Source organism: Vulpes vulpes, chromosome 5 (genome assembly GCF_048418805.1).
Source record: "Vulpes vulpes isolate BD-2025 chromosome 5, VulVul3, whole genome shotgun sequence".
NCBI lineage: Eukaryota > Metazoa > Chordata > Mammalia > Carnivora > Canidae > Vulpes > Vulpes vulpes.
Genome location: NC_132784.1, coordinates 48,651,538 through 48,795,716, shown reverse-complemented (window position 1 = coordinate 48,795,716; position 144,179 = coordinate 48,651,538). Strand labels below are relative to the sequence as shown.

The 144,179-nt window shown below is 34.9% G+C and overlaps 1 pseudogene; it reads right to left on the bottom strand.

The window, feature by feature from the left end:
- Positions 1-52,694: 52,694 nt before the first annotated feature.
- Positions 52,695-106,779, bottom strand: LOC140599124 (importin subunit alpha-1-like; annotated as a pseudogene).
- Positions 106,780-144,179: the final 37,400 nt, after the last annotated feature.

The window sequence follows — 144,179 nt, the reverse complement described above, 5'->3', positions numbered from 1 at the left end:
ATGTCTATCTTAACCTCTGTCTTTTTATTTCATAGCACTCAAAGGAGAAAAGTCAGTTTTAGAAAGGTACCCAGAAAGGACTGAAAAAAAAAAGATTTTAGGTAAATCAATAATCTCACATAATTTGTTTTTATCTAACATAAAGTGATTTTGTATTTTTTTGAAAGAGTGAGAGTGAGAGAGAGTACCCATGGGTATAGGGGGTAAAGGGGAGGGGCAGTGGGGTGGGAGAGAGAGAATCTCTGATGCTCATCGACTGAGCCACTTAGACACCCCAGTGATTTTGTATTGTTAAAATTTATCTTCAATCCTTCAGTAGTGAGTTCCAAATATTAGTCTTGTATATTTTAAATTAGAATTCAATAAAAGAAATGAATTTTATGTTTTTCTAATGTGTGAAAATAACATTCAAAATATTCTATTAAATTTGGGTTTCGTGATCATTTTTCACAAATTTGCAGAATCAATATTTATTGAAGTTAGTGTGTGTGTGTGTGTGTGTGTGTGTGTGTGTGCGTTTCCTTCCAGGCATGGAAATATTAAGGTGATTTTAAAAATTCAAAAATTCTGGTACAGGGCAAAACTGTGTTTGGTGCCCTGATCAGTTGGCGATATTGAACAGGGGATTCAAAAGTAAAATAGCATCCTTATTATATTATCTTAACCAATTGACAATATGACTATCTGCAAGGAAAAATTATTCTTGTATTTCTATGCAGACATTTAGGTTGAATCTCTCACAAACATATCATTAATTTTCTCGGTCTGTTTCTGCACTTAAAAGAGATAATCTCCAGGGTGCTGGCTGTCACAGCGCTGAGTCACTAATGTATTTAGACTTCACACTAGGAGGAACTACTTCACATCTGGTATTAAAAAGTGTTCATGTTTCTTGCTTCTTTTGACAGTGCTTGGTAGAAGTTGTTAAATCATAATGTTTATTTAAACATTTTTTTAAAGATGTGCTCAAATTGCTTTTATTTTCATGTAGTTTATTCATAAAATCATTTCATGCTGAAAACCAGAGGCTACATGAGTTATACAAATTAGCCATGTATAAATTGTTGCCACTTGAATTTAAATCTTTTAATATGTGATAAGATAGGAAGATTATAATTGCATATTCATGCCTTAAATAATAGAAAATGTCTGCTTATGAATGGCTGTTGATTCTGGCCAATATTTATTAAGCATCTAAGCAGAACTAGGTACTTCCTTTTCTGTGCTTTCATAGAATTTTGATCATACATGTATGTAGAAGGTTATTATCGCTCCCGTAACGTGTGACCATAAATCTGGTGTCTTAAAACAATACCGACTTACTGTCTTTTTCAATTATTTAGAAGTATGAAATGAGTCTCACTGGGCTAAAATAAAGGTGGTAGCTCTATGTCATTCTGGAAGGTCTAGGGGAGAATCTGTTTTCTTGTATTTCCAGGCTTCTAGAGGCCTCCCATATTATTCTTTGGCTCATATCCCCACTTCTTCATCTTCAAAGCCATCAACATTGGGTTATGTCTTTTTCTCCCTACCATCTCTCTACTTCTCCGTCTGTCAGCCTTTTCCACTTTTAAGGATCCTTGTGAGGAGGGATCTCACCTCTCCTGCCTTCTCTTGGTAATAGTTACTAATCTTATCTGCACGTCCACAGCTTGACATTTTTTTTTTCTGGTTGATTTGTCCTAAACTTGGACAGAATCTTCCCTCAATATTCTTGTGCACCGTTAATGAAGGATCATAATGTAATGTAATATTTTCTTGACTTTTTGGGTTTACTTCAGGAGAATTTTAGCATGGTACAGAGTACTTAGCAATAGGTTGAAAATGAAAAAGAGATGCTTTTTTGGCCCCCAGCTGTTGTCTCCTGACAGAAAACTTCTTCTATCTTCCTTCTTCCTGGGTGCCAGAGAACTCAAAATTCCAGTCTCTTTTGCATGCCAAACAGAAGGCAACATCAGCTAACTTCAGAACTGACACTTCACATCAGGGTCAGCAGAGAAAATAATTTATAATGTCATTTTATATTAATTAATTCAGATATAGGGGCCATGAAAATAATCATGAAACACACAGTCTCTATCCTCTAAGAAACAAACTTTGAAATTTATATTATATTTACTGTTTATGGATTTTTATAGTTATTGAGCACTCATATACCTAGTTTCTGAATAATATGAGGCAGTCAAATATTCATAGTGTGATAGGACACAGATAAAAAGAAACTAATATATTTATCTAACATTATTTTTTTTAGTAGGGTGGTTTTTCTTCTAAGAGAAAAATTTATGCATGGAAAACTACTAACCTCAATCATTTGAGTTATAGATTACCATTGTTTCATTAGAGTGACACATCATAAAAATGCTTCACTTTAGCTTTAAATTCAACTCAATATCTCATTCTATCCATTACCTTTGTAGTGTAATTATATTCCCTCAGATACTTTAAATTGTATTTTCAGCCGTAATCTATATTATAATCGCATTGAATTGTTTTTGGATATAGTATTACTTAGGTGCAACCAGACAAGAATTCTTTTTTTTTTACTTTTTTTTTTTTTTTTTTTTTTATGACAGTCACACAGAGAGAGAGAGAGAGAGAGAGAGAGGCAGAGAGAGAAGCAGGCTCCATGCACCGGGAGCCCGACGTGGGATTCGATCCTGGGTCTCCAGGATCGTGCCCTGGGCCAAAGGCAGGCGCTAAACCGCTGCGCCACCCAGGGATCCCTCTTTTTTTAAAAAATTATTTACTCAAAAAAATTATTTACTCAACAGAGAGAGCACAAGCAGAGGGAGCAGTAGGCAGAGGGAGATGGAGAAGCAGGCTCTCGGCTGAACAGCGAGCCCGCTGTGGGGCTTGATCCCAGGACCCTGCAGATGCAGGGTCCCAGTAGCTGCTTAACCAACTGAGCCACCCAGACTCCCAAAAATTCTTAGATATTTTCATCTTATCTAAGTAGTTTTGCACACTTGAGGTCTCTTTCTGGCTCTGCGGATCACAGCACTAAAGTTATGCTCATGGTACAATTATGTGCATGATGTTTTGCATACATTAGATGACTTAAGCTCCATATGTTCAGTCAAGTATATATTGTTATTCTGTTTTCAAAAACTAAGAAAGTGTCCCTGAAAATCTAACTAACTTATACCATGTCATAAAGCCAATGGATGCTAGGCAGGGATAGAAGGCCAAGTTGATCTGGTACAAAGATCCTCCCCAGTACAACATGGGGCTTTGTTTTTTTAATACACATCATTGAAATATTGATCGAGATGCTATGGCCTAGACCCATATTTTCAGGAAGACAAAAAATTCATCACCTAGTGGGAAGCTACGTGGATACAGGAGGAGCTATGATAGTGGTTAAGCAGAATGATGCAATTCGTGTCAGTGTAGATAATATTTGAGCCGCACTGTGTAGAGGAAAGATCTGGATCTTAGGATTTAGGCATTCCTAAAATGCAATATTTGGTTTATTTATTTGGAGTGTGACTTGGGGAAGTTACTTAACTACTCTGAGCTATACTTTCCTCATCTATAAAGTGAGAATACTGGGATCTACTACTTAGTTTTATTGTAAGCAAGACTCACACAAAGGACACATTAAATATGTGGGGTGTGAGTTTCCATGTGTTTGAAAATATGTACTTTTACAATTTTAATGAAGTCCACAAATTATCTTTTTCAATATGTACATTTATTTTTTTTTCTGTGCACTTCAATAAAACAATTGCTGTTATACTATTTTTTAAACATAATTTTGCCAGTTCTGGTTCTCTTAGGAAAAAATGGCAGGTTCCGTGTACACATATTTGGGAAAATTATGAAGGAGAGCCAGTCTAAGTCACTTAGAAAGTAAAAACATAAAATGTTAAGTTAAAGCCTAATATTTTTTTAAAAGATTTTATTTATTCATGAGAGACACACAGAAAGAGGCAGAGATATAGAGAGACAAGCAGGGTCCATGCAGGAAGCCCAGTGTGGGACTCGATCCTGGAACTCTGGGATCACACCGTGAGCCAAAAGCAGATGCTCATCCACTGAGCCACCCCAGAGTCACTATTAAAGCTTAATATTATTAATTTTAAGGACAGAATACTTTACATCTTTTCAAGACTTAGTCTTTATTCAAGGACCAAATCACTTTTGGACATCCAACATACCCATTCTCTCTTTCTTTTCCATAAATATATATTTTTTTTCTGATTGGTTCTATTTCTGAATATCTAAAAATTTAGTGTAGGTCGATGCACATTTAGGTAATACAATATATTTGTATTTTATTTTTTAATGTGTGCTTATTTCTTTTTCCCTCTCTTCAAGGCAAGTGCGTAAAAGCATGGCAATTTTCCTCTAGGATAATAATGATCATGGAGCAGGACAGTTTTGATGGACAGAGAAAATAACTTATTTCATGCCAGCTGTATTTATGTAAACATGCAACTTATGGTCCACTTTCCCCACCTAATCCACTCATTGGTTGTGGTTTCTATTGCTCCTCCAAACTTTTTTTCCAGAAAGGAGCACCATCTGGTAGCACCCAACAGTAAAATCAAACTTCGTAGAGCACATGCAGAAAGCATTCCCTTATACTCCCTCCTCCCAGTCAACATCTGCTTTCCTCTGCTCTTTGGGAGTGACATTTTGAAGGGAAAAGTGGAAACCATAGTAGTAATTTGAACTAGGTTAAGCAATTTTGATGCTTGATGAAGGCATCTGTAATGAGGATTTCAAATCACCAGTATAATCAGTGTTTGCTTATGTTAAAATTCTATGTCTTAGGCACTGAATTTATATAGTTCTTGAAGGTTTTTTTTTTGTTGTTGTTGTTTTTTGTTTTGTTTTGTTTTTCATGAGCTCAGTAAGTGCCTCTGGTGTACTGGTAGTAGTGAATTAAATTTTGGCCAAGGTTTGTACTGCATTACATTTCTGAAGAAGTTGAGTCTTCTGAGCTATTGGAATTTGTTTGTTTATAAGTTTTGGAATACTCTTTAGCATGAGTAGTCACATACATCATCAGATATCTAGTATATAACCACAAGTCAAAGTGCTAGCCTTTTTACAATGAAATAAATACATTATAATTCTCTTAACTCATATCTGGTAACTCCTAAAATGATAATTGTATTTCTCTTGAAATCTAACTATTACTTCTCTGGATTGATTCTTAATTTTTCTACATTTGTGGTTGAGCAAATCAAATAAAAATCACATATAGTAATAATTTATTAAGGATTAGACTTTTTTGTAAAGGTATTTTTTTTGAGACTTTAAGACAATTAAATTTCTAGAGTTGAAGAGATGCATATTTGTGCATCTGCCTCTGCTCTAGAGTTGTTTAACTTACTAGTAAGAGTTTGGGGTCAGTTTATATATATATTATATATATATTTAAATGAAATTTATAAATTTATATATAATAATATAAATAATTTATATAATTTATATTTAAATATAAATCATATATATATATATACATATATATATATATGAAATTGGTGGCCAGATGCTCAGCAATTCTATTTCTTTTCTCCAATCAGACCACAGATCCCAGCATCCTCAATTTCCTTTAGAACAAAGTGTGAGCAATGTGACTTGTGACTGGGTGGGTTTTGGACTATTAAGTATAGAGAGAAATAATCACCTGACCCCTAAAATGGCCTGTTTTCTCTTTCTCTTTTCTTATCCTTGTAACTGTAAGTGAAGAACTTCAAAATGGCAGATCCACAAAATGGAAAAAATACCAAATCCCTGTCCCTTGGGGAGAGCTACAGACTTGCACCTGTCTGTGGCACAAGCTAGAAAAACGACTGATCTGGGGGAGTGTTTGTCACAACAGCTGGTGTTACTGACACTGTTTGGTACCACAGACACATTCTTGGGTTTAGTTTCTTCTGAATGTTGAGACCACTGGGTGATTGCTTGTGGTCGAGTGATTATTATCAGCAAAATGACAGAGAAGAAATATCTGCTGATGTGATGAGTGTTGAATCCACCTACTTCTGACATAATTAATGGCTTTCTAAGGACTCCTGAGGAGGTTACAACTCAACAAGTAGGCAGGCAACCTTCTCAAATAATGATGAGAGAGATTATTTTTAAAATTATAGAAAGAAGTAAAAAATCTCTCCTTAGAAATACTAGACACAATATACTGGTGTGTCAGGTAATTGTAGAGAGTTAACAACACTGTCAAAAAGTAAGTATTATTAAAATTCTGTTAGTCAAATGAGAAGTTAGTCTAGCATTGGAGGTAGTCCAAGCTTAAGAGAAGTTGAGCCTCTCCCTGGCAACTAATTCCTTAGGGTAGCTTTATTTATCCTAATCAAAGATGAATTTAAAAAAAAGATGATTTTTTTCCGTGATGCACGTTTTCTACCTTGAATTCATACCTGAGCTTTCCCAGGTGCTTGCTTGTTCATCTTTTCTTCTCGAAATATGTTACATATTTTTATGTCAAAACATGTATAACATAAACATACATTATATTTTTTAAGCCATAAAATAGCAAATATGTGTAGCCACCGCCTAGAATGAAATATAGGAAGCTGCAGTATGTTTGATGCCTCATTACACCACCACTCTAAAACACACACATACTGACCATTAAAGATATAAACATCATCTTGATTTGTGCTAAATTTTTCCTCTTTTTTCTCTAATTATTTTATTTTACTTTATCTTATTTTATTTTCTCCATTTTTCCACATATGCATTCTTATTAATAATGAGGAATATATCACTTCCTATTTCATAAGATTACTTTGAGGACTGTGACTTTTATAATGCCCTTAAAATTAGCTTCTGTAAGCCTTATACAAGAATTACTTGCAATTTTGTCGTTGTTGATCTTATTATTACTATTATTTAACATGTTTCCCTGTGGACTGTATGGAATTTCTCTAGGGCATATATATAAGCATGCAATATCTGGATTGTAGGGCATTAAACATATTCAACTATACCAGAAAATACAAGACTGTTTATCCAAAGTACATGCAGTAATTTGTATTCTCATCAGCAACAAAGTATGTCTTAAAGATCATGTCTTGTTCCATTTCCTCACAATACCTGATATTGCTAGACTTTTTTGTATTTGCCAAACTGAAGAATATTGAATTAATCTCATTATGTGTTTAATTTGGACTTTCCTGATGAGATATTTAACCATCTTTCCTTTCATGTGTTCATGGGTTGTCTGGGTTTAGTCTTTGTGAAAAACCTCTTTAAGACTATGGACAATTTTGTTGTCTTATTCCTATTGAGGTATGAAAGTGCCTTATACATCTTGTATATGAACCTTGTATCAGTTTAAGGATTACAAATAACTTCTCTGAGTTTTTGTCTAGTGTTTGCATACTATTTATGGTGATATTTCATAAACACAAAATTTTGAATTTCAGTACAGTTGACTTTATCATTCCTTTTTATACTTTCCATGTTTTGTATAAAAAAAGTACTTTACTAATCTATTGCATTTTTGATATTTTAGAAATAGATACAAACAGAAGGGGGAATCACATGAGGAAAATTAATTATATGATGTAATAAGTAATATATTTTCAATAGTCATAATAATACATAATTTAACCACATACACTTTTGTATTATTATTATTGGATTTTCTTATAGGAGACTACACTATTCTAATGGCTTACAGTAATTGCCACCCTTAGATACATTGTTCTAGCATATTTTCATCCTAATATTGCAAGCAAAGGTAAGAAATAGGAAATTGTGGTGGGTGGTGAGGGAAGTGTTGCAGATAATAAAAATGCACATTTTTACAAAAGAATTTTTGTTAAGGTTTCAATAGTTTTTCTAATGTATCTTACTTAGCGGACAATTTGGGTCAATAAAAACCTGGTCAGCTAATTAAAAATAAACTCAACTTAATTGACCATGTAAGTGTGGATTTAGTTCTGTGCTCTCTACTCTATTCCATTGATCTGTGTATGACCTGTATATCAAGACATAACTGTTGTGCTTGCTTCTCATGAGAGCTTTGGGAATTAACTTTTACCTCGAGTTTTATAAATTCCTCAATGTTAAGAGTTTTGACCTCTTGGATTTTCAGCCAAGACTAGATACCTAAAATGACAAAACACTACAAGGAAAGAGTCTTGTAATTTGCTGGCAGTTGTTCAGAATATAATACAAGAGATAAGACACAAAAGTACATTCTATGAGGAGCCACTGAAGTGATCACTTTTCAGATGTTGCTAAGTGGCCTGAGAGACATAATGGAGTTTCAAAAGAAAGGGAAAAAAAGAAGAAATATTCACCTGCATCCAGGAAGTAACTTGCCAAGTGATGCATCAATTTGGGAATGCAGCAGAAAAAAAAAAAAATGATTCAATCTTTGGAACTCTAAGAAAAGTACAGATTATTTAGTACAGGCATTTCCTTTCAGCCTCCTGTTATTAAAGCTCAAAAGTATATTTTATTAACACAAATATATTCTTCTATATTACAGACACAATCCATATAGCATAAAATTAGTGTTCAGACTTGTATAGTGCTTTACATGTTAATCTACATGACAGAGTCCATTTATTTCCTACAACTTCTGAATTTATGTCAAGGCTTACTTTACATTTTTGACAGTTTTGAATTCATATATTTCTTTCAGCTTCATTTTTCACAGATTTCCAGTATAGATTTGATTATATTATGAAGTCTACTTATTGGGAATGGCTATTTATTTTTTAACATGTAATGATTTCTTCCTTGAACTTTATTTGCATTTACCTGATATGATTTGCCTATGATGTTCCTTCTGCATCTTAGCGTCACTTGGTTTAAGGAGTCTCATTAATGAGGATTTGGTTTGACCCCATCAGGGTCAGAGTTTCTTGTTTGTCCCTGTTGTTTGATTAGATGGTTTATTTTATTTACAACTATGGTTATAACTGGACTATTTGTCACAGGTTTGTAACCTACAGTTTCTTCTTTATGTTTCCCAGGGTTTTGTCCTTTGATGTAGACACTTTCTTTCCATTATATTTTGTGTCCTCAGTGTTTCAGAGGGTATATATTCTGTTTCAAATTCTACTGTGGTTGTCTTTTACTTTTTCAAAGTGATTCTTTTTTATTATTTATCAATTATCTGCTTCAAAAGTGAGATTATTCCAGCCATCTGTGATAAACAGTGTAGTACTTAACTTCTAAAAAATCCTTCAAAAGCAACATTCCTCTCATTTCTCCATCCTGTCACCATAATTTCAAATATGAAATCTTGATTATTGTTTTTGAATTATTATTTGAACAGTATGTATTTTTACAGAAAAAAAATGACACTTTATGATGTTTAGAAATCCTATTTTCCTGGAGTTGTTTTCAATCACACCTATTTTAATTGATTTCAAAGCCCACCATATGTCCATTAGATAAGAGCATACTTTTAAGTATTTTTTAAAGGATGAAAACATCAATGGTGTGTTTTGTGATCCCTCTTATGTCTAAATCCTTAAAAATCACAAAACCCATCATTCACTTTCACATCAGAATAATCTACTGGTTGCTTAAAATTTTTCTTAGGTCATATTTTTCATGCAATTCAGGAGTTTTCTTAATTTTGTATCAACCAACTGATTTCTTATTTGCTAACTTCCTACTCAACATCCCTTGACTTCTTTTTCCCCAATTTTAGTGAGACAATTTTGTATTCAAAATTATTTCCTTTTTCTATACATTGGTCTGGGTTTCTGCAGGAAAACAAGTATAAGTCACAAAAGGATTAACTAAAGAAATAAAGGAACTACTTGCAAAGAGTTAAGGGAAATTGGTGAGAGAAACGGATGGGACCAGAAGGGGTAGTGATGGCCACAGATCTCAGTGGGAGCTGACACTGCAGGATAGACACTTGACATGAGCGGTGGCCTTGGCAGGAAGGACTCATCACTGCCAGACTGGGGCCCACCCAGGAGAAATGAGTATCCCAGTCTCTCAGTTTCCTGCTGGCACTTGCCACTGACCATCTGACAGGTGCCAAGAGGCCAATACAGTCATTGTGGTCATGTGAGATAGTTCTTATGAATGAAGCAGAAATATCAGGAGAGGGACCCCTGGGTGGTTCAGTGGTTGAGCGTCTGCTTTGGCTCAGGGCGTGATCCCAGGGTCCTGGGATTGAGTCCCACATCGGGCCCCTTGTGGAGAGCCTGCTTCTCCCTCTACCTATGTCTCTGCTCCTCTCTCTGTGTGCCTCTAATTAATAAATAAAATCTTAAAAAAAGAAATATCAAAAGAAAATATTTTCCTCTGTTGTTAGATGGTACCTATGATGCTCCTTGTGAACCAAGGTTCCTGGCGAGAATATTGTGCAACTAATTGTACCAGCCCTGGTGACCATATTTGAATTTTTTTTATCTGAGGAAAAACAAACTGGAACTTTATATTTCATAATGCTTGCTATTCTACATCACTAACATATGATGATTCTCCTAACCCTCTGTTTCTGATCTTTGAAAAAGTTATTAACCAAACTCTTTTTTTATACACTCTTTTAAACTACCCTTTAAACTCTCTCTGATTTTTTAAACTCTCTGTTTTACCATTTAACCGTGGATTAAGTTAATCTTCCCAAAACACCATTTCTACCATAGTATCCCCCTGACAAAAATCTCAGTAATGATTCTTGTCCTATAGAATTAATTACAATGACCTTTAGGGACTTATATTATTTGATTCTGACCTACCTTACCTGTTAGATCTTATCCCTTCACACTTCCTATGGGTATTTGATATTCTAACACAGCCATTTTAATGCCAAGCACATTTTGATATATTATAAGGAAGAGAAAATTTGGTTTTGCCAGGGAATGAATATGTATATTATAAAATATAATTTTATATTTTATAAAATTATAAAGAATTATAAAAATAAAAGAAGTTATAAAGATAAAAATAAATTATTTTAAAAATTAAAACAAAGATTTTATTTATTTATTATTTATTTATTTATTTATTTATTCATGAGAGACACAGAGAGAGAAGCAGAGACACAGGCAGAGGAAGAAGCAGGTTCCCTGCAGGGAGCCCGATGTGAGACTTGATCCCAGGACCCCAGGATCACACCCTGAGCCAAAGGCAGATGCTCAACCGGTGAGCCACTCAGGTGTCCCTAAATAGCTGTATTTATATTCCTTTCTATCCTTTTTGAGTTGCCAGGAGAAAAGACACGTTGTCACTCTACTCAAATACACCCTGAGTATTACACACCAATTTACCTCCTTTCCTTTAGGGACACCACTGATGAACAGAGTGAGTACCCATTGACATGGCTCTTTCAACTGTTAAAATGCTGAAATAATTCCAAGCCTGTGCTTTAAAAGACAATAGCATTAACTTGTAGTAAGCTGGAAAATGAATGAAATAAACTCTTAAATGAACACATATTTTGTGGCAATAGATGTGGGTGTCACAGGGATCCTATAAAGGTCCTCTGTCATATCTGTATCAGGGTGTGTGTTCTGTTCTGCATTACAAGAGTTTGTGGGGTCACTCGATGAGAAGTATTGCTTTGGTGCTCATTTTTAGGGGCATTGCTTCAGGGGAACTGTCAGTGTATTTTCTATTCACAAGGCAGGTCACTGTTCCCACTTCCAAATTGTTGAAATTTAAATGTTTTTCTGATACAATGTGGCAATTCTTGTGTAAATACAATTTATACATTCTTATGAATATATAAATTCAAGATATCCAATAAGATATTAAAAAGTAGAACAAAATAAAGAAACTAAATAAAGTTTGGATAAGATTATGAGCATTTCTTTAAAGTATCATAAAAATAAATTTTTTGATAAATTTTTTGAATCTATGGAAGAACAGAAACTGTGTTTATTTTTATTTAACACCTGTGCTCAAAATAGATAATAACCAAAATAATATATGAAACCGTATTGTTAGTATTGAAGATAAATGTTTCAATATGAAATATTCATATGAAAACCTTATGACATTTTTATAGACCTATTTGACTTACATATTGAATATTACACACTAGGTATGAGCTAGTAGAGGATTACCTATGGGATGCAGATGGTAGGCTGAGAAGTGTTACAGGATTTTGTAAGATCTGTCAGGTAATCAGATGTAATCATGACTTACCTGCTTCTCATTATCTAGAAAAGAAATCCTCATTCTCTGAGCATATGAATGTTTCAAGTAATCCGTATTTTCTGATTTGCTGTTTTGTTGCAATCTTTATGCTAATGCTCTTTTAATTAATAATACATTTGGTGGATTAAGTAATGGAATTTGGGTGAAAGAGGAATGAAAATCTTCATAACTGGGTCTTTTGTAATTATAAAATTAACATCTTCATAAAAGCAACAAGATTAAATGAATTTTGTGGGAAGCAAAAGTCTGCTGTAATGGGAGAAGTTAGTGTGAAATAAGGATCAAAATGTCTTTTTCATACACAATTATGCATTAAATCTCCGAATAATCTCCTTTTGGCAGAGTATTTTTGACCCGACTGTATCAAATAGTAACATAAACATGCCTGGGCACAAGTCTGGGTTCTCCCATATGCAGCATGTGGACCTAGTCTGTCAACAAATGGTCCCTTTGCCCTGGTCTTATCACCTCTCCTTTTGTTGCTCAATATATTCAGTTCATTTTGTACATTTTCCTTATTATCCTACTGTAACCATTTACTACATCAACCTCTAAGAAAATAGTACCATTTATAATCTGTATCATTACTATTTGCATTTAATCCCATAATACATTTTGTTTTTAAACTGATCTTTACATATGTATGTTAGAAGGTAAACTGAGGCATATAAAAATTTTTGAGTAGTTTTTTTAGCAAACTCTGAAATAGGCAGCACCAAATGGAAAATGAAGAGGGGCGCTCTAGGGACCAGAGCCAGAAGGGGAGGTTTTCACAGAAATGAACTGAAGCAAAGTAAGGACACTACCTAACTGGCATATCTTAGACCTTTGCCTTATTTGGGAAAGACTAGCTGGGTGTTTGGGATTGGTTATTCTTAATGTTTATTTTCTTTTCTGGAGAGCTTTGACTCTGGTGGCTTAGGTTTCCGTTTGCTTAGGTGGCCCAATCAGAGCCAGGCCAGTCTCCTGGCCATCTTGTTTAGTTACCTTAAGTTACATATTGTATTTTTCCAAATACATTCTAAAATTTTGAGGGTACAAATAAATAAATAAACAAACAAACAAATCCTTGAGGGTCTTTAACTGATTCGTAGCTCTCAACAATTCTGGTCATTGTAATTTTTAATTTAACATTTTTTTAAAAGATTTTATTTATTTGACAGAGAGAGACAGCACAGGCAGGGCGAGTGAGCAGAGGGAGAAGGCAGCTTTGTTGAGCAGGGAGCCCACTTATGGCCCATGGCCCTGGGTGAGGGTGGGGAGGGGGCTGGATCCCAAAACCCTGGGATGAGGACCTGAGCCCAAGGCAGAGGCTTAACCCACTGAGCCACCCAGGCACTCCTTTAATTTAGTATTCTTGGCCTCACTGAACTGTTTATTCATAGCACATGTTTTGACAAAACAATATGCATCCATAGAGATAATAAGAAATTATTAACAATCATTTATATATATGTGTGGTGTGTTTGTGTGTGTGTGTGTGTATACAAAGTGTAATAGATTATGTACTTGTAAATCATGCATACACGATGTGCTTACATTTGTACTTTTACATATTATAGAATGTTGATCCCACTTAAAATGAGTAATCGTATACTTTGCTGCAGATACATTGATGCACTTGATTGCAGGGAACTACCTTAAACCTTCCTGGGCTTATAACACAGTAAAAATATGTGCTTTGGATTACATTACTAAGGGTGAAACATTTGCACTTCTGAAGTCAATCTGACTGCAAGGTATTTGGATGAGGATTATAAACTTGTATCCGTCATTTACTGCAAGGATACTACTGTTGATCTCATTTATATGGCTTTTTGTGTTGCTTATAAAAGAGGCCTGCTACTCCTCTTTTCTCTTCTTTCTCCCCTCTATGTCTCCATTCCTCCTATCTGTCTCAAAGGATTCTGTTGTGCAGTAGAAAGTAATGCATGATTAGATATTGGATTGCAGAGCAAATTCAGTTATAAAAATGAACATCTATATATAGTTTTAAGATAATAAAAGTAGTACAAGGAATGTAGTGGTCAAAAACACTGGAACTTATGAATAATTAAACAATTACAGGCATCTGTATTTAATCATACAAATTGCTGCCTGATTTTTACTCAAATGGGTGTTAATGAGTAATTGGTTAATGAAATGTTGGAAAACTACTATTTAAAACTTAATTGAGGACATTATTTCTTTTATGGGAAAAGTTCCAAAGAAATTGTGTATTAAAATATTAGATTATATAAAGGGTAAATATACATAGTTTCTATATGGAATTCATTTACTCATTCTACAAATTTGACAGGAACACCTACTACATGTGAGAAGTTGTAAATACCTGGGATATATTAGTAATCAGACAAAATTTCTTCCTTTACTCTAGAAGATTGGGAAATTAGCAATAGACCATGTAAGTAAATTATGTCATGTGTTAATAGATGATGAAAACCAAGGTCAGAGTGTTTACAAGCAAAGGTATGGGATTTGCTTCAAGTTTAAATAAAGAATGCCATACCAATGTCATTCAGAGACAGAGGCCAATGAATTGTTTCCAACATACACCAATAATCATCAATGAGAAATGCAGAAAATGAGGTACACATTTTTTCTCTTGGTTTCATTCAATATTCATGAATAAAGAAAAACATTGTTTTTAAATTTAAATCTCTCTAAACTTGGCTGAGTACTACAGGCCATTACTTTGAGAGTAAATTCCATTCTAAAGAAAATTCAAGTTAGGAAAAGCCTCAAAGACATCATCATCATCATTTCTAGGTGAGCCAAGCAAATGCCAGACTGACTGACATTCGGGGAAGGTTTAACTCCTCTCTTTCACTACTATTTTCATATTAGCTAGTTACATAAGACCAAATAATCCCTCCCACAAGGTGTAGAAATTTAAAAGTAATGAGTAATATTATCTCAGCTGGAAGAGATCTTTAAAAGGAGCCATCCCAGACCAGAAAATTAAATCACTTGTCGGCTCTCACTTCTCAGGCTCACTCTCTGATCAGTACTTGCCCAGAGAGAAATGGATGTGAAGAAAAGAGATGCACTCTTCTCTGCCTTCTCCTGTCTCCTCTGTCCATTCTGTTCTTTGTTTTTACTGGACCTCCTCTTCATTTGTCCAGCTCACCCTCATCTTTTACCCCTTTAATATTCTCTCTTCTGATACTTTTTCAAATTTAGTATTTTATGTTTGCCACCTCTTCTCTTGAGTTAATCCTCAAATAGTAAAGGAGTAAAAGAATGAGAGAGAAGAGGAAACCAGACATAATTTAATGTTAATATTCTAGTACTGGGCAAGGCCATGGGCTTCAGATATTCAACATATTAATTTTAAGAACAAAAAAGAGAAGAAAGGAGTGAGAGGAGGAGGAGAAAGACAGAAAAGGAAAGAAGGAAGGAAGGAAGGAAGGAAGGAAGGAAGGAAGGAAGGAAGGAAGGAAGGGCCATGTGAGGACTAATAATGACAGTTTGTCGTAAAACAAGAATTGTTATCGTCAATAATAATATGTATCCAAGGTAATTTATAAGAAGGAAGGAGAAAAGGATAAAAAAGAGGAAGAAACTAGTCTGCTGAAACACAAGACTATTTTTATCTTAAGAAATAGGCAGCAACAACATGGTTATTGATATTGAGTGATCAATAGCAATGTTGAAGTTCAGTAGGAAATATATCACGGTTAGAACTAAAAATGTTGGGTTGATTTAACTTGAAAGTTTTCACTGTTTTCTCATATTGGTATGCAAATCTAGTGGGCAATTACAGGAAGTAGCTATGGAGTTTTACAAAGCAGTAGAATAAATTTGAAAAGCTTTCAAAATCTCTTTGCCAACTGAATCAAAGAGCTTTAATCATTTTTCTTAACTGCAATACAGAACAAATCATTCTGTCAATTGAAATGACTCTCATACCATTTCTGCTTAATTATGGCATAAGCCCAGTAGACTGGACTTACTAAAGTCTTGCTTTTTCGTGTTTTTCTTAATAAAAAATATTAGTATTTGCATTAACCATCAATGAATTTAATATATTAAATGTATTCCACATTATCCAAATATTTTGTGTCTTGCAATCACTTTCAGAATCTCCATCAAGCAATCATGTTCACCAGAGGATACAAGGTGAAGCAATACCTCTCTGTTTATTTTGCACCATTTATCATCATCAGTTTAATGCAGAACCTTATAAATGATAGATTATGTATCTCGTTTTTAATTGCCTAATTTCACAATACAAAGTTTTAATATCCCTTAGGCTTTGCAGTTTATACTAAGTTTCTTGCATAAAGCTTTTTAATCATCTCTAAATTCTCTCTGATTTTCTTTAATCATGTCGATGAAAGAATGAATACACATTAAATTTATCAGTTACCTATTGACCTCAAGAAAGTTAAAGTGGTTAAACTTAACAGTCTGACTAAAGACAGAATATTTAGAATTTGAAAAACTATTATAGCTTTTTAAATTTATATATTTGGTTTAAATATATTTTTTATTATTTTACTATTTTTAATTTCAGAAAGGAACATGTCAAGAAATCTATAAATGCATTATGTTTCCAAGAGTTCTGTTAATTAAAAAATATATATTGGGCAGCCCCGGTGGCGCAGCGGTTTAGCGCTGCCTGCAGCCCGGGGTGTGGTCCTGGAGACCCCGGGGGGAGTCCCACGTCGGGCTCCCTGCATGGAGCCCGCTTCTCCCTCTGCCTGTGTCTCTGCCTCTCTCTCGCTCTCTCTGAATAAATAAATAAATTTTAAAAAAATAAAAAATAAAAAAATAAAAAATATATATGATGATGAAACTTAGTGACCTGATCATTTGAGCCAAGATGAGTAAAGACAGGACACTGTGTCTTGAACTTTCCACAATAAAAAAAGGGAAGCATACTATATGATAGGCTTCTTTGAGTTCTGGAGACATCATGTTTCACATTTATTTAGATGTGTGCCCGACCTACATGATGGGTGATGTGAAAGGCTGCCGGCTTTCAGTGGAACAAGACCTGGATATACTCCACAGCAGGGCTACACAGTAGCTTGGACCAGATGGTATACCCCATGTTACTGACACTATCAATCATGGGGAAAGATGCCACACATAGTAAGACCCAATGGAATAAATCACAGCATGGATCATGAGAGTTTTGATTTAGAATGTGCCATCCACAGTAGAGTTGAGTAACTTTTGAAAGAAAAAAATAGTTCTTGCCATGTTGCTGGGCCTGGGAAGAATCAAAGATTTTTGGCCATGTGGCATACTTCAAATTTTAAAATATATTACTGAGTTTTATTAGAGGACAAAATAAATTGCAAACCATATCAAAGATATTTAAAGGCATTTTCCATAGAAGAAAAAGAGAAACAATCTCTTTTACATTTCTTTAACCTTTATTTTATAGGTAATCATGATGCAGTCAGTGATTTCTGAGCCTTTATATCTGAGTTGCTCATATTTCCATGAAGCCCTACAGTGAATGTCACAATTCAATTTTTAACATGCATTGATGGTCATGAATGTATAATTGATACCATTGAAATGGTGACCCTTCTGCTCCTTCAAAGCTCTTTCTTGTTATAAAACATGTAGAAGGATATTATAGTTTATTAGCAATCATTTTCTACTTTAAAAATTTAACACTATCTAGAGGAAATTTCATGTGAAACTAGTAGCAGTGAAATCCTTCCACAAGGATAACTAAACTTTCTTTCATTATAATTGCCTTTTATTTCCCACGCTTAAAAATCATTATCAGCAAACTATACCAGGAGAAAACGTTAGCATACATTAAAATAGCATCTGCCATTTAAGTATTTAAACTATCAAATTTGATAGGAAGTAATTAAACAATTTTCTTTTCCCAGTGACATTTTGGTTCTCTGTAAAACTTGTACATTCTTCCTTGTGATGACTTCATTTTGTTCCCACAAAAACAACTTTTAAAAGTCTAACACAAGGCCAGAGGCAAAGTTTTATTTGGTAACTTAGGAGCCCACCTAGATAAGGGTTATATAAAAAGGATAAGAAAAATCCATTTTAGGGCAAATAATGGACTTTAAAGAATCTCACATCGATCCGCAGGCTTCAGGACACAGCCAGGTGCTCTGATGAGTTAAAAGATCTGGTAGGTAATTAGAAGTCAAGGGATTCCCATTTACTAAAAATACAGTCTTTGATATGGATGGAAGATTTCTATATCCTAAGCCCCTAGAATCAGATCTGGTCTATGGAGCACTTGATCTATGAGTGTTAATATATTCTTAAAAATTTAGAAAAACAAGCTCTTGGGCACCTGGGTGGCTCAGTTGGTTAAGCATCTGCCTTCAGCTCAGGTCATGATCCTGGGTTCATGGCATCAAGCATCATGCTCTCTGCTCAGTGGGGAATTTGCTGCTCCCTCTACCTCTGCCTGTCAGTTCCCCTGTTGTGCTCTCTCACTCTGTTAAATAAATAAATAAAATCTTAAAAAAAAAAAAAGAAAAATTCATTCTTCCCATCCTCAGAGATGATTCTAGTAATTTCACTTTCCTGAGCTATTGCTAGGCACCAATATTTAAAAAATAGCATAGTTAAGTTTTATTTTATTTTATTTTATTTTATTTTATTTTTTTTAGTTAAGTTTTATTAACTTCACAAATAATACTTTTAAGTTAAGAAACAAAGAAACAGTTGGTTCTCAGTTTTGTACTCATTCACATATCTCCTTTTCCTTTTAAATTTTTGATATACCATGGTCATTACTATGTATAAAATTGATATTCTTAGAAATCGTTTCTACCAAGTATTGTTTATTTCACTTAAAAAAGTTTTCATCCCTTTGAGTTCCTTGGAGTGCTGGAGGGGTCAAGCTACTAGCTCCACAAAACAACTTTTCTGAATCCTGAGTTGGCATTGAAGAATATAATTGTCCACATAGATAATCCAGAAGCTACAAAAGAGATGCAATTAACTTTAGGAGCTGTAATATATGGTTTCTTGATGTCATCATGACTGTCATTGCTACAGCCCAAGAATCAGTGTATTCCCTTTATGCAGAACAAGAATGGGTGTTAACGCAGAAATATTATTGGCAAAGTTAGTGAAACTTTATATTATTTTTAATACTGGCACTTCAAATAGCTCAGTAAAGTGAAATTACTATAGTGATTTTCTCTAGTAAGGCTTACAGCTAAGGAAGGAATTTTTAGTAATAATGTGAAAAAAAGGCAAAGTCAGAGGTATATAATCTTAAAACACAGTTAAGAGGAAATGTATGACTAAAGGTATATATATATATTTTACTGTACAGCAAACGAGAGTGCAGCATAGAGAATACTTTTCCAGTGGTTTTAGGGGAACCTCTATGTGGTACTCCTATGCATTTTCCAAATATCTTGTGTTAGTAGTTCATTTCTATGCACACCGATTGCTTCTGAAACTTCACCAAACAAGTTTAAGATGTGGAGTAGGTGCAACTTCCAATTCTTGTTGGATGTGTGGTTGAGAAATAGGTATCCAAGGAACAATTTCTCATTCTTTAACTTCTGTATTGGAGACAGGAGTCATTGATAAGGCCTTTTCCAGAAGGTTTGAAGGTAATCTCTCTTTGGTGTTTTCTCCAGGATATTGGTTCATCTGGCCTTAGGTAATGTGAGGGGCTGGTTCGGTGATTTTTGAGGAAAAGCAACCTCTACCTGTTAATACTAGGACCAATTATATTTGATTATCCCTCTACAATGATTAATAAGATCAAAATTTAAGTTATTGGAATCCAATATGACTGGCAATATTTCTATTGCAGGGGCCTGCTTTTGACTGACTTATGAATAGATGATCAATCTATGAACACCCAAAAGGCAAGGCCACAGGGTCACATGAGCTAAGGGTAGCAATTTAGGCCATGAAAATTCAATAGTATCTGATCAGTTAGCTAATTTTAGTTTAAACATTTATTTTTTTTCCACTTTTTGGCAGTATCGGGAGTGATAGGACAATAAAGTTTTTGAGAGAGTGATAAATCTTTTCATAGTTTATAAACAACTGTCACAGTAAACTATGTACCTCTCTCACGGGGTAGATGCATTTGAATGTCCCAGCTAGGAAACATAAAATCTTTTTTTGGGCAGTGGGGTGGGGGTGGGGGTTAGCCTTTGTGAGCATAGTAGTTTTACTTGGCCAGAGTAGCCTATTTAGCATGATAATATGCTCAAAATATTGTGTCTCAACTCCACATTCTCTTTTTTGTTATTGACCTTTACATTACTGACAAAAGACATCATCACATAATTATTACCGCAAATATGTTTACTTTTAGTGTTTATACTTATTCTTTTATTTATAGCCAATTTTCATACTGTAGAAAGGGCCAACTTTTGACCATTCAAACCCATTTTGTTCCCGGTTAGGAATTGAATTCTACAAGAGTCTAACTATGTGTAGCGAGGTTGGTATCAACTCATTTTATTTTTAAGATAATTACTATGAAGAAACACCTACGCTGGCGTGCTGACAAACACATCTTTCTCTACAAAATCACGATCATGATATTTTTCTTTGTATAAGATTTATAGAGTTGCTTGATTAAAAGTATTACATAAGTGAATGGTAATATGAGAAAAAATATAATCATCATTTATAATTAATTAAAAAAAAAGTTGTGCATTTTTCAATAGCCACAAAATTCATTAAATATACAAGATTTGGAATTAAAGATGATCCTAGTAGTAGACATGAAAATGCTTTGACTAATTTAGCGGAGGATTCTAATTGCTCTGAAGCAAGAAGTGGAAATTTTGGCTATTGGATCAAGGATCAGTTTTCATAGACATTGGGTCTTTGATGTGGGCCTTGAGTTAATGCCCTAAGAGAATAATATAAACCTCCTTATATTCATACAAAAATAAAGATTTACATTAATCTAAGAAGAATCAATCTGGATTCATTCTTATGGCGTTCCGTTCCAATTATTCTATCTATGCCCATTAGCTTTTTCCCCCCCGGGATTCTGGGATCCTGGGTAATTTTTTGCTCATTTTTTTGGTCTCATACATAATGTAAGCATTCTAATTCCTAGATCAGCTATAATCTGATTATGTGCAGATAAATTAAAGGAAGTTCTAATATATTTTATCTGGCAGTTCTATTTGCAGAGTAAATCCTGCTTATTAAATTTTTACAGGTTATATCAAAAAGAAGAAAGGAATACTCTTTTGGTAATAGTCCTCAAATTGAAGATCCATGTTAGAAATTGAAAATATTTTGGATTGTTAGGAAATTCTATTACTTGAGTGGCTCTAGTAAACTAGAGAAAATAAAGTTAGTGTCTACAGGTTTATTTCTCCCCACACTTTCTATACACAAAAATTTGTCACTTTCTCCTTTCCTATATTTTCTGGTACAGATAGATATTTAACTTTAAAACAAACTTAACTCTCTTTTCTCCTTTTATACTTATTATAATTTGTCTTCATTCTTAGTTCTTCTAAACAATCTTAACATAGTCTTTAAATAATACACTAATCTATAAAATGCATATTAATTGTGGACAGCATGAACTCTAAACCCATGAATATATTGTCATATGTCTATATTTGTAGACAATGCCATTTGGAAGTTAAGAAAAATGACAAGAAGTTTCGAGTACTAATATTTTCCTCAAAGGGATGTAACTGAATAGTTTTTGATGGTCATCCAAGTGTTTCTTATCAATATCATAAACTGGATCTTCTAATAGCCCTTTTTTTGCAATAAATTCACATATATCTTCATCTCTTGGCTCTTAATGTTTAGAAGAGGAAATTTGGTATTATATTTCATGTATAAGCTGATTGTGTTCTCCAGAGTTAAAAGCTGTTTACTTTTTAATAAGGATCTCTAAAGTTTTGGTTATTTTCCAAATTGTAAATTGCATTTCAATTTATATTTTTCTGACTAAATTTTTTTTTCACACTTGAGTTCATTCGTGAAAAGAGTGCACCTGTTTCCTTTTAATTAAGCTGCTGAATCTACCTGAGCTTTGAGTCTACCCGAAGTCTAGTTTTTAATATTTATTCAGTTTATTTTTGAGTCAATGTTTGGTCTTTGCAAAATGAACAAACAAAAAACGCTTCCTTCTTCTTAATACTACATTATGTAGTGATTTGCTGCCCTTTGTAGGCAACAAATAATTTTATACAATTAGATTATTTAAATCTTACTTCTACCATTCTGCTTTTAACACTCTTTCCTTGAGTCTCACTAACTAGACTAGTTGCTTTATATCTATAATGCAAAATAATACATCTCCAATAGAATCCTGAATTCTGCAGCAAAATTCTGTATTTTTTCTTGTGGCTTAGGAAAATTTGTAATTACAGTCCTTGGTTTGACTTGATGCTGTGAGTTCCAGCAGACATTTTATATCAGAGAATAACCTTTGGCTTATAAGCAAAATACTAATGATATTAGAGGAGAAAAATAGAAAAGTCTTTGGTTAATAACTTCACAGTGTTCCCTATAATACCAGCCTTTGATCAGTTACTTCTGGGCTCCCTTTACATGATAGAATAAACGTGATTTCTGAAGTCACCAAAATTGGGCCAATTCTCTAGCAATTGAATCTGAATTCTAACAATACAAAATTTAAATATAATTATAAGTAAATGTAAAGTGAATATAAGCAAGAATGGCAGGTTAATAGGTTTAAAACACAACAAAACAGCAACAGCAACAAAACAGACATCCTTTGGGCAGCATACATGAAAAAGAACAGAGAAATTGCTCAGGTTACTTCATATCTAGTGGGGGAATTGCATGAAGGAGTGAAGAAAAATCCATCCTAACAAAATACATAGAAAGAGTCTGCAACTGGAAATATTTCAGTGATGCTCATCTTTTCATGGGTGAGAACACTGTTGCAAAGTATGAACAGAAGTGAAGATATGAATCTTTGCTTTCCTTTTTTTTTTTTTTTTGAATCTTTGCTTTCCCTAATGAAATGAGAAGCTCTTTTTTAAAGAAAGTGTCTTTCTTTATCATTTTTTTAAAGATTATGAATGGGATATGTCTGAATATTTTTGAAAATCTTCATTCAGTGTCCTGGAGTAGTTGAAAAATTAGGAGAACTTAACAAACTTCGCTCTGTGATGTACAGTATGCAATGAAATTAAAATAATAATTTCTTTCTTTTTCTTCTTGCTCCTTTTCCCCCATTCTTATTAATAAGATGCTTACCTTAGTTATGTGATTTCCTTTTAGGTTGATAACTGTTTCTTAATTGTAAATTACAGACTTGAACAAATTGATCTTCTTGAACTCTTCTAGTTCTGACATTTTATAATGTTACGCTCCATATCTACAATTGTGATAAAATATGAAAATATTATCGTAAGTAATAATTAGAAAAAAGACTTCTTTAAAATTTATAGGATATAATAGAAACTGTAGCCCCTCCTCTTATGCATTACTAAGTTATAATGAATGGTGATAAGGTACTTTTTTAGATGGGGCACTTTTTTATATGGATTTTGCCATAAATCTAATTTAAATAGATTTGATTTAAATAAAACCACTTGGTATGCTTTTTAAATACTATATATATATATATATATGCTATATATGTGTGTATATATACACATACACACTATTACATAGTTTTTAACCACTGCATGTGTTATATAGTATGTAATATGTTGTATATATGACATATATATGCTATATATTATATATAATTTAGTATATATCTGTATATTTAGTATATATTTAAAATTCATTTATTCATTAATAAATGCAAATTAAACACTTCCTGTGCCCTAGATACTATTCTTTGCATATTAGTCACTTCTGTAGAAAGGAACCCTTTAGGACCTCTAGATAATTTCATAGTAGTTTTTAAAAGCTTTCTGGACTTTTTTCTTATTGGAAAGGCATTGAAAACCTCCAGTACTTGTGTTCATTTCCTTCCACTTTCTGGACAGGTAACTGCCCTTCTCTTTGCCCAGACACATCCATCTCTGTGACCTCTTATACACCTTTTTCGATAATTCTTGCCTTCCTGTTCAAGTGAAGAATTCATCTTCTATTCTATAAACAAAGAATGACAGTCTCTTAAGAATAATCTTAAATAGTCCCACCTACACCTTTTGATTACCTGAGGAGAAGAGTATTAATACAGTTACTTTTATTTTAATCATCACAAGCACATCGTTAGTATACAGCTCTTTATTAAGTCAATCTTACATCACAAAAGAAAAAAAGCAAAGTGTTGATACATTCCTGGTTACATATTTAATATGTTTTAAGGATTTTATTTATTCATGAGAGGCAGAGAGAGAGAGAAGCAGAGAGAGAGAAGCAGGCTCCCTGCAGGGAGCCCTATGTAGAACTTTATCCAGGACCCTAGGATCATGACCTGAGCCAAAGGCAGATGCTCAACCACTGAGCCCCCCAAGCATCCTACATATTTAATATTTTTAAGGAAATTAATTTTATCAAAACTTAAAATCTTTTCCATATTTAAATTTGTTATTCAAAGTGTTCTTTTGTAGTCCTATTTCCTGATCAAAATGCACAGATAAAAAAAGAATGAGTGTCTGGGGTGAGTTGTGTGTATGTGTGTACATTTGTATGAAAGTTGTGCTTTTGTTTTGTTCACATTTTTTTCACACAGACTTTGCCAGTCTCATTAGATATGCACACTTTTTCAGAGAGTTTCTATAATTCTTAAGTTTTGAAGTCTTAGAAAAGAAGGAAAAATAATATACTTTAAAAGTAGCCTATTTCTTAGAGAACTTTTAGATGCCCATCTAAGTCCTATGACCATATTTTTTGCTACATTATAAAGTTCCATAATTTATTCATTTCAAAGTTCTAGGATTTAAGTAGTATTTTTGTCAAAATAAGAAGAATTATTAGATTGCATACCCATTAACAGTGAATCTTCAGTAATGGAACTCTTTGTAGTAGATCCATCTATCATTTGCATAGATTTCTACATAACTTCCTAACTTTGTCTTTGTTGTTTTTTTTGGGGGGGGGTTGTTTTGTTTTGTTGTTTTTTTAAGTAGGCTCCATGCCCGGGGTGGAGCCCAACAATGGGCTTGAACTCACAACTCGGAGATCAAGACCTGAACTAAGTAAGATCAATAGTTGGTTGCTTAACAGATTGAACCACCCAGGCACCCCATAACTTTTTAAAAAATAATAGGCTACAAAACTACTAAAACTTACCAAAGTGACACACATAAAACTTTAATGAATTCTACATTTATGCTGCTATAATGCCTTTTTATTTCACAAAGTCGACTTTAAGATATTAATTTCTAAGGGGAAACCACTAAGCTTTGGACTGAAGTTGTGGTTTTCTACACTATTACAGATAGGTCTTCATAAATACTCAGGCTTTACTAGTCTCTAGGAACTAATGAAGTCCAATTAAAATTAATGAGCAGATTGCATTGGATAACTGCAATTTTCAAACTTCTCCCTACTAGGACTTCCAGGAAACCAGTAGAGCTTTAGCATCAGAGTACATGGTTCCCTTCTGCCACCAGTCTGCCGTTAATTCCCGATCCCAGACTACTTTTTGATTCTGCATTTCTTAGCAAAAATATAGAATACAGGTTCAGATCCTTGGTAGTTATTATGCCTACCAAGACTTTCAATGCTGAGACTGACCAGAGCTATGGCAAATTGAGCAGGAGAATAATTGTCTTTCTTTTTTTAAATAATTGTCTTTCTTTTGTGTCTCCCTATTGAAAGGGTACATGGTGTCACTCAATTTAGGAGACAATTCTTTTAGATTTGCTTTCACTTATTCTTCCCAAGACACATACACACTTCTGAGGTGGCAGCTGGACAGCGTTCAGAGAGCAGTAGCTGGGTTGTCAAAATATCAGCCTGTTCTGTGTTCCATAAATTTTATTGCTGAATCCTATTTAATTTTGGCCAATTTCTTGCCTTGTAGTAAAATCTTTTTTTGAGAGGCACCTGGGTGGCTCAGTTGTTGAGCGTTTGCCTTCAGCTCAGGGTGTGATCCTGGGGTCCTGGGATCAAGTCCCACATCAAGCTCCCTGCAGGGAGCTTGTTTCTCCCTCTGCCTATGTCTCTCCCTCTCTCTGTGCGTCTCTCACAAATAAATAAATTTTAAAAAAAGTCTTATGAAACCGAGTTTCTGTCACTCTGCTCCTCCATTTTCCCAAGTGATTCCCAATTATAGCTCTACCTTTCCATTGCTAATTTTGTTCATACATCTGTTCCTCTGGTGAGTGTGTTTACATATTATATTTTTTGTAGGACCATATGAATTAAAGTCAATTGTTTCATAAATTATCTCTTTTATGTATGCATGTATGTACTCATATACTATTTTAAAAGTGTGCGTGTGAGAGAAAGACAATAAGTTAATTTTAGGTGCCAGTTCACAGACAAGTGTGTGTATGTGCATGTGTATGTATGTCTGTGTATTTTCTATTATTCTATTCTAGGAAAACACAGGTTCTCTAAATGAAATCAACAATAACTAAATATAGTAGTTTCACAAATTAGCTGGCTGTAGTATCTTTTTATTGAAACATCTATTGTCTTTGGTTATTTATGTTTAGATTGCATTTCAAGAGAAATTCAGAGTTCTATGTAACATATAGTATTTGAGGTCCCAGTTTCCAATTAATAACCCCTCAAAATATAAGTATGTTTCTCACTTTGGAAAAACTCATTATTATTCTTGTGAAAATTAGGCACAAATTTTAATGTTTTTAAGTAAACTCTATCCACAACATGGGGCTCAAGCTCACAACTGAGATTAATAGGTGCATGCTCTATCAACTGAGTCAGCCAGGCACCACAAGTTTTTTTTTTAATTTTATTTATTTATTCATGAGAGACACAGAGAGGCAGAGACACAGGCAGAGGGAGAAGCAGGCTCCCTGTGAGGAGCCCCATGTGGGACTCGATCCCCGGACCCTGGGATCACAACCTGAGCCAAAGGCAGATGCTTAACCACTGAGCTACCCAGGCATCCCCAGGCACAATTTTTTTTTTTTTTTTTCTTTTTGAGAGAGAGAGAGAGAGAATGGCTTGAGAGGCACAGAAAAGGAGAGGGAATCTAGCCAGCTCCAAACTCAGCGTGGAGCATGATGCAGAGCTCCATCTAACCACCCTGAGATCATGATCTGAGCCCAAATCAAGAGATGAATGCTTAATCAACTGAGCCCTCCAGGTGCCCCTCACAACTTTTGATTTTTCAAAAATATCTTCCAACAGCTAATTCTCAAAAAAAAATGTTAGGGATATTGTGTGTATTCTAGTTTAAAGCCGCAGGAACCAAGAAAAATGAAACAAAATAAAATATTTTTATTACTTCTTCATTAGAAACAGTATTTCCATTAAAAACATTTATTTCTACCAACAAATCCTTCATTAGATTTTGCGTCTCTGTCTTAATATTAGCCAGTAACCTATTTGAATGCAAAAATAATAAAACTTTTTGGCCAACTTTGATTCCTCAAGGTGAATCACATAGGTAGAGACCCCCAGTTTATACACTAAAATTTTCATTCTGTAACAGCTAAGAATCCTCACACACACACACACACACACACACACACACAAAACCACACCTCCCCATATCAATTTGGAAGATCTGCAATCTGGTAATCAGAAATTATTCACAGCTTTGAGAGTACATCAAGTTTAGCTCCTGACACATATTGATAGTCAGGTAAAGTATCCTTGAATAGAATCCTGCTTCCAGCACAGATTCCAGCACTCTGTAAAAGCAAAAGAAACTTTCCCCGTAGACCTTTTTATTTCAATGTCTTTCAATATTGAAATTTCCCTTCATCCCTGGAAAACACACAAACAATATTTAGATTTAAAAAAATAATATCATATTCCTGAATGATTAAAAAAATGTATGAGGAGTAGGGAAATAACAAAAAATATACAACTTCTTTGCTATCCTGTACTCAAAAAATTCTAATGCCCTGGTATTAATTATTTTTTAGATTATCTAAACTTAGACATTCATGTAAAACAAATGAGATAAAGCATATCATTTTTCCAGCTTCATTGAGATATGACATACAACAAAGTGTCAATTTAATATGTACAACATGTTGATTTGATACACTTACAGGTTACAATATAATTACCATTTTAGAATCAGCTAACATTTTCCTCACCTCACATCACTACCGTTTCTTTCATGTTTAGGATTTTCACTCTTTGAAATCTTCAATCTTTGAAATCTTCAAGTAGGAGCACCTGGGTGGCTCAGTCGATTAAGTGTCTTCCTTTAGCTCAGGTCATGGTCCCAGGGATCAAGGGTCCTGGGATCAAGCCCCACATGAGGCTCCTTGGTTGGTGGGGGGCCTCCTCTTCCCTCCCATTTGTGGTCTCTCTTGCTCTTGCTCTTTCTCTCAAATAAATAAATAAAATCTTTTTTAAAAAGGAACTTCAAGTACTGTTGTTATCTATAATCACAATGTTGCACGTTAGATTACCCCAGAAGTTTTTCATCATCTAACTGGAAGTTTGTACTCATTGAGCAACACCTCCCCATTTCTACCTCCCAGCAGCCCCTGGGAACCACTTTTCCACTCTCTGTTTTAATGAGCTAGAATTTTTTTTCAAGTTTTCATCTGCAAGTGATATTATGCAATATTTGTCTCTCTCTGACTTAATCTGCTTAGCAAAATGCCCTAAGCTCCGTCTATGTTGTTGCAAATGATAGAATTTTGTTCTTTCCCGTGACTTAATGCCATTCCACTGTCTGTGTGTATATGTGTGTGTACTAAAAGAGTACAAGTTCAGTTCTAAGAATTGGAAATAACATTTAATATATTATTGGTTATTGCTGCTTGAAATGATTAAAAGGTACCTTTAGATCTATCACTCTAGAGAGATTTTTCTGTTTAATATATGAGATTTCACTGAAGAGAGCCGGGGTTGAGTAGTATTCTCTGGTTAAAAAATTGTTCCGTTTTGTGATTATATTTTTAATTTAGTAACACATAATCTCAGAAAAAATTAAACAATTCTGACAGAGTAGAAGAAACTTCCAAATTAATGGAAATATTTCAAAATCACTTGAGCTGTAAATTGGAAAGAAGTAGATAGCCATTTGCATAATAAACTTTGGGTATATTTACTTTTTTAAAAAAATCAAAAATATATAAAATAATGTTTGATGCTCAAAAGTAATCAGCCATAAGTTTGGGAAAGATAAAGCCAGTGATAGCTGATTTTATCATCATCTTTTTCTCCACTGGGTTCAATATAGGAATAAGTAAGTCTATGGGGACAGAGGCTTCTCATGCAGTTATATTCTTTTGACTTCTTCGGAAATTTACCACAAATTGACTTCAACTTGGTTAAGAGCTCTTTGGACAATATGATTGTTCCTTTAATGTAGCTCAAATATTATTTCCCTTAGCTCTTCCTAATAGTGATAAAATCAGACCCAGAATACACAAAAGGAACTATATGTCTATACAGATATATACGTAGATTATTAGGTGTGGGGAGTTTTGAATTGTGTTCTTTATCGAAGGACAAATTAAAAGTGAAACCTCTTCCCTAGCTCTCTCCAATCAGAAAGGTACATGTGTCCTCCATGTCTCTGTGCTGATGATGAGCATGTCATGAGCAAGTCAGCTAGGTCTTCTCTAACCACTTTCACACGTTGGCATAGGCATGTTTGGAAATGAGCCTGCCTTCATTTTCTGTACCATATATTAGAGGATGCAGTTTTATGAAGGTCATTGTATGAGTTTTGTGCCAAATTTTTATAGATTCCAGCAGCAATTGACACTTAAAAATAACTCCCCACTAGCCCAAATCCATTGATCTATCTTTGGTCATAAAGAAGGTGGCATTCAGACAAGTGCCTTTGATAAGGAAATGAAGTAATGCAGGGGATGAAAACGTTTAATCGTAGAATAATTAAATGAATCAATATTCAAAATTGGACTAATATGCTAATGGAAATTTTCACTTCTAAACAAGTGGCATAACTTGCTTTTATGCTATAGGGCTTTTGCTGAAAACTCTTGGATTTGGCAGTACCTTGGCTACTACTAACAAGGAAATTGTCTTGGGTTCATTGCCTTGTTATTTCTGCTGAGAAATTTAAAAAATACATAAATAAAGAAAAAATAAGTGATGTTCTTGACCTTCATCAAATCATTCAATGTTTTGCATTTAATGAAAATTTCTGAGAATGTCCTATTTCATACTTTACTAGTTTTGCATTATGGTACCCCTCTGGGGCATTTCAAAGAACATATTCTCTTCTAAGGTTTTGTCCTTTTTATTCACTAACTTTAAAAGACTGATTTCATATAATGAAACTCATCCAAGACTTGAAAACCCTTAAAGAAGACTCTCTATGTATGCATTGTATGCTTCTTTGAAGCTAAATTTTGCCTTTGAAGATGTTTGCATCTTTGAACGTAGACCTTGCTAATATATTTGTAATCAAAAGAGATTCAAAGTGTTGGGTGTCTTTCATCATGGGAGACTTTCCACTAAGAATTACTTTATTGAGACTATATACTAAATTTATGGTTTAAACTTTTCATTAGTCGCCTGGATTCCTTTTTAAAAAAGTATTCCCCCCGACATGCCATGGAGAATGCAAATTTATATATTGCCTTTTTTTCCCTCTGCCAAATATCAATCCATCACTCATTTTTAAATTAACTTGTTAGAAGATATTAACTAGGGGCTCTCAGTGTCAGGGTTTTAGCTGAAAATAAAGAAGACAGGTATAAGGAGTAGTTGCAGATGACAAAGGTGAAGAAACAGAAAATTGCAAAACAGTGCATAAGGTTTACTCCACTCGGGTATGCACAGGATGCTACACAATAGAAAAGAGTTGAACATTCTCTGTGGACCTCTTAAGTTTCTTCACATCTTGCAAAGACTGCCTCTGTTTTCTTCTTCTTTTTTTTTATTTTTTATTTTTATTTATGATAGTCACAGAGAGAGAGAGAGAGAGAGAGAGAGAGAGAGAGAGAGAGAGGCAGAGACATAGGCAGAGGGAGAAGCAGGCTCCATGCACCGGGAGCCCAGCGTGGGATTCGATCCCCGGTCTCCAGGATCGCGCCCTGGGCCAAAGGCAGGCGCCAAACCGCTGCGCCACCCAGGGATCCCTGCCTCTGTTTTCGATCACCTTTTCAAGGCTACTTGCAAAGCAAACATCCTTGTAAATTAGAAACTGTCTCCTTCTGGAGTAAAGGGCAGGCTATTTGATATCTAAATATAAAAATACTAGGTTAAAAGTCAGGCATGCTTACTACTGAGTATGTAAGATCTGGGTTCTCTGAACTCAGGGATCTTGTCCCGTAACCCAGCTCACTGTGTGTCCAGGTGTCTTCCAGGCCTACTTGTTTCATTTTATTAGAAGTGATCTTCTATGGCTGTGGCTATCATATTGCCTTTCATCTCTGACCCTGGGATCTCATGTCTTCTGCCAGCATCAGGGGACCTCAGGCAGACTAACATGTTATCCTGCAAGTAGGGCAACACATATCTGACCCTTCACAGCTTTTGACAACAGAGCATAGATCCTTAAATTCTGCTCTTCTTGAATCTGGAAGTCAATAATGCCTGCTGAATCCCATCTGCTGTTGTTAAATTTGTATTATATACTTTTGATATAGAAATAAATTGAGTATGCACAAATTTCTTTCTTTTTTGTCACCTGAAATTCATAGCTTAAACATTTACAAAGGGAATATGGTTAAACATTGAGTTTTAATCCTTAATTTGTGTTTAAAACACAACTAGTTTAAAATCTTTTTTAAAGCATTTTTTTTTAAATCAAATTAGGATGCATGTAATAAAATGTTAAGGCATTGAAAATGGCAGCAGTTACATTGATATTTCATTCTCATTTTGGCTAATACCTGAGTTATTCTTCAATAATACTTTTTTCACATTGCTTTTAATTTTGGTAGAAATATTAATCAGACTATCTTTCTGGAATTTATAGCATCAGCATAATTATTCAAGACCCTAAGCTAATTCATTTGCATATTGCCATCCTGAAGGAATAAATTACCTATTGTTCCTTAGAAATTGTTTCTTATGCCAAATATAGAATAATTTCTTAATTCCTGGCCTTTCTGTTACTTGCCTGGTCAGCTTTCTCTTTTCAGTAAAGTAAATCTATTATTATTCCAATAAATACCAGCTGTTCCCTTCCCCCTGCTTTTTTTTTTTTTTTTTAAGTTGACCACATTGATTTTAAATGGTTTTTAACCAAAGATTCTTAAGTGACACATTGGGAATTTCTCAAAGTTCTGTTTGTGTTATCTTACTCTGATAAATTATAAAAAGAATAAATTAGAAACTGAACATGAATTTCAATTATGATAGGAAAGATATAGTTAAAGCCCAGGACTAATTATTTAGAAGCTAATAACAAATTGTTTTGCTCTCAGTGTTTTTAAACTTCATCCCCCTAGGGTAGACAACACTTTTGAGCCCAATTAGTGTCATGTTTCTAAAATGAGGAATTTAGGAGTAAATAAGTCAATGAGAATTTACATACCTGTTTCTATTGTAAAACTACTTGGAGACTAACAGCAAGATTCAGCAGGTGCTTCTGAAAATAGAATTGGAGTCGAGGAGGGGGGATGAATGGAACTAAAGTGACAGTCACTGCTATAACACCCTGCTTGTTTGTATGAGACTGATACCCAACTACATTATGTATCTTTTCCACTTTAAATAGTCACCAAAACCTTGATCCTGAAGATGCTGTTAGTATTTTATCAAGTACTTAAAGGATAAGACCTAAAACTAGAATGGAGGGGAAAAAATGTTTGGGCATTTGGTACCACTGTTTTCTTCTTTGTTCTTTTATATATATATATATAATAAGACACTTTTTCTTTATAAAATCTTGGGATTAAAAATGTTCAATTTGGAATGCCTGGGTGGCTTAGCGGTGAGCATTATCCTTTGGCTTGGGGTATGATCCCAGGGTCCTGGGATCAAGTCCCAAATTGGACTCCCTGCAGGGAGCCTGCTTCTCACTCTGCCTGTGTCTCTGCCTCTCTCTCTCTGGGTCTCTCATGAATAAATAAATAAAATCTTAATACAATACAATACAATACAAATGTTTAATTCAAATCAATATATAGATTGGTTTGGAAAAAAATATATACCCACCTGCATATATTTCTCCCCCAATGATAATGTCTTCAGCCAAAGCAGAGATAAATGGCAAACCTAAGACATACACCCTATATCTTCACATGTCCTGTGGGAGAGCTCTTAAACCTAATTTATTATACCTAGAACTCTCCAAAGGCTCTGGGGACTGTGTGGTGGCACGTGGTTGTATTTGTATAGATACATAACTGTTCCAGAAACTGTATGAAATTCCTAAAGTCCAATATATTCTAGTATAATGTTATCATCCTAATTCCAGTTATTTTCTAATGTGAACTGTCACGTAAATAACCAAAGTTCTTCTCAAGTCCATTATAATGAACCCTAATTAAATACTGAATGATAGATTTTTAAAAGAGTCTTTTTGTTATTTACAGGCAGTGATATTTTACTCAGATGTTTTTGCAAAAATACTCCCGCAAAGGTGTTTCTTCAAGGAAATTTATGGAAAGGATACTGGTAAATCCAGAGCCCGTTTAGATCATATAAATAAACTGGATAAGAATCTCTAGAACTAATGGGCAAAACTTGTTTCAAACAGAATGAAAATTAATAATATGGGGCTGAATGAGCTGAAGCGTAGGATAGAATATTTGCAGCTTCTTGTTTGAAATATTGCTGAAGGTGTTGTTTTTCCAAATTTAAGAATTCTTCTCTTAAGCTATGTCTGACTCACAACAATTTAGTAAGTATACCCATGTAAACAAAGAGGAAACATTTACTTTTTCTCCCTACCTGATCTCTCCACAATTCAGCAAATCTTGAGTATTCTTTTTTTTTCCTTTTGAAAAATAGTTATTTACATAGATTCAATGAGAATCTATTCTCCATATAACAGGACACAATTGGAAACTAGTTATACTTCTAAGGCTTTGACTGGAATATTATATTTGAGAGGCATGCCTAAACTCAGATATAACCAGGCAGTTTTAAAGAACTAAGTTTGACTTTATGGAGTCAATAAAGTCTGTTGGAAAAAATAGACCTGGTACATTGCTTACAAAATTCCAGCAAAATAGTCTTTAAAAAAAAAGTTATCTGGTCAATCACTGCTCTTGGGGCACTTGCATAAACAGGCCAAAATTAATGCAAACCAAATTAGTTTTACTGTGATTATCTTTTTTTTAAAGATTTTATTTATTCATGAGAGACACACAGAGAGAGGCAGAGACATAGGCAGAGGGAGAAGCAGGCTCCATGCAGGAAGCCTTATGTAGGACTTTATCCCTGGAGTCCAGGGTCACACCCTGAGCCAAAGGGAGATGCTCAGCCGCTAAGCCACTCAGGCATCCCGACCGTGATTATCTTTGGGAAAAAAATGAGGCTAACCGTAGAAAGAAATACAGAGACTAGATTCAAATCCTGTTAATTGTCTTTGAGGTTTTGTAATATACCTGTATACTGAACTTGATCTTGAATTCTTCCAGTTTCCTCAAGTATTCAGCTCCAATCTCCAAACTGTTTCCAATTTTCTCCCACTCTTCTGATCTGAAATCTAAAAACAAAGACGACCCTTAAACCTTAAAAGGGAGGATACCAGCTTTCCTCTCTACCCACATAGCATCCAAATTTCATGGACTAGAAACTCAGACGTGGAATTTACAGTGAAAGAAGGTTTTGCCTGACGTCTGGTCCCATGCAGACCCAGGAGACCTTCACTTCAAATTGACAAGGAAGAGAAATAGCTGACATCCATGTAGACCACTTCCTCCAAGACATGGAATCAAGACTCCATAATTTAAACCTCAAAACATTTGTTATTTTATGTCTTGTCTTTCTTTACACAGGCATTTCCCTGAAAGATACCACCATCGTCTGTATGTCAAGGCCATTGTTAAGGTGTGGGTGTGGGGTGTGTGTGGGGGGCAAACTTTTATACTGCAGGATTTTTCGTCAAAAATGCTAATCTGTCCATGATGCTAGAGACCCCCTGTTCCATTTCACTGTCTCTGTTAATAACTCCAAACCTGGGGAGATTTGTACCCAGGCTCTGTACAAAGAAAAGAACATAGGCAAGGGTAACTAGAGCAAAGCTAGAGAACCTTGACTTTTACTGACCTCCATGGTTGTCACCTTTTCAGTGCCTAGTCAAAGACTCAAAACAGGAATTACCAGGAGGCATTTATGATTCAAAATTAGTTTCCTTTGGTAGATCACTGCTCCTCTGGCTGGGAATAAATGTGAAGGAGGCTATGATAAGAAACCTCTCCTTAACTTTTGAAAGCATTGTGGAATTTGCTAATAAAACAACAGCTGTTCAACAAAAATCCTTAGGCTCTCTGGCCAAAATTGTTCTTGATAATAAAACAGCTTTTAATTATCTTGTAGCTGAGCAAGAAGCTGTCTGTGGCATAGCCAGCACAACCTGCTGCACCTGGATTAACACTTGTGAGGAAGTTGAAACTCAGTTCCATAAGATCACTGAGCAAGCCATTTGGACGAAAAGGGTGACTCCTTTGATGTTTTTTTTATATTATTATTTATTTATTTTTCCTAAAGTTTTTATTTATTTATTTTTGAGAGATGTGTCTCTCAAAGAGAGGCAGAGACACAGGCAGAAGGAGAACCAGGTTCCCTGCTGGGAGCCTGATGTGGGACCCGATCCCAGGACCCCAGGATCACAACCTGATCCAAAGGCAGATGCTCAATCACTGAGTCACCCAGGTGCCCCTTAACTTATTTAATTTTGACTAGTTTAGGCCTTGGGACCAGGGTTCCAAAGTATACTCCAAACACTAAGAATTATTCTGCTTATAATCATATTAGTCTCTCTGGCATGCCTCATTCTCTTAAAAGCTTTCAATGCACATTTGCAGCCTCTAAATACCAAGCAAATGATCTCCCTAAGATTGAAATGTCATAAAAGGAGGGAAGAGAATGACCAATTTAGAATTGTGAACCTAAAGCTGTGGCCCATGAATATCACAGAGGTTAAGAAAAAATCATTACAACGGTGAATACCATGCAGAGGATCAACAAAAACTGTGAGATCTCCAGAGAGGTAGCTGCTAATGTCTTACATTTGGATCATATCTCTCAGTTAAGCCAAGAGTCTGATCGAAGGGCAGAAACCCTTTAAAAAAAGGAAGAAAAAAAAAAAAAAGAACAGGCCTAAAATGGAGTCAGTTGGGCTAAGCCCCACATCAGCAAACCAAGACTTGCAAACCAAGACCTAACCTAATTGTAGTTTCAACCTCTCCCAGGAATGTAATCTTAAAATATAAATCTGGAAATTCCTGGTCAGCACCAATAAGGTAATCCACCCAACAGACCCCTGCCAAGCCCCAAAGAAAGAGGAGGGAATCTGATCTTTCCTTTCCCTGCCCCATTATGCCTATAAAGCTCTTTCATTTTGTTCAACTCTTCAGAGCTCCTTTCTACTTGCCCATGGGATGCTGCCCAACTCATGAATCATTGAAGAAAGCCAATTTGATCTTTAAATTTACTCAGTTGACTTTTGTTTTAAAGCAATATCCTCTATTATTTATTTTGAAGCTGCTTTTTGTTGCCTTTGTAAAGGAACCGTCTAAAGGCTAAGGTTTGGTAGGGTAGTCTCAAAACAGAAAATGAGATCAGATTCTTTCCAGGCAGGCAGCTCTCTTAATAAATATTAAATTGCTTTTGGGTACAAGCCCTGTTGCTTTTTGTTCATGAAAAAGAGTGTCCTCTGGTGGGATCCCGTTTTTCTGGCTGTGTCTTTCTCTTCTTCTAGGTCTTTGTTTCAATACACCCTGTGAATTAGACCCCCTCACTGTTATGCTCTATCAGAGCATTGTACTTACAATTATTAATTCTTTTAATAATCATAAATTGATGCTCCCACTTCCACACCCCCGCCAACACACACGCTTTGAAATGTAAGCCCTAGGGACACCTGAGTGGCTCAGCGGTTGAGGGTCTGCCTCTGGCTCAGGGCATGATCCTGGAGTCCTGGGATCAAGTCCCACTCCTCCTGCATGGAGCCTGCTTCTCCCTCTGCCTGTGTCTCTGCCTCTTGTGTCTCTCATGAATGAATAAATAAATAATATCTTTAAAAAAAAAGAAATGTAAGCCCTAGGAGAAGAGAAACCACCTCTCTTCTGTCCTTCATTCTCCCTAGGCCTCAGGGAGGTGCCTGGAAACCTGTTAGGTGTTCAATACATATTTACTCAACACTTAAATGAATGAAATACTTTCAGAATATTTTTCTATTTTAACACCAATTACTTTATAAAGCAATTTAGTCATGTGATTCCCACATTTTGTTAATCTGGCTGCTCCTATAATTAACTACTATTTTCAATATGAGAGTTTTCTTTATATAAATGATACTATATTACTTATTTTCTTGGCATTTTTGTTGAGAGCTCTCCTTCAAGAGTCTTCTGTTATCTGGTGGTTGTACAATGAATTATAAGCAAAAGTTGAGGTGGGGGGCTTGGGCCATAATATAATCTCTTTCTAGAGAACTTTCCATCTTTGTTTCAATGAATCAACAAGGCATTACATCATATCCAGATTTAATTATGCATTTTAGTTAATTGGATATAACGTGTGAACATTTATAGAGATTTACTAAATCATTGCTATTGGTATTAGTAAAGATTTAATTGAACATATAATTAAGCTAATGCTTGCAAATTAAATGCATGAAAAAAGACATTCTGTATTTTTTCCTATAGAAATAAGTTTACCATAGTAAAAACATGTTTGGGGAAGGAAATTCTTATTATTTTACCATGAACAATAATATGGCTAATATTTTCCCAAATTTGGGGGTCTGTTGAAACTCTTCAGAACAGACATTTATACCTTCCATTTTTTATAACCAGTTTACAATTCATACAATACATTTTACCTAGTAGGCACCTAAAAAAACCAAAACAAAACAAAACAAAAAACCCAAAGAATCACTGAATAAATGTCAATCAAGAGAGTAGCTTTCCTTCTTAGGTTATACATATTGTATTAGGCAGGCGATTGCTGTATCTGCCTAATTCAATAAGGAATTTAAAATGTTATGTTTAAACAGAGGCAAAATAAAGCCAGCTGTCAAGCAAGTTAAGTTTTTTTTTTTTTTCTTTTTTCTTTTAATCATCAAGTAGGAAAGATTTAGGACAATAAAAGCAGCAGAGGTTGGTGTTTGAATCCACAGCATGGTAATTCAGTAAACAACAAAATTGAAATCTGACATTGTTGACTTAAGATTACTGGTCCTCAGCTAGAGGGGAAAAAACAGTATGTAACATGTTTCCCTACCTGACTTATGGTTCTAGCTCCTGTAAAACGTCAAATTGAAAGTGATGAGGAGCAAGCTTCCTACTCCAAAATGTAACAAGAAAAGGCTCAGCCATGTGGCCTACAAAGATTTGCAGAACATCATTTTTACTGACAGCATAACAGACTTTTGTTTTGTTTTCATAAAGCCAAATCCAAATAAACCTATTGAATTTTTATTACATTTATTTTCAAAAAGTCAAGTTTACTGTTAATATCTTTTTGGGATATAGCTGTTACTCTGTATTAACATATATATGAGATATTTGCCTCAATAGAGGAACCCATCTAATACTGATTTAATAGACTGTAAGGGAGCAATAGTTCAGCTATTTTGACAAATAATTTTTTTCAAGGTGGTTTAGAACACATTCTTCCTAAACATATTTGTTTTGTTTTGTTTTGTTTCACTTATTCCTCCAAAAAAAGAAAAAAAAAAGAGAGAGAGAGAGAGAGAGAGAAGAATCACTTGGTATGTGTTAAGCTTTGCACAGATCTGCAGCAAAAAAATAATGTAGTAAGAAGTCCCTGTCATTAAGACACTGTTTGCTTAAGGAAAAATGTTATCACAAGACAGAGTAATAAATACTTAAACAGGGACATATGCGAGCACTGAGGAAGGACATTAACTTCCATGGTGTGTGAGGGAAAGCTTCCCACAGTAATGCCAGATTTACAGAGTAATCATGAGCTTTGCCAGCAGAGCAGCTACCTAAATAAATTATCCCCTGTAAGCCTAGACCTTTTTTTTTTCATTATTTTATAATTATTGAATGTTTATTGATCAGCTATATTTTGACAATTTAATGGTCTATATTATGAACTAGCATATTAAGAACTTTGTCCTACAATGATCTGAGGGATTGTTGTTGTTGTTGTTGTTGTTTTAATATATTTAGAAAATAAGGTCGGCCATCTAGTTAACAAGACACTTTAAGTTAATCTTTTATTTATTCAATTTCCATATTAAAACAGAAATTTTATTGGGTTGGAGAGCATATATACAATTTTTTTTCCTTTTTCAAATAAACTAGACCTTTTTATTTTAGTTTTATTGGAGAAGATATTGTCTGTGTGTATATATATATGCGCACACACACACATATATATGCATATATATTCCTCTTTCAAATAAACTAAATCACAATACATAGTCTTACATTTAACTTATGGGATGAGAAAGTATAAGCACAGAATGTATCAATTCCTGCTCTACTTTTATACGTAGAAGCAATACTGTCATGTTGGCTTCCCTTCCCCATTGTGCTAACTGCCAAACCCTAGTAAACTAAGTGTGACTCATCTCACTTCAAACAGGATCAGGGAGGATGATGAATCATATACCTGTTTCCAATAAATACACACAAGATTCAGCTCTTCCCCACATCTAATTACCCTAGTTTAGGGGATGGATGTGTATAGCCTTCAATCCCTCATGAACACGGGGGACCTTAGACTCACCTTCAATTATCTTTCCCCCTGAAAGCAGCTGAGGTAGTGCTGAGGGAGGACAGTATACTGGACAGAAGGAGAGAGCAGGTCTGCTCAGTGAGCAGCCCTGACTCACTTCTAATCCTTAGCAGCATGGTAGTTGCTTGCAGTTTAGCCAGTAACTTTCTAATGCTTTTGTTTCTTCCAAAGCCATATATTGAGTAGTTGGTTGGTAACATGGCCATTCCAGACATCCTGTGTTTTTTACCTTTAGGAGCCCCTTGACTCAACAAGACAAAGACACAGCACTTTCCCCTCTAGGACCTTGGAGTTTTTTCCCTCTAGATATTCAGAGTGACTCTCAGCTTGTTCTTTGGAGAGCTCCCATTAGCACACAATCTGAAGCATCTGCTGTCTCATCAGCATGATAACACCTCTTAAATTTATGCCTGGATTCAATTTAAGAGTTGAAGGAATTACCCAGAGGCATCAAATCAACAGCAAGAATTTATCTAGATTTTTGGAATCTAGTTTCTTAATTGCCAGTGGCTCACCTTTGTCAGCCTTGTAAACACAGTCCACAGCATTGAAGCTCAAATGCCAGTCAATGGCTAGTCACAGATGGTTGTACATAGAAATCTGTGTGTTTCTGGGAAATCTTCTGAGAGACTCATTTCAAAAAAAAAAAAAAAAGTCTGACATATTTTACTGTAACTGGCGAGTACATCTAAGGTTGGCATGGTAGGATTGCAGGAGACGCTGAGCTCCAAGATGACATCACTGTTGCCATTCCTACACAGGAAGCATCAATCCCCTGCACTGTCTCATTTCTCTATGGAACCACCCAAAATTCTAATAACAAACCTGGTTACTGCCCAGAGTGGCTATGAGTTTCCCTCCATTCTCAGTGCTCATCTATTTAACATTTCATTTGTTTGTTCCTGAATTGGAAGCTTTCTGTCCCTACCCACTATGATGAATCTTACTACTGTTATTAAAATAGATAGACCCAATGCCTCCAGGAAGTTTGGTGAGGAAGTTTTCATTCACCCGAAAGGGAACCAACAACAAGTAGGACAACTGGCAGGTAACTGTCTCAGAAACTACTTTCTCACAGGTAGGAAGATACCTTATTACCTGATTGACCAGACATTTGGGTTAACATGTTTATTACCAATTCTCTTGGACTTTCCTCACTCCAGGTCAATTAGGCCGTGAACTCCTCATCCTTTCACTTCTAGAAATTTGTGTTTCTTTCCACATTCCATTCTCACCACCAAAATTGCTAAGAACTGTGGAGGACCAGGATTCTGCTTGATTTATAAGCTGACATGTCAGGTTGCTATAGTTTCATGAATGATGGCAGAAAACTGGAGAGTCCTGTCAAAGACCAAGGACTTTATTACTCATACGAACAGCCATATCCAAAGTACTAGCACTTCATTGTGCCAGTTCTTGGTGCGCTCAGTCCCAGAGGGTGTTCTAAAGAAGGCCAGGTGAGCCCTACACACACCGTAGGTGTATTACAGAGAAGAAACCCTGAATCTTTGGTAACAGCCATTCAGCCTGACTGTCTTCTCTTCCAGAAGGAGATGTTATATTTATTACACTGGTCAGTAAGCACGCCTACACTTAGCTTCAGAAGGACACTTTTACTTTTCTTTTTTTTTTTTTTTTAATTTTTTTTTTTAATTTTTTTATTTATTTATGATAGTCACAGAGAGAGAGAGAGGCAGAGACACAGGCGGAGGGAGAAGCAGGCTCCATGCACCGGGAGCCCGATGTGGGATTCGATCCCGGGTCCCCAGGATCGCGCCCTGGGCCAAAGGCAGGCGCCAAACCGCTGCGCCACCCAGGGATCCCCACTTTTACTTTTCAAGATTGACTCCTTCCTATCAGTTCAGCATGGCATTGAGTTTCTCCTCAACAATGGTATCCTGTATCCCTGTTTTCCTCATCTAAGGTAAACTGTCACCCCTTAAACTCTCTTTAGAGGTTAGAGTTTTAGTTGGCCACATTTTTTACCACTGGCCCTCATCTCTTGAGACAACAAATTGTAAGTTGATCTGGTTTCAAAATATCCATCCAATATGATGGTAACTTTTAGCAAATACTATTAGATCTCCATCCTCTAAAGAAAGAAGAAGAAAGAAAGAAAGAAAGAAAAAAGAAAGAAAAAGAAAGAAAGAAAGAAAGAAAGAAAGAAAGAAAGAAAGAAAGAAAGAAAAATGAGGAACGTGGAGTAAGTTTGAATCAATAGTAGAAAAAGAAGGAAGAAAATGCAAAACAATATGCATGTGAAACCATTTAAAAGCATAAAATTGAACAGAAATCAAAATGGCTGCACTAATGCATCATCGAAGCTTGGTTTTAAAGTAACTGTCATCATCTCTTCTGCAAACCCCACCTCTTCTTTTCTTAGCCTTTTTTTTCCAGGAACCCAGTACCACCCTGGAGACCTAATAAATGAGTCTGGTGGCACAGGCTCAATTACTGTCAAAACCAGTTAGATCCTGTATTTTCTGTGAGAGCCGCCCCCCCCTGCCCCCCACTCCCATCCCCCTGAGGGTTTGCAGTTTTTGGAGGCCTTAGCCTGCTGCAGCTTTGTATGCCTGACAAAGCAATAAAGTCATTGTTCCTCTTTTTCCCAAACTCTGTCTTAGTGTTACATGATTAATTCTGGATCCAGAAGCACTGGAGGTGGGTTTTTGACAACACATACAATAAAATTTGTGTGTGTTGTGTGTGTGTAAAAGGAGTAAACTAGGGATCCCTGGGTGGCGCAGCGGTTTGGCGCCTGCCTTTGGCCCAGGGCGCGATCCTGGAGACCCGGGATCGAATCCCACGTCAGGCTCCCGGTGCATGGAGCCTGCTTCTCCCTCTGCCTGTATCTCTGCCTCTCTCTCTCTCTCTCTCTCTGTGACTATCATAAATAAATAAAAATTTAAAAAAAAAATAAATAAAAGGAGTAAACTCTATGTACTGAGTAGAATAAAAAAAAAATCCCCTCATCGGTTCTATACCTTTATAACAAGATAAAAATGAATAAAACTGAATAGAGGAACTTGGGAAATACATTGATGTTGAGACTATTTGACAAAGATGTATTTGAACTGTAAGAGGAAACTAGAATCTGGTGGGATTTCTCCTCTGAGGGAAATGTGTGTTACCATGTTACAGAATACTTTGTAGGAAAAAATGATTACAAAAGAAAATTATTTATTTAAATATTATCTAAGCTAGTTATGTATTTCAATGGACTTAAGAAATGAATACCGGACATGAAAAAGATAGGAAAAAAGTCCCTTTGATTTGGGTGAATGGATGGAAAGGAAGAGAAAGGAACATTACTCTTTAACCCTAATCTCCTTCCTTACAATCTACTATAGAAAAATCTTAACCATCCATGCAGGCATATTCTCTTGGACAGAGACTAGTATCTGGGGTAATTTTTTATTACTTGCCTAGTTCTAGTGAGGAATACAGTTTGTTAAAAAACAAATAAACAAAACCAAAACACTGCAATTTACTTAAAATAGCCGCCAACTTTTGGGGCTCCTGGATGGCTCAGTCAATTAAGTGTCTGCCTTCAGCTCAGGTCATGATTTCTATGTCCTGAGATCCAGCCCACACTGGGCTCTCTGCTCAGTGGGGAGCCTGCTTTTCCCTCTGCCCCTCCACTTGGTCCTGTGCTCGCTCTCTCTCCCTCTTAAATAAATAAAACCTTAAAAAAATCGCTGCCAACTTTTTGATTCAAGGGTAACCTCTATTACTGTTGGTCCTCTGAGAAGTAGACCTTAAGGTAGGAATAAATATATAAGAGATTTATTAGAGAAACTCCCATGAAAGGTAAAGTGTGGGGGCCAGAAAGTCAAGGGAAGCCTTTAACCACATGTTCTTGGATAGAGAGAAAGAAGGAAGAATTGGTTAGAAAGCTTCAGACCACAGCACATTTCCTAGAAAGTTTTTGGCAGGTGTCTGGGGAGTATCAGAGTGAAGGCTGCCTGTTGGAAGAGTCTCCTGTTGGGATGGGGTGGCCAGTAATAACACTCTTGCTGTGATCCATCAATGGCTAAAAAGTCCCAGGCTTAGCTGGAGGCCATCAGTCAGTTTACTCTCAGAAGTAGGTTCCCTTGAAAGAGATCAGAGTGAAGCATTTCCATAGCTCTCACAACCCACATCAAGAGCTTTCCCTACCATGTCCTGTTTATTCTATTAGAACTAAGTCTCTCTTATGTGATGTTCTGGCTTCCTTTGCTTCTCGATTTCTAAGATGTTCTGTTTTTTTTGGTCAATATCTACAGCGATACAACATAAATCTTAGTCCTTAATCAACTTTAGTATGAACTACAAATGTCATTCACACCAAGCATTTTGGGATTTTTGTAGACTTTACAAAAAGTACTTTTTAATGGTCTTGAAGAAGATTCACTTTTCATGACAATGTCCCTGGGACCATCCCCCTGCCCGCCATATCTATTCCCTACCTCCCCACTTTTAATGGCTTCCCTCCAGGTTGGTGTCCTACATTCTCCTACTTCAATTATCTAGAAAACTGTCTCCTCTCATTGGCACAAACCACAAAAGACTGAGTGATGTTGAAATTCAACCCAAAGCCATTATTAATTTGTGCATCCCAGCAAACTTTTTTTTTTTTCCTGAGAGGACCTCTGTCACAATTGCTAATACTATCATGCTCAACCAGAGACTTGTAACTTTAGAATTCTAATCATACTCATAATTTTCACCTCTGTAAGTTTTGTTCCATTTCATGGCTAATTTAAATTCTTATTCAGAGTTTAGACAGTTTTGGGTCCTAGATGCACAGGAAAGCAGAGATAAGCGCACTTTTTGTTGCTCATTTCAGCCTTGAAATAATTATTTTACTAATTAAATTTTTATTTCCAACTGTAAGACCTGTTATCCCATTCCAAATAGCATACATTCTACTCCCTGATGTGGAATATCTGCTGCTCCTGTTGCTTCCTAAAACATATAATCCACAAGAAATAATAAAAATGAAATTAAACATTCCTGTAGGTTCATCATAGAGGAAAGCAGAGGTTCACTTCAGTCATTGGAGATTTTTAAAAACGAAGTATCATCGTTAGTTGCTTGGCAACCCATCTTGATATTGAAGTACTGCATGTGTAGCATATTCACGTTTCAGCTCTTGTTTGCTACAGAAAAATCTCTCCTATGGATGGAGGTTTAAAATCCATACTTTTTAATATAAGTAGATTATGAAAGTCATGGAGAAAAATAAGCTTCTCACCATTTCCTGTTCTTCAGAGACTGAGGACAGTAAGTTCCTTTACCCTGAGGAGTCAAAACAAGCAGAGTTATGGTGACATTGGGAAATCATCGACATGGCACCACTGACTCCTCATTCTGGCGTACTTTGGTGATTGTTAGGGTGGGACTACCAGACAGAGAAAGAGACAGTCCCATGTTCCTTAGTTGCTCACTGTTTCCTAGAACCAAAGGTTCTTTTTTTTTTTGAAGATGGAAAAGGGAGAGAAACATTTGATGAGGGGAGAGAAACATTTGATGAGGGAAGAGACTTTTTCAGTACAAAAAGAAACAAAATCCCTCTACACTGTCCTCTTACTCTCTCAAAGTTAATAAAATCAAGAAAAGAAAATATTTTTGGATGTTTTATTTAATTAAAGTTAACCAGCTAAAGGTCAGAGTTAGAAAAATTTTTAAAATATGATGTATTCTAAAATAGTACTACACAACTGTCAATTTCTATATTAATGTTGATAACTTAGAATTCTCTGTTATTGTAACAACAACTTTTCCTCCTTTGGTGTCATTATTCATTTCTCGTGGGAGCAAAATTACCACTTACCTAAAAGAAAATTCAAACAATGAATAATTCCCTCAAAATTGAAGCCTACGTCAGAAACACAGTCTTGCTCATACAGTTAATATACATCGATGCCATCATTATTTACTATAGATTCATGGTTTTAATATGGAAAATTATTTTTAAAAACTTACTAAAATAATTGTTACAAGTAAACTTCAGATATCATATTATTTTCTACTTATGATAATAAAAGATCTGTTGCATCCATGGTTGAACAATATTTGGACATGTGACAGATATTTGAATGCCTCCATGATGCTCAGAGGATATACTTCCTCACTGGTCATGGGGCAAGTGCCAGAAAAATCATAGCCTGAATATTACTTATCTCCTGGAGATGTGGTCTTATTATCATGCATGTTACTTGAGAATGGAATTGATAAATGTCTCCTTCACAGACTATTCTTTAATTTAGAAAATAAAACAGAAAATCTTAATAAATTCTCCACTTTAAGAAAATTACATAATTCTAAAATCTGAACTCACATCTACCAAATACATTTTAAGCACCATAAGTCAGAGTGGAAATATCCATTTTGGGCACTGGAGTAGTAGGTCTGAGTGAGAATGTATTTCAGGCAGCAATGGAAGTGTGAACTGGAGTGGAAAAGGTGATGTTCAGGACCCAATGTTTGGGTGAAAATAAGTGTGTCTTGACCATAATTTCAGACAAGAAATAGCCTTATAACTGTCATGTCATTCAATCACCCAATTTAGAGGTGAAGAAATTGAAAGAGTCTAGAATTAAGGTATGAGCCCAAGATCATTATAATTAGTTATTGCCAGAAAGGAATCCAATCAGACTCCTTGACTCCCACTGTAGGGCACAATTCTGAAAACTAATGTCTTTGTGCATGTGGAAAAATCATCTCCAACCTATCTCTCAGTATAGTTATATTAAAAAATGGTTTCTTATCAAGACTACAGTACTTATTGAATGATAAAATGTATTATTTAGATTTCAAGAAGGGTGTACATTCTCAGCATTTAGGAACTTGAAACTGGTTTTAGAGTCACCAGGCTAGAAATTACGTGGCAGATTAGGGGCAGAGGAGAAGGTGGAGTTCGCTATAAAGGAAATAAATGAGACAGTAGGAGAGGGAACAACACATATTCCCGAAATACTGGAATAGCTATACCATTGCACTTATGATAGAGACCAAGAGAGGGAAGGCATCCACAGGGAGTGGAGTTGATGGGATAAATAGGGAAAGACATAAACTGAGTTCTTTTGCTAGACTATGTTACAGAATATTTTATAAAAATAATGGAGCAATTATATACTGCTTTCAGGAAAACTACTTTATAATACTTAACAGAAATATGATAGTAGCATTATTTCCACCATGAGTCAATATCATTCTGTAAATGTAGACAGTGCAATAAACCAGAATAATGTTGAAATATAGAAGATACAGCATTATTTTTATCAGATGATAAAACTGTTTACCAGACGATAATGAAAGTGATGTAAAACTGTTAGAACTAGAGAGGGTTTAGTAGTCAGTTAATAAATAAATCAATAAATAACCAAAAATGTCCTCCAAGTTCTTTAAAGCTCAATAGGAAAATAATTAAAACAAAAATTTTATTCATACTAGAAAGAGATATAGAAATCCCTAAAATAAACCTAACATGAGGCTTTAGTAAATTGAGAAAATATTTTATTGGTTAATAAAATTTAATATAATAGTATATAGGTTAATCTCAAAGTGGTAAGTAAAAGAAGAGCAAAATATAAGAAAATTTCAAAAAATGTTAAATAAAAATGATACCACTATACACCTATTAGAATGGCCAAAAACCAACGTCAAATGCATGTGGAAATAGAGTAATAGGAATTCTCATTTATTGCTAATATGAATGCAAGATGGTACAGCCACTTTGAAAGAGAGTTTGGTGGTTTCTTACAAAACTAAATATACTCATCATACAATCTGACAGTCACTCCTTGGTATTTATCCAAAGGAGTTGAAAACTTATTTCCACACAAAAACCTGTACACAGATGTTTATAGCAGCTTTATTTATAGTTGCTCAAACTTGGAAGCAACCAAAGTGTCCTACAGTCAGTGAATGAATAGTGTTATGTCCAGACAATGAAATAGCATTCAGTTCTAAAAAGAAGGAGCTATCAAGCCATGAAAAGATGTAGAGGAAACTTTAATACTTATTAATAGGTGGAAGATGCCAAAAATTACAATACAATGTTAAGGGAAGCATTATTAATTGTGATTTTTATTATAACATAACTTTATGAGATGTGAGCAAAAGAATCAGTTTGCCAGCATTATGTAAATTACTATATATTTTTTTTGTAAAGTGAGATATACTAAAATAATAAACATTGTTATCTTTGGGTAGAAATTATAAGTGTGGAGTTTTCTATCATTCTGTTTCTTGATCTGCAATTCTTTCCCCTTAAATCAAACACGTACTGCTTTTATATCAGAATTATGCATTTTTAATTAAAAGTAGTTTTATTTGACTTATCTATTGAGAAACTAAGTGAGGTCACTTGAAGAAAAGCTTTAGGTATTCATAAGGGATCTAATATTAACTAAAGAGAAATATTCATGATACAGAGATGCTGGTGGGTGTTCTAGGTGAGAAAACTTTTAAAAAAAGTTGAATTATGGAAGCTTGGCAGAAGCAATAATATCAACAGGAAAAAATCCTCCATTACACTCAATCTTAATGAGCATATATCACCCATAACATCTGAGGTGTAGTAGTTAGAATTATAAGTAATATAATATGCAAGATGAAAATTATTTTTTTAAGATTTTATTTATTTATTCATGAGAGACACACAGAGAGAGAGAGAGAGAGAGAGAGAGAGAGGCAGAGACAAAGGCAGAGGGAGAAGCAGGCTCCTTGCAGGGAGCCTGACATGGGACTGGATCCTGGGTCTCCAGCACCAGGCCCTGGGCTGAAGGTGGCGGTAAACCCCTGAGCCACCTGGGCTGCCCCTGAAAATCATTTTAGATAAATAAGATAATAGTTGAAGATAGCTAGTAATTTGTATCCAAGCAATATCACAGATTTAGACAAATACCATACTAGAGTCTGACCAACAAACCAATACAATATGTCAGCGGAAATTGAATATATTATAAAGCATTATTCAAGGGTGTTTGGATTAGAAACAAACAAACAAACAGCAGTGGAGTTCATAAATATCCAGTTCTACACACTCAAAGATAGACTTGATACCTCATTTTATCACTGATGTTAATTAAGTGCCAATTACTCTGCTCATTCCCATTTAAACATAGGTTTCTTCAAATACTGATTTCCACCACCTGCAGCCTAAATCAAGCACTCTTCTGGCAGTTTGTTTTCTCTTTTAAATGGGAATAAATCGTTTCTGTACTGGAAATGGTTATTTACTACAGGGCTGGGAATAGGGTGAGACAAGTAAGGCAGTCACGTTGGGAACAAAATTTTAAGGGCTACCAAAAAACTCAGTAATCAAGGGAGCTGATTTTTTTTTTTTTTTAGGGGGTGAGGACCAGAAGAAGGAGAGAGAGAATCTGTTTTAACTTTCATGTATTTATTTGAGAAAAAGAGAGAGAGCACAAGAGCTGAGGGTCAGACAGAGAGAGGGGGAGAAGCAGGCTCTCCACAGGGAGACCTACCTATGTGGGACTCGATCCCAGGACCCAGGGACCATGGCCTGAGCCAAAGGCAGACCCCAATCATTTGACCCACCCAGACACCCAGAAAGAATCTTAAAGCAGTTTCCACACTGAGTCCCGTGGGCTCAATCTCACAACTCTGAGATCAAGACCTGAGCTGAATTCAAGAGTCCGATGCTTAACAGATTGAGCCATCCAAGCGCTCCCAAGTAAATGATATTTTAATTTATTTTTTAAAAATCTAAATTGAGGTAAATCTCTATAATGAACAAAATATCAACATTTCAAATAAACTATTAGCGAGTGCAGATAGTTCTGATGCCTTTCCAGTTTTCTTAACGGAAACTGCTTTCATTTCAGTGGCTAAAGAAACACTGCAAAGAGAGGCTCCCACTTATTTAGATGAGTCTGTAGCCGAGCATGTGCTGGAACTTTAAAGTACCAGGGGAGAGAGCAAGCGCATCTCCCCTAATACGCTTACAGTTGCACATATCTGTGTTCTGTTATTTACCACATGATCAGGCCTAGGGCAGGCTGTGCTCTGTCCCCACCTACATGTTCTCTAGCAAATTGATAAGTATATCAAGAAAGAGAGATCTGTGAACAAATTTTGCATATATACATACTCATGGATTAAAATTACATCTAAGTTACAAGAGCTTAGAAAAAATTAGCAACCATCTCACCAAAACTTCAAATCCATCACTGGAAATAACAGTATTCACAAGAAGCAAATTAGCATAACAAAGGTTGAACATAACCAACCTCTGTAGTAACTCACTGAGAAAGTAACCTTAGCTTTATTATTAAAATTGACATTAATTTTCAATCTAATTTTTACCTCATATGTAATTAATTGAAAATAGTCTAGTATGTAGACATGGATACATTTTTTTTTTAAAGATTTCATTTATTTATTCATGAGAGACACTCAGAGAGAGAGAGAGAGAGAGAGAAAGAGGCAGAGACACAGGCAGAGGGAGAAGCAGGCTCCATGCAGGGAGCCTGATGTGGGACTCGATCCTGGGTCTCCAAGATCAGGTCCTGGACCTAAGGCGGTGCTAAACCATTGAGCCACCCGGGCTGCCCAACATGGATACATTTTTAATAGATGCATCAAAATGATGCAATTAAAGGTCATTCTTAAATTACTCTGATGCTCTTTTGTTTGAAATTAGCAATAATTCACTTTTTATCTTCTCTTTACACACAACTTATCTAGGATAAAGTTAAAATATTTAGCATAACACATTCCAATTATTGAGTTATTAAAGTATCAGAAGCTTATTCTGAAGAATAAATTAGTTGTCTTTACGATATTTATATTTTAATATATTTTATTTATTATTTTTTAACAATTTTATTCCTTTATTTGCCAGAAAGAGGGAGAGCACAAGTAGGCAGAGCCACAAGCAGAGGAAGAGGGAGAAGCAGGTTCTCCACTGAGCAGAGAGCCCAATGAAGGGCTTGAGTCCAGGACCCTGGGATCATGACCTGAGCCCAAGGCAGATGCTTAAACGACTGAGCCACCAAGCACCCCTCATCTGTATTTTTAAAAATTCTCAGTTTCATTGATGCTTCCACCATTTTGAGAAATATTTACATATTTTAAAAAGCATTTGTTTAATAAAACAGATTTCCTTTTTGTCTCAATGTTTTCAGTAGTCTCCAGAATCTCACTTTAAGTTTTCTTTCACTAATTAGATATAAAATAACACTTAATTCCTCCAAAAATTACACAAGGAGTATCTGTAGATGAGTTAAATGACCTAATGGACACGGAAGAATGATATGTCGTTAAATTATTATATGATATTCAGTGGCTTTTTGGCAGAACCTCAAAGGCATTCTAAGACTTTTGAGAGTAAAACCTGTCATGAATGAAACAGGATGGTAACTTCTATAACTTCATAATTCATTTGAAAACTTGATTTTGTTAAACAAGTGTTATGACAAATGGTTCAGTTCACCCTGTGAGGAAATGCCAGGGACCGCCTGTCTTGATCTATATCTCTGAATCGGGTTTTTATCTTACAAAGGTAATAGAACTGGACTTTGATTATTTATATCTCCTACTTGTTCCTGCTTTTAAATAAATCTCTATCTTGGTTCTGTCTCTTGTTTGTGATTCTTCCCATAAACTAAAGGTAATGCATTTGAAATGTTTCTTTCATGTCCTGGGAACTCCAGTGTGGGCTTTCCCTTCCAGGATTCCCCAGATTGGACACTTTCCAGTGTGTGTGAAAACCTCAGTTCGCACTTTGGCACAACAGAACGAAGTCATGGAAATAGTTATATTTGAAACTATCTCACTCACTTTGAGGTAGAGATTTTTGGGTTTGGGGGCCATCTTTGGCTGTACCTATGGAACTGTGTGGTTAGATGATATATATGTGTGTTGTAGTGGCAGTGAAAGTGTTGAAAATATTAATATTCATTTTTAAAAGCTTTACCCTTTGAATCTAGGAGGGCTGCTCCTCAAGAAATGACCCTTTATCGTTTCCTCATTGGTTTAGAAGCTGTGGAACTTTGGTTATTTTGTTATTGTTAAGAGCTTCAAAAACTCATGACCCTGGTCTAGGACCAGAAGTGGTTCTCCACAGGGTTCAAAGCAGTCTGGCCAAAATGATGATCTTCATGAAGTTGTAAACATCAAGTCTATCCATCCTGCTGAATTCTATCAGAAGACAAGTCTTCCTTCTCAGAAAGCTTCTCTGCCACAAGATATTCAGGATGATAACAATTTTGGTGTCTTGGAAGGTGAGAAGATTGTCTAGTGGTTCCAGTATGCCAGAGTAGACCAGTTGGATCAACTGAGCCACAAGCCAGGGCCCCACAGCTGCATAGCTTAGGACTCAGACTTGTCTGCTCTGGATGGATGACTTGGGGCACAAGCCAGAGTGGAGCAGCACTCTCAGCATGCCTGCACCGATGGCCACCTGCGTCTGGTGATCCATCCCAGTGACTATGTTTCCTGTAGTGTGGACAAAGGGGGTCAAGATATCAAGTTCTAAGAGCTGTTTATTAGTTGGCCAGCCCAGGCAGGACCCTGTGCCAAATACTTGACCAAGCACTCATTGAAGCCATTGGTGAAGTGGCACAGGGGCCAGCAGGTGTCCAAGAGAATGTTGCTGTTGTGGTTGTGCAGATGATGGAAGAGGATTGGAAAAATTTGCTTCAGTGCTTTTTTGAAAGAGTTTGTGTTCTTACTGCTACACAGGACTGATATAGAGTCTATGAAATTTTCCACAGAAACATGATTGGTGTGGTTGCTGACCACAGGGTCAGCAAATGAAGGACAGGATTGCTTGAAACCACATTTCTGTACTCTGAGCTATCTCCTGCCATGTTACCAACAACCCATGTTGCCTGTGAATATACAGAGTCCCCTGGAGGGAAGACAGCAGCTCCATGAAGGACCAGACAGCCCTCTTCCACAACGGCTAACTTCTGCTATGAAGTCCCTGAAGCAATGCTGGTCAGAGTTCAAAATATAAGTGAGGGTGAAGTGATGACTTCAGGAACTTCACCAGGCCTAGGAATGAGTCCTCCTTCAACAGTCCATTTTAGAAGAGGGTTCCTTTCCCAGGACAGAATTTTACTAGCTGCCTGGGTGGCCTAGAAACGTAATTCTAGATGTGAGGCATTCACACTGTTGATTACTTCACGCATGATAAGGCTGACTGGTTTGGCTGGCTCTTCAGAAGCTGCCTCAGGGGAGAGATTGCTAATTCTCCTTCTCTTTAAAAACTCTTCACCCTTCTTGGCCTTCTACAGCTTCAGGCTGACAGCTGTCTGCTGTTGCCACCTCACTCATGTATCTCTGCCTTTGTACTTCTGTTTTCTTAGCCTCTCTTCTGGAGCTTCTGAAGTCAGCAATACTGAGAGGACAAAGTAAACCACCTGTCAGGAGGCTGCTGAGATTTATTATATAAAAAGAAAGCAAAATATTCAAAGCCCAAAATCCAAGTTCCAATTTATAACTGAAAATCTAAATCTAGATTATAGATTTTAATATCATCTACAATGTTATTTAACTTTCTTAGGTGTCAGTTCTTTTGTCTGTGGATTAGTGGTCATACTTGATTCTTCTTAAGCTCAAGGCTACTTTGAAAGAAGAAAATTATTAATGCATTAAAAAACCTTAAAATGTATAATTCCTATTAATAGTCCTTAATTCCTTTTAATTCCTATTTTTTGTTTTTTTAAAAATTGTCCTTACTTTTATTATTTATAAAGTAATAAAACCCATGAAACTATAAAGTAAAATTATAGAGTAAAAAGTTATTGTCCTCTTACTGTAGTCCTCATCATACACAAACATCCAAATTTAAACAAAAAATACACACACACACAGACACACACACACAGGATTCATATTCATAATGCTTGTCACATGCATTTTTCTCATCTATCATAAACATCTTTTCATTATAAAATGCCTTTTAGTAGCATCATACTTTTCATTAGTATTTATTTTGTATATTTTTTATTGGAGTTCGATTTGCCAGCGTATAGTATAATACCCAGTGCTCATCTCATCAAGTGCCCCGCTCAGTGCCCATCATCCATTAATAGTCCATTAGTAGGCAGGGCAATGCATTTTTATGATTATGTCAGCAAAAATTCTTTGAACTAGATATCCTAAGAGTGAATGACCCCAGAAAAGAAAGGTATCCTCTTACAGTGATATTTTTGAGTTTTTCAGAAGTCTGTCAGGGGCAGTACTTGGGGACTTAGTATTTACACTTGCACTTATGTATACATACTCTCTCATGTCCCATCAAACATTGATTAAGCATTTATATTTATTGAGTAAAGTAATACATAATTCTAACAGTAGTATAGATTTTTCAAAAAGATCATAATTTACATGCGAGATTGTACTGCCAGTCATTATACAGCCAATGACATTTTTCTAAATTTAGTGCAGCAAATATATTAATGATTGCTCAGCTATGCCAGTTAGCAATCTCTCTTCTGTTTTCTCTGAGACCATCCATGCCTCATAATTCTAGAATAGCTATGATTTTATGCTCTACTTGTTATTTGGACATGTGATCAATACTCAGGATATTTCAGAGCACATGGGAGGAGAAAAATGGTAAAAGCATATATGGAAAAGTCTGTCCAGCAGAAAATTGAACATTGAAGATAAATAAAGAGCCAGAAGAATATAGATAATGGAAGAGAGTTTTCATTCAGTTAGTTTGTTTGTTTATTTTGTTTTATTTGAATTCAATTAGCCAACATATCATTAGTTTCAGATGTAGTTGTAAATAATTCATCAGTTGCATATAACACCTGGACTCCTTAGTGTCCATCACCCAGTTACCCCATCCCCCCACTCTCCTCCCCTTCAACAACCCAGAGTTAAAAGCCTCTCATAGTTTGTCTTCCTTTCTGTTTTTTCCCATTCTGGTTTCCCCTCCCTCCTTTGCTTGCAATTTAATTTTATATTGGGTTTAAGTATGTTTAAAAGTGAATGGACTATAAGTAGATGATCAACTAAGATGAATCATCATAAACATGAAAAAGAGAAGGATGGATTCCTTTGTGTCAGGAAGGGAAAGGAAATAAGTAGGGAAAAATGATTCTCCATTTAGAAAATTGTTGACAGGAAAGAGAGGTCACAGTTGATGTGCCCTGCAGAGAGGTGGAGAAGATCTGAAAAGAACACACAGGTTTTACATCTACCCAAATGGAGAATGGAAGATAGGTTGGCTGGAAAACATGGTGGGCCTGGCCAAGCACAAAAGGCTAAACTGAAATTGCCACCTCTCCATGTATAGAGGAACTGAGCTGTCTGGTTTGTTGTTTTTCTTCAATAAAACTCAATACATATGGAAATATTGAATAGTGGTATTTATTCAAGGGTGATACATGTGGACATTAGGTCAGGAGATGTGAAGTAGGCCATTAATTTGACCTTGGACAGAAAGAACGTGAAGATCTGAAGGCTCCTACTAGAAGTGTTGAAGGCAGCTGTGGGAGCTCTCCACCAGGACCACCCTTTATGGAAGAGGAGTCGGACAAGTCCTTGCAGACAGCAGTACCAGAGGCAGAGGAACCTGAAGAGCATAGAAGGAAAGCTGCTAAGCATTGCAGAGTTCAGTAATGTGCTCTCATGGGAATGAACCATTTTTTCTATTGTGTGTTGGGGACCTTTTTAATTCTGTTTATATGTTCAAAGAATAAATAATTATATTGAAAAAAAAACATATGACACAAGCCCTAATCCTGCTATTTAACTTCTTTGCAAACACTGCTATGAAAGAGTTAATTAAAAAAAAAAAAAAAAACCTCTCCAAGTTTAAAAAGCAAGCAGTCAATATATTAAGCTAGAAATTCACCTATTATCATTCTTTGTAAACTATAGGCTTTTTCACTGAAAATAATTTAAAGCAGTTTTAAAAATTATTTTTAAAGCGATCTGATCACTTAAAGTCTTTTGTTTTACTGACATTTAATTTATCCTCTTAAACTGTAGAAATATTTACAAACCCAAAGTTAAAGGCATATTATTACTCAGTCAGATTGTCCTTTTCCAATATCACTCAGTTTTTACAATGAGCTATGGAAGAACAGATCTTGCTTTGTCTCAAAGGGATTTTTCTGACATTAAAAAAAAGCTGGCATATTTTATCAGTTTCAGTGTCATTTTTCCATAACAGCTGTTTCAAGAAATATCAACTGAGTTCACTTGAAATATTTTGCCTTCCAGGTTCAGAAAGCACCAGGAGGATCTTTCTCTGTCAGGGTGCTTGACTGAAAATATGAACTGGTGCCAATACTCCAAGGAAAAGAATGGTGTCCTAAGAATCGGAGCCAATATTCTCATCCTGGCTCCACTATTGAGAGAAAAGACTACATTCAAGCCAAATAATAGCATGACATTCCATAGGCTAATGATATTTTACCATACACCTGTAGCTCATATGGCAGGAGAGACAACTATGGCTAGGTTCTTGGATTCTGACGGGGTCTGCCTTTGGGCATATGTTACTCCCTCCACCGGTCTTGAATCCCAATCCTTGATAGTGTTCTATTGCCAAGAAGTCTGCTTTTGAATTCCCAAGCCAACTCAATGAACAGGTTTCCAAAGCCCATAAAGGACAAAGGAAGCATGTATTTACACGAGGAATGAGATCAAAAGTTCTAGTACAAAAATTAGAGAAAATTGCCCATTTCACTGAAGCACCCTCTGAATCATCAGCACAGTACAACATACCCAATTATAATTAGATTCATATAATCTGAGCCAGGCCTTCACACATACAAAATATTTTATCTGGTCAGAAATCAAAGTGCAAAACAAGTTAAGAAGCTTGGTTCCAAGAATTCCAGAGAAAACATGTTTTCCAATTACAGAAAGGTGTTTATTTTTTCCTTTTTGTTTACAAATATGGTCAATGTATTATATTAGCTTCAGGTGTACAACATAGTGATTTGACAATTATATATATTACAAAATGTTCACCACAGTTAAGTGTAGTGACCATCTGTTGCCAGGTGAGGCTATTGCAATATTATTGACTATATTCCCTATGCTGTACTTTTCATCTCTATGACTAATTTATTCTATGGAAAAATAACTTCTTAAGCTCTCTTGTTTCTTCTTTACATATGCAATAAACCTAACAAATGTTTAAACCAACTCAGAGGGCAGCCCAGTGGCTCAGTGGTTTAGCGCCGCCTTCAGCCCAGGGCCTGATCCTGGAGACCTGGGATAGAGTCCCAAAGTCGGGCTCCCTGCATAGAGCCTGCTTCTCCCTCCGTCTGTGTCTCTGCCTCTCTCTCTCTCTCTCTCTGTGTCTCTCATGAAAAAATAAATAAAATCTTTTAAAAAATTAAAAAATAAACCAACTCAGAAAATACAGTCACTCTTTTGATATCAGCAAAAATGCAAAAAAAATGTATATTTTTATACAAAGGAGATAGTGATCCCAAGGTTCTCATATTTGTTGGATTTTTGTGATGCAGTTAGTTAAATGTATTAAGATGTCAGAGGTAATTACAGGCAGCCCTGGGTGAGTCAATTCATTGCAATTTTATTTAGCCTTTATATTTTAAAATCCTTGAATTAGAATGCAAAATATGTATTTTATATATGTCACCTTACCACAGAAATAAACATGTAATGGACTAATCGACCGCTAATAATTTGCCTTTTTTGATTGCCTGATGCTCAAGATTCTGAATGTTTGTTCTTTCAGAACTCTATCTCCTGCTGGGACAGTAATTTAACACATTATACCCTAATTTATATAATGTCAAAAAGATTAACTGTTACCAAGTCTGTAATGATAACCACAGCACTGTTTTTTTTTATTTTAAGTTTTTTTTTTATTTATTCATGAGAGACACAGAGACAGAGAGAGAGAGGCAGAGACACAGGCAGAGGGAGAAGCAGGCTCCATGCAGGGAGCCTGACGTGGGACTCCATCCCGGGTCTCCAGGATCACACCCAGGGCTGAAGGTGGCGCTAAACTGCTGAGCCACCCGGGCTGCCCGACAACCTGTTTTTGAAGCATCTTGTGGCAATTACCATTTTGTCAGAAATTTCCTATCAATTTTGAAAAGAGAAGGCATTTGACTTTCATCATGTTATTCCTGGTTTTAAGAGGAATATTTGCATTATTGATAAGGACACACAGAAACACATGCACACATTAAGTAAAACCAGATGTTGGAGCATCATTGCTTCATTAAAAAAGATGAAGCCATTTATTTTGGTCACACTGTTATTACCATTAATATGTGAGGCAATCTGAGTAAAGCAAAACTTGAGACAGTATGAAGAGCCCACTTTACAGATATTAGTGACATTCACTTAAAAATGGAATAGGCACCTTAAACCGAGGGCTTATTTGATATTATTTGCAGAGGTGGGAAGTGGTATGTTTAAAGAGTTTAATTCCCTCAAAGTGACCTTTATGGAACTATCCTCTAGAGAAGTGGGCAACGGGTTGCCTTTTATGTCTAAGTAGTGTAAATTGCACCAACGTTGACTCCATCTGCCTCACAAGAATTGCCGAAATCTATTCCTCTTGGGTGGCCCTTCTCATTTAATCCCTGCTTAAAACAGGGTGCTGCTGGCCAGTCTGATAGGAAGTGGTAGTTTCTTCAGGTTTTGACATAAATATTGTACATTCTCATATGTAGGTTTGTATGTATATAAATACACATAAAAATCTGTACTATATTTTAATGAAGATTTTGACTACCATTCTGCCATATAGAAACCATAGACTGACATATTCTCCAGTTTTCATGCCCTGAGAGAGTCTGAGGTCTAAGCACTTCAGAGTCCAAAGGCACTGCACTAAGTGCATTCAGTTCTAATGATTAAGATCTTTCTACACACGAAGAGATGAGGGTTCGTTTGCTACTATATTTATGGCACTAACTATTATAAAACCACTGAGATCTATGTAACATTGCAAAATGAAAGTGATAGTGGCATACAAATTATTTTGGTTTAATCTCTTGTATTTGCGGTCCCAAATCTCTAAATAACTACTCATTCTCTGCCAGTTTTCTTGCTAATACTGTTTGCCTCTGGATCGCTCCACAAAGTTCTACTCATATTATCGATGTGCATTTATTGCACATGTATGCAGGATTTCCAAAGTGTCAAAAGCTGGGCAAGGAAATGTGAAATAAAGTGTTGAGCAAAATAGTCACAGTCTTTTGAAGAAAGACTCATAGAATGGACATCTTCCATCCAGTGTCCCAATTGCTTATCCCTTCTTTGACCATGTAGGTAAGCAAATTACTTTCTTCTTCCCTGATTCTCCCAGAAGGATTCTTGGGAATAGAAATATTAGAGAGATACTAACCTTATGAGATATACGATTTGCAAAGATTTTTTTTTCCCCATTCTGTGAATTACCTTTCATTCTGGGGCTCATTTTCTTTGCTTGCAGAAGCCTTTTAGCTGGATGCCATCCCATTGACCTATTTTTGTTTTGTTGCCTGTGCTTTTCAGTTACCCCTTGCCAGTCCAATGTCAATAAGCTTTTTCCTTGTTTTCTTCTAGTAGATCTATGATTTCAGCCTTACATTTAAATCTTTAATTCATTTCAAGCTACATTTTGTGTTTGGTGTAAGATTAAATTCATAAGTGTTTCTCCCATGGTGATAAACTCATCTTTTTTTTTTTCTACTTTCTTCTTTCCCCTTGCTAGAAGTCATCCATATGAGAATAAGTAACTTACTCTTTTGCTCAAGTTTTCAGAAAAATCTTAATTATCAGAGTTATGATCATTTGGATACTTTATCACTCATATCCAGGGCTATCCAAGACCTTTATATCTTAGGGACTACAGTAAAGCTCTGGTCAAACTTGGAAATGACCTCAGGTTGTGACTTCTTTTTTTTCTTTTTAGTTAAGAATTGTTTTCTCGGCAACCACGTGCAATGGCAGGGTTTCCTTCACTGTCTAGGATAATTGGTATAACAATCTAGATTATAATTATGACAAATTGCTATTTCCGTAGCTTTTAAAAGCTATATATCTTTTCTTCAAAAGGCTCTAAGACAGTTTTACCATAACGACCACACCATAAGTGGCATGAGATATGTACACATTTATTGGAAATATTTGAGTCATTCAATAAGATGAATATAGCCTATAATATATCATAAATATTCTTGTATCTTTCATATTTTCCAATAGTAGAAATGCAAGGTTTCCTGCTCTGAATGAGATGATGAGAATTAAGATGAGAACTTCAGTAAAATAATAAGGTTTGGAATAATGTTAATAATAATAATGTTTCTAGCACAAAATAAAAATACCTGTCCAATGTCAAAATTCAGGATCCATGAGGTATTGTACAATTGTAAAATCTTCAAAATCTTCAAAATGAGCTGCACATTACTCATAAATGGTATTTTCGAGATGATTCAAACATAAAAGAGAGCCTGACCTCATAAACTTCCTAGTGTCTTGGAACACTTTGATTCTTTAATTATCAGAATAAAACACTCTCTCTTCATGGCCCCTTGGCTTTGCATCAATGTGTAAGTGTTAAAATCACTAATTCCAATATATGCCAGATGGTACTCATGGGATCATTTCCTAATTAACCTGGTTCTTACATAGCGTTCATTCATTTTTGGTTTTACTGACATTTTATCAGCTAAAACACATTTTATATTTAAATAGCTTATGAGCTGCATTTTAGGTAAACCAGTACAACAAAGATCATATTTCTAACTCATAATGAAGGTCTAATACATTTTTGTACTTCCATTTCAACCTACATAATTGCTGCAATGGTAAAGATGAACAGTCTATATGTTCAAAGGTTTTATCGTTGCCAATCTAGATGGCTTAGTTCACAAGTTCTGAACATTTTATATATAAAACAAATTAAAATCACTGAGTGTTGAAATTACAACTTTTATAATCACATGTATAATTTAATTCAGGAGAAATAGAACAGGGAATAAGGAATCTAAATCAGTCAAGAAGAAATCAGCTCTCTTCTAGCCAGGCAGTATGGTGTAGTGATCACAGCCTCCACATAGTGTATGTTAGAGTCTCCTTCAGTCTTAGGATTTTTTTCTTTCTACTAATGAGAAGAATGATAGAGCTTTCCTCATTCAACTCTTGAGGGTATTATTTGAATGATGCAGTTCAAATACTTAGAATCGTGTCAGATACAACAGCAATCACTCAATAAACATTATCTGGGAAATGTCCTAGAAAAGCAATATGAAATCTTGCCTTTCTTTGATTTAGTTCTAAAGTGAGCACTGTCCTCAGGGAGTAGTACAAAGCTAGATCAGCCCTAAGCTGGGTTACTTGGAAGTAGAAGCCAGGGAATCTGTACTTCAGCAATACTCTGTGCCATCCTCTGTCAGAGATAACCTTGAAAGATTGTGTGAAGGCAGAAGTTAGTGTTTCTCCATCACTAGGACAAAGATTTGTCACCAGGCACCTACCAAGTTTGATGCTAGCTCCCACCTCCCCAGACGTTCTCGTAGGACTACACAAGGCTTCTCTGACTATTCAAAGGAATTTTTAGTGTGCTCTGTAATACCTTATGTCTGGAAGTATCACTCTCCTTAAGGAACTTTATGAATAATTATGTGCAGAAATTGCTACAGGTGTTTACTAAGTGGGAATATAAAGGATTTTGAAGTCAACATCACTGAAGTTCCCATTAATGACTTAGATGCCTATACAGGGATTGCGGACTCTATGGGACTACTGACAGAATTTCAGAAAAAAAAATTAATTATAAATTTAAATCCATGTAGAATGTCTTTTACAAACAAATCTTACACTGTATTTTCTTAAAATGTCATGTTTCCAGAGTGTAATTTATAATGAAGAAATGTATACTCTACTGTGAGTTTGAAATCAGTTATTAAGGGTTATAATTAACAATCCACAAAGAACTAACTCTCCTTTCTGCATTGTTAGAACAGACAGATGATATATTAGAAATTCCCAGGCTTATAGATAGAAAGTAATTATTCACCTGAATTCATTTATTTCAGAGTAGTGCCATTTCTCTAAATATAGTTCACTTTCACATCTGTATGCCGACATTGTAATTTAGCAGCCATCAAAGTATTATAAATGCAAGGGTTTTTAATTTGATTTAAAAATGATTTTGGATTATTTTTGTGGAAAGCAGACTAAGTAAAAGTGAATCATGTATGAACTGTGGAGCATTTGTGAGGGTGTTATAGATGCCCTGCTGAGCTTTGGCTGAAACGTTAGCTCAGTCATTCGCTGCCAAATGTTGATCAATCAATTAAATTAGTCATTTTTCAATGAGAAATAAGAAAATAGGTATTTTTGTAAAAAGAAATCTTCACATTCAAGTGGTATACAAGTTTATAAATTAAATTCAACATGTTCATATAAGCATTAGATATTATGCTAGCACTGTCAATATGAATATGAATAAGACATGGGACAATCTCTGGTACAGTATAGAGGGAAGAGACTTCAAAGTCAGAAAAAAATTGATTTGGGGTTGATTACTTTATTCTGTGGTCTATATGTTTAATCTATCTATGTTGAATGCCTTAGTCTAGAAAACACAGAAAATTATTATAATACCACTGTGATAATGGTATAGATGCCCAAGAAATTATGAGCCTGCTTAGTATTATGAGAGAGAGAAGAATCTGAGCCTGAGGCATAGGCCCTGACATATTGAGAATCCAGTTGGCACAATACATATGATCCTAGAAGACAATGTATCTGCAAATCTGATACCTTTCATTTACATGACGCCCTTCATCCATAAACCTCCCATCGCCCTCCTACCTGTTTTGTGCTCCTTGGGTACACATATGTTTCCATCGCTGCACCATTCCTTCTGATGTTTCAGAACAGAGTACCCTCAAACATCACTCATGTCTGCATGAATGTCTGCATATACATCTCTTCTAAGTCTTGTCACCATGATTCTGTCTCCTTTTGCATTAAGCTTTCCCATGCCAGCAGACTATAAAGACATAAATTCTGGCTAAAGCCTTGACACTTGCTAGTCTCTTGATCTCAGGTGGAAAGTGTGTAGTTGAAAAGCAGCAGACTGAATCCCGATATGTTTGAGAGTTCAGATTTCAGGACTTGCTGACAGATTGGCTTTAAGAGGTAAAGGAAAGAGAAAGATAGGAAGACTCTGTGGATGGTGGAGCCATTTACTGAACAGAGAAGAGTAGAAGATCACAAGACTGTATGCCGGGGAGATTTATGAATGGCAGTTTATACAGACGATGTTTGACATGGCTCATATATGCTGAGCTGAGAGAAGGTGTGTGGCAACACAATTTACAGAATAAGCAAACATTCTTTAGGAGTTAGCCTGAAGAAAATTAATTCCTAATGCAATATTAGTCTTAGAACAGAAAGATATCCTGCCATTTGCAGGTGGATGAACCTGGACGGTATTATGCGAAGTGAAATAACCCAGAGGAAGACAGATACTGCATGCTATCACTTATATGTGAAATGTAAGGGAAAAAAAAGTCAGACTTACAGAAACAGAGAGTAAACGGAGGCTGCCAAGGGCTGGCAAGGGGAGGAAATGGGGAGAAGTTGGTAAACTTTCAGCTATAAGATGAATAAAATCTGAGGATGTATGGTGTGGTGACTGACTACAGTTAATACTGTATAATCACTATAGTTAATACTATATTCCATAATTGAAATTTTCTAAAACAATAGATTGTAAACCTTCTTACCCCCTCCAAACGGTAAATGTGTGAGGTGATGGATGTGTTAATTAGCTTGACTGTGGATCACCGTGTATACTTTAAACATATTACAATTTCGCTTGTCACTTATACCTCAAAAAAGCTGAAAACAATTTTAATGCAAGTAATAGGTGCGCCTCACATATTTATTTTATTTAGGTTTGCACCTCTATAAAACATTCTTAACCTCAGTTATTATGAAAGTAATACTTGTGATCTTAGACAAATTTTTCCTTTTTTCACTATTTTCTTGGAAATATCTTCTGCTCAGCAAAGTCGATAGCTGTTGTTTATTCAAAAACAAGCTAATTGAGAAATTCATTAACAGTTTGTACTAAAGGTATCATGGTTTTTAAACTATGATAAATACCAGAAAAATACCATTATTAGAAACTCAGTCCTAAAACTTAATGCAATTGAACTTAACTATCGAGTTCATTGTGAACAATCTTGTTTGGGACATGAACATTCCATTCAGATTTAACAAGGACCATTTTTCTAGTTTGTACGCACTGATGAAGGTCATTGTTTCTTTCATTATAAATGGTGTGATCGTTGTTCTTAAGTACCATTCTTCCTGATGCTAGTTCTAATTTAATAATATATAACTTATTAATTTAAATAAATTATCATGTAAAGGATATACAGATTTCCTTCAGTAGGATCACTTGCCTTAGTTAGTGATGATAAGAAGTACTGTAGGGGCTCCTGGGTGGCTCAGTGGTTGAGCATCTGCCTTTGGCTCAGGTCATGAGATCAAGTCCCACATCAGGCTTCCCACAGGGAGCGTGCTTCTCCTCTGCCTGTGTCTCTGCCTCTATCTCTGTGTCTCTCACGAATAAATAAATATAATCCTAAAAAAATAAGAAGTATTGTTAAGTAATAGGGTGGGATAATTAGGAGACATTATGTGATAAAGGGTGCAAGGACAAGAGTCCTAAAATCTGTGCCTACAGGAGATCGTTTTCCAACATTTTCTTAATTGGTTGAGCATTAGACCAACACACTTTTAAGTATATACACTAGTACACAAGCGATACTTTGGGGGAATTTTTCATGTGGCATTATGATAAATCATAAAACTTAATGTCGTCAGGAAAATCATAAGTGTGGAATGATTAAGTACTAGACCCAAGAGCTGCTACTGATGGGAATGTGTTAAAACAAATGCATCAAGGCCAAGAGGAAGCTTAGTGGTTAAATCTTCAGGTTTTAAAGTCAGACTGCCTGGTTTTGGATCTTTGTTAGTTAGCTGATCTTGGACAATTTAATTAATAGCTCCATGTCTCAGTTTACTAATCTCTAAAACAGGGATAATAATTGGACCAATTTTGTAAAGTTGTGGAGAGGGTTAAAATATGTTAATATACATTTGAAAAAATAAGAACTATGTCTAGTAAGTGCTTTACATGTTTCACGCAGTCCTATTATTAACCAGAAAGCCCTTTCATTCCATCCACTTAAAAAGCTTTCTGTATTTCTTTAATCTGAATATTCTCAGACAGTGTCTGTGTGATGAATTCTACTTATTTTGTTGCCTGGATGGGTTTTGTTAATGAGAAGGATGATTTATTCCGGTATACTACTACTGTGTTGAGTAATTATAGTGATGGTGGGTATCATAATTATTCTTGATTTTAATGGAATTTCTTCCAACCTTTCATCATTAAGTATTTTGTTTACAGCAATTTCTGGTAGATAATTTTCAGCAAGTCAAGAAAATATCTTTCCATTTATAGAAAATTAAGAGTTCTTTCCGTGTTTAATCAGAAATGAATACTCAATTTTAACAATATCCTATTCATTGGTCCATCTTTGAGTTTCTTAAATGAGGGTGGCATTCTATTTTTAGATGGTTGTTTTACATATTCCAGACACAGTTTTTTCTCTAACATAGATACACTTAATAATTTTCACCCCTTCTACAACGTAAATTCGGACCTATTAAACCACACTCCTCTGAATTGCAGCCCCAATTTCCCACCTTGGCAGAATGGTTCTGACATTTTTTGTTTGCTTGTGTGGCAGGACCAACAACAGCCAGGGAGATTAAAGGCAATCTCTCTGTAAACACAGTGATATAATACCATGTATAAATATGCATTCATAGTTTTTATCTAATTTAAGCTTTTGAAATTATGAATTGTATAATATATCTCCCGTCCCACTTTGTCTTCTCCACTCTTCACATCAAGGCTTAACCTCCTTCTTGCCCTATCTCCTCTGACAACACCTCTTGAGGGGTTGCATAACTTTTTAAGAAAGCACAGAGAAATAACAAACAAATAATTTGGAATTTTGCTTTGTCCATCATCTTATCTTTATCACACTGTGATTCTTTTAGCACCACTACCCAAACTACTTATTAAGTCAAGCCTTGAAAGTCAAAACTAAATCCCTTAATTTTCCTAAGATCCTCACACATCTCCATCTCCACGGCAGCACATCAAGAAGCTTGGTGATTTAATCCAAAATTTATTCTGAACCTAATCACATATTTCTCCCTACACTACCCCAGTACACTCTAATACTTCATCCCCCAATGCCTCCCTACTCCCACACCTCCATCTGGACTCCTGCAAGCGACCTACACTGCCCTCTTTGGTTCCTCTCCATCCAGTCTATAGAGCAACAAAGCCATCAACTTGGATGAATCAGTTGATGTCTCTAGTCTGCTTAAAACTTTTCTTACAGCTTATCCAGGCCAGCCAAACCTGGTCTCTACATAAACATTTAACTTCATCTCTGCCTTTTTTATTCATTTGGATCATAATTCTCATTTATAACAAACCATAGACTTTGGTGTATGCTTCCTACCACTTTAAAATGTATTATATTTTATTTTTCGTTCCGGGCTGCCGTTATCCTGTACTTACTCTTTTTGGCACTCTCCCACACACATCCCCCTTATATATTACACTTCCCACTGGTATTACATTTTATACTTGACATTGTATTTTTGAAATCTGCTCATATTTATATTGGAATGTTGAATTTGTTACTTTTTAAACTGCATCATATTTTATCATTTGTATATGGCAAATTTTCTACGAAATATTCTTCTTGATCAGATCATATTCTTTCCTGAGTCAGGTCCTCTATGTTTACCTTTATGTCTTCCTGGAATCTAGTCTGTTCAGAGAGACTGTTCTGGTTAAGAGAAATTATGGTCAAGGCACTAATCTCTACCATTAATTACAATTAGATACATTGTCGGAAAGTCATTCTTATAATGTTAAAAATGCAGTCCTATCCTAGTGCAAGGATCGTGCCAAAATTTCACCTTAGATATTACATTAGATATTGTACTTTTAGTAGTTTCTATTATGCACATGTATTTGTATATTTCAAAGCTAGGAAATCAAAACCAAGAAATTTATCTTCACCAGGTTTTGCTTACAGAAATTTTAATGTGGGTGAATTTTTCACTTTGCATATACCCAAAGCTGCTGTTTCTGTTGTGCCAGAAAGTGACTTTCCTTTGAATGCTTCAAGACACAAAAGATATGCTATACCAGTTTCCTCAAAGGACCTCATAGACACTGGTCCCACTAAGGATTTACAATAATATGCATAATCATTAGTTTTTCAAAACAAACTTATTTTCAAATAGAATCCTCATGATACACCCTTGGTTGTACAATTGATGTGTCTAGTCATAACCTGGCCTAAAATGAGGTATATTCTTATTGAATGCATGCAAATTACTACCTTACTGTGAAAAATGAAGTAACTTGGAAGTATCTTGTGAAATCAGTGAGAACAAAGTATGAATCACGTGGTGTTTCATGTCCGTTTATACAAGCAGAGTCTACTAAAGTTAGAAACAGATCAGGTAAATGATGTCCTCAGATGCTTCTGAGAGAATGGACAGTAGCACAATAACAATAATATTCCAAAAACAGATAATCAAAATTGTATTCTCCCATTATTACAATTAGTATTAGTTCATGTAGTTATCTATTTTTCAGGAAGATGTTGGATTCACAATCAGCCTTCATTATGTCTTCTACTTTAAAGTTGTAAAAGATTTCCATGGAAATCCTCACTCAGGCCCTTGAATAATTCTGGACCATCTACTGAAAAGCTGTTGCCATTCACACAGAGGAGTCTTTATCAGTGAGCTTACTCCTGGGATGCCTGGGTGGCTCAGAAGTTGAGCATCTGCCTTTGACTCAGGTCATGATCCTGTGGTCCTGGGATTGAGTCCCACATCAGGCTCCCTGTGCCTGTGTTCTCCCTCTGCCTGTGTCTCTGCCTCTCTCTCTGTGTCTCTCATGAATAAATAAGTAAAATATTTTTTTAAAAATGAGCCCATTCCTTGTGGTTTGATAATGACAAGTACTTTGTTATGGGCCTTTAGGTCTCTGAGATTACCCCTTCTCATTTGGAAGAAACAGATGCCACATGTTGATAAAAAAAATAGATGGCTCTGGTTAACCTATTAGAGTAACTAGTAATATCTGAATGGAAATTAGTACAATTTCTATATGGAGAAGAGAGAACAGGAGATGAAATTAAATACTCAAAGCCTGTTTGAAAAATTTTGCTGTGAGGGAGAATAAAAAGATCTGAAGGTAACAACAGGAAGGGAAGGGTTAAAAAAACGGTTTAGATGCTCTGCTGCTTTTCTCCTTGGTTGCAGCAAGTTTAATAACAGGTGGGAAAGAACTACTTGAAAGGCTTAAACTGTATAACAGATAAGGGATACACTTTGGGTAAGGTCTATGAAAGAGAGAAAGATACAAGTTCCTGAGCAAAGGGATTAGTCTTTGATAGGAAGAAAAACTCCATTACTTTATCAAGTGAAAAGGAAAATAGGTTTCTATATTTGGTATCATAAAGTGAGAGCACTCCTGTCTGGGCCATCCATTTTTCTCTATGCAGTGAGAAATGAGGTCATTTTCTGTGAAAAATAGATGAGAAGGTTTAGAACTTTAAGGAGAGTAGGGAAGGCTTGAAATGGTCTGTGTAGATGTTTGGTGAGTGAACTAAAAGGCAGAGATTAGAGAGTCAGTCAGAGGGGAGTGTGGGAACTCAAGTGAGTTTTATAATTATAAAATTTCAAATACAGAGAGAATATTCATATAAGTCTTTCATAAATAAAATGTAAGTGATGAAAACAAGTTTCAATATATTTAAATACATTAATATCATCTAGAGTAAGGTCTTTGACCAAATGAAATACAATTAGAAATAAATAAAATGATACGCAAAAGGTAATTGAATACTTAGAAATTAAACAATATGACTCTCTATAACATGTGACTAAAAGGGGGACTCACTCAGTAAATTAGCAATATTTTAGTCAAATGAGAATAAAAACACAATACATCAAAATTCATATAATGCAGATAAGGTAATGGTTAGAGGGAAATTGTTCCATCTGATACTTATATTAGAAAGCAAGAAATCTAAAATATTTTTATCTAAATTTTGACCTTAAGATGCAAGACAAATAAGAGAAAATTAAACCTAAAGTATAATGTAGAAAATAGTAAATCAAAGAGTAAAAATCAATAAAACAGAAAAGAGAAAAATAGAATTAATAAACTCAAAAAAAAAGTAAAAAAAAAAAAAAAGAATTAATAAACTCAAAAGATGTTTCTATTGAAAGATCAATAAATATGATAAAGAACTTGATGCAGGATTTTTTTTTAGTAGGATAATGTCAATATCAGAAAAGAAAATATCCCTAAACATTTTATAACTATTAGAGTTATAATAAAAAATTATAAAAAGCTTTATGGCAATAAATTCAACAACTCAGAAGACAGAAAATTACTTTAAAAGTAGAAATTTTTAAACTGACACAAGAAGAAATAGAAACTCTGTATATCTTTATATTTTAAAGAAATTGAATTTCTAATGAAACCTTTTCACTGAGAAACTTGGCACAATGACTTCACTGCTGAATTATATAAAATATTTTTAAAAGGTATAATATGAGGCTTACACAAATGCATTAAAAATAAGTAATTGCATCTTTAAGAAATTTATTTACAGGGATGTCTGGGTGGCTTAGTGGTTAAGCTTGTGCCTTTAGCTCAGGGTGTTATCCTGGAGTCTAGGGATCGAGTCCCACATCAAGCTCCCTGTATGGAGCCTGCTTCTACCTCTGCTTATGTCTCTGCCTCTCTCTCTGTGTGTGTCTCTCATGAATAAATAAATAAAATATTTTTTTTTTTTAGAAGAAATTTATTTCCAATGAAGCTCCCATTATGAGGTACTGTGGGTTAGGACTTCAGCATATCTTTTAGGAGGGCACAATTCAACCATGACTGGTAGCTACACTGTTACCATTTTATAGAAAACAAAATATAAAATGTGAAAGATAAAATATAAAGTTCAATCTCTTTAAAAGAATGCAGAGGGAACTCTGGGTGGCGCAGTGGTTTGGCGCCTGCCTTTGGCCCAGGGCGCGATCCTGGAGACCCGGGATCGAATCCCACGTCGGGCTCCCGGTGCATGGAGCCTGCTTCTCCCTCTGCCTGTGTCTCTGCCTCTCTCTCTCTCTCTGTGTGACTATCATAAATAAATAAAAATTAAAAAAAAAAAAAAAAGAATGCAGAGTAGTCAGACAAAATCTCTAGGGAGATGTAAAATGAGATGTAAGCCAGCTGCCCTGGGCAGGTTCAGTTGAAATCTACTGGGCATTCTCATGTACTTTTGGTCAGTTGACAGACTGAGATGCATAATCTAAGATTGCCTACTCTCTGGTATGGCACTTGGTCACTATCCAGCATGCCAGCCAGCCTGGCTTCTTCTGACAGCAGTAGGCTCCCAAGAGAAGGTGAGTCCAGCAGTGCATTTTTCAAGCTTCTGCTTGCATTACATTTGCTGTTATTTCATTGGCCAAAGCAAGCAAATAGAATAGAGCCCAGAACTGACCCAAAGGACTACATGAAGAGGTGAAAACAAATCAGTGGCCTGAGGTAGACTCACTCTGAGGTGAAATCCAATGAATCCCACCCTGGACAATCCACCACTTGAAGATATGTGACTACATTCCAACCAAAAGAACCTGGAAAGGATGATAAAATGACACCTCCTTGATAGTTTATCTTATATGACAAGTTTGATCACTGCCATGATTACTTGTCTTATCTGATGAGACAGGAACATTTTCCTGTTCTGGAAGAATCAAATGGCCATTTTATGAACTATGAAGAGGGTCCCTTAGCAAGGGACAGTAGATGACCTCAGAACTTGAGGCTGGCATCCAGTAAGAAGGCAGGACTCCCAGATATAGAATTGCAAGACAAGAGATTTTCCCAGCAACTTGAATGAGGTTGGAAGTCAATGCCTCCCTATGTGGAGACTCCAGATAGGCCCACAGCCTTGCTAATATCTTGACTACAGCCCTGTGAGATGGGAATTGGATGGCCTTCATGAACTACACCCAGACTCCTGCATAACAGAAACTTTGAGCTAATAAACTGTGTTGCTTTATGTCACTAAATGTATAGTGAATTGCTACAGAACAGTACGAAACTAATACAAGAATATTAATAAAAAATATCCATGATATTTATCAATGCAATCCTCTATCATTATCTGTATCTGTACCTTTGATCTTCTGTAAGTCTTGCCCTGTCGTTTTCACCTGGCTCTTCACAAAAACTGCAGCTTACTGAGCAGCCTTAGTCTAGTGAGGGCTGTTTTCCCTCCCTCATACTCATTAGGTTCCATGTACATAAGCCTGGGTAAATCTAAAATTTATTATTCTTCTTCCACACATGCAACTGGAAAGAAAAAAAAAATCTTGCTAATTGTGATTATAATTAATTCATGAATATCAACAGCAAGAGAGCTCTTAAAGAAGCCCAGTGATACTACATTTCTACCATCTACTCATGCTTCTGCATTCCCAGGTCTACTATTTCATAGTGGCTCTTGTTTTTAAACACCCAACACCCTCTCCTCCATCTCCCCTCTCTGCTGGTGACTTGTACCCTGCTTCATTGAGAAAACAAAGCAATTAAAAGTTCTTTTATAAGTTCCCACTTCCAGAATCTGTGCATATATACTCTACTCCTGAGAAAAATTAACCCCACACAGTGCCTCTATGTAATTCAGAATCTCCTTCTAGCAAAGTTGGTTTTTGTTTTGTTTTTAATTAGGAATATTGTTCATTTTTAATGATACCAATTATGGTAAACATAGAACACTTAAATTTTTTGGATTAAATCAGTAAGTAAAAATAACAAATCTAAAATTTGAATCAGCATTTTAATCTTCCTAGTTGATTTGGAAATTCAACTCATTGGGGTATATTATTTTTTTTACAAAATACATTTATGGATGTTAAATTGTCTGTTTGTTCTTAGAAACAAGTAATAAAAGAGGCCATGACTCAGGAACAGCAAACTACAATGAGTTTTTATTTGCTTTTTTTCCAGCCTTATGCTATACTCAGTAGTTACTTTTTATTATTTGCAGTAACTTTTTCATGCTACAGTAGAGGGACATTTGCAAAGGTATCAAGGGCTGTGTGAGTATTTGATATCTCAGAGGTCTGGTCTGAAACCTTTTTGGTGGAAAATTCATTAGCAGTTGCTTAGCAACCAAGGTATTTGGATGTACTAAGAATCACTTGACATGTTTTCAGTGAAAAATATTGCCACAGGGAGTAAAAATTTGAGATTTGGGATTTATCTTTGAAATTTGAAAAAAAAAAAAACATTAATTGTTCCCTGCTAGTAAAATATTATACTTGAAAGACATTTTGAAAAGAAGATATCTAAAACTGAGCATATTGGATACATATGCACACACACACACACACACACACACACAACCAAACCAAAAAAGTTAATTGTCAAATAAAAAAGAAAAACACATATTTGCTTATGAACCTCTTGAATCTATATATAATATCAAGTTATTTTTGTAGAAAATAATATCTTAAAACTCAAAATAGGGAAGAGTTACTGATTTAGATAGATGATGGCTGTTATTTCACATAAAACCAATGGCTACCAAAAGGGTGGAATCTCTCTGTAAATAAATTACAAAGAAATAAACCTCATTGTCAGGAAATACCAGATCTTGATATATATAAACACACAACACATATATGTATCTCACTTAGAATTTGTTTCTTAGAATAGATAAATATATCTATCACACTTAGAAACAAATTAATCACCTTGGAAAATTAGTTTGAGGAGAATAGGAATACAGAATTAAGGTCCTCAACTTGGAAAGAAAGTTTGAAAAAAATGCAGAATCTCTTAAAAATTCATGATTTGAGTCCTTTACATGGATGTGTTAATGAAAAATAGATACTATTCTAAAGTATGCTTTGTCCTTAACTTCTAACCTGTCACAGTACTTGCAGAGTCAGAAGAGAGAGAAAACAAGCAAGTTCAGATTACCCATTAGGATAAAAAATAAGCACTGTTTCCAGCAGGACTATCATTTGATCTCGTACTGTAGGCTTGTACAAAGTGTGAGGTGAAGTCCAGATAACCTGAACAAAAGAAGAAAAGAAGAGAGGTGCTGTGATTTAACAAAAATCGTTTCCAGAAAGAGAAAGTAATCTAAGTATGAAAATGCCAGAAATAGTTGTGGTAGATTGGATCACTAACTACAGGAAAACACCTAACAGTACAGGGAATCAAAGAGGCAGTCATGCAAAGGCATCAATTCTCAGACTTAAGCTAAATAGTAATATGAAAGGGAGAAAAACAATAAAGAAGGCACAACATCCCTCCTCATTGTCCATGAAATGTGTTGAATTCAGAAAACTGAATCTTCTACACCAATAGGAATGAAATATTCTTTTTTTTTTTAATATTCTTGAGTAAGAATCTTGTACTACCAATTCTTGTCCATAGCATGCAAATACAAAAATACAGACACATGAACAGTCTTCACCTATACAAAGCTAGTATGAGAAGAAATTAGAAAATAAGAATTAAAGCACTTGAGACAGTAAAAGTACCTTTTACCTCCTACCAAAAAAAAAAAAAAATATGGAGAAGAAAGCTGTGACATAACAAGAAAACTTTAAATATTATTTTAAAATGTTGGAGATATGAAAGAAACCTTGAGCCAGAATTTCCGAATTAAAAACAGAAATGTAAAATAAAAGAAAAATGAAATGAGATTGAGTGAATTTAGGAACTATGAAGAAAGGACCAACATAATTTAAAAAATGAAGATAATGTCCAGGGTGCCCAAGGGAGAATAGAATTAGCTGCATATTTAATAAGGGAAAATGAAGAAAGCCAGGGAGGGAAAAACAGAAAGCAAGGAAGTAAAAATGAAGAAAATAAAGAAATAAAATATTTGAGAAGAAAATGGTTAAAATGAAGATAAATAAAAGGATACTCTAAATGGAGTATTCATAGGAATTGAAATAATTAAATTCTATTAATATTTACAATCAATTAACTTTTTAAAGATAAAGGACTCCAAATCCACATTTTGAGAAAAAGACTGGAAACAATTTTCCAGACTATCCCATTTCTTTCAAGGATATCTATATAGCATACAATTTGGAAGTTAAGTATGATGTCTCTTCACAGAGCAGGTCAGATATGCTTACTGCCCATTATACAATATTTTCTAAAGTTTCTCTCCTGTAATAGAACCCACTGGAACATGTTAGGTGCCATGGGGCCTCTTTGTGTCACTCCACAGGCACAGTGGCTGTGGGAAACAGTATAAAAATATTGATACTCTGCCTACTGCTATTCCTGTGAGTAATGAATTGCCCTTCATATCTGACCCAATAATCTTGTCTTCTGCTAGCATCCAAGAAACTGTAGCAATCTAATTCATTAGCAAGCATGCAAATAGGGTAATATCTTAGAACATTTAGAGTTCTTGGTATAATATTTGTAAAACTATAAATATGAGGGGGATAATTTCAATGCCTTAAAAGATGAAATGAATCCCAGATATGCAAAGTCGATTTAATATAAATTACCATATTAAGAAACCTAAGAAAATATATATGATTTTCCACAGATACTGAAGAATGTCCTAACACCAGCATTTTTTCTTAATGGAAATACAGTAGATGAATGTCCACCTTCTATGCTACAATTGAACATTTCAAGGGGAAGGGTTATTAAGTGATGGAATTAGGCAAGATAAATCAAATAGTAACAGTATTTTGAAGAGGAAAAAAAATCATCACCTTTTGCGGATATATTTACTTCAAAAATATTGAGCTGGCAGGATATAAATTAATTATACATTAATTTATAAATTATAGTCTTCATATGCATAAGCAATAACCAATTAGAGAAGATAATGGTAGAAAAACCCCATTTCCAAAGGCAACAAAGCATGTTAATACTTAGTAATAAGTTTAAGGAGAATGTTCAAAATCCACAGGAAGAAAATATCAAAAACTACTGATAGACAAAAAGTAGTGATGAACAATTAGAAAGACATAACTGGTTCTTCAATAGGATGGCTCAACATCATAAATGAGTTTATATCTCCCAAGTTTACTTATAAATTTAATATAATCTCAATAATTTCTACCAGATTTACTAGGTAGCAGGAAGTGGTGAAAAGAATGTGGATCCCAGTCTGCTCTTATGAGTCTGAACTCATTGTTACAGGTCCTGGTTTCTCTTTTTCCCACTTCAGAACCTTCTCGTTTTTGATGGCCTGCTCAGCTAACTTCAGTCCCTATCACCCAATGCAGAAGCAAGGTTAAACACAAGACTGTTTAACCAGTTCTCACAATTGCATAAGTTCTAATCATATCGTAAAATCTTCTTGTATATCACATTTCATGATTCTGCTTCTCTGATCACACCCTGACTGATACAGCCATAATTGTACAACAGTGAAAAGTTTTGTATTCATTAAATGACCAAATCAAAATTGCTCTCAATATTTATAATATTGATCATATAATATTCATATGCTAATTGTACAATATTATTATAGGAAGTGTTTGAGAAATCCACAATAGCCATCTTCTCCTTGTGAATTTATAATCCGTAAGCATATTCATTTTACAGTGCAGGTGGTGATGATATTTTTCTATATGACTTAATTCGTATCAAATTAATTATTTTTTTCTAAATTTCATGTGTTTATACTTTAATTGCACCTGATATTTTCCAGTCTTTCTCAAGTAACAATTTCTGAAACAATAAAAGATTACTCATTTCATCATTACTTAACAATCAAGATTCTAGGGAAGGTCTTAGAAATAAAGCTGAGCAGGAAGATGGAGTCTAGGAGGATCCTAGGCTTATCCTGTCCCACGAACATAAGCAGGTAACTATCATATCATTCTAAAGACCCTGGAAATCAACCTGAAAACTGTCAGAACAAATTGCCCAACTAAAGGAAGAGAAGAGGTCACATTCCCAAAAAGGTAGGAAGTGCAAAGACATGGTTTAGGGAAGGAACAGATCATGGCTACTGCAGGGTCATGGAAAAGAGAGAGAGAGAGAGAGAGAGAGAGAGAGAGAGAATGAGGAGCACACAGAGGAACACACAAGAAGAATATTTCCCCAAAGCCATTGGCTTGGGAAACTAGAAGGACTGAATTTTGTGAGTTCTTACAACCAGTGAGGTTTAAAACCTGGAGTTTTAAAGGCCAGCAGGCTTGGCTGGGATAAAGCCCAGAGATCACAGTGCTACTCCTGAAAAGAAGGCAGACCAATAACCCAGAGGCAGACAGCCTGTAAACAGCAATCTGAAGAGCACCTGGGGCACACAGTGGGAAGATTATTTGCTCTTCTGGGAGCATATCCTGAGAGATACTTCTCTAGGAACAAAATTGCTGGCCATACCATTTCCCTCTTCTACCCCTCAGTATAAACACAGAACCACCTCTGGGAAGCAACACAGTGTGGACTACCTAACTTAGGTAGTGGCTACCTAACTTCCTTAAACTAAGACCCCCCTCCCCCCCACCCCCGCACTCTGGTGGAATTGCCCTTTTCAGTCATGATTGCCTCAGTCCTGGTGAAGCAAGATGCTTCCCTAGAAGACCAGCACAAATCCTAGCCTACACCTTGTCTCCTCACCAGAGAGTTTTGCATGTCTTCAGTTTCCAGTGGAGGTGGTTATATGTCTCATTTCATAAGCAGACTAGAGCACACCTTGTTAAAATTCACCACATTCAGGCCAGGGACCAAACACTGCCCACAAAAGGCCAGGAGAGCTTCTGCAGGTAACTGGCCTGTAGGATAAAGCAGCCAGAACACAACAGCAGGGCACATTTAGCACATACCAGAAACACTCCCTGAAGCACCAGGCCTTGGGCACTACATGGTCTCTTCTTCATAAGGCCACTACTGATTTCCAAATTGTATGCTATATAGATATCCCAGATGAAAGAACAAGATAAGGGGCACCTGGGTGACTCAGTGGTTGAGCATCTGCCTTTGGTTCAGGTTGTGATCCTGGGGTTCTGGGATTGAGTCCTGCATCAGGCTTTTCTGCAGGGAGCCTTCTCCCTCTGCATATGTCTCTGCGTCTCTCATGAATAAATAAAATAATTAAAAAAGAAAGAAAGAAAGAAAGAAAGAAAGAAAGAAAGAAAGAAAGAGAAAGAAAGAAAGAAAGAAAGAAAGAAAGAAAGAAAGAAGAAAGAAAGAAAGAAAGAAAGAAAGAAAGAAAGAGAAAGAAAGAAAAGAAAAGAAAGCACAAGATAAGGCCAGTGAACCAGATATAAATAAGTATCATGTCTGATGGAAAATCAATGATAAAATCATTGGTAAAGCAATGACCATAATGATACTCACTGGCCTTGAGAAAAAAGTTGAAGACATCAGTGAGATCCTTACCACAGAGATAAAACAGTTAAAAAAATAATAATCAGAGATGAAGAGTGTGACGTATGATTTTGGAAACATGCTTAAAGCAATGAACAGTAGGCTGGAAGAAGTAGAGGAACAAATTAATGACCTAGAACACAAAATAATGGGAAACAATGAAGCTAAACAAAAAAAGGGAAAGAATAATTATTGAAAATGAGAAAAGACTTGGTGATTCCATCAAACATAAAAACATCTGTATTATAGGAGTCCCAGAAGAAGAAGAAGAGAGAAAAGGGGACAGAAAATTTATTTGAGGAAATAAAAGCTGAAAATTTTTTTGATCTGAGGAAGGAAACAGACATCCATATCCAAGAGGTACAGAGAATTCCTATCAAAATAAACAAAAGCAGCCAACACCAAGATATATTGTAATTAAATCTGCAAAATATAGTGATAAAGAAAAATATTAAAACCTGCAAGGCAAAAAAAAATCCTTAACTTACAAGGAAAAACCCATAAAGCTAGCTGGAGATTTTTCAATAGAAACTTGGCCAATCCGAAAGGAGTGGCATGATATATCCAAAGTGTTGAATTAGAAAAATCTGCAACCAAGAATATTCTAACCAGCAAGGCTATTATTCAGAATAGATGGAGAGGTAAAGAGTTTCCCAGACAAAAAGTAAAGGAGTTTGTGACCACAAATCAGCTCTGCAAGAAATATTAAAGGGGACTCTGGGTGGAAAGGAGAGAGACCAAAAGTGACAGTATAAAGACAAGAAACACAAAAGCAGCAAAAATGAAAATTTCTGTGACAATCATCCAAGGAACTAATTTTCAAAAAAAGATTCCAAATATAATAATATATATCAAAAATGTAGGAGAGGAGAAAAAAAACGGGTTCAAACTTGAACAAACATCAACTTAATATAGATTGCTATTTGTAGAAGTTATATACAAACCTAATAATAACCATATATCAAAAACCACTAGTAAACATGCAAAGAATAAAGAGAATGGAGCCAAATATAACACAAAAGAAAATGAGCTGAGCAAATAATGAGAGAGAAAAGAGAGGATCAGAGAAAATCTCCAGAAACCACTACAAAACAAGGAATAAAATGTCACAAAATGATTATCTAGCAATCATCATTTGAATGTAAATGGACTAAATGCTCCAATGAAACGACATAGGGTGTCAAATGGATTTAAAAAATCTATATTCTGCTTACAAGGGACACATTTTAAACCTAAAGACAACTGAAGATTAAAAGTAAGGAGATAGAGAAGCATTTATCAAGCAATTAGATGTCAAAAGAAAGCTGGAGTAGCTATATTTGTTTAGACAAAATAGACTTCAAAACAAAGATTATAACAAGAGACAAAGAAGAGTGCCATATTAATCCAACAAGAAGATATAACAATTGTAAATATTTATGCACCCAACATTGGAGCACCAAAATATATAAAACAATTAATAATAAACATAAAGGAACTAGACAATAATAATATGATAATAGTAGGGGACTTTAACACCTCACTTACATTAATGGACATATTATCTAAAAAGAATATAAGCAAGGGAACAATGACTTTGAATGACACACTGGACCAGATAGATTTAACAGATATATTCAGAACATTCCATTCTAAAACAGCAGAATACATATTCTTTTTGAGTACACATGGGACATTTTCCAGAATAGATCACATATGAAGTCACAAATCAGGCTTTACCAAATACAAAATGATTGAAGTTATACCATGCTCCTTTTCTGACTGCAACACTAGAAGTTAACTAGAAGTTAACTACAAGAAAGAAAAAAAATTTTTAAATGGAAACAGATGAAAATGAAAACACAATGGTCCAAAACTTTCAGGATGCAGCAAAGGAGTCCTAAGAGGCCCACTGTTTATAGCAATACAGGTCTACCTCAAGAAACAAGAAAAATCTGAAATATACAACCTAATCATACACCTAAAGGAGCTAGCAAAAGAACAGCAAATGAGGCCTAAAACGAATAGAAGGAAGAAAATAATGTAGATCAGAGTAGAAATGAATGATTAGAAACCAAAAGAAATAAAACAATAGAACAGATGAATGAAACCAGAGTTGGTTCTTTGAAAAAAAAATAAAATTGACAAATAAATAAGTAAATAATACATAATTTTAAATAAATAAAAATGATTCATGATTAAAACCCACAGCTAATATCATCCTACATAGGGAGAAATTGAGAACTTTACTGTCATGAACTAGACAGGGATCTCTACTCTCGCCACGTTGTTCAACATAGTACTGGAAGTCCTAATCACGGCAATCAGATAACAAAAAGAAATAAAAGGCATTCTAATTGGCAAGAAAGAAGTAAAACTTTCACTATTTGTATATGATATGATACTATAAATTAAGAGTCTCCACCAAAACCTGCTAGAATTGATAAATGAATTAATTAGAGTTGCAGTATACTAAATCAACATGCAGAAATCTGTTGCATTTCTATACACCAATAATGAAACAGCAGAAGGAGAAATTAAGGAATGAATCACATTTATAATTGTACCAAAACAATAAGACATCTAGTAATAAAGCCAACCACAGAGGTGAAAGATTCATACTCTAAAAGCTGTGAAACGTTGATGAAAGAAATCGAAGATGATACAAAGAAATGGAAAGACATTCCATGCTCATGGATTAGAAGACCACATATTGTTAAAGTGTCTATACTACACAAAGAAACCTACACATTTAATATAATCTCTATCAAAATGCCAACAGCATTTTTCACAGCACTAGGACAAAAAATCCTGAAATGTGTATGGAACCACAAAAGACACCAAGTAGCCAAAGCAACCTTGAATAACAAACGCAAACCTGGAGGCTTCACAATTCTGCACCTCAAGTTACATTACAAAGCTATAGTGATTCACACAGTATGGCACTGGCTCCAAAATAGGCACATAGATCAATAGGATACAGTAGAAAACCCAGAAATAAACCCACAGTTATATGGTCAACTAATCTCCAGTAAAAGAGAAAAGAATATCCAATAGGAAAAAGAATGTCTCTTCAACAAATAGTATTGAGAAAACTGGACAGCATCATGCAAAATAATGAAACTGGACCACTTTCTTACACCATACACAAAATTTAAAATGGATTAAATACCTAAATGTGAGACCTGAACCCATAAAAATCCTAGAAGAGAACATAGGCAGTAACTTCTTTGACATCAGCCATAGCAACTTCTTCCTAGATACGTTTCCTAAGGTAAGGGACATAAAATAAAAAATAAACTACAATGACCAAAATGAAAAGCTTTTGCACAGCAAAGGAAATAATCAACAAAACTAAGAGGCAACCTACATAATGGGAGAAGATACTTGCAGACGACACATCTGATAAAGGGTTAGTATCCTGGGTGGCTCAGTGGTTGAGCCTCTGCCTTTGGCTCAAGTCATGGTCCTGGAGTTCCTGGATCGAGTCCCACATCAGGCTCACATGGGGAGCCTGCTTCTCTCTCTGCCTATGTCCCTGCCTTTCTCTGTGTCTCTCATGAATAAACAAACAAAATCTTTTTTAAAAAGGGTTAGTATCCAAAATCTATAAAGAATTCATAAAACTCAACACCCAGAAGACGGGAATAGACATTTATCTAAAGAAGACATACAGGTGGCCAACAGACACATAAAAAGATAATCAACATCAGTCATCACTGGGGACATGTAAATCAAAACTACAATGAGATATCACTTCACACCTGTCAGAATGGCTGAAATCAATGACATAAGAAACAAGAGGTGTTGGTGAGAATGTGGAGAAAGGGGAACCCTTTGCACTGTTGATGGGAATGCAAACTGGTGCAGCCACTCTGGACAACAGTAGAGGTTCTTGAAAAAGTTAAACATAGAACTACCCTATGACTCAGCAATCACACTACTGGGTACCCAAAGAAAACAAAAATACTAAATTAAAGGGGCAAAATCACCCTGATATTTATAGCAGCATTATCTACAATAGCCAAATTATGGAAATAGCCCAAGTGTCCGAGTGATGAATGGAAAAAGTAGATGTGATATATATATATATATATATATATATATATATATATATATATACACACTGTGTAATATTACTCAGCCATAAAAAGAATGAAATCTTGCTTGCAAACAACATGGATGGAGCTAGAGTATTATGCTAAGTGAAATAAGTCAGAGAAAGAAACATATAATTTCACTCATATGTGGAATTTAAGAAACAAAACAAATGGACAAAGGGGGATAAAAAGAAAAAAGAGAGAAAGGCAAACCAGGAAACAGACTCCTAACTATAGAGAACAAACTGATGGTTACCAGAGGGGAGGTCGGTGGGGGGAAGGGTTAAATAGGTGATGGGGATCAAGGGCTGCACTTGTAATGTTGCATGAAAGTGTTGAATCATTATATTGTACGCCTGAAACTAATATTACATTGTATGTTAAGTAATGGGTATTTAAATAAATTTTTTTAAAATGAAAAAATAATTCTTAGAAATAAATAACTGTTATTTTACTATTTACAGTTTTTCTTTTTGAGGACTAATCTTTCCCCAATATTTTATATGTAAAGTTTTATACTTTAATATTATCCATAACTAATCATAACTATGTAGCTATAAATTATAAATAATAATGTGGTTTATAGTTACTGAAATTCAAATAATCCCCCAATTTATGTATAGTTACTACCGTACAATCTTACTACTGTTCAAGGAGAATAACAAAATGTCTTACACTCCAAACAGTGCTCTAAATTACCTGGTTATCTTACTTTATTTAGCCACCCCCATGTCTCCTCAAGTGGACATTGTCATTGGTGCTATGCTGATTGAACTGAGTTTAGAGAAATTAGTAAATTGCCCAAGATGAGACAGCTAATATGTTGTAAGTTTGGCATTTGGGACAAGGTCCATGGCTTTAAAAGCTCCGCTCTTAACCTCTTCAGTATAAAGCATTCTTAAAAATAGACTCCGATCCTAACACCTGTAAACAATTCCTTTGACTCTCCTTAGATACTTTCAGTAATGTCTCTCTCCTGGTCAATACCAAATATTAAAAAATACTTTTGCTAAAGTATGTTTGCTGTAACTTCTTCCCGAATTTCTTCTCACTGCCCTCTGAAGCATCACAGAACATCCATCTACCTACGTACCTGTGAGCGTTCCAAAGGCTATGGGCGTGCTCCGTTTCCCTTTCTCTTCTGTAAGTAATTATCATCACTTCTTCGGATGCTTATTTCCACCTTTAATGTCTAAAATCCTCACTATCAAAATTGTAGCCTGCGCTTCGATTCTCAAAGTCAGTTGAACACCTCTTCTAACAAACTGGTAATAAAAGTAGAAATAAAGAAATGCAACAATAATTTAATGGTCGCTGATTATTCTTTAGGACAGCAATTGCCACTGTTTAAAGCAGAATCAGCCTGCTTATGGATGCTATTGTCATTACTCTGTGTGACTACCCATGAGGCATGGTGTCCCCAGGGCCCAGCTGAGACCATGAATCATAGTAAATATGTATTAATTGACATTAGAAACAAGACTACACATTCAGTGAAAATAATTTTTAGAGAAACTTTTTACGAAGAGCTGCATCCGATAGAGTTTATTTCCTATAGTTTGGAAATCTCTCCCATCTGTCTGGTCAGCGCCTGGCCTGGAGCTTTTATTTAGCATTCAAGTAGAACTGTCTTCATGAAAGTATGATATCGTCTTTCACTACCTTGGGCACCATCACCCTCCATTTCAACCACTTTATCTCTACTATGTTACATGGGGTTTCTGTGCAACTGTTTCACAATGGATTTTCATTGTTCTCTTAATTTTTTTCTCTTCATAGCTCTGGAAAACTATCTTTCAAATCACACCTGATAAATGCAGCAAAGCTTATGAGTTATAATTACCCAACATCTGCATTTACTCTGGGCATCTGGCCAGTTGAGCCCTGTGTGCATGTGTGACTCCTGTCGCCTGTGAGTCTGACATATTACAGTGCCATACTTCAGTGGCGTGCATGCCTCTTTCCATGCTTCCCATGCTTCTTCAAAATTCACAACATTCTAGGCACTAGTGGCAGCCGTATTTTCCAATCTATTCAACACACATTTTTCTTATCAACTTATTCTTGAAATCGTACGGATCAGGGGAAAGAGAGTCACTCTTACAGAGGTATTATAGCTCTTCTTTGTGAAAACCTCAGAACTTTATAAGTTTAGAAATTTCCTTTCAGAGACAATCTCAGGAGGAATCATGTAACAGCTGTCATCAGAAATCCTGTATGCCTCTCAATCATGTTTAACATACTCACTGTACTACTCTCCGTGGCCGCGCAAGAACCCCTACAGAAGGCTTACACCTGACACATAGTTAATGCTTTAAATTCCAAATGCCCTCTTTAAAATTTGTTTCTCTCATATTTGGTTTTCTCATGATTCTCTGTTCTTTCCTGAAAATTTTAGTTTTGTTCAAAGTTAATATATTGCTTGAAAATAATGTTTGAAATAATTATTTCACTAAGGTCAAATCATATGACTTTAAATGACTGAAAATTAATGTTGAAAGTGTAGGTCTCATGGGGAAATAACAAGGTTGTCCTGGATGCCAGAGACTTGCAACATTCCTCCTGAAATTCTCTATGGCTGTTCAGCATCTACTTTAGACATACATGGTCTGCATTAGTGCTGTTATGCCAAATGATTATTGATTATGATAGTTTAATATTCCATAATTACTCCTCCCTACATATAGAACCATACACTCACATGTCCTTTTATTTTAAGATGAACTCAGTCACTTACTGGAAGAGTATATTATATATGTGTGTGTATGTGTGTCTATATTAATTTAGATATCTCTTCTTCATGCCTTTCTGCTTGCACAGGAGAATTTGAGGATTAAAGACTCTGCTGCCAAATTATATTCATCCATGTGAGGAGCAGTGGTCAGATTTTATAATGATGTTCTTTGCCTCTAATTGCTTGTTGTTCCATACACTAATCACCCTTTGCCTGAGGACATTTTTCATGAACTCCCTTGGTGTACTCTCTTTTCTTAGCTTTAGCTCCAGTTCATGGCCTCTTATTTTTCAGTCCATTACCTCTTCAAATAATTTGTGGCTACCACTTTATATGTCCTTCAAAATTTTATACAACTCAAATAACATTTTCCTTATTTTATATAGGTTTGTTTCAAGGTTCTCTTATTTTCCTTGGGTAATTCTTACCCATAGATAAGGAATTAACTTTCATATTTTATTCACTTTCATGACATATATATATATATATATATATATATAATGATTTGGTACTGGTTCAATGTCTGTGAAGAAGTCAGTAGGGATGTGAACAAGACTTAAATACTGCCAATGAAATAAGTTAAGGGATCCTAGAGTAAAAAGCTATGTACTTTCTATTATATTTTTATTTTGTTTTGTTTTAGGAGGTTGGAAACTAGAATTACAGAAAAAGCATACAACCCTATGAACATACTAAGGTGGGGAAAAAGTCTGACTAGAATATTTTGTAGTGGTAAGAGATTTTGTTTTGTTTTATTGATGATGTAGTTTAGTATCTACTTTGCTCATATAATCATAGCAGAATATAAGTCTTAGAACTTTTTTTCCTATTAGATCTTGGGAAAACATATGAAAAGTCAAAATTAGACAAGTTCAGGAAGTCATATGATAAAATTCCTTCAATTAATTAATCATCAAATGATCCAAATTTCGTCTGGAGGTTAAAACAAGAAACCGAGTGTTGACCTGTAGGTAATACATACACAAGAGAAGCTGCACGCATTCACCACTCAGCTAAAATAATTTTTACTTATTTTCTTCAACAGACAAAATAGCAACTGAGAGCAAACAAGCTAGTAAGGAAGTTCTGGGCTAACAAGGGATCAACTAGGAATCAGCCAATTGCTCAAACTCCCTCAACCACCATTCATTCTTGGCTGCTTTGGTCACTGGTCTGCACTTACAGGTATCTTCATTCTAATATGAAGAAGGGACTGGAATCCAGAGGATCACCCTGTAGTGGTCTGGAAAAAGCTCAACACAGTCCAACAAGATGCAGAGTCAGTACTTGATGTTTTCTGGCAGGTCAGACCTTTCTACTACTAATCAGAGAAACTGAATAGTCTTGATGTGCTTCCATGTTTATTGGCTCATGGTTGCATCAAACATATTCTGATGATACACATACGTACATATATATATATATATATATATATACATATATATGCACATGTGTACGCATGTATGTATGGTTTTCAGTTCACACCATTCCTTATCAATACATTTTCAGGACTGTCCAAGCATATTAACAACTAATTTATAGTGATATTTAACTCTACTAGGCAGTGTGGTCATACACCTGAGCGAAAAATAAAGGTTTATAGCTATACTCTAAGAAAACATGTTTATAAGCAAAGGAACACTTTGTAGTGGGAAAACTTTTTGTTGCTTTCAAGTTTCAAGAAAACATGTTAAAATTCACCCTTATTCAAATGTAGGAAGAGACATCCTTCACAAATTTCACTGCACGATCATAATATATATTACTTGTTGGATATTTGTAATAATTTTTTAAAGGGTCAGTTATAAAAAGATAAATTAACCAAGCATTTTAGAATTGCCATTTGAAAACATGTTTCTGCTGTTTTCTGGTGAATTAAAATGTCTTCATAAAAATGTTTTGATAACCTAGGATCTCTAACTACAAACAAATGTCTAAATAGAACACTTCGGAATTTTTTTTTACTTGGAATAGACAAATTTTTAGATCAAGAAATATTTCCTTAAATAACTAACATTCAAATGATTTGCATTTGAGGATATTGAGCTACTTGTACCTACCGTGGAGGAAGGTAGGGAAAAGAAAAATGCTGCAACGCATTATAAAAGGGCTTTCAGTAAAACTGAAAGGAAGGCATATCAAATTTCATAGAAAGCCTTTAAAATTAGGAAACTTCTCATTTGAATTCCAACAGTCTTCTCAGTAAAATACTGTAAATACAATCTGTTTTCCCCTCCCCCATTTTATAATTATCCTCACATAGTTTAAAATTATTTTTAATGGCAAGTAGGTATCTCAGTTTTACATTTATGGAAATTTTTAAAAATTGCAACTGTCCCACATCTAAAAATAGAATATAATTTTTTAAAAAAACTTTTTTGAGGTGCAATAAAATGTTATTAGTAAGGATCACAAATAAAGTTTAATTTTCAGCTACCTAAAACCAGTATCAAAGGTTGGCTCATTAATAAAAGAACTATTCCCTAAGTCAGAAAATAATTAGGTACAGAATTAAAAAAAAATGAGAAGGTACATATTTCTGGAGGTCATGTTATACCTAAAATAACCAGAAATAAAATTGGTCTTTATGTGAATCAATAATTGTATTTCAAAAGGACCTCTACTTTATAAAAGAAACTATGAATTTTATTTGTAAGGTGAAGTAAAATAGAAATGTCTCTTTGTTAACCTATAGTTTTAAGGAGGACTAAATGGGTGAGAACAAAGGCTGAGCCAAAATTATATGAAAGTCTTTTAGTTAGGCTAATTACCTATCATATCTTCCAACATCTTCTAGACAATTTGGCTATAGAATTATAAAGTTTAGAAAATGTTTTGATGCAGTCATTTTTGTAATGGTGAAAACTGCCTGAGAGCAGAAGTTGCCTTTTTTATTTCAGACAAACTTTAGCACTAATAAACTGCATTAGAAGTGGCTTTGAAAAGCTTCCTGTAGACATGACACACTTCATTTCTGCTCACGTGTCATTAACTTGAGCAGGTCAAAGCAGAAAGCCCTTCCTGGGATGAAAGGAGCATCATCTTCCTGAGGGCAAGGCAGTCCACCATGTTACATCTTATTCCTTCTTGAACTCATTCAATTTGCCAAACCTAACTCCCATTGCCTACTGGTGATGCCAGAAACGGTAATTTTTTGAGAATTTCGGAACTTAAAAATATCTTTAACCTTTCTGATATATCAATAGTAATTTGGGTATGTGATGTGAAAGTGAAATAATTTTCATCAGAATATGAATGAATTGTTCCAATGGCCTCACACTTCCACTGGTATTACTGATTAGTACCAAATGATCTGTTCAACAATTACTTTTGAATGGCCTGTAATTTTAATTTAAGAGCTTTTAAGCTTTATTTTTCATCTCAGATCTACTGAAATTTAAAAATAATGTGCTTTTTTATGGGTTTTTCTTCAATTCTTTTTTTTTCTTTTTTTTCTTTTTTTTCTTCAATTCTTGTTTAGGGGATGGGCTTCACCAGTCCATTGGAGGATCCCAAATGTCAATCACTGGTAGTTCTTTTCTCTAAGGTTGGTGATTTTCCATAGAGAGAATACTCCAATCTTCCGCCAGGGTTATTGGAGCTAAAGGAGGCTTTCAGAATGGAGACGCTTATCATTCAGCGTGTTGTCTTTCACTTTCACTTTATCTATTTTTAGTATTTCATCTCTACCTGATCCTTTGCTGTGAGTTTTGAGTTTCATGGCTTTCATCTTTCAACAAAATAACCCTGCAATATTTTAGCAGGTTTAATTAAAATACCTGTGGTTGCATGACTTCATGTTTACTGTGTGTGTACGTGGAGGAGGGGGTTCTAGTGATTTTATATATATTTTTGTTTGTTTCTTATAAAGACTTTCAACCAATCCTTTGGTTTCAGCCCCATTATATCATTATATTCCACCAGGTCAAAACTTCTGATTGTCTTGCTTCTAAATATGTGACCAGTTCCAAGTAAAATCCGTATTATACATTATAATCAGTATTAGAGTTTTAAAATATTGGGAGTAAATAATTTAAACATGAGAATTTTGATAAATTTAAAAGCTATCATTTTTCTTTAGTAGATGGTAGTAAGATATATTCTAGTGGAAGAGATAATATCTAGGCTACCAATAAATAAAAATAGGATAATCGCTGAGGGAAAAAAAGTATTGACAATAGGAAATTTAGAAGATAATCACAAGGAATAATCTTCAGGTGACTGAGAAAAGTTGTATCAGTATTAGGAAGAAAAGTGTGCTATAAACTTACCATCTTGGCCTACACAAAGAATCCTACTCATAATTGAAAATCACTCTTTATTGTCAAGAATTGAGTTTCCTTTTCTCATTTCTTTGTGCCATCTTCAACTTCTTTCATCAGTGTTTTGCAGATTTCAGAGTACAGGTCTTTCACCTTTTCAGGTAGGATGATTTCATTCACATATGGAATTTAAGAAACAAAATAAATGAGCAAAGAAAAGAAAAAAAGAGAGGGAGAAGTAGATCAAGAAACAGGATCTTCACTATAGAGAATAAACTGATGGTTACCAGAGGAGAGGTGAGTGGGGTGAGGGATGGGTTAAATAGGTGATGGGGATTAAGAAGGGCACTTGTTGTGATGATGTCAGGAAGTACTGAATCACTGTATTGTACACCCGAAACTTTAAAACTTAAAAAAAGAAAAGAAAAAAGAATTGTTTTCTCACTGTAAATAGCAGTTGCAGGAAAGGGTATGTAACACAAAACAAAACAAAACACAAATAATGTCTTGAACTGAATACCTAACGAACACTGAACACTGAAGTAAAATTTCCAAAACTTGTGAAAAAGTTTTACTGAAGATCTGTCCTTCAAATCTCTTTTCAGATATTTCGGCTCTCAGGTCACCCTCATGTTAACCACAATTTAAACCGATCTGGTCAAGCCATACACATTATTCACTTTGAACATTAATATATGATGTTCTATTTTTCAATTAGAATGAATGTTTGTTACATTGTATATAGATCTGATTCACATGTGGGAAATACATTAGATAGCAAATCGAATTTAGAAATAGAATTCCTAACAGTTTGTGTCAGTTATGTTGAATGTGATGACCAGGAATCCTCTATCCTTCTTTTCTCATCTGATGATTACTTTTTGTTCTGTGGTTTATTTCACATTCAACAGTCTATTTCACTGTCAGCTCTTCCTAAAACCAAGCTGTGTAAGTTTTCAGAAGCATGCTTTCTTCAGTTTCACATAGCTATTAGTAAGCTTTCAGTAACAAATTCTTATTCATAAGAATGAAAGGAAAATAAAAATACATTGGAAATCATCTTCAGAAGACTCATCATCCCTTTTCCAATTTTCATTTTCTGCTCCAAGTACTTCCAAATATCCCCATCTCATGAATTCTTAGTCTCAAAATTTATTGTCTGCTTCTGCTAAGTGGTGTCATATAAATTATATGAAATTGCTGGTACTGCAAGATGGAGGAAACATTTCATCCCCCAGGAGAATAAAACCCTGACCACACTTTCATAAACACAGTGAAAGGTTTACTCTTGGAACAACTTGTTTCTAGTGATTTCTGGGTCATGGGAATCCCAAATACCACTCCAATTTTCAGGTATAAAATATTTTTGCACTCTGTAGATGCTATGTACTACTTGGGTCATTGGCTGTGTATTCTTCTATATCAGTTCTGAAGCTCTCCAATTACATGGTAAATGAGAACCATATTATGACCTAAATGAGTCAGGGTGGAATATTTCATCATTTTCCAGACCAAGTGATCTCGCCAGCTTCAGACTGCTTCTATGAGTCATTCTTTGAATAGACACACAGAAGTGTGGCTCTGCATCAGATAGTAACCCTAAGAGCCCAGTCAGATCTCAATATCCAGAACTGGTTACAGGCTTTCTGTTCTGAGATACAGTTTGTAAAGTTAATAATGAAAAAAAATTATCCTAAGCAAACTGATGAACAATAAGAGCTGAGTAGGCAAGTGCTTGTGTGTAATCCAAGGGTAGCAATAAATAAGGACAGTCACAGCAGAATAATAAGCTATTAGGAAATCTATAAAAAGTCCTCTTCATATTTTAACATAACAACGTAAGTCAAATATTTATAAAGCATCATTCTAAATGCATCTAAAGCATGCATTTATTACAGCAAAACCAAACTCTAGATATGTAAGAAAAGGCAATACTCATACTAAATACTAGTTGATATTGGGCATGAAGAAGAAGTCTTAGCGGAAAAAAAGTACATTCAGAGAAAAAAAATGTGTTAACAACGCTAGACTCTTTAGATTGTCTTTTACCACAATCTCACTACAGGAGGGAAAAAAATCATACAGATTTTTTATTTACGTCCAGAGTGGATTACTTTGTATTGACTAGAGTCTGGCAGATGTTTGAGGAACAAAAATTCCTGATTAGATCCAATTGGTGTAAAGAAATGAAAATATAGTTGGATCAAATTGATTTTCCCCTGTAACATATCACACAGACTTTATTTCACTTAAAAAATACACACATTACAATACCTCACAGAATGTTTGAGCTCTATCTTTACTAATTTAGGAACACTATTCAGTAAATAGGAGGACCATCTGGAAGATCAGGCTAAATCAATAAAGATCGACCTTCCTGCATAAACTCTACTTGAAGTTTAAAGATCATTTGCAGCCTTGGAAGGATAGTACACTATTCAGAAGGAAAAATGCAGTCTGGTCTAAGTGGTTTGTTTAGTTAACAGAAAGGCTTGATTAGGTTCCTCTAAAATATAATTAAAATAGATAGCAGTAAATGAGACGTAGTGAATAATAACTTACAGGCAGTGGGATTTTCTAATAGACATTATTAAGTAGAATCTCCATAACAAAATAGCCCTCCAGAAACTCATCTCATTTTTAAGTATTATTAAAAGTATATCCAGACAGATACTAAATACCTATTACAAGGTATAAATACTGATTTTTAAAAATTCTAATTTATCTTAGCATTTTCAATGATTTAATGAGGTAGCATCCATTAAAGCACGCGTGATTCAACAATTAAAATAATTGTAACTTTTCTTACTTTGGGTTAAACTAAGCCCATTAGAAGAGAATATGTTATACTACCTCCTACATAGGTCTTAGAAGAATCAATACAAGGTATAAAAAACATCATCCAAAAAGATTTCATCAGTGTAATTACCTAGAGTTTAGAATCCCTCTTAACCAAAATAAATATTGTATCTATATAAAATCTATACTGTATCATATATTTCTAAGACTTTTGATTAGTAAGAGTATATAAAAGAGTTAATTCTTTGTTGTGTTACTTAGTAAAATACTAAGTCTAACTCAAAACTGTAATGTCTAAACTTCACTATCTAAAGGAAAAAAATCAGTTTTTAATTAACTGATTTCTTGAGTCTTCTCCTATACTTTCTCTCCCTAAATTAACTCTGACCTGAAATTCAAAATGTAGTTAATTCAATGTCATATGTATTTAAAATTTAGCATGGTATCTTATATCAAAAACTTTCAAACATTGAAATTTCTTTTCAAAATATTGTAAAGATTCCCCAAATGTAATGAATTTGATATTTCCTATATTTACCTTAGAAAAAATTCTGAGTGTATGTTCACATGTAATATGTGTATGGATAGATAAATAGATAGATGTCTTTTTTAAGATCTTATTTATTTATTCATGAGAGACAGGGACGCAGAGAGAGAGAGGCAGAGACACAGGCAGAGGGAGAAGCAGGCTCCATGCAGGGAGCCCGACGTGGGACCCGATCCCGGGACTCCAGGATCATGCCCTGGGCCGCAGGCAGGCGCTAAACCGCTGAGCTGCCCAGGGATCCCCAATAGATGTATTTCTAATAGAGTGGTAAATAGTAAATAATTTGAAATCAAAGACTTGCTCGTATTTTGAAAATTAGAATTGGAAAAAAAACAATAATTGTGGAAATAATAACCTTTGATTTCTAAGTTAAGTGAGCAGCAGTTCTCTGTTACTCAATAAAGTAATATAGGGGGGTTCTTTCAACAGAATATAGAAGGATACATAAAATATCCACCAGAAGATTAACACTAAAACACTGAATGATAAAAAGTCTGATGTATTTCAGCTTCACTGACAAAAAATAATTTCCTTCTGATCTTTAACACTGAAATCAATTTGTAATTTTTTGATGAATCTTATTTAAACATTAGTTATTCTTTAAAAAGATTATTTTTATAAAATCCTTCTTTTTTAAGTTATAACATTACATATATTCCTTAGCTTATTAGTATATGTGGCCTTTTTATTCCTTATTTTAGTTTTAGGCTTTCATAGGATTTTATTTATTTATTAAAAATATTTTATTTATTTATTTGACAGACAGAGAGAGAACAAGCAGAGGGAGCTACAGGCTGAAGGAGAGGGAGAAGCAGACACCCCACTGAGCAGGGAGCCCAACATGGGCTCGATCTCAGGACCCCAGGATCATGACCTGAGTCAAAGGCAGATTCTTAAGTGACTGAATCGCCAGGCACCCCAGGATTTTAAAAAGTTAAGTAAAAGCTAAGCAAATATCTATAAAACGTTTGTTTTTTTATATAACTGCACTCAGAAAATCAAATTACTTATGTTGGAAAATACAGGCTGAGCAAGCTTCTACCTAATATGAAAGAATATTGTATCACTGGATTTAAATAATTTACATTAAACAGGAATTATAATAACTTCTGCCTTTAGTCATGACATATGAGAATAATTATATAAGGTGATCTCATGCTCCACTTCTCTTTTATATCTATTTGAAATAGTACCTATGCATGTGGCTAAAAGAAAAATAGCATGTAATGAAATTATATGTAATAGATGTAGAATTTTGAGAAATACTTGACAAGAGTACAGTCCAGAATATTTTTGTCTGTATTTGTCTATGTACCTATTTGCCTATCTTCCTTCTCCTCATCTATCATTCCAGCCAGGTAGTTGTTTATGTGTGTGCTTTAAGATTTTATTTATTTATTTTAGAGAGAAGGAGAAAGAGAGAAAACAGGGGGAGGAGCAGAAGGAGGGGGAGAAACAGATTCCTCACGGAGCAGGGAGCCCGATGCAGGGCTTGATCCCAGGACTCTGAGATCATGACCTGAGTAGAAACAGACAATTAACTAAATCCCCCAGGCGCACCAAGACCTTTTACTTTTATAGTTACATTGTGCTCTGGGGTACAGTTCTGAAACTGCTGCAAGAAAATAAATTAAAATAATGTAACTATATTAAAAAATTAATGAGTACTTCTAGATCACATTAATTAAATCTAAGTTTTATAGAATATTGATTTATCATTATAATATCTTAGAATAATCATTTTAGTATCATCAAGTAAATGACCACTGAATAGTTCTATAATTGGTTAATTTGATACTAATTTTTTTAAGATCTCTAAAAAGTCATCTAAGTCCCAGGGTACAAGAATTATGCAACTGCTGTTCATCTACACAGAGTGGGAAAATACTGGTCCACACTAAGTCTTTATTGCATTTGATTTTCTTAATTCCAGTAACTGAACTTCAACACATTTTTTTTTTACATAGGTTTTAGTTGATTTAGTTAAAATGCAGAAATTTTTAGTACAGGAAACATTTTTGATGTATGGAATACTCAATTTTGCTCACTATATAGGTTGTTGAAAAAGATAGGCATTATAATTTTGAATTATTATTTCCTCATATTGGTTCCTGGGGACAAAACTTACTATTTTAATGATTGTTCCAATAACCCAATCTGTTGTCGAATGATATTTTGGAACACCGGCATACAAACATTATAAAACTCCAAAAATATTTCCATAAAAATTGTGTTTTAATGGTCACTTCCTTGGTAATCATGCAATCTCTGAAAGAATGTCGGCTTTTAACCACACAAAAAAATTGACCTAACTTTACTCAAAGGAGAATGTAGTCATTTTGCCAGTTGTAGTCTCCTCAGAGTGAGGTTAAAGCAATGACCTTCAAACTTTGGTATCCTTTGGAGTTCATCAGGAGACATCTAAGCATCTGCATTTTTCTAACAACAAAAATAAAAGAGAACCCAAAGGAGGTGTAGTTATCACAACTTCTGGGGAAAGTGGAGAAATGATAGGCCCATGGGGACCAGCTAGAAAAGCCAGTTAGAACAAACAGGGCACGCAGCTTGTGGGGAGGCAGGCAGGCGGGGAGTTGGGGGTGGGTGTAGGGGTGGGAGGGTGGGGGGAAACACAGCCTGACTCACTGGATACAAAGCTGCAGAATTGTATTGGAGAGGCTCTAGCCAGAGCCCACCCTACGGGTGCTGGGCTGAGTCTTTACGGGTAACTTCATACTTAAGACTGTGGAAATCTAGAAGTTACAGGGGCCAGCCTGCATTTGGGTTCTTTCAGTCTAGAAATTTTTATTAACAGGAAAGTAAACTATTATTTAACCAAGTTTTAGGGTGCATTGTGAGGAGAATATATTAAAATGATGCCTTCTACAATTTTGATAACTATTTGTAAAAGGAGAGTGGAGCTTTTGGTAAAATACAAAAGTGTAAACACAAAATGGGTAGAAAATTCTAACACACTTCCAATGGTTTTGTGTTTAAAGATGAAAACATGTTCTTTCAGTATTTTAGAATCAATTGTTATGACTAATAATAAATAAATGGATGAAAATTTCAAGAAATATGAAATTACTGTGATAGACATGAAAATTATAGTAATCAGCATACCAGTCTTTTATATTTACCATAAAAGAAGAGGTTATTCAAGAAAAATCACATTTCATGCTGTCCTTGTAAAAATTCTTCAATATTCCTTGAAACTAACTTCAGGCACACAAAGAGCAAATGTATTTACAGCAAAAGCCCATTTTGAAGTACCTTACTAAACCATTGCTTTGAAGAGAGGGGGGGTTTTGTTTCTAAAATCGTTCATAAAAATGAAAGCCATCTCAAACTATCCTCATTTTTAAGTTCTACACTGTACATTATATAGAGTAGACAATCAATAGTTGTCACTTACTAATTCATTTTTTTTATCTTGGCCTTCTTACTCTTTTATTATCCAAATGTGATTTTAGTAAATGAAAAAAAGAAAATTAAGGATTTAAAACAGAGAAAATGTCACATATTCTCATAATAGAAAATAAATGCAAAGTATATTATTTTTAGGGGTAAGGAATTTTAGAAATATTATCTGTGTTATTTTAATAGGAAAATATTATAAATAAATCACCCACTTCTATGCATCAGAATCCATCTTGCTGTGTTTCCTTCCAGTATTTTTCTCAAGTTTTAATTTTTTGTGTTAATTCTACATCTCATACATATTTATTTCATAAGCATTCTCCTACACTAACATTGTCCACAAACATCAAAATGCCCACATAATAATTCTCATGGTGCATATGATCTGGTCTAAAGCCCCATCAATTGCTGTGGTTGTTTTGCCAGAGTATTTGATCAAATGTCTTTAATCCATTCTCTTATAGAGAATTTAATTCATTTTCTTTACCAAGTTCCTGTCATATATAAAGGTATAATCAACATATTTAGATCATTTGTCACATCCTTTCATAGGTGTAGTGCAAATGGAATTCCTGGTGACCACTTTTAAAGTTCATGGTATATACTATCAAGTTTCTTCCTACAAGGTAGCTATATGTATATTCTTTTTAGAATATAAATACCTAAGGGCAGGAATTTGTCTTAGGGTGTTGTTGCCCAGATCTACTATATAGAAGGAACTCAATAAATATATATGAAATTTATAAAAGAAGGAATTGAGTAATGCAATTTGTAATGCCAGTATTATAGCATCCTTGACATTACCAAATATCAAACACATATCCTCTGCTATTGTAGATGAAAACATGCTATGTCTTTTAATTTTATTTCATATATATATATTTCTGGGCATTGAGGTTTGTTTGATGAGTGGCGTAAACCTGATTCCTTACAGACAGTGTAGATTGAGGGGCCTCTAGCACCTGGGGTACCCAGGGATTTTTCATCCCAGGACTACTCTGTATCCCAGTGGAACTCCTGAGACCTCTTGAGATAAAGCTTCCTCTGGGAAAAGTGGTACCTAAAGCCTGATTCAGCCATTCATGGAGCTGCCCCCGGATACTTAGAGTATCCCAGCTCATCCTCTCCTTCCCTCCAGCATCAAGATCTGCACTCACTCCCCACATACCTCAAGCCACTGGTAGGACCTCATGTACCCTACTTAGCTTCCTGGGAAACCCCATTCAACATCCCCCCAGACCCGGCTCTGGCCCACACGCATCTCCCAGGGTGTTCAAAAGAACATTTTCTTAAGACGGGGCTTAGGTGGAGGGGCCAGCTCCCTCAGCTCAGAGTGCTGGCAGTTGAGCTGAAAAGGGAAAACAGTGCCCTCGGGCTGCTCTATAGGGAAAAGCTTCAGAACCAGGGAACATGATCTCTCAGGGAAAGTTCTAGATACCTCACAGCTGCTGGAAGGGAAACTGGTCCCTAAAGATGTGCAATGGAATATAGCAGTCAAATTACTGCAGGCTTGGGCTTTGGCAGATGTCGGATTGGGGCCCCAAGGCTGTGTGCCAAAAGCCCATGTCGGCTGCCTAGGGGTCCTGGAAGGCTATAGATGTGCAGCTGATGTGTGTGCAGTTCATTCCATTCTGGCTGCAGTCGGTCCCACTCGTGCACAGCCTGTGAGCCAGACTTCCTTCCCTGGCACCTGGCTAAGCCCCTGGGAAGAGGTGCCAACATACTATGACTCTGAGTGTGGGTTCAGGGGCCTCCAGTGCATAATCATAAATTATAATCTTTCACACTGTAAATTTTGATATATAAATTAGAAAGCACAGCCTTCAAATGCATCAAAGGGCAAATATTGAATACAGAACATAAAAATCTGAAAGTAAAAATTCTAGTAGGAAAAAAAAGCAGTTTTGTATGACACCTTCAAGTTTTATGGACTTTCTGTGTACACTATGTTCTAACAATAGATCACAACAATGATTAAGATTTTGATGAATATTGAAGAAACACCTCACTAATGAAAGTATAATTGATTGTAGAAGGGGAAAATAATTAATGTTGAGCATAGGCTAATATATTCTAATATTTTATTTTATTTTTTGCTGCTTATATTTTATAAAGATACACTTAGAAATATTTAGGGGGGAAAAGTACTGCTGACATTCATATAAAAAATGTCCTGTGATATTGCATGTCTAATGTGTGCTAGTTTCATTTTTTCCATGGCCATCCATCCTATGTAACAATTTAAAAATAATAATAATAGTGTTAAAATAACTATGGAGTTATATATGTAAGAATAGACACCATAAACAAGCGTTCATTTATTTATTCAGGAATGCAATTTTTTGGTCGCTAAGCTCTGTCCATAAATCAAGGTTCTGCATCACTTGCTGAGATTACACCATAATGAACAATAAACTAGGAGACAGTATAGATTTTTTAAAGATACCCACAAATTTAGGTAATTAGGAAAAGAAGAAAAAAGTGTTAATGAATGTTGCAAAGGGAAATTTCAGAAGGCAACAGACACTCTTACCAGAAGGACCTAAAGTAGATGAAAACGAGGGCAGCTCCCATTGAGGGAAATTTAGGATGAGACATGGAACTGAGTAGAACTGAGACAAAGAATGTGAAACAAGATGATTCTCAAGGTAAGGAAACAGCATGTTTAAAAATGTGGATGAAGGTGAGCAAGTTTGGTTTATTTAAAAAACAAAAGAGAAGTCAAGGTAGCTGATAAAACATTGGTAAGATAAGGTCACTTTCTATACTACAAATGAAGGTAGAGAATAAAAATTCTGTAGATTTATGGTGAAATAGAGTATTTTTGCTGTCTGAAATTATATGTAAAAATATACAATATATATATAATACAAATGTGCATAGTATAGAAATATGTAGAAATAATACCCACACATATAATTAAAATACATAATATAAATTTCTTTCAAAGTTGGAGCTTTCCCTCCATATTAATTTAAATTACTCAATGTATTTGAAGAATACTGAGAGTTCATTTAATCTGTATGTATCAGCCAAAAATACTACTTTTTCAGATATTTCAAGAGAATCTGTTGTAAATATCAGGGAAGACTCAGGTTCTCTTCAATAATCCCAAATTAATTATTAATTTTTAATTATATATATATATTTTTATTTTTTAAATTTTATTTATTTATTCATGATAGTTACAGAGAGAGAGACAGAGAGGCAGAGACACAGACAGAGGGAGAAGCAGGCTCCATGCACCGGGAGCCCTTTTAAAGCTAAATATTATTCCACTGTCTGGATGGACCCCATTTTGCGTACCCATTCATCCGCTGATGGCCCCTTGGGTCATTTCTACCTGTTGGCAACAGTTTGGTTTCAGAAACATTTCCTGCACACCTACGGTGACCTGCATACCTGTGCTGGGCACTTGCCCGTGATCTCTTATTGAACCCTCAGAACTGCTCTCAGCTGGGTGGAAATTATGTCCCCGTTTCACAGATAAAGGAACTGAAGCCCAGAAAGTAACAAACAGTTGAGCCCAGCCAACCCTGGCTGTGCGCCCACCGTGTGCCAGGCCCCACGCAGAGCTGCAAGATAGAGAATCGAAAGCACAGTCCCTATCTGCACAAGAACAGACATTCTGTGTTAGACTTTTCAGGGCGGACTCAGTATTACATATTTTTATAAAAAAAAAAAAAAAATCGATCCTGGGTCTGCAGGATCACGCCCCAGGCCAAAGGCAGGCGCCAAACCGCTGCGCCACCCAGGGATCCCTTTAATTATATATATATATTTTTTAATTTTTTTTTAAATTTTATTTATTTATGATAGGCACACAGTGAGAGAGAGAGAGAAGCAGAGACATAGGCAGAGGGAGAAGCAGGCTCCATGCACCGGGAGCCCGACGTGGGATTCGATCCCGGGTCTGCAGGATCGCGCCCCGGGCCAAAGGCAGGCGCCAAACCGCTGCGCCACCCAGGGATCCCTAATTATATTTTTAAGGGAATAAAAGAAAGGTTCAGAATTTCAAATTGCACATTTCAGCCTGAAGGAATTTTCAATAGAGTTCATGTTTTTCGAACCTTGTAAATAATGATTAGATAATATTAGGTGCAAAAATAAATAATCAAGTAAAATGACCATCCTGTACTGATTAGACATCTTTTGGAACTGTTTAAAAGATCTAAGACACTCCCTCTCTTCCCTCAGCTACCTCCTCCCAACTGTTGAACAGTACACAAAAATGGTTTGCCGATTTCCAGCCTTTGGAGCAAAAGTTAGTCACCACTTCCTTTCCTCTCACAGATCAACCTTTATTATTTTTAAGAAGATTAATATTTTCCAACCTTTCCTTTCTTGTTTGGGGCACTGAGATGATGCCTGTTTGGGGCACTGAGATGATGCCTTTATTATTTTTCCCGTAAGTATTTCAAAACAGGAACCATACAAAAATTCTCAGGAAAGAGCATTTCAGGTCTTCCTTTTTTTCTTTTTCTTCACTATGATGGAAAATTTCTCAAGAAATTAGGTCTTGATGCACCGTGTTTTTCTTGTGGCAGTGTACCCATTCCATATGTTCACGGATGATGAAATTATTGGCATGTGGAAATGGCCAAAGGTGAACATGACATTTAACATAGTTTTCTATTTTTGTTCACAGACCCTGAGGCCCTGCTCTGATAATATATCAACTTAACTTTGCCTTGGTCTTCTTAGCTATGTGGCACTTCACCAATATTTTTAAAGAATCAGTAGAATAAAAAAATGAATTGAAGTTTCTGCATTCAAGCTAAAGATGATGATGACGTGGCCTCTGTCGCTCTCATGTGTGAACAAAAACACAGAGAATATTTAAATTATTTAAAATGTTGATGACATTTTCACTAGGCAACTTGCCTTCTGTCTTTTTTTCCACCAGATGAGACTACATTTATGTGCAGGAAAAAAAAAAAAGTGTTATAGTAAAGCAAAGAAATATTTGACTTGAAGTGAATCCATTTCATTATTAAGTTTGCAGAAATAACATTAAAAAGTACAGTAGTATAGTATAAAGCAGATATCCAGAAACCTAAAAGAAAGAATATGTACCAATACTGTTAAGAAAGAAAGAAGAAAAAGAAAGAAAGAAAGAAAGAAAGAAAGAAAGAAAGAAAGAAAGAAAAGATAGAAAGAAAAAAGAAAGAAAGAAAGAAGAAGAAAAAGAAAGAAAGAAAAAGAAAGAGAAAGAAAGAAAGAAAGAAAGAAAGAAAGAAAGAAAGAAAGAAAGAAAGAAAGAAAAAATCCATTGAGGCAAGCTGTTGATTAAATTTCTCTCTATATATGCAGTTTTCCTTATACAAGAATGAAAAACAAAGACTTGAAACACCGGTGCAATGATGAGCTATAATCAGCACTCAAAGATAGTCAGGACTTAAAAGGAGATAAGTCTTCTGGAGAAGCTGCAAGAAGGTAATCAGCCCGGAATCTGAGAAAGCAAACAAGAACTTTATGAGCAGAGTGAAAGAAACTCTTTAGTAGCAAATCTTTGACAAAAAATCATAATGAATACTTAAATAAATAGTGTCAGCATAAGGTAAAGGATAAAAGTCTTAACATCTCATCTGTTTGATAGTCAAAATTTGGTAAAAGGTTAAATGTTCTTCCTCATATAACTTACATATCACTCAGAGGCTTCTGAGTTCCTGGAATTGCTATCAAGATGATAATCTTTTTCTGGAAAGTGACAAACCATCATTTCTTATTAAGATCACTGATACAATCTAGGTGTCTAGGTTATATACAGATATTTTTAAAAGAGTAATATAATTATATATATATTATATATAATTGATGTAAATTAATATATGCTTAATTAATGTGAAGAAATTTGTCTTTGGACAGAATACCAATTCATAAAAAAGTACATCTTAAAACTGTCTTTGAGGTAGAGTTTTGTAAGTAGTCTTACATGGACCTCTCTATTTGGAATTTACGCCTCTTGTAATTTGGCAGATGATATGTTTGAATATACTTCTTACCCTGAATAATCTTAATGTTTTTACTATAAAAATGGTTCTCTGAAGAGAGATGTCAACACTGCTAAATTGAAAGCCATTTCATTTGTTTTAATTTATATGAAACTGAATTATATTTTTGGCTCCCACTTAGTGGAAGGTCATTAGAGTGTAATTGTCCCATTAGCGACAGTCTGAAAATGTAGGCTTGAAGCCATAACCTATAAATTCATTTCACTGATCCTTTGGGGTTTGTTTTAATGCCTTCTTGTCTGTTAGCTTTCCAACAATATTGGATATCGTAGACAAGATGAATCTGTCTGTATTGTATGAAAAGCAGCAATGACTGGCCATATTCAGAGTGAATTGTGAATTAGTTTTTTTCAGGTGGTTCCCAAGTGAATAATTAATATTAACATGGCTAACAGAGTTTCATGCCTACTAATATGAAGGTGACATTCTTGTTTTTGTTTTTATTTTTCTCTCTCTCTAAAGTCATTTCTGCCTAGAGATGGTTGTGGTAAGAACTGAGGAAATGGAATTGGAGGATATTTAATTAAATGCTTTTTTGCTGAAATCCTGAATATTGTTTTTTTTTTCTGATTTCTCACAATGAAAATAATAAATACTATCATAAGAGGATGAGGTTTTTAGGGATGTGAGGGGCTCTGTGCAGCATTGGACCAAGTTTGATCTGGAGACAAAAACCTGACTCTTGACATGCCTAATGTGTTCAGAATCCCCACTGAAAAGAGTGGCTACCAGGGATTATTTACACTTAAGATGCTTTCCTCTGAATCATGTGACCTGGATGGCTTGGGTCCAGGTGGACTGGGACTGGTCCTTAAAATAAAGGGCAGTCATCATAACCTATGTAGGTAGCATGGAAGTCTTGCCAAAGGACATGCTTTATTTTGATTGTGACTAATTAGACCAATCTGGTCCTTGGGGAGTTTGGATAAAAAAACACACAGAGATACATATGAAGGACATAAAGGAAAACCATAGGAGCCATGAGGTTGTAGAAGCCACGCCGTGAGCACAAAATGTCTTAAGGTTGGGAAAGTGAAGTAAAGGGTCATGGAAGTGTTCTCAGAAGGAACCAGAGAAGAAAAACAGAAAAGCCACATTGCAAAGGTAGTTAAATGAGTAATGGAGGGCTGCTATTCAGCTGGCACACACTGGTATGACAATCCTGTCATTTAAATATTGAAATAAGTTCAAAACAGTTGGTAAATAGCTGCTTCTCAGAGGCACCAATGCATCTAGTCCTTGCTACCAGATGTTCTGGTTTCTCTTCTATACCCAGAAACTAAAGTGTTAAAGTCAGGAGCCTTTAATCTGATGGATTGAGGATTGTGCCTTACTGATGTTTAATTATTTCAATTTCTATCCCTGTAGAATAAAGTGCTCGGAAGGCCTGCCCCTGAGGAAATAATAGGATCCTGTTCCATAATCTATAAGACCTTGTGGGTCTATATGAGGCTGATTACAAGGCTGTGTCAAGTGGTTGTTCATTTCTCTGATGCATTATCACAATAAATTTATATTTTCTTTAAAGATTTTATTTATTTGTTCGTGAGAGACACAGAGAAAGAGAGGGGTAGAGACATAGGCAGAGAGAGAAGCAGGCTCCATGCAGGGATCCCAATGTGGGACTCGATTCTGGGACTCCAGGATCATGCCCTGGACCAAAGGCAGAGGCTCAACCACTGAGCCATCTGGGTGTCCCATAAATTTCTATATTTGAAGAAATTTCTGTTCTTTTCAATCAGGTCATGTGAGCCTGACCATAACAGAGGTCACTCAAAATATAAAGTTGACATCAAACAAACAAAAGAACAACAAAAACCCCCAAAAATCTGATTAAGGAGACTCAAGGTGTATGGCATTATTGTTCTTATGGTGTAAAACCTTTCCCTGCCTTCCATTCTATCCTCACCACATAGCATTTTTCCCATAACTCCTGCACCTTCAACTACACCTTACATATGCCCATTCCTTGTTCTCTAGATTCTTTGTGTCCCCTGATTTCTCTTCTTCAGCACAATTTAGATACCATCTCATCTTTCTTTTTAGTTTTTAAGGATTTATTTGTTTATTTGAGAGAGAGAGAGTGAGAATGGAGTTGGGGAGAGGGACAGAGGGAGAAATCTAGAAGTTACAGGGGTCAGGATACATTTGGGTTCTTTCAGTCTAGGAATTTTTATTAACAGGAAAGTAAACTATTATTTAACCAAGTTAAAGGTTAAGGACAGTAAACCTTCCCAAACTTCCAAAATCTATCATCTATCTATCTAGATATAAGTATATTACTGATAACTTCATAAATAGGATTTAAAAAAGATTTTATGTATTTATTTGAGGGGGGGAGAGGGCATGCAAGTGGGGAAGGGGGCAGATGGAGAGGGAGAGAGAGAATCTCAAGTGGACATGATGCTGAGCAGGGAGCCTGAAGAGGGGCTTGATCTCAGGACCCTGAGATCACGACCTAAACCTAAACCACAAGTCAGACACTCAACTGATTGAGCCACCCAGGTGCTCCTAGTAGTTGGATTCATTACATTCTAGAGCACAGTTTTCTTAAACAGTTAAATCATAACAGAAATTGAAATACTTCCTCCTTTTTCACATTACTTCTATCAATCATATCACATATAATGAGGATTACTCCATATAAATATAAACATAAATATTGTATACCCATATCTTTTCACATGCATATATAAAATATAATGTGTGTGTGTTTATGCAGTATAGAACACAATAGAGACTGCTAGATCACAGGAATCCAAAGTCTCTTTTTTGATTGTACAGTTAGACTTCATTTTCTAGTTTCCCCTGTTGTTAGCAGTGACCATGTGACTAAAATATAAGCAGAAGTGTTAAATGCCACTTCCCTGAATGGCCCACAGAAACTCCCTCTGGGCTCCTTTGCATTTCTGGCTGGCTGGGCTGAAGACAACTTCCAAAGTAAATGGAAGCCCGGATGAAAATGGAGTACTCGGCACCAAGACACCTCATTGCCTTGTTTACTTCATAGCACTGCTGTCTGAGAAAACAAACAAAAATGCATTTTATTATATTTTAGATATTATGCAGTTTTGAGTCCCCTTGCTATAACAGCATGTCCTACTTGTTCATGGCATTAAATTGTATACCTTAGAAGAGAAGTTTAGATATAGCTAGTAAGAGATTTAGAACTTATTATCCATAAAATAAAAAATAAATAAATTCAATATTTTACTGATTTTACATATAAAGAAAATAACATTTAAATCTTGATGATATTACTAGGTTTCTGGTTAAATATTAGTAAGAGCTATAACAGAAGTTCAATGAAGGTAGATATTCCATTTACTTTTTGTTCCGTGATGTACACCTAGCATCCAGAATAGTTCCTGACATATGATAGTTTATCCGTAATTATTTATTAAATAAACAAACAAGAATCACAGTTTACTAAGATGATCTGTTAACTTTCCAAAATTGTCTTCTTAAAGTTGAGCTCTTAACTATATCTTATGATTTCCCAATATGGGAAAACTTAAATTGGGTCATTTGAGGACAGTGCTTAAAAATTAGGGTGTGCAAGATGACCGAAGTGCAAGAAATTCACAATGAATAGCACAGTAGCCTGTGACTAGTAAGAGCAACAAGCTAGGAAACAGGTGTGAAGGGGTGAGGGAAGGAAGTAGCTGCTTGAATCAGAAAGGAGACATAAAACCATCCGACAGAAACTGTGATTTTCAGTCTAGAGATTTAGCCATCCCTCAATAACCCTATAGAAATGAACCAAAGAAATAAGTATCCCAACTATACTCCCTACCATTCCTCTAATTCCTCCTTGTACTGACCATTGGCTGAACCCAAACAGAAGGCAGAGGGCAAAAGAGCCCATCAATGCAGTGTATATCCAATAAGCTCTTGCACAAATATCACCATACAGAAGGTTGGAGAATGAAGACAGGGGGGCAAACAGGTTGCCCAGCCATTTCTCATTAATAAATGGCTTCACCTACATTTGTGGTCTCTACATTAAAAAAAAAAAAAAAAAAAAAAAAACATAAAAAAGTCAATATTAGGCGATTAAGGTTTAATCTGAACATAAAATCACTTTGTTAGTTTTATTTATAGATACGACTGTGCCAAGGTATTTTTATACATAGAATAGAGATGAAATTCATAAACATGATATGGATAAATTAATCAAATAAAGTTATGTTATAACTAAAAGTATTGCTGAGACCATTTTATTCATTATTTTTCAGACTAGTATTCATACATTTGGTAGATGATAAATAGATAATAGATATACAGAAGGTGCAACATGATGTGTGGTTTTAAGTTTTAATCACTCCTGCCTGGAAGTGTAGTTCAAATTCTAAAACATTTGAGATGTGAGATGCTGGAATTAAAATGATAGGATACAAAGTAGCTTCCATTGATAAAGTCATACAAAAACAGAAATTTGAAGTGGCCACAATTTGCTTTCCTAGTTCTGCTTCTGGGATTAGCATGTATGAAAATGAGGCTTGGGAGAAACTGGATCTGAAAAATAGACTACCTACCCAGAAAGTCTCCTTTAAATATCCCAAGCCCCCAAAATGAGGGGAGAGTAAAACAGCCTCTTCAACCTTTCTCAAGAAGTGAGGACTGAGGGGTGCCTGGGTGGCTCAGTCAGTGAAGCGTCTGCCTTCAGCTCCGGTCATGATCTCAGGGTCCTGGGATCAAGCCCTGTGTGGGGCTCCTTGCTCAGTGGGGAGCCTGCTTCTCCCACTCTTGTTCCCTTTTCCCCTGCTTGTGCTCTCTCTCTCTCTATCAAATAAATGAAGAAAAAAATCTTAAAAAAAAAAAAAGGAAGGATTGATTCTGAACACTAGAATAGAGAAAGTGTAGGAAAATACAGCCTGCTTGGGAATACAGATTGGAAACTGTGACTAGGAGAGTTTCAGGCCACTCATGCTCATGCCCAGCATTTCTCCAACAATTCCTCCCTGTTTCTAGATCTCTTCATATTTATTACATCTTCTCCATCAGCATGGAGAACACACTCTTGTTTCTTTCATACCAAAGATAAATGTCTTTTCTCTGGATCTCATTCTTCTCAGCTACAGCTTTTATACTGGCCAAATTTTACAAAGTAATTTTCTTTACACACTGGCTCAATTTTCCAAGCACCTAGAACTTTGCAATTTGTGGGAGTTTAGCCTTCACTATTCTATTCATCAATCTATGCTTATTAATGTCAAAAAAGCCATAACAGGTCCAAAGTGGAGTCACTGGTGCCAAGCACCACATCAACAAACCAAGACTTAGTAGTAACCTAACTGGACTTTCAGCCTCTTCCAGGAATGTAACCTTTAACTGTCACTCTGGAATTACCTGGTCAGCACTAATGAGGTACTCTACTGGGTAGACTTCATCTGTCCCCCATTCGATGGTGACTTTGCTAACAATCCACTCTTCCCTTGTCCCTTTCAACTTTCTGCCTACAAAACCTTCCATTTTGTACAGTTCCTTAGAGTTTCTTTTTATTTGCTAGATGGTACACTGCCTTATTCATGAATTGTTGAATAAAGCCTATCTGATACTTAAATTTACTCAGTTGAATTTTTTTTAACACAAATTGCATGAAAGTTCCTATTTCCAATGACATTTTTCAGATCTCTGTTTCTTTCTCTCTTATATAAATTTAAACTCTCTGATGTATCAACAGAGTCAACCACATCCTCTTGAAAAAATTCCTTTTCTGGGACACTGGACCCTTTTCTTTTCCCTTCTGACTTTCTAGCTTCTGTATCTCAGTACTTTTGGTGTCTCCTCCTTTATTGGTCTGTTAATCATTTGTGTTATTAAAGTTTGATTCTGAGTCTTTCATTTCTTAAATCTTAAACTACTCCAGCCACAGACCATTTTATTCTCACTATCACTTCAAATATCATATTTTTATCCTTAGATCTGTATGCTCAAATATTTAGATCTGTATACTCAAATATTTATTTGACATTTCCACTTTTAATATCTAAGGGAATATATTAAAGCCATATTCATAATTTCTTCATCACCTAAACTATTAGTTTCCAGACTTCCATCTCAATATTGCATGACTTACTTTTTCAGTTAGTTACTTGTGCCAGTAATCTGGGGTAAGAATGGACATCTCATTCCTTCCAACTTCCATAACTGATGAGTCATAATATTTTACTGGAAATAACTAAAAATAGATATGTTTTACTAAACTTTTAATGTCTTGCTCAATTTATTCAAGGAAAAGGGCAAATAAAGTGATACATAAAATTTAATACATTTCACAGAGGGCTTTAAGAGAAGGTAGCACTGAGTCAGGTTCCCAGTAGAGAGAAATTCATGAAATTAGATGTGGACAGTGTTTTTGCTTTTTTGCTTGTTTGTTTTTTCCAGGCAGAGAGAGGAGAAAGAGGCAATAATCCTATGAAGTTTTGAATCTGAGATACAATGGAAGACAGAAGATTGGAACAAAATAAGGGAGGGCAAAAATCGTAATTGTGGAATGGGGAAATATATAGGACACAACACGTGGAAGCTTTCTTATGGGAGATTTGTGTGTTTAGATGAGTATTGTTTCCTTTTAAAATATTTTAAAAGTTTCAGATCAATTTTAGATTTGCAGAAAAATTGTGAAGGTAATACAGAGAGTTCCTGTATATCCCATCTCCAATGTCTCCTAATATCAGCATCTTATATTAGTATGGAACCTTTGTAACAGTTAATAAACCAACAAATACATTATTATTAACTGAAGTCCAGACTTCATTCAGATTTGCTTAATTTATACTTATTGCCCTTTTTCTGTTTCAGGATCCCACCTAGGACACCACATTGCATTTAGTAAGCATGTCTTCTTAGCTTCCTTTTGACTCTAACAGGTTTTTTGTTTGTTTGGGGGGGGGGGGTTGATACTTCTTATTTTTCACCACTTTGAAAAAAATTTTTGATTCTGTTTTGTTTGGTTTGGTTTGGTTTTTTGGGTTTTTTAGTAAAACTTGTTCTCATAATCTGAGCTCAAGACCTGAGCTGAGATTGAGTTACCAGGCTTAACTGACTGAGCCACCCAGGAGCTCTGACTTTGATCTGAGTCCTGCTCAGATATGTTGTACCATGCATCTTGGATAGGATTTTCCTGGTGTTTTTCCCATGGTTATATGGGTTTATGGGCTTTTTTTTTTTTTTCTTTAAAAGATTTATTTATGTATTCATGAGAGACACACAGAGACAGAGAAAGAGAGAGGGAGGTAGAGATATAGGCAGAGGGAGAAGCAGGCTCCATGCAAGGAGCCCGACATGAGACTGGATCCCAGGTAGGGAAATTCTCTTCTCTCCCTAGTTTGTTGAGTATCCTAGTACGTTTTTTTTGTTTTGTTTTGTTTTGTTTTGTTTTCTAATTGTGAACAGACACTATTTTTTTTTCAAATATTCTTCCGAATTGATTGACTTTTAGTTTAGTCTGTTCATGTATTGCAATACATTGATTGGTTTACTAATGTGGAATCTGCCCCCGAATCCCTGGAAGAGACTCCTACTCTCCCACGGAAACTGGAGAGAGAGATGCTATCCCCTTTCATGTTCACATTTCAACTCCAGTCTCCTGAGAGAGTCCTGGGTTGTAAACCTGACAAGAGGCTGTTTTAAAAAAGATTTACATACATCTCAGAGGAGTAGAAAAAGAATTTGTAATTACAAGCTTACAAAACAAATGCTCTAACGAAAGGGAGGTGGCTGTCTCTTTTAACAGGGAAAATCAATTTTCTTATTTTTAATTATTATGTGACCTTAAACAGTTAGTGGTGGTGGAGAATAAACTATTGAGTTTGGGATGCATTTTACTTTTATTTGCTTAAAAAAATATTATTTATTTATTTATTTATCTATCTATCTATTTATTTATTTATTTATTTATTTATTTATTTATGTGGTCTTTACACCTAAAAAAGATTCTTACCCTCCACTGACTGAGCCAACCGGGTGCTCCTCTTTTTTTTCTTTTTAAGATTTTATTGGATTTGGTATGTATTTTAGAGGTCAAAATAACTGAATTTGTTGATGGATTTTGATGTTAACATTACGATTAAGGAATAATGCCTGACTGACTGAACTAAGCACTTGGTGAATTACAGTGCTATTCACTACAATATGAACACAGGGAAGGGCGAACCTGGATTACTCCTTTTAACATGTTAGGTTTCAATTTGAAATTACATGTTTGATGAAATGTAGGTGAGTTGAAGGCACTCTGGGATTCAGGGCAGAGATGATGGCCCCAGGCCTGCCATTTAGAGTCATTGTAATGTAGATGATTTTTAAAGACAGAGCACTGAAGATCACCCAGAGAATAGAAGTATTTATAGGAGGAATCTAATGGAGGGTTAGGTCTCATGGAACTCAAACATGTAGAAGGTTAAGCATAGAGAATGAGAAGAGGGAAATGTGTAGTCTTTGGAGGCAATTAAAGAAATTCAGGAAGATAACAACCCATAAGGTGTAAAACCTTTCCCTGCCTTCCATTCTATCCTTGCCACATAGCATTTTTCCTACAACCCACACCTTCAACTGCACCTCACATATGCCCTTTCCTTGTTCTCTAGATTCTCTGCGTCCCCTGATTTTGCTTCTTCAGCACAATTCAGATACCATCTCCTCTTTCTTTTTATTTTTTTAAGGATTTATTTATTTATTTGAGAGAGATAAAAAGAGAGAGAGTGAGAGTGGGGTGGGGGAGAGGGACAGAAGGAGAGGGAGAAAGAAAGTCTCAAGCAGGCTCCCTCCTGAGCTTGGAGCCTGATACAGAGCTCCATCACGTGATCTTGGGCTCATGGCTTCAGCCAAAATCAGGAGTTGGGCTCATAACCCACTGAGCCACTCAGGCGCACCCCCCCCCCCCCAATCTCCTCTTTCTTTACCTCATCTTTCAGGACTCATTTTAAACATCTTTCTTCCTCAGAAAGACTTCCTTAACTCCTCCTAAAGATTTAGATCTCCCTGCTATGTAGGTTCATTGTACTTAGTAGCTCTCTGTTATAGCACTTAACCCCATTTTATTAGAAAATTTGCATAAATTTTTTATAACTCTTTCCTCCAATAGATTATAAGTTTTAAAAATTCAGCAACCAGATGGTCTTGCTCACTTCTATTTTCCCACCACTTGGCACAATGAAGCATACTTGTTGTATAAATGAGAAAATAAATGAAAGGAATAGTAAACGATTTTGGCTCTTCCTGGACTGTTCAATGCAACAACAGGAAATAATCTTTCCAACTTGTTCCCATGCAAACTAAATGTACATTTATTTAGCCGGTACTTTAAAAGTCAGCAGAGGTTGTGAAAATAAATAAAGGAAACTTCATTTAAAATGGAGTCAAGAAGCCCTGAAGGGGGAGCTCTCCCATGTATCATTCACTGCAGCCTGCTTCACCGGCAGAAAGGAAGAAGAATTATCTTGACAAGGGAGGACATTTTTCACATAGGAATTTTATCTCCTGCTTTTAAGAAAAAAAAGATCCCTCCCTGCCCCAGCAAAGCACTAAGGACAGCTTGCAGCCAGTGAGAAACCACCACAATCTTGAATTCTTGTTCCTCTCCAATGAACTTTTGTTTAAAACTACCCTCCTGTATTTCTTCCTAAAACCTAATAAAAGCTGACCTTCCCTTTGTCTCTTTAGATTTGCCTGTGATTCATATAGCTTACACATCCCGAATAGCAATTCCTCTGCTATTCCCTAAAGTAAACTCATTTTGCTGCTAAAGTAACTGACTATTTTATTTTTAAGGTTGACAATGGTAAGAAAATAAAAAAAAAAAAAACACTTTCTTTTCAATTAAAAAAGAAAGGTGTTTTTATCTAAAAGAGTCATTCTGCAAATGTGTCACATCGATATGCTAGTATAGTAAGAGCAAATACCATGTGACAATTAAATTGACTTCTGCATCTCATCGATTAAAGTTAGCATTGCCTTCACACACCAGTGAGTTCTCATATCATAAATAGTAATTAAGATATTAATCACAGAGATTCTCAGATGGTATAAGTTGTTTCTGTGAAGTGGTTTCCTTCCTTCCTTCCTTTCTTCCTTTCTTCTTTCCTTCCTTCCTTCCTTCCTTCCTTCCTTCCTTCCTTCCTTCCTTCCTTCCTTTTTCTTTCTTTTTATTAATCTCATCTTATTACATCCCTAGTGAGAATTATACCCAATATGATCTGGAGATTAAACATACCATATAATCATTTTCATAAAGCCTGTTAACGAGGAAGCTTCCCTGTTTTTATTTAGGTAATTGACTTGCATAGCACTGACTTGCAGTGTAAGCTATAATAGTTCTAAAACGAAATGATTTTTTTATAAGATATTCTCATTGCACATAGTAATGTGATTGCTTCTTTAATTAAAATGATTTCTTATTTGCCGAGGAAAGACAAACAACAGTAAGAAAAAAAAAGAAAAGAAAAGAAAACCAAAGCAAATCTAGACCTTGATAGCTTTACTTCAGATTGTATTGCATTCAGATGCAAGATGCTTATGGATATTATCCCATTACCGATTCTTAGAGCAGTGGCTAATTCCATTAAACAATGTGTTGGCAGCACCACTATGTGTAACATACAAAAACACATGTTATTATTGCAAGGCAAATTGGGCAACAGTGCATATGAATATGAATTTTAGCTGGTAAAATGAAAATGTTCCAGCTGCCATGGCTAGCTAATAAGTTCTATAGTTTAAATATAAAGAACATATATTGTGAAAAAAACTATTTTTACAAAATTATTTTATTCAGTGAATAATGAAAGAAGCACTTCGGCAAGAACATGCTGTTAAGAAGGCAAAGCACTTTTGTTGATTGTTATCGTTCATTTCTTTAGTTTCATTTGCATCTGGATAAAGTAATCTCTAACTCTATTAATTTATTATTAAATTTGAAAAAAATTGCTTTTGTCTAGATCATTTAAAAATTTAATATAAAATTGTCTGATCGATCACCATTGACCAATAATGTGCATATTGAATTAAATGGTCCCCAGAAGTCTCTAGAAACATATACTTTTCACATCCCAAGACTTGCAAAACTGTGGCTCTGTGTGCAGGATGAAAGAGAGCCAATAATAATCTCAAACTGATTGTGGACTCAACAACACATGTTTGGTGGGCATATCTTGTTGTCCTCACAGCTAACTCCAACCTGCAACAGTGTCTCCACTAGAGAAGTCCTGTAGTAATGAATTAAAAGTTAGAAGAAAATAGACACAAAATTAAAGTAATTTTCTAAATCCATAGACATAAAGGTACATTTTCCCAATGACTATAATGTGAACAGTCCTGTAATTATAATTTAGATTAAAAATTAAAAATTGATAAACACTCCAGAATTCCTCCTCCAATATGTAACTCTTGCAATACAAATCTCTGTGCACAATGGAGCTAGCTGTTATATTCTATAAGTGTCCTGTGCAATAGACTCCCTTAGCCACAGTGTATGTGTTTAAACTTAAATTAATATGAAGTAAAATAAATTAAAAAGTTATTTTTTTCAGTCATACCAGCCACATTCCAAGTGATCACATGTGCCCTGTGGCTTTTGTATTGGACGAGAAAGAGAATATTTCCATCATTGAAGTGAGTTCTGTTGGACATTGCTGCTCTAGAAACGAAATACTTCTAAGACACAGAAAACCTAAAAGAAAGTTGAATTTTATTACTTGATCTCATGAAAGAGTACAAGTGACCAGATGTTATTAAAATTAGAAAAGAGAGACTTGATTTTACATTAAAAAAATATTTGCCATATTTGAAGTTCACTTCAATTGCCATTATGGCAGTTTCCAAGAAGCCTCTGTAATGACATTGGGGTCTATCTATCATCTATCAATCATCATTTCTTTCTTATATTATTACAATATTTCCTAGCTGGTTGTTTTGGTTGCCCATGTATCCTGATACAATATCTACTACAAGGCAGAAGAGTGACATTTCTAAGGTAGATCACACCTCATCTCCATGATCTCCAACAGCATCCTTTTTCATTCTGGGTAAGAATGAAAGAACCTGCAGTGGCTTATATGTCTCACTTCTCTCCCCATTCATTCTGTGTATCTACCCTAGCCTCTTCAACACATGTAGCCTATTTCCACCTCAGCGCAGTGGCAGAGGCCATTCTTTCTCTCTGCAGTATCTATCCTGGGTAATGGTGTATCTCAGTCCCTTCTCTCTTGAAAACATTGTCTCAGATGTCTCATAAGTGGGACTTAGAAATGAAAGTACCTTACATATTTCCTGAAATTTGTGTCTTTGCACCTAAATATGTAATTTTTATCATGGCAGGAATTGTGTGTTTTCTTGAATGCTGTCTCACTTTGTCTCTTGTATATTTGGCACATAGACGGTATTCAGTAAGTATTTATTGGATGATTTTGTAAAGATAAAAATCACCACAATCCTGAATGTGTTGCTGAATTGTACACTATAAGAAAAATATATTTTTGCACTAAGAAGAGAAGATTCTTGTGGATAAACTCAAAGAATAAAACCTGTCAGGAGAACGTTACATAAAGTACAATAACAAAATAGGAATTGATAATGACACATCACATACAATGTGCTTACTGGTTATATGAACCAAATGCTTATTTTGGTGTACCCAGCATGATCTTTCCCATTAGTGTGACCATGAAAATCAGGCACATATCAGACAAATAATTTCTGAGAATGACATTAGAACAAGTATGCTGCATACACATTAGCAAATGCTTTCTTTCTAACTCCTTCTCAGCTTTAGATTGCCATCATTCATAAAATAAATGGTTATTTTCCCACTCTGAATTCTGTGTTTGAAATTTACATAAGCTATTTTCAGGTAGGACCATTTAGCTAGGTTTTCTGAAATTTAGTAGAGACAGTTGTTTACCTTTACTCAATTATAATTGTGAAAATAAATATTCCTATGAAAGGGACATTTCAGAAATGCTGAAAAGCATTCCATCTGATACAACATACAATTGGAAGTCAAAATCAAAGAAAAAAAGAACAATGACTATTTCCTTTATACAGCTTTAATGATTTTATATTGTTGTTTCATACACACTTCCTCTTACCCAGAATTCTGTATGAGAGACCACAAGATTTGGAGATATGCTCAAAGAAAAGCAAAGAGCTACTCAGAGCCTCCCGTGAGGACCCCTAACAGCATAACTTTCCGTCTATTTTGGGCTATTGGTCTATTTTAATACAATGATATGAGAGGGAAATGCTCTACTTTGTGTATCTCCAGTTTTGGATCTATTTGTTAAAGCTCATGAAATACTCAATCCTGAACAACCACACACATATTTCTAGACTGAGAAATACGACATGTGCCATTTACAATATATCCCATTTGAGAATATATACATATATATCCTTTCAGAGCAGTAAATATAGTTTTTCCCTCTAGCAACCAGAGATGTTTTATCACAGTTTACCCCTCTCTTAACTACCTAGAAGAGTCTATATTTGAGGTCTTCCCCAGAGTGAGAGTTATCACCAGAGATAAATCTTATTAGAATGACCCATTTGTATGGCAAGACAGACTTCTAATTAACAGAACTCATTTCTTCTTATTGACCTTTGAACTGCCCTCCTCCCCTTTGAAGCCCCAGGGCCCTATCTCATTAATTAGCTCAAGATGGCATATATACCTCATTTTACCTTTCTGTCTTTGAACCTCTCATGTATATGGGATTCCTATACGTATAAAATTAAATTTGTTTTTATCCTGTTAATCTGTTTCATGTCAATTTAATTACAAGCCAGAAGAATCTCTGAAGGATAGAGGAAAAAGTTTCCTCCTCCAACAATCCCCATATTTTAATGGAATTTTTAGGATTTTAAAGGCATTTGAACTTAATTCTCTAAGTCTGATTCTAGTAACTTGTACTGTAGTCACATCATTTTTGTAAATTCTAATTTAATACAAACTCAATAACCATCTGAAATATTCCAGCTTACTATTAATAGCCTGCTGGACATATTTATATATCAAGGACTCATATTAATTTATAGTGGGTAATATGAGATCAATGTTAATGTACCTTGTGGTGACTATTAATCTTTAAGGAGTAAATAAAGTGAACACAGTTAAATATGAATTGATATATGTTCTATAGTCCTAATTAAATTTACTAAAATCATTAAGAGAGAAGTTAAAAGTAGACTTATCTCAGGGTAAGCTCAAATAACTATTCAAAGATATTGTTAGCCTGATTTTCATTTCCAAACATGTTGCTGCTGCCATAGCAACTGGCATTTGGGGATGGGGTTAGTAGAATTAGTTAAGCCCATAGAATACACTATGCATAACTAATAGACATACCATTTCTGTTTAAAGTTTAATTGGATTTGTCAATGCTTTCCACTCAAAGACTGCCAGGCACACATCTGTAGTTGAAGAAGCTGGGTGTATAACTCATTGCAGTGAAGGAGATCACAGTATGGGGAACTGCAAATATCACAATAAGAGCATGTTAGAAAGCACTAATTATATGATTTGGTCTTGTGCTAGGTAATTTTGGAAATGAATCAAGAAACTAGGGTTTTTTTGGCATATTGGATGCTGTCAGGAAATGGGGGCAAATCTATGTTTATAATGAAAAAATACTAAGCATATACATTTATAATATTTCTTATAAATCTTATCTGTATATTGGAAAAGATGAAGAAAGGCTAAAGATGTAATTGATTAAGAAATAGAAGTCATTTTGTTAACCAGAGTAAGGAGATATTTAATCATGTTGTGGTTTGTACAATATTCATTTTTGTGTCTTTATTGAAACATGATTATGGAATGAAACTGTTTTGTCTGGATCCATTGAGGCCACAGACAGAGCGTCTGATGTTAGATTGTGTTCAACTGAAGAATACCAAGACCTAGCTGTGAGGGTCAGAATAGTTCACAGATGCCAATGGCTGCTGAAGGGGAGCAGATATTGTTATCCTAAAGTGTATCTCTTTACCATAAGGATTACCTTTAGCTAAAGGCAATCAAAACCCTGCAGATTCAGGAAAATCTCTTTACCTCCCCTTTGAATGCTTAAATTTACATTGGAAAGAGGGCCTGTACCAGAAAGAGAGCTATTACCAGAGGTTCCTTTTAACCTAAGAAACTTATCTAACAGAGCAATCTTTGTTTTCCAAATATCTCCTTGCCCTTCTCCTGAATGGCATTCTCTTTGTATCCCCAGATCCCTACTCCTTTCTGAAGGTCAGGGTGGCATATGTTTCGATTATCTGACTGCTCCTTGGGCCTTATATTTTTATGGGTTTACCATACATATGAAACTTGGATTTTCTAGGTGATCAATAATACTCAATTTTTAAAGTTAAGAAAAAAAAAATCCACTAATGAGTTCCATGACATATATTTTATACAGTGGTGGAAACTATTATTTTATGTATAATATAGTAATCTACCTTAATAAATCACCTCTCAAAGAAAAAACAAACTTTTTTCAATCTTAGAAATACCTACTGTCTCATGATGACAGTCATAACTTAGTAATAGTATTTATATACTATACATATAGTACAGTATACATATATACATTTATACATATTTGTACATATACACTATATATATAGTGTATATATAGTGTATATTTTATCTTATTGGCTTGTAATCCATTTCTCTCCCCTTAGGATATGAGTAGGGTTAAGAGAAACCTGCTACGGATCCCTGGGTGGCGCAGAGGTTTAGCGCCTGCCTTTGGCCCGAGGCACGATCCTGGAGACCCGGAATCAAGTCCCATGTCAGACTCCCTGCATGGAGCCTGTTTCTCCCTCTGCCTGTGTCTCTGCCTCTCTCTCTATCTCTGTGTGTGAATATCACAAATAAGTAAAAATTAAAAAAAATTTAAAAAAAAGCCTGCTAAAATTAACTTCTTAGCAAGGAAACTCATGATTATAGCAAAGGTAGTTTTTATGTATGGAATTATTTTAGCTTGATAGTTCCTTTATTAGATTGCTTATGCTAAACAAACCTAGAGTCTATGAACTGTTTATCCTTCACACTAATTCTTTTCTAGTTATCATAATAAAATATTGCCTTACTGTGGATTTTTCTTTTAAACTTTTTACATTATCTTTTACAGGGTGGGTGGTTTTATTAATTTAGTAGTTATCTTTATAAATCATTTCATCATAATTTATGATATTTACATATTTTTCTACAAAGTCTTTCCTACCATGTTTTCCTACAAATATTCCATTAAACAATCTTCCAATTTATTTATTTGTTTTTTTTGTTTGTTTGTTTTGTTTTGTTTTTAATATAGGTTCTTTTAGCAGCTGGAATTGATTTTTGGTGTTTTAACTTTAAATACTAATTAAGCCACTTCTAATATATTGTGATACTTATATAATAAACATAATTATGCAATAATAGAAGCAGTTAAATTTTCTTAAGCATGTGGTAAGGACTAAGCATTTGGAATTTATTGTAAATATCTTATTTTTCTGTTAATTCATATTGAGTACATCCCAATGACCCTTTACTAATATTGGTTTTTTTTTGTTGGTTTTTTATGTCCATCACATACACCTGGTCATTTAAATAAGCTTGTGATACATTTCAATTAATTAGAAAAACATTTCAACTTTACAATATTTAGCTTTTCTATCTCAAATTTTAAGCAGGTTTCTCCATTTAATATTTGTCTGTGTTTAGAAAACTTAGTGAACTTTACGTTCTAAGAATTGCTCAATTATGTCCCTTCAGTTTTTTGAGTAGGTAATTGAAATACTTCCAAATAACAAGATACTTTTTTCCCCAAATTGCATCTCTTATTTGATTATACATATGGTATTGGTCAGAATTATAATGGCTTTTATGAATATGATGTAATCTAATATCTTTCTGTCAGGATCCTCATTAGAATACTTTTAGTATGTTTTTTGTATTGTTTTGTTTTGTTTTTTAAAATTTATTTATTAATTTATTTGCAAGAGAGAAAGAGAACGAGCATGAGTGGAAGGAAGAATGGAGGAACAAGCAGACTCCCACTGAGTGGGGAGCCCGACATGGGGCTTGATACAAAGACCCTGAGATCATTACCTGAACTGAAGTCAGACACTTACCTGACTGAGCCACCTAGGCACTCGTATTTCTCTGTTTTTGACTATATGTTTAACATTTAAAAATAGAATATCACTATTGATGGGTGCACAAACAAACCTATATTAAACATTCTCTTCACTACTCAAGACAAACTCAATCTCTTCCTTGAATTTATCTTTATTTCTAAAATTATATCAAATACGTTTTGCAAAAAGTGTGGCATAGTAGAAACAAGACAGAATTTCACATCAAATATGGGTATTATAGTAATACGTTTCAATCTCAAAACTTCTATTTATTTAATACTAAAGATGTGGCTTTATAGTAAACTAAATGTTTTACTTGTATTTTTTTTTAAGATTTATTTATTTATTTATTTATTTATTTATTTATTTATTTATTCATGAGAGACACACACACAGAGAGGCAGAGACATAGGCAGGGGGAGAATCAGGCTCCAAGCAGGAAGCTGGATATGGGACTCAATCCTAGGACCCTGAGATCAATTCTTGAGCCAAAGGCAGATGCTTACCCACTGAGCCACCCCGGCCTCCCTTACCTATATTTTTCTTAAATAGAAGTTAATAATCTTTATTTATGTGCATAGAGCATACCATCATTTCAGAATTACCATTCTGTGGTTAGTATGTAAATAGCTTCAAATGAACAAAAATAGAAACATTTAATATATAATAGCAGTCATTGGGGTGTTAAACATTTGTTTTGGAATGAGTTGGCCCAACATATTGCTATTATTAGTTATTGAAAAACCAAAGCAAATACTAATACCACTTCTTTCCCTCAGTAAATGTAACTCCCTGGTTAACTTTATTTCAGGTTGAGAATATAAACCATAGAAACATACATTTTATTCTCAATCATCATTGTTTAACATGATTATGAAGAGCAGCCTGAATTTTAAATTAACTAGGGGGCTTTATTTAAATGAACATAAGTCTATTGAGCAAACTATCAGTCTAATACTAAATATGATTTTTACCTATCAGTCTCTTTTTTAAAAAATATTATGAACTTTTTTATGAATGACAGTTTATTTAGTGTTGTTTACATGCTAATATATTTCAGAGATCATTTCAGTGGCAAAATAGAAATGGATTAATTAGATTTGGTCTCAGGCATAGACAGAACGAAAACATCAAAATCTAAACTTTCAATATAGATGTTGAATCACTACATTGTACACCTGAAACTAATGTAGTGTATGTAATTTTACTTCAATTTAAAAAAACAAAACAGAACAAAAACCAGTCAAGAAATCAGTCAAGAATCAATATCTAGTTTCCAAAATGGAGTAAAAAGACTAAAAATAAATAAAAATAAATTAGAATGTGACCTGAAACAGATTAAGTGCATGAAAAATTTAGCCCTACCAGTGCAAAAGAACAAAATTATTATTTTTGTCTACTAACCTCTGGAATAGTCAGTAAGTTGCCTTTTTAAAACTACCAAGGAAGTTTATTTTTAGTCATGCATAAGTTTCTTAAACCCATGATACAGAAGAGAATTTTCAAAGTTTCCATAATTAATGTTATCATATGAAGACTATTTCAACAAATTTGAATGAATAAACCATAACATTAGGACGAATATTAATATGAAAACATGCTCTCAATGTCTTTGTACAGTAGTTATAGAATTGAGGAAATTATTTCCTTTACCATTCACATAAACGAAAACAGCTTCGACATTTTGAATACATATTTATAAGTTTTCTTGATAATCAGAATATTTCCTTCAACAATTCTGTTGATTATTTAATAGAAATGATTCCAAATGTATTTACTTTGATAATTAACATTAGGGAGCAGAGGGAATTATTTTTTGCACTAATTTGCATGACAAATAACATTTTATGAATGCTAACTTTGTTTTATAAATTATGGCATAAACTAAAAAATCTGGTGAAAATTGCCAAATTGGCTTTGTTTATAGCTCTTAAATAAAACATCAATTTTCAATTATATCATTTTAATTGTCAAAATAATATTAAAGAGGAAGAATTATCTTGCCAAGTTAAATTAACTCATCATCATTGAATAGCAAATAGACAAATATTTCTTAAAATACTGAATTATTATTTATGCTGAAAAGCATTTTCTCAGGTTAGCTAACTTATTTTGCACATGAAAGAACATAAGCAATTCATCAATAATTCTTCCATTATTGAGAAGGAAATATTTTATAGAAATGGATCTTGACCAAAATTTTAAAAATTCTATTCTTTGTGAAGCTGTATATCAGTTCTCATGTGACACTTGCTTTTCTCATATCTCTAGTACTTAATGATCTGTACTTGCATAAGCTATATTTATTAGTTTAATAGTTTGAATAGGTTTTTACTGAATATATGTGAGACCAAAAATATATTTGGATAAGTGCCTTTTTGTGGCTAATAGTATAAAAATTAATTTAAAAACAATATTGAGCACAATATGTTAAAATAAATTTCAAAACTCCAATCTTAATACTTTTATCTCAGCTTTTGAAACCATTAAAACATCATTAAGAAGAATAAGGCTGGAGGTATAACAATACAGATTTCAAGATATACTACAAAGCTGTAGTAATCAAAACAGTACGGTACTAGCACAAAAAATAGACACAGATCAATGCAACAGAATAGAGGTCCCAGAAATAAATGTACAATTATATGGCCAATTAATCTCTGACAAAGGAGACAAGACTATGAAATGGGGAAAAAAACTACCTCTTCAACAAATTGCATTTGGAAAACTGGACAGTTAAGTGCAAAAGAATGAAACCATTTTCTTATACCATATACAAAAATAAACTCAAAATAGATTAAAGACCTAAACGTAAGACCTAAAGCCATAAAATTCCTAGAAGAAAACATAGGCAGTGATCTCTTTGACATCAGTTGTAGAATATTTTTCTAGATATGTCTCCTTTGGCAAGGAGCACAAAAGCAAATTTAAATTATTAGGACTATTCCAAATAAAAAGGTTTTACATAGTGAAGGAAACCACTAATAAAACAAAAAGGCAATGCACCAAGTGAGAGAGGATATTTGCAAATGATATATCTGATAATGGGTTAATATCCAAAATAATGTTGGTGAGGATGTGGAGATAAAGGAAACCTTGTGTACTGTTGGGAAAGCAAACTGGTGCAGCCACTGTGGAAAACAGTATGGAAGTTTCTCAAAAAATTAATAGAATTATTTTCACTACTGGAAAATTACTCAAATGAAACAAAAACACTAGTTTGAAAAGATATATACACCTTCTTTTTATTGCAGGATTATTTACAGTATCCATGATATGGAAGTAATCTGAGTGTCTGTGGATAGATGAATGGCTATAGAAGAGGTACTATGGAGTCCTACTCATCCATTAAAAAAATTGATATCCTGCCATTAGCAATAACATGGAGGACTCTAAGGGGTATAATGCTAAGTGAAATAAGTCAATCAGAGAAAGGCAAATACTGTATTATTTCACTCATATGTGGAATTTAAGAAACAAAACAAACAGAAAAAAGAGACAAAAACAAACAGGCTCTAAATATAGAGAACAAGTTGGTGGTTGCCAGAGGGGAGATGGATGAGGGGGCATGAGTGAAATAGGTAAAGGGGATTGAGTACACTCAATGAACACTGAGTTATGTGTAGAATTGTTGAATAACCATATTGTACACATGAAACGACTGTAACACTATTTAACTATAGCAGAGTTTTAAAAATTAAAAAAATGTAAAAAGATGTTTAAAGTTGTAACTTTAAAACTTATTGTCACATAAATATTCTCATGAATCATAACATAATAAATCTCTTTCCATGACATCTCAAAGTAGTTTGAAATGTGAATTTGGTGAAGGATCAGCACTCTTTTGTATTTTAATATGAACAAGACTGAACTCTCTTTATATGTGTGTTCCTACATGCATGTTACTCAACTTTATTTTTCCTTTATGGTATAAATCTTATAAATCCTTTGTCAATTAAGCCATGTACATTTGCCTTTTAAAAGTCAGTGATATTATTGGGATATTTAGAATAAATGATATCATTAGTTATATAATTCACTTGGGATTGACATTTTAAGTTTTATTTAAAATTAAAAAAATCAAATTTAAAATCAAAAACATACCTTGCATAATTATTTTTCTTTTTAACTCAGGTGTTAAAAGTGGACCAGGAAAATTCTATGAAAGAAAAGGAAAATTCACTTTTGTGTGATATCAATGAAAGATTATTCATTATAATGTAATGTTACAGATATATTGTTTGTTTTCTGTCTGATCTGTTTTAAATAATGACATTTTTACCATTGGTTTAGCTGATTTTAATTCCTTGTTTTATCAATTTAGTTATAGGCACTATACTCAGTAATCACTAGGTTAATTATACTTAGAAGTATATGTGCTATAATGCTATCTTAGTCATTTTGGGGTGCTAAGGCAAAATATCTTCGATTGGATCACTTAAAGAAGACATTTGTTTCTCACAGTTTTGGAGGATGAGAAGTCCAAAAGTGAAATTTCAGATAATAATAAGTGAGGGTAAATAATCAAGAAGATCTCAGAATTTGATTTACTACAAAAGCGAGATTAAGAACAAGTCTGGGGACTAGAGTCAGATGTTGTTCTAAAAGTTCAGACAAATAATTTCACATAAAAACAGCAACAGAACGGGATAAAGGCACGATTACATTCTCAAGTATATCAACAATAAAATAATAAGTAGAAAAGCACACAAACAGAAAGACATGTTCCCAAAGTAATTCAAAACTATAGCTTACTATTTCAGAGCTAGATACTAAATATTAAGAAGCTGATATGTGATATGTGAAATAGCAACATATAAAAATTAGTGACATTCAAAAATGAGATAGAACTCAGGAAAAAAAAAAACAAAACATTGAAATGAAAGAAATAAACTTTGCCTGAAATGAGGCCTACACCAGAAAGGAAATAGGAATTGAAACATAACAGATCCTGTTTTTAGAGAAACAGACAGTGAAACATATTGAGAAGAAAAATTCTAAAAATAAAAAGAAATGAAGATACCTGCTTTGGCCAAGATGGAGTAAATAAGACCAGATACTCTCCCACTTAGAACAATTTAAATATGAACAAAATACATTTTAACCTAGTTTTCAAGACTTTAGGCAAGGGAAAACGAAGGGCAGTGATACCTGAGCAAGAAGCAAAAATGAGGCGAGCCTTCAAATTAGTTACCTGATAACTGGGGGTTTCTAGAGTTGGGGACAGGAAATAATGGAGAGATAATATATGAATTGAATTTAAAATGTGTTGTTCATGTTTTTCCCATTAGGAAAACTCTTTTCTAAAATCTTGCCAGCTCCAGAATAACCAACAGGGGAAGACAATAATTGATTATTCCATGTGAAATAAAGGAATGTGTTTATTATACCTTAAGACAGAAATTAAGAGTCACAAAAACTGTACTAAGAAAAACTACCAAGATATTTTATTCCATACTTGGCAAATAAACACAGAAAAATTATACGAGGATCAAGTTGTAGAATTTAATGAAAAAATCATTTGAATATTTATGTGTTGAATAATTAGGTTAAAAATTTTTAAGTGTCCTTTTTTTAATTTTAAGTGTTTAATTGTCTCCTCTTTGGTCACATCTAGTTCAGAATAATATAAGAATATAATATTTAATTTTTGAAGGTCTTGAGTTTTTGTTTTTAAATATTTCATGAAATGCATGATTATTTTGAAGTTTCTTTTTTTCTATATTAATTTCACGGGTCAGAGTATTGTCAGTGTTTTTGTGAATAATTTAACATCATGAAAATGTTCCAGTAAGTTGAATTTTAATAACTGACATTTTTTAAAAACAAATGACTTTTTGCAAACCTCAGGAAAGTCTCCACTGCATATCATTTGAACTTAAAGACTCCACCTATGTTTTATGGATGTCAGTTTTAAATACCATCTTTTTGACTATAAAGATAATGCTGCTCTGTAACATATACTAAATCTGGTTTCCAAGGTCCTTAATTGACTTATTAAATAAATACAAAGTAATTTGAAAATGTTTTTAACAAGTTGAGAATTGCAGCAACAATAAAACCAACAAATCAGTAAGAAATTTATCTCTAAGGTAGAATAAGTAACTAGAAGCAACAGTCCCTTCCATCTGCAAAATCTTCACTCCTGAATCTTTCACCTTTTTAAGCTTCCATGCTGATTTTTGGCATTCTATTCATATGTCTAAAAATTATCTTTTCTGGGCTGCACAGGTGGCTCAGCAGTTTAGTGCCACCTTTGACCCAGGGCCTGATCCTGGAGACCTGGGATTGAGTCCCACGCCGGGCTCCCTGCATGGAGCCTGCTTCTCCCTCTGCCTGTGTCTCTGCCTCTCTCTCTGCCTCTCTCATGAATAAATAAATAAAATCTTTAAAAAAATATCTTTTCTGAAAAAGTCCTAATAATTATTGCTATTTGATTCTGTTTAAGTATTCCAACTCTGACAAATTAAAGCTAAAACTTAAATGATTTGTTTTTGTTTATAGTTACATATGACTTCATAGCCATCTATTTGCTTAATAAAAAAAAAACTTCTTTGGAAGCATACTTTTGACATTGACTCTTCGAAATTTGAGGGTGATGGACTTATTTACTATTTTGACTGGTTTCAGGGGTATATACACATGTCAAAGTTCTTCAAATAGTATATTTTAAATATTTACAGTTTATTATATGCCAATTATAACTTAGTTAAAATTTTCAAAAGTGCCATATGTTTACATATGTTTACAATAACAGTCAGCAGATATAATTCTTCTGAAGTCTGTATATATCATACTCCTTTGGGATATCTCTGTAGAATTTGATTCAAAATTATTAGTTTAAATATCTAGCAATTTCAGACAGTAATGTTTTCTGTGTATTCTCCTGTCTCTCATATTCTTAGTACAATATACATTTAGGTATTTGGTTCATTTTTACTAATGGAAAGGTCAGATAAATAAAAACATTTCTGTTCTTGGAAATGTTATTCAGAATAATTTGCTATGTTGATGTCTTGGGTTTCACTAAAAACTGTCCTAATGAAGCAGTTTCTAATGTAGGGGAAAGAAAAAGAAGATGTTATTTTATATCTTAAGAGATACATGGTCTTTCATGAATGTGAGTTATAATGACAGGTCAGTTCAATAAATCCTCCTAGAAAAACATTTTTAGGATTATTCTTCAGGTTATAATGTCATTAGAGAGTGAGACTTTTAATATTTTATTAAGATAGGTATTTCTTCAGTCATTATCAGTTTTTTTTTCATAAAAAGATATTAAAATAGTTTGTTTTTACTTTCTTATATAAAGAAATCCTGGGTAACACAGAAATAGCAATTATTTTCCCCTTTTATTTATTTTCTATTGAGATATAAATGCATACACTAAACTGCAGTAATGTTAAATAGTTCAATGAATTTTTTTTCAGATGTCTGTATTCCACTTTGTCAAGATATAGAAGGTTTTCCTTCCTACAGAAATTTTCCCAACCCTTTGTAGTCATTCTCCTCTGGGCCCCGGAGGCAATCATTTTCCTGATTCCTTTCATCAGACATTAATTTATCTTGAAAACCTTAATTTTTAATAACACCCTCAGTTATTTAATGCTGTGAAAATTCAATTTCTCTCAGTAAATCTGAGCTGCTTTCTTCCTTGATGAGGTCTATCTGTTCTAATAGTTTTTCATCACAGATGAGTCAGGAAATGACAGAACCAATGGATAAAATACACACACACACACACACAAATAAACAGTTTATACATATTATACACTTAACTTTATACAGATCTATAATGTTTTATTCATAGTCTCACCCTCTGAGTTTAAGGATAAGTAGAAAAAATCATTGGGGATAGATAAGGTTTTTTTGCTAAGAATTAGCTAATGTTCATCTTAAACATGCAAATATGTTTCTATCTAAAAGACTAATCCTTCATGTCTTAGGAACTGTGTTGTAATTCTGGAATCTGATGATATATAAAATTGGAATTTTTATAGAAGTGTAAGGAAAAAGAATAGTAAAGGAAAACAGCAACTTTGTTTTTAAGTAATATAAGAGATTATATATATAATTATATAAATTATAAATTTAACAATAAATTTATATAATTTAATATTTATATAAATAATATTTATATGAATTTAATGAATTATATAAATTATAAATTTATATATAAATATACATTATAAATTTAAATTATATATATATACATAAATTATATATATATATATATATATATATATACACACACACACACACAAAAGGAAATTTACAACATGAACAAATTAATTTGCTCCCACCCCTGGGTGTGGAGCCTGCTTAAGATTCTCTCTCACCCTCTCCTTCTGCCCCTCCCATGCCCACCCCCACTCCTCCTTCTCTTGCAAGGGTGCTCTCTCTCTCTTTCTAAAAAAAAAAGAAGAAGCCAGATACTCAAATTTGAGGTCCCTATTAAACACTTGGAAATATGGTAGGGAAATTTCTATACACCGGAAAATATCTAAAATTAAAATCTACCTGTACTTGTGATTTTCTTTATACTTTTAAGTACAATAGAGGATGCTATATTACTGAATACCAACATATTATATATCCTTGTTCTTACTCTTCTATAAAGAGATGAGGAATGAAAGCTCAGAAAGAAAGTTTGCACACCACTCTATAGAAAATTATTTTGGCCTAGAGTATACTCTATATTCAATTTAGACATTAAAAAAAACCGCACATAATGAAAATACATTTATTCATACATGTGTAAAGAAATTTTAACAGAGATAGTTTGTCTGTTTTGGATGGGGTTCCAAAGGCTGGAAACAATGTAACCAATGACAATATCTGTATATCCTAAAGCAAGGAGCTGGAGGTTAGAAATCTGAAATGTAATTTCATCCTGTTAATGATCACTGAGTGAAATAAGTACATACTGAAGTGCGGAATTCTTTGGAAAAAGTTTACCATGTGTTCTATGTCCCCAGCGCACTGCTGTCCTGAAAGGTGGGGGAGCACCTTTGCCTTAGGCTAAGTGCATGGATCTTCAAGGTAAATACTAATAGTGTCTGACAGGTATTTCCTGGAGTTTTGGCCTGAGTTGACAAAGACAAAAATCGTGTGAACCAGCTGTGGTACCAGATGTGTGAGATCGCTTTGGGCAAAGTGCACCTGTGAGAGGAAGCATAATTGGCTTAGTCTTGAATCCTAACTAGAAAATTACCTAAAGCAGTGATTTTCCTGGCATGGTCCTTTGACCAACAGCATCAGCATCACCAGGAATCTTCTTACAAGTCCAAATTTTGAGAGCCCCACCTCAGTTTTGTTTTTGTTTTTGTTTTGTTTTATTTTGTCTTTTTTAATCTGAAGCCTGTGATTAACAGACTTGCCAAGTGATTCTGAGTCTTATTAACATCTGAGGACCACTAGCCTACAGAGATGTGCTGGCCTGGAGCAGGTCTGGATAGGGAGGCCAACCTATGGCCCGAGGCTGAGACAAGAGACAGTAGGTAGCATAAAGAACAGATGTCAGAAATCCAGCAGCAAATTCCTCCTGGGGAAAGAGACCCAGGACAGGAAGACCCAGCAGTGCTGCCTCCACAAACTCCTGAGGGATCACCTCGAGATTCCAGCTGCATTTGACTTTCCCCTAATCTTCTCACCTTGGAGTCCAAGTCAGAACCTTGGTAATGGAGGTGCTTCTCTCTCCTAGGTACACATTACAGCCAAGGTCCTGAGCAGCCTGAAGCACTCCCTGGCAGAGGATGGAGTTGGGCTGGGCTGGGGTGGGGGGAGTTTTATTACTTAGCAGGGCTTTTATATTATCAACTTCATTACTATTTTCATTTACTCAACAAACATTTGTGGAGTACCTCTGATGTCATATGCACTCTTGTAAGGTGTTGGGGATATAGGAGTGATTAAAAAGCCAATATCCCTGTTCTCCTAGAGCTGGCATTCTGGTTGAATAAGGGAGATAATAAACTGAGAAAAAATATAAAGCAGAGCCAGGGAATAAAGATGACATGATCTTGCTATTACTCAGATGGGTCAGGAAATACCTCTGTGACCAAAAAGGTAGATATTGGAGAAGTCAGGCCTAAATAAATCAGAATGTTATGGTGACTATAAGAGTCTGACTTTTATCATCTTCGAACACCTGGAAAATCGATGGGATTTATCCTGTGATTTCTTTCAAGGGCAGGAAGAAACTGACAAAATGATTTTAACCGGGTGTATTGGGCAATAGTAAAGTTATTTTCTACTTATGATTTATAGGATATGGCTCATTCAATAAAACTACTACATATATTCAATGCAAATGCATCATTATAAAAGAAATCATTCTCTTTTTAAACAGAAACAGTAAAAATATTCTGCTGAGGCTTTTTAAATATCTTTTTGATGACATATATGAAATAAGGAGAAGACTACTTAACTCTGTAGCTCCAATCAAGTTCATATTCATTTTTATTATAAATAAATACTATGTGCTTACAGTGTGCTCAGTACTATGGTAGCCACTATGGGGAAAAACAATACACGTTCTGGTCCGTGCCTTCAGAAAACTCATTTACAGTGAGGGGGTACATTTAATGGAACAAACTAGATCCTTTCATTCATTCCACACTTATTATATGTCAAAGGTCCTAGAGTAAGATGACAAAAAGAATCAGGTAAGAAAGGAGAAGCTTTATATCTGAGTGGCATTTTCTCCACCTTCCAGCACTTTGGTACTTAATCAGAAAAAGGAGACCGAGAAATAGTAATAGGAGGTGAGGTCAGAGATTTACTAGGAGTTCTGATATTTTTAAATATTTTTAATTTATTCATTTGAGAGAGAGAGAGACAGAGACAGAGCACAAGCAAGGAGAGAGACAGAGGCAGAGGGAAAGCAGACTCCCAACTGAGCTGGGAGCCCAACATGGGGCTCCATCCCAGGACCTGGAGATCATGACCTGAGCCGAAGGCAGGTGCCAGTAGTTCTAAGTTTTTGAACTTCCAGGGGCACCCACATGCCCCAGTCGTTCTGGGTTTTTGAAAAGGGGATGGTCTAAGGACTCATCGAGAAAACAGGAAAGTAAAGTCCAAGGTTAGCAATTTTTGTTATGTAAGAATTGTGGTCTCAACCCTTTCTGTGATGACTGCATAAAGATCAAGGTATATGCACAGAGTCTGCCCTCATGAATCTTACTATATTACAGTTAAAGAAGAAACTATGTCCTGTGTAGTTCAGATATGATCTTGAGCTCTAGGACCAGACTCCTTTTTTTTTTTTTTTAAGATTTTATTTATTTATTCATGAGAGACAGAGAGAGAGAGAGGCAGAGACACAGGCAGAGGGAGAAGCAGGCTCCATGCAGGGAGCCCGACATGAGACTCGATCCCGGGTCTCCAGGATTACACCCCCGGCTGTAGGCGGCGCTAAACCGCTGCACCACCAGGGCTGCCCTAGGACCAGACTCCTTGTAATTAAATCTCAGCTGCTTCATCTGTTGGTTTTGTGACTCAATTTCCTCATCTGTAAAGTGGACATTAACGTGGTTCTCACCTCTTAGTATTATTATGAAGATTAACTGTATTAATACTTGGAAAAGACTCAAGAATATGTATGAAATACTGGCAATGTTCACCAAACATTAGCTAGGATGACATAATTAAGAGGATAATTTAATTAGGATGAGATGATAAGTTTTAATTTTAAAAGAATAAATCACTTTTAATTCTGACAAGTCCTAGAGGTGACATAGTTTATGGTGAATAGTTCGGAAAAGAGATTTTGTCTTCATAAACCTGCAGGAAGAAAACATGGTAACTAATCTACCTTGTTAGGAGGAAATGGAGAATAAATAACGGCAATCATTGTTGTGGAGTGAGTTGTGTTCCCCTGAAATTCATATGTCGTAGCCTTAACCTACTATCTCAAAATGTGATTGTATTCAGAAGTACCTTTATTTTTAAAATTATTTATTTTTAAATTTATTTATTTATTTATTTATTTATTTATTTATTTATTTATAGAGCACAAACAGAAGGAGGGGCAGAGGGGAGGCAGAGAATCTCAAGCAGACTCCATGCTGAGTGCAGAGTCCCACATGGGGCTTGATCTCACGACCCTGAGATCATGACCTGAGCTAAAATCAAGAGTCAGATACCTAACTGACTGATCCACTCACACACCCCTAGAAATATAATACTTTATAAAAGTTATTAAAATGAGGCCCCAGGGATGGGCCCTAATCCAGTCTGTCTGCTGTTGCGATAAGAAGCAAACATTAAAATGCACAGAGAGACACCAAGGATGTACATGCACAGAGGAAAGGCCATAATGAGGATACAGGTGGAAGGCAGCTGTCTGAATACCAAGAAGAGAGACGTCAGTAAAAACCAAACCTACCGATACCTTAATCTCGAACCCTACAGAACTGTGAGCAAGTAAATTCCTTTTGTTTAAACCACCCAGTCTTGTGGTATTTTATTATGGCAGCTCAAGCAGGCTAAGATGTCTCTTCTGTGAACCTCTTTCTTTCTTACTCTTCTATATCAGCAAAAACAAAACCAAAGTGAATGAATACCTTGATTCTCCTGCCACAGTTTTGATGAGGATGTGATCTATAGGTCACAGTGGGAGAATCTGCACAGATCCTGGGCTCCAGTGAGGTCTCATTTACGCTGAAGCCAGACAGGTAAGGAGGATGCAGTCAGGTAAGGCGGCAGACGCAGGCTCCAGGGATAAAACTGTGGACTTGATGGATTGAGGCATGAATTCAGTTTGCCTAACAATGGAAGGAAACAGGGGTTTTATTTTTTTTCTAAAATTCAATGATACACTGAGAGTAGAATGAACCCCATGAAGTTAAAACTCAGAGGAGACCATGGAAAAGTTTGAAGCCTGTGATCCATCCAGTAAGATGACACCTTTAAAAGATTAATTTGGCATCTGTGTGGATAAAGGTTAGAATTGGACAACGTTAGAAGTGAAGAAAACAGTGAGGAAGCCTTGAGATGGTTATGACAAGATCACATGATGAAGTACAGAACAAACATTCTGGAAGGAGAGGATTTGCCAGTGATTCACATGCAGCAGTTTATGGGGAAACTGGTCATGACCAGATTTCTCAACAAAACCTCCACATGGTTGCTGCTATCTCAGGGGGTCTGGGAGTAACTCTGATGGGTATCAAGAGTCGATTTGGAAGTGCTAGTTAGAATCCTGTGCTTACAGTTATTTCAGTAAGCCTCTGAAACTTCCTGTTGTCTGTATTGTATATCCCATATCCCCTACTCCTTGGCACTATCTATAGATACCATCGATTATTTTATGTTGAATCCATGACAATACTGCTTTTTGGCCTCTGTTTTTTATATGAAATTTCTCATGCATTTCTAATTTTTATCTCATTTTAGGGTAGAGAAATTTAGAGAATACTACAAATAAACAAGGGGATCTTTTTCCCATCTGTGTCTTTGAGTATATTACTAACATAGCTATGTTTTAGTTTCCCTTTTTTTTTTTCAAAATGAAGAAAATAAAACAATAATCTCTCTCTTTGGTTGGTGAAATTTGAATAAGAAATTTGTTAAATGCTTATTAGAAATCTACCTGGCATGACAGCAGGGCTACTTATTAAATATAAATGTCTATGTATCTAATTTCTTAATATAATCATTAAGAAATTTATAAAGATTCAGTTAAACTAATTTAAACTGAGATATTAAGGAAAGAAACATTTAAAGAATTGGATTTATAAGGAAGAATACTGGATCTGAAGACACTGGATCTGAAAACATTAGATTAAATAGCTGTGGTTGGGATCACAACAGAAGAGTAACAAATTAAGCCAGAATTGCAAATGGATTTCATACAAGCTATATAAATAAACAAGGAACCTTTTATAAAAAACTGTACATATTTTAGCTGAAGGAATTGGATCTAAAATATACTAAATTTATATGATTTAACTATTTCTAAGATTATTGGAAATCACAAAGAGCAAAGATATCTTGCCATATATCATTCTGCCATTCATTTCTATCTCCTTCATTCTTGTTTCACCTTTGCCTAATGCTTGTGCAAATGGCCTCGCTTAATGTAACAGTGGGGTAGATTGGATGCGAACATAACGGACAACCCAAGAAACAGTGATGCTTGACTTAGTTTACTAAAACCAATTATGCACTGAAGAACATGACAGACAATGAGGAACATATGATCAATGATGCCATAAGTAGAGTGGATAGACCAGGTGTTTGTAATGAGCTTAACCTATATTCATATCATAACTTTCAACTTTCCTGGCCGTGCAACTTTGGGTGAGTTAATATAAATATCTTGGCCCTCTACTCCCTCCCAGTTTCCTCCCCCTCTTTCTCTTTTCTCTCTGTTCTTGTTCCTCTGTAATATCCATCGTGCTGAGTTGCTTAGGCAATTATATATACACCAGGTTCTGACAAGTGACATTTATTTAGGATACTAAAGAATTTTAAGAACTAAAAACTCTCAGGAATATTTTATTTAAAAAAAAACTGTAAAAGTAGATTTAAATGTCAAGACAGAGAAAATCCTATACAAAGATAATTTTTTTCTGAAAAATACTAGTCATAGATTATGTAATTATAATTTTTTTTTGTATTTAAGAGATTGTATTTTAAAGATTTTTCTGTATTTATTTGAGAGAGAGAGAGCACGAGCGGGGGTGGGGGGGGGAGGCAGGGAGCAGAGGGTGAGGGAAAAGCAGGCTCCCCGCTGAGCAGAGAGACCCTCAAGTGCTTTATCCTAGGATGCCGGAATCATGACCTGAGCCAAAGGCAGATGCTTAACCAACTGAGCCACCCAGGCACCCCTAATTATAATAATGTTTTACAAGCTATTCTGAAAATGTTTTTCTAAATCAATCTTTCTTCCTCAAAGGAAACATGCTGATGATTCATGTAGTGGAGATTTATTTTAACAATGCAAATTAGTACACAAAGATTTAATTAGAAAATTTTCTAACTAACCATACCCACATATTTTATATAAGAAATGAAATACAAAATCTAATTAAAACTAGAGCCAAATCGATTTTTAAAATTTTTATTTTACTGATTTCTGAACAATATAGCATTAGAGTTGGACTTAATATCACATTATAAATAAGTCAATTACAAGGCTAACAATAATAAAACTTACTGATTATAATGAAAACATTAATTGTAATTGCATTGAAAACATTTGTTTTAGCTTATTTTTTTCTTTGAACAGAATTCTAAACTTTATAATTATGTGAATAATGTTTTGTCAAAAGTAATATGAAGTTTGTTTTCATTCCTTGCAATAAAAGCTTTCGTTTGAATAGATTTTAAACAAAGTTTGTATATATGTTTTCAATACTTAAAAAAGTTGGATGGTTAATCTGAAAATAAAAATAGAAACAATTAATTTGATGAGATAATACTGAATGAAGTTGATGCTTAAAGTATGTACATTTTACCGAAATTTCCCAATTACCATGAATTTTTAGATAATTAAGCTGTATAATACAAACTGTGAAGGCAGTGGCAGGAAAAAATTCTAGTTGTTGCTAAGTTATTTGTAGTACAAAGTTTGGGTTATTATAGAGGTTTGAATAGAGGAAGTTGGAAGGGTGGTCATAGACCTCTTTTGGAGAAAACATCTACTCACATTTGAGAAATGAGCTTTTCAGTGTTAACAGTTTTCAAAGCCATTGATTGTCTCCTCATACACATTGTCTCATTAATTTTCACCCACATGAGCATAACTGCATTGTATCAAGAGAAGATGATATTTTACTTTTACAGCAATTGTTGCTCAGGGTAAAACCAGCATTTGACCTCATGTTTTTTGATCCCATGTTGATAATTATATTCACTACAACATGTTAAGCTTCCATGGGGTTACTTACTACATTTTAACTGAATGTGCCGTATCGTAGGAACTTTTATGAATGAGTACGCTGTATAACATTTAAGAAGAAAACAATCTGTTAAAAGATAAACTGAAATATGTCAAAAATTTCAAGAATTTATTTGAGCAGGCTTTGAATCTGATTGGGCATGCCACATGGAAAGTGGTAAAGAATGCTTGGGACAGGAGCTGGGGAAAGACTTGTAAGGGACAAATGCAGAAATAAAGCAGGAGCATCATTTGGTTGGCTATAGCTTTAGGGGTGTCTTATTTGGAAAAGTCTAGTGGATTATTTGTAATTAGTTTTCTTTAACTTCGGGTTTTTTCCAATGCAAGAGCATGCACAAGAGTTGACTCTGGCTTAGGTTTGTTTACTTAAGCTACCAAGACACTAGAGCCATATAAGCATAATTTAATTACTTTACACACAAGTCATTTAATTGCCTTAACAAACCTTAAAATAAAAAAGTGTATTTTTAAATCATTGTCTCATTTTCAGTTAATAAAGTATTTTCTTACTCTCTATTTTAAATGAGGAAACCAAGTCTTGCTCTCTTGGTCCAGGACTTTCTGATTTTTCTGGGAATATCCATTTAGTAGATGTTTACAGGGTACTCCTAATATAGATGATACATGGCCATTAAGATTTATATGATTAAGAAATAAAACAAATGACATATTTTACTTATAATTCTCTTAAGCTTTTATTTTCAGTGATATTAGCATAATTTAACTTAAAATTATTTAGAAGTAAAATGAATTTAAAAGTAAAATATTCCATTTCAGGGTACATTAGAAATTCAGTTAAAGACTGAAAACAAACAAATGAGCAAAACCAACAAAATCCATGCTGCTGAAGGGCTGATGTGTTAAAAGAAAAAGTGGGTTTTACAAAGTACCTGCCAGATTTACAGAATTGGAGTCCACTAGTGGTATCTATAAAAAATGGCAGCCAAATGGCTGGCTATTTTCAATCCCTGTCCATCTTGGTCGGATAGAATGCCTGCCCGGCTTCTGGGCTGATTTTAAGTGCCCTTGACATACTGCAAGTGATGACATTCTGTAATTGGTGTCTCATTTCAGTCCAATGATACTCAAATTTCTCACTTTTCTGAACTCCATTCCAAGTCTAGTTTCATGACTCTTGGAAAAGGGTCAAAGGAATCTTCATGGCACAAAGGTAGCATTACTTCCCTCTTAGTTTGACTGCTATGGTTCAGAGCTGAGATGATTTGTTTGACAGAAGTCTCAGTTTCTCGTTCTCTTCTCAAAGTTGAAAATATTTATGTCATGTAATTAAAAAATACTAGCTTCCTCTGTGTCTAGCAGCTACCGTGCAGATTCATGCAAATGTAAATTGAGTTTGTAATCCTTAGTGTGCCCTTTCTCATTTCTCCTCTTATTTTTCAGGGGCGGGGGGAAGCTGGTCTCTCTTTGTGCAGTGCTCAGCACTTTGCTCTATTGTTCTTCCCTTCTGATCATCACTGTTAAGTGATGTTGGAAGTAATTACATCCCACTCTCTCTATTGGCCAGGAAGCAGTTTTCAGATCGAGAACAGCTTGAAAAACACTCACCATTACACAGAAAGCATGTCTCAGTGATACTCTCTGTGTAGCAGGATTAGATTTTCTCCATGTGCCTGTTGAGAGCAGCGCAGACTATCTGGTTAATCATTTCATGCCTATTAATGGGTTAGCCACACAAACCTGTCTTTATCTTGCATTTCACATCCTAAATCAATCCTCGACTCCCTGAAACACCTCTAGATCCCATTACTCTGGCCCCACTCTCAATTCCTGTAGTGCTTATTATGGCTGGTGACATTCAGTTTACACCTAGTGATAGACTTACAGGTGCGTGAGAAGTCTGTGCAAATGATATCCCAAGACCTCTGGAGTAAGAGCTACATCTTGAAGATCAATATATCCCCTAGAGCTGAGCTATTTGTAAAGTACTTTTTACAGAGTGTCACTTAATACATTTTAAATTGAATTTAATTGTACTCAGGAAGCATGGTGTTTTTAATATCACTCACCAGGAACTAAACTTTAGAAGTAGGTTAATAAATGAAATGCCCAAGGCAGTGTTAATTTCCCCTCCCTTCAGGCAATGTGCAAATTCTGCTCTCAATCATATTTTATTGTGCTTGCCTTTTGGTTTTTGTTTTCCCTAATGGACAGTGAATTTCTTCAGGACATGGGACCATGGGCATGATTTCTTTTTCTCTCCCTCTTTTTCTCTCTCTTTCCACACACTGGCACACTGTCTACATAAATTCAGTGTTAAGTGTTTTTTGAATGAATGATTAATTTAAATTTTAAGCATGAGTCTAAATATTTAAGTTCTTACTGTGCATCCCATCTGTCATGCCTTTGTTTACAACTGAGAGAAGAGCCAGTTGGTAGTGCAATCTTCATTAATCAACAGAATGCATCTTTGCTTCTATCTCACCTTGATAACCTGAGTTGGAAAGCCTGGCAAATGATAAATAGAAAAAGTGGTGGTCCTTGTTGTCATTCTCCCGAGATTATGGATTCTAGAGATAACTACTAGAATATATGGGAAGTTCTGTTTTTCTTTAAATCTCCACACTGGTTGAGTATTTTTATGTTCTCCTAGGGAGAACAGATTGCCAATCACCACACTTTATTCCCTTATTCGCGTAACAAATGTTTATAGAATTCCTACTATAGGGTGGCTGTGAAGTGGGACATGGGGGCAGCAGCTAGTTTATAACAAGGCAATGGTGTTCTCTGCTGTCATGGAGAGTGCAGGGCAGTGATAACCCACACATTACTGTGGCTCTGTTTATTAGGTCATTCAATACATTAGATCAACAAATACCAGCTCTTTGAAATAGGTAAGAATGTTCATATTTCAAACATGAAGAGATTGAGTCCAAAATAATTTCTAAGACTGGGCCATGGCAAAATACCCGAGTCTTCTGATTTAACTTCTAACTAGTGGGGATTCTGTTTTATTTTGTTTCATTACACAACACAACTCCAATTTAATGATTTTTTTTCCCCTTGGAGGCTGTTGTAGTCTTTTACCATTCTTACTTTCCTATAGTTGGACTAATTTTTATGAGTTGATAATATTTTTTTTTACCAAATTTCCTTCTTTTCAATTGGGTTCTGAATGCCTATGTTAATAGATATTCGAGATGTATAAATAAGTGAAAACAAATAGGCAAATAACAAACAAAATATATACTCATTTGACTGAACACGGAATTTAAAAGAAAAATTCACATCAATAGATACTACAGTAAATTCATAGAGAAATAAACATTGGCCAAATGTTATATTAATTAAAAGTAATAGTAACAAGGGCTCCTCGATGGCTTAGTTGGTTAAGAGTCTGGCCCTCTATTTCAGCTCCTGTCCTGATCTCAGGGTTGTGAGATTGTGAGATAGAGTCCTGTATCCAATTCCACACTGAGTGTGGAGTCTGCTTGATATTCTCCCTCTCCCTCTCCCTCTGCCCATTCCCTCCCTACAAATAAATAAATAAATAAATAAATAAATAAATAAATAAATAAATAAAATCTTTAAAAAATAGTAACAATAGCAATTTCATTTAGAAGAAATGAATATATGCCACATGTATTCAGTATTTCATTTTATCCTCAATCCTTTTCTCTTGGTTTTCCTGAGAACCTTGAGAGTGAAGAGATCTTAACAACACTTACAATAAGAATAACAACACCACCTCAAACCTTTAATATAGGTAATATTTATTGGGTGATATTAAGACCCGACATATGTATTTTGTTTTAATCACATTTATTCCACTTCCGTTTATTAATTAGCTAGGTGTTATGTAGGTGGCAGTGTGTACATTCTGCAAAAGCTATTTCCATCACACAAAAGTGGAAACCATGTTGGATATATGATTTTTTTTTCATAAAGCTCTGATGCTGAAAAGGCAGAAATTCAACACATGACAAAATGATAAACAGGGCTAAAGCATTTTTATATGTCCAGGAATTGGGCAACATTAACATGGTTAGTTTCATGTGTCAATCTGATGCAGGTAAGCATTTGCATTGGTAGACGGAGAAACGAAGATCACCTTTACCAATCATCTGAAAGCCTGGTTAGAATAAAAAGGCAGAGGAAGAACAAATTGCTCTCTCTGCTTGAATGCATACATCTTAATAGATTTCTTTGGTAAAAACCAAAAATTATTACAAAAGATAGGTATCAAGGAACTAGCTTTGCTTAAATGTTTTTCCTGTTTTCTTACTTCTTCCCTTCTTTCCCACTTTTCCTCAGGGCTGAAATTTCCTGCCATAAAGAGCTAACAAACTCTACTCATGCAGCTCAGTGAATGTGAATATGGCTCCCAACCCCTGTCAATTCTCACTCCAAAAAACCTCTTTGATCTGTCTCTTTGCATTCCAGTGTCTGCACTTTCACTTTTAAGATTCCCTTAACCCTGACATATGAATATCTATTGCCTTTCAAATAAAGTCTCAGTGCCTTGAGCTTGTATTCAAACATCTCTTTGAATTTGCATCACTTGTATTTCTGGTCCAAAGGCATCTTTCACTCAAACTATACTATTCTGTTTCCTTGATCTTTCTAAGTCTGAATCTTTGTTTTTTATTTCTAAATTGAACAATCATGCTTAATTTCCATATTTGCATCATAGATTTTTTTAAGATTTTATTTTTAAGTAAGCTCTATACCCAATTTGAGGCTTGAACCCACAACCCTGAGATCATGAGTTGCATGCTCTACTGACTGAACCAGATAGGTGCCAGCATCATATTTATTTCTTTGCATATGTTGCCCTTTCCACTTAGATTGCAAGAGTTTGGACAGAAAAGACATCATCTCTCCCATCTTACCTCATTCTAATTAGGATAGTTGATTGGAATTGTGACATCTGTATAAATAAAATAGAAAGTCTAGAAAAGAAAAGAGGTAACTACTGAAAAATTCTGCACACCCAATATAAATTTATGGGGAGGGGGCTTTCCCCCACCACCAAATGATGCTCTGGACACCAGCGGGTATCCTGCAGTTCAGCCCAGTTCTGATACTTTCTACCATGAGACAACATTAGATCCCACAGGTTAAGGTCTAAATCCTATTAGATTGCCTCCTCCCCAACTTCAGATGCTAATCATAAGCCTAGGTTGCCACCTGTGCTTCTGACCTAATTGGCTATAGATTAGAGAGTCCCACAACCTTCTTCACTTTGATTAATTTGCTAGAGACTCAGAAACAATTAACTTACCTGATCACTGTTTTATTGTAAAAGGTATTAAAAGATATAAATCAACAGCCAAGTGAAGAGATATATAGGGCAAAGTATGTGAGAAGGGGTGTAGAGCTGCTATGACCTTTCTGGGGCCACCACTCTCTCCATATCTCCACATATTCACAAAACCTGGAAGCTCTCTGAATTCCATCTTTCCAGGTTTTTATGGAGACTTCATTACATAGGCATATCTGATTAAACCACTGGTCCAGCCTTTCTCCCATGGTTAACAGGATGGATGTGAATATTCCAACCCTCTGATCACTTGTTTTTTCCTTGGTGACCAACTGCCATCCTTAGGTGCATTCCCAAAGTCACCCCATTAACATGACTGAATACACCATCCCATCCCTCTCATCACTCAGGAAATTCCAAGAGTTTTGGAAAATCTGTGCTATAAACAAGGATGAAAACCAAATATATATTTCTTATTATAAGTCAGAATACCACAACTACTTTAATGAGGGTCCAGCACTTTGTGTAGGCCATTCGTTAACTATATTATTCATTCAACATTGAGGTTGAATAATGGAATTCCATATTGAAAAGAAAAGGAAGATATTCTCCAGAAAGCTAGAAATGTACCCTATTCTGATCTCCCAAGTACTCCATATCAGTTGGACTTGGTAAGTGGTTTTGTCAGTGATTATTTTTAGCCTTTATACCGATTCTATGAATAGTTGGGATTCCATTTGACTATAACAGAAATCCTGTCAAATCCCCCGACTGATTAGAAGGATTGTTTTGTTTTGTTTGTTCCCTCCTGTGGAGCTAGAAGCCTTGGAAGTAGGCAAGAGTGAGGACACTGAGGCATTCCTGGCCTTTTCTTCAAAGTTGCTAGTTGTGTGCTGTAGCCACCAGGACTGGCTGTCATGTCCATGTGTCAGCAAGAAAAATGAAGAAAAACAAGAAAAAGGGATGACACATATGTCACAAAAGGGAAAAAAATGCCAGAAATTCACAGTTGACTTCCACTTATTTCTCATGGTTACATTATGAAATGTGAACACCTGGAACTGTATAAAAGGCTGAGGAATGTCATTTCTCAATGCATACGTTGCTATCCTGAACAAAATGAGTTTCGTTAGTAAAGGGGAAAAAAGGTGAATGGATATTTTATAGGGATATTTTATTAAAGTCCACATACTCTAATTTTATCCTTTTCCTTTGTGATTAAATTTATTGTCAAATGGATTAACACCATACCCAAAAGCTTTTCAAAGAGGGTCCTAAAGCTTTTTGGAATTAATTAAAGCGACTTAGACTTGTACCATATTTTTATAGGCTTTTTTTTTTCTTAGAACAGTTTTAGGTTTACAGCAAAATTAAACAGAAAGTACAGAGTTCCCATACCTCTCTGCCACCACACACAGCCCCTCTCCCAGCACCAACATTCTCTGTCCTGCTCCAGAATGGTACGTTCCTTACAATTGATGAACAAACATTAACACACTGTAATCAATCAAATCTACAGTTTACATAGTGTTTACTCTTGGCGTTGTGTATTTTAGGGGTTTTCATAAATGATAATGACATGTACCCACAACTATAGTATCATAGGGTATAGTTCCCCTGCCCTAAAAATCTCCCATAGTCTTATTCATCACTCCTCCCCACCAAATCTCTGAAAATCCCTAACATTTTTACTGTCTCCAGTTTTGCCTTTTCCAAAATGTCATATTGTTGAAATTATATATATGTGATATTATAAATTATATATATTATATATGTAATATCAGCTTGGTTTCTTTAACTTAGTAAGATGCATTTAAATTTCTTCTATGTTTTTATGACTTGATAGTGCATTTCTTTTTAATGCTGACTCATATTCCATTGTTTGGATGTACCACAGTTTATTTATCCATTCACCTACTGAGGGACACCTTGGTTGCTTCCAAGTTTTGGCAATTATGAATTAACAGCAAAGTTTTGACTGCTATAAACCATTCATGTCCACGTTACCAAACAGCACAATTATCTGATTGTATGGTAATAACATATTTAGTTTTGTGAAAAATTACCAAATTGCTGTATTATATTTTAAATCTAACTTTAGGGGATTATTAGTTATACTGCCTGATATTCATACAGAGATTAAAGTAAACTTCATATCTAATCACTGGGTGGAAATTTCTTGAGTTACTTGAAAATCCAAATTAAGTTGTTCCAGTTTAAGCTACAGTCTCATGATTCAGGAACTGTCTAAGCATTTCCACATATTTTATGTAAAGAGTTAGATGTATCACCTCAACATATCATATACAGGGAAGTCATATTGAGACACAATTAGGCTACAATTTTTCCCAGCTTTCATTTTTAAATAATATTGATATACAACACCTAATTATATATTCCTCAGTGGTATCTTATTTTCTATCACCCTGAAATTTTGCATTACAAATAAAGTATTTCATTGAATTACATAAGTAAAGGAAAGTAATATATCATTAAGGAAATATGAAATAAAAATTGCACATGTATAGGTTACATGGGTTATTTCTCACTGTTGTTAGAATGGAATCAAATGCATTTGATTAATCAAATGCATTATTGTGTGTGGGGTCCATGCACAGTCAAATTGTGTGTCAGCAAAATACATGCTGTTTAGAAATGACCATGTTCACTGGTGCATGCCTGTGCATGTGTCAAGATGCAAAGTAAGGACTAGTGTTGAAATATAGCAGAAATATTTATGACTGCTTTGCTTGTACTTTCCTATCTCATTCCAGTGCTGTCATGTGGGAGATTATGAAACTACAATGGCCTTTTAAAATACTGAAATATTCAGTTTAGTTACAGGGTCAAACTTTTAATATTCTCTGTTGGAAGTTAAAAGACATGATTTCTTTCTTAGCAGTAATTTGGGATTTTTACATTGATTTTCATTTATTTTTTTAATTTTTAATATATTATCAGTTTAAATAATGAGAATGATATTTCCTACCCAACCCAATTCAATCTCACTGGTAGAAACAAATACTCTTAACAGGTTGTGATGAATTGTACCAGTGTTTTCTGTACATCTGTACAGATATATTTACATATACTCAGGTGATTTTTTAACATGAATTGTCTCAGCCTATATAACATTCTGTGATTTGAAACCTTGGATTGAAAATGTATTATGGAGGTCTTTGTGTTTTATGACCAATGCTTTATATAAATGTGCAATTTCTATATATATGAATTTATTGTGATTTATGTGTGCATTTTCTATAAACGCACATGATGTTGACATCAATTTAATTTACTATATATCTTTATACCAATATTTATTTTTATAGGTGCTTAACACTTAGTCAGAAAAATGCTCAGAACTGTAATCATTAATCAAAACATATATGTGTTTTAAAATTTCATGGATAACATCAAATTAGCTTGTACAATGATTTCATTGAATCTTAACCACTAAATGAGGAAAAATAAACCTTCCATACACCTTCCTCGCATTCTAGGTTAACTGGATATTGTTAACATTATTATTTTTGTTAATTTCACAAGTAGGCTATCATCTTTAAATTATATTTCAATTTCTATTTTCATAATTATTATTGATTTTTGAGCATCATTATTTTTATTTAATTTTGTTTTTTGTGAGTTGATTACTCATTTCTTTGTTCATAGAACAGTTAATTTTTTTTTTTTTTACTTTTTCATACTGCTTCTATAATGAATATTAGCCATTACCTGAGGTTGTGGTTTTGTCAGAAAAACTTTTATATAGTATCTTTCCATAAGAAAAAAACATGGTTTATATTTCAATTTAAAAATACTATACTAATATAAGAGGAGACACTACAGTTGGGTGTATATTTTCAAGTGATTGATTCATAAAACAAATATTCACCATCATTTTTATGCAAAACCCATAGTGCTATAGGTTACAGGTAATAATGAGAAAGGCATGGCCCTTAATTTCAGGGAGATCTTGGTGTCATGAGGAAAACAGAAAATTAAACAATATTAACCTACAGACACCAAGTAGAAGATTGAGGGATTGTAATGAGAATACTCAGAGAAGGCACTCACTGCACCTAAGATATGGGCAATTAAAAGATGTATATGACCAACTGGGAGAAGAAACTCAATGATTAGGTTAAAAGGAAATGTATAATTTTCAGTAACTTCAATGATCTATTTCATAGTTACTTTGTGATACAAATAACTTTAGAAGGTATTATTAGAACAATACCTTTATTCAGAAAAAAAAGTCTTTTTAAAGTCTTGGCATCACAAAGCCACCTTATCACAGACTTACCAGTCTCCACACTTATAAACGCATCTCCTGAATTACTACCACTGAGGAGCTAACACTTCAGACTCTTATAAAGGAAAATTAAATAAATTCTTAGAGAATTGGAGATGGACTCATGATATCATATAAACTAAAGGAGTTTGTGCATTCTTTAACTTGTGAATATGTACGAAGAAATCTATATAACAACTTCTCAAATCCATAGCAGTTAATTATGTGAAGAACAGAACTGAATATTGTCCATCTTGATAATTTGAGATAGAGCTATGATATTATTTGATATTCTACAGATGCTGAGTTTCAATACACGTATAGTGCTGATAAAATAAATTATTACT